The sequence below is a fragment of the Phocoena phocoena genome, chromosome 21, assembly GCF_963924675.1.
Source record: "Phocoena phocoena chromosome 21, mPhoPho1.1, whole genome shotgun sequence".
Taxonomy (NCBI): Eukaryota; Metazoa; Chordata; class Mammalia; order Artiodactyla; family Phocoenidae; genus Phocoena; species Phocoena phocoena.
This window is the reverse complement of record NC_089239.1, coordinates 12,361,266-12,483,557: the sequence shown is the minus strand read 5'-3', so window position 1 is coordinate 12,483,557 and position 122,292 is coordinate 12,361,266. Positions and strand designations below refer to the sequence as shown.

Here is a 122,292-nt window from a genome sequence, read left to right as displayed (position 1 = left end):
GGGCTTGTGCTCCTGTATGACACTGAAAGGACATATTGCCTTCTTTTTGTCTTACTTATAACTTTTGGATACTTTTTCTTGATACAGCGCAACATTGGAGCCTAGGTTTTCTGACTCCAAGTCTAGATTTCTTTCCATTGTACTTCCTTGCTTCTTCATAGTATAATTTTTAATGCTAGAGCACTCTGCTGACCTTTGCAAAATCAGCTAGCCTTTGTTATTAGTTTTCCTTTGTGCGTAGTGATGGTGATACAGCTTTGTTCCTTAGAGAAGCTTTGTGAAATTCAATGGATATTTGTAAAATTTGCATCAATGCCCAAAGTGAGAAATTGAAATTTTAGCTTGTTTACAGTGACTTCTCTTTTGTGACATTTTGTTAGAAAATTTTAGAATAATTCTAAAATTCTTGCATTTTTGATTAAATAATCAGGTTTATAAAACAGTGTATTTCATCAGGTTAGCCTTCATATATTTTGAACAAAACAGAATTGAACCATTTTAGGTAGTAACTGAAAATTTGTCCACATTAAACAATATAATTGTCTCTCAGAGTGAGGCATTGAAATACTTACTGATAATTTTTTCCTGGACTTGAAATGGTTATCTGTATGTGCCATTTAACTTAACAGTGTAGTGTTTTTTTGTCTTTTGGGGGATGCATTTCAAAAAGGTTGGGATTCTTTATTAGCCCTCAAGCAATTAGGCAAGTCAGTTACTGTGGTAACAGTAGGCATTAATTTCCTTACTTTTAGAGGTTTTAGGAACAAAGAAATCTCTGAGCTAATCCACTGAAACCCAACTTTCTCTTGAGACTGGTGTGAAGTCTGTCCGTTCTCTAGAAGATGACACCATTCTAAGGGAAAAATGTGCTTTTGAGATGAATTTCTATTCTGCCAGAGAGAAGTGTATAGTATGGTTTAAAAGCTAGGTGGTGAAAAAGTTATCCCTTCTTAGCTAATTTGGAACTGTGATTGGTCTTAAATTTTCTAAATCTGTTACTAATTTAAATCTTAAATCTTATTGGTGTGATTTCTGTTGACATGAACTAGAAGTGGCTTGAGTGGATAGCTTATCCTACTATCTAATTGCTGTCAAATAAAATCACCTAAGATGACTTCTTTCAAAACATAATTTGTGGGCTTCCCTGGTGGTGCAGCGGTTGAGAGTCCGCCTGCTGATGCAGGGGACATGGGTTCGTGCCCCGGTCTGGGAAGATCCCACATGCCGCGGAGCGGCTGGGCCCGTGAGCCATGGCCGCTGAGCCTGCGTGTCCGGAGGCTGTGCTCCACAACGGGAGAGGTCACAACAATGAGAGGCCCGCGTACCGCAAAAAAACCCCCAAAACCATAATTTGTAATTTTGGCAGATAATCTCTTAACATTTAATTGGCTAATATTACTAACTCTATAGTAAGCTCACTCATTTAGCTATAATGAGGTTCATTTTGCAACTGATTTATCCAAAACTTTTCTTTTCCAAGAAGTTGCATTATTTTTTTTTTTGCGGTACGCGGGCCTCTCACTGTTGTGGCCTCTCCCGTTGCGGAGCGCAGGCTTCGGACGCACAGGTTCCGTGGCCGTAGCTCACGGGCCCAGCCGTTCCGCGGCATGTGTGATCCTCCCGGACCGGGGCACGAACCCGTGTCCCCTGCATCGTCAGGCGGACTCTCAACCACTGCGCCACCAGGGAAGCCCCAAGAAGTTGCATTCTTATTAGGTATTTATGAATGTATTGTGGTGATTTAAAAAAAAATAGCTATAGTGGGTTGTTAATCACAGCAGCATTGGATATTTTCTAGTCTTAGAGCATTTTGTCTGTGTTCTATAGCAGCAGTTGGCAAACTGGCTGGTAGGTCACATCTTACTTGCTGCTTGTACTGAATATGAGCCTAATGGTTTCTACGTTTTTAAGTGGCTGAAAAAAAATAAAAAGAACAGTATTTCATGAAATTTGTGTAAATCCAGGTTTCACTGTGTATAAATAAAGTTTTATTAGAACATAACCATGCCTATTTCTTAAGTATTGTTTATAGCTTTTGTTCTATAGTGGCAAACTTGAATAGTTGGTGACAGCAATATTCTGCCTGGAATATTTACTATCTGATCTTTTAGAGGGAAAGTTTGCTGACTCTTGTTCTATAGTATAAAAAAATGTAACCTTGATTGTTCATTAAACAAACAAACAAAATCTTTCCCACTTTTATTGGCATACGTTACCCCCGATTGCAAAAAGGTAACACGTGTTCTTATAGAAAAATTGGAACATATAGAAAAGCATAAAGAGGAGAATTAAAAGCTATCTGCATTTGTGGGATAACCACTTATATTTTGGTATACATTGCCAAAGACCTTTAAAAATGTGTTTGTGGGGACTTCCCTGGTGGTCCTGTGGTTGAGACTTCACCTTCCAGTGCAGTGTTGTGCGGGTTCGATCCCTGGTCGGGGAGCTAAGATCCCACATGCCTTGCGGCCAAAAAACCAAAACATAAAAAGAAGCAATATTGTAACAAATTCAATAAAGATTTTAAAAATAGTCCACATCAAAAAAATCTTAAAAGAAAAATGTGTTTGTGTGTGTGTGTATATATATAATATGTTAATATATACATATAGACAAATACACATACATCTTTATTTTCTGAAATTGGAGTCTAACTTGCTTTTTTCACTTGATAAATTATAAGAACATCTTTTTAATGACTGCATAGTGCTCTGTTTTATGGATGTACCATTATTTATTATTTAACCATTTTTCCATTGTTGGATGTATAGTCTGATTTCAACTTTTATTATTATAAATATTATATATTACACTATTATATATATAATATATATATTCTAAATATTGTGTATAACAAGGATGACTATCCTTGTATATAAATCTTTCTGGGGAATGCCGGTTATTTTTGTAAGCTTAATTCTTAAAAATGTAACTATAGGTAAAATGGTGTGAAAACTAGAGAAGTATTTTGAAGGGATATCTTGGTATTGTGTGAAGAAACTCCCTTGGCCTGCCTTCATGAAGATAACTTATCTTCCATTTACCCTAGGTTCTGTTTAGACATACTAATTTTCACATTAGGCCATCAAATTAGTCCTTTTAATAACTTGACTGTTAAAGCATTTGATTGATGCTGATAGTTGATGGACTGGAAGAACTGGGCCAGTGCCCCACTCTGGGTTCATAGTTTTTTTTTTTTTAATAAATTAATTAATTAATTATTTTTGGCTGTGTTGGGTCTTCGCTTCTGTGAGAGGACTTTCTCTAGTTGTGGCAAGCAGGGGCCACTCTTCATCGCGGTGCGTGGGCCTCTCACTATTGTGGCCTCTCTTGTTGCGGAGCACAGGCTCAGTAGTTGTGGCTCACAGGCTTAGTTGCTCTGCGGCATGTGGGATCTTCCCAGACCAGGGCTCGAACCCGTGTCCCCTGCATTGGCAGGCAGATTCTCAACCACTGCGCCACCAGGGAAGCCCTGGGTTCATAGTTTTTACTCACAATTCTACAGATGGGAAGGTAAATGATCTGCTGTGTGAGTGTTCCTAGCATCATTGCGGAGGCCATAGAGTGGAGTAATGCTCCAGGCCAGTATGAGTTGACACAGTAGACTCAGAAGTGGGGAGAAAAAGGAGATGTGCTCCAGTCTTAGGATAATTCACTTCCTACTCCACTAATTAAGTAGATGCCCCAGACTACCACCCTGTTTCCTGTGGGCCTCTTGAAGGAAAATCCATTTGTTGGCATATTCCTGCTCTTTCTCAACCACTCATTCAGTAGTGCACCTACAAAAATGTACCCAAGTGTTTCACTCAAAGGATGATTTATGAAGGGATATTGACTCTTAAAATTTCTAGGGATACTCACATCAGCTGCTAGTATTGATCTGTCTACAGCAGAGGTTAGAATTAAGAGCCCTGCAGGACACTGGGTCTTGGAAATTGATATCAGATGGAAGATTGCATAGTAACATCCAGTTCTTTTGAAAAATTGGAAGGTCTGGCAACACTGGGTCCATACTGACTGTTGGCAAGAGTTAACTGGAGCAAAGTTAGTGCCTTCCAGTTTGTGCTGCAGCATAGTGATAATGGGTTATAGGTGATGCAAGATTTTGATGGTTGCATATTTTTTATAATTTTCAAGCATAAAATCACTTTATAAGGCAAACATTCAAAGATTTATACTAGGTGAAATTATATTTGAACACTTTTTAAAAAAATACATTTATTTATTTTTGGCTGCATTGGGTCTTTGTTGTGGCACTCGAGCTTTCTCTAGTTGTGGCGAGCGGGGGCTACTCTTTGTTGTGGTGTGTGGGCTTCTCATTGCCGTGGTTTCCCTTGTTGCGGAGCACTGGCTCTAGGTGCGCGGGCTCAGTAGTTGTGGCACACGGGCTTAGTTGCTCCGCGGCATGTGGGATCTTCCTGGACCAGGGATCAAACCTGTGTCCTCTGCGTTGGCAGGTGGATTCTTAAACACTGTGCAACCAGGGAAGTCCTGAACATTCTTTATATAGATCTTTTTGTTAGCTACTTGAGTTCAATAACATGTACGGTTATGCATAGTAAACATGGTCAAAAAGAGTTGTGTCGTGGATATATCATGTAGTACTTCCTTCTGACTTTCCTGTTAAATAATTTCCTATTAATCACTTTAATTGGCTACGTGTATGTTACTTAATCATTGGGAAAGTTATGGACATTCTTTAAATTTTATTTGTCTTAATTTTCATTATTTTACTACTAGCATAGAAAAGAGCAGGATTATTAGCTAATTATTATTGTATGATATTTAGTGTTCTCTAATAGATTACAATTAATTTTATTAATTTTCTTATTATTTAATTTTTAATTATTTATTATGGGCTTTTGATGTGACAATATGGCAAACTCTGATTTCGATAGAATTTCATAATGTTTGTTTTTAGAATTTAAAGAGCTAGTGTTTATGTCTAAAAATGATTAATTGAACACATGCAACTCATTTGATTCAATAAGGAAATATAAGGCTTTGTAACTTCAGAAACTCATTTAAAAATATATTTGATTACCCTGAAGTATATTTTGTGTACTTTAAAAATTTTGATTATTAAATTAAATGAAAATAAGTTATTTCAGTACACTTAGTTTTTGTTTAGTCTCCTTAATTAAAAAAATTTGTTTTGGATACAATTTGTTTAGAAATATTCATGATACAGACAGGCTAAACAATTGACAAAAAACTTTTCCCAAGGAATTAAAGACCTGTAGTATTTTAAGTACTTTATATTCAAATAGATTTAATTTCTATAGATACCTGCTTTCCCACTATGATGTCTAAGATTGTGATTAAAGCTGGAAAGTCATCCGATTCATGAGTTGAACATAACAGTTAAGTATTTAATCAATAATTAGGCAGTAAAGGATTATTTCAGAATTGGATTTCGTGTTCCCATAATTCTTTTTTTTGGTGGTATGCGGGCCTCTCACTGCCGCGGCCTCTCCCGTTGTGGAGCACAGGCTCCGGACGCGCAGGCCCAGTGGCCATGGCTCACGGGCCCAGCCGCTCCACGGCATGCGGGATCCTCCCAGACCAGGGCACGAACCTGCGTCCCCTGCATCGGTAGGTGGACTCCCAACCACTGTGCCACCAGGGAAGCTGGTGTTCCCATAATTCTTCACTTTCAGCCTAAATCAAATGAGGTAGGGATGTCAAACAAAATACTCTGGTACCTTTTCATAAAACATCTATTTCACTAAACAAAAGATCTGAACTTTTGAAAGCGTCTTTGAGCAAAAAATAAGAATGAATTTAAGAGATTGATAAAGGAAATAATCAGATTGAACTCAAGAAGCTAGTTACAGGATTGCACAATGAATAAAGCTCAGATTACCTCCCTAGTTTGCTAAATCTGCTTTTGTTCCCCCTGCCTATGCGGAACACTATGTTTGGACCAGTGGGGAAAGGAAGTGGAAGAGTTGCCATTTTTCAATTATTCTATTAGAAGGTATGTTGGAGATTTGTCAAGGACACAAAGACAACATTAATCCAGAAGATTAATGAAAAAAGTGTTCATCGCAGTTATGAATTCATAAATATTGGCAATGGACCTCAGTTAGAAGGCTGTATAGAATCCTTGAAAAATGCCTGGAAGGACATTATTTGCTTGGTAAAGAAGTTCCAAAACCAACCAGGGATGAAAAATGAAGTGAAAAATGAATATTTTGAAACATATGAGGTATTATGGAAACAGTGGAAATTTGGGACTGGTACACAGGAAGGTATGAAGGCTTTATGTTAAGTTTCAAGGTAAAAAACCTGATATTCTAAGTAATATGTTGCCTTACTCACAGAGAAGCTCTTGTATATTAAAATTTGCCTGTAGTTCTGAATTCTACATTAAATGATGTCATAAAAATGGTGAATCTAATGAAATCCAAGCTGCTACAGTACCTTCTTTTCAGCGTTAGGTGAAGAAATCTGATTAGCTATTTCATTACTGAAGTGTGTTGACAGTCCAAAGGAAGATTTATAAGCTAAAGGGAAAATTTCAAATTATTCTATGTGAATGACTCTTACTTTGCAGATTTGTTGAAGTATAATAATTGGCTTCAAAAAATGGTATCCTTAACTGACATTTTGAGCACTTGAATTAACTTAATCAAAAGTGCAGTCAGTGATCGGGTTTCCCTGGTGGTGCAGTGGTTGAGAGTCTGCCTGCCAATGCAGGGGGACACGGGATCGTGCCCCGGTCCGGGAGGATCACACATGCCGCGGAGCGGCTGGGCCGGTGAGCCATGGCCATGGAGCCTGTGCGTCCGGAGCCTGTGCTCCGCAACGGGAGAGGCCACAACAGTGAGAGGCCCGCGTACCACAAAAAAAAAAGTGCAGTGATCGTGTGGAAAATATTAATATATTCACATATACTGACAAAATTTATGGATCCAGAGTAAAAATTCAGATTTGCCAGAGTGAAGTTAAAATAATTTTAGAAGTGATTGTTTAATTGGTGTTATTTGAATCCTAAAGAAGGATTAATAATATTATTAGAGCAAAGCCAGTGTGTACCTGAGACAGAGCTTTTTAGCATTATATTGAAATACTTGATATAAAAACATTGATTTTTGAAGCTTATTTACATCATCAGAAGAAATTAACGTATTTCTCAGTAGAAGAAAAGGAGAAGCATTAGATTTAAAGACTTTCAGCATCCTTGAAGTGCAATTTAAAGGATCGAATTGTTGGAATGCTGGTTAACAGTGAAAAAGGAGTCTTCAGTATATTGGAGCAAAGCCTCCTCTTTTACCATTTGCTACCACTTGTGCTGACAAAGCTTCTTTGTGATGGTTGCTCTACAAGAATATTAAGAATGTGTTGTTAAAAGGTCTTAATCAGGAATTGTGTGCAACCATTTTAAGCATAACATACAAAAGTTATTTCGTCTAGGACTTCCCCGGTGGTGCAGTGGTTAAGAATCCACCTGCTAATGCAGGGGATATGGGTTCGAGCCCTGGTCCGGGAAGATTCCACATGCTGCGGAGCAACTAAGCCCGTGTGCCGCAACTACTGAGGCTGCGCTCTAGAGCCGCGAGCCACAACTACTGAAGCCTGTGCGCCTAGAGCCTGTGCTCCGTAACAAGAGAAGCCACTGCAATGAGAAGCCCGTGCACCGCAACGAAGAGTAGCCCCCGCGTGCTGCAACTAGAGAAAGCCTGTGAGCAGCAACGAAGACCCAGTGCAGCCCAAAAAAAAAAAAAAAGTTATTCCATCTAAATGATTTCAAGTTTTTTTTTTTTTTTTTTTTTTTTTTTTGCAGTACGCGGGCCTCTCCCGTTGCAGAGCACAGGCTCCGGATGCACAGGCTCAGCGGCCATGGCTCATGGGCCTAGCCGCTCCGCGGCATGTGGGATCTTCCCGGACTGGGGCACGAACCCATGTCCCCTGCATCGGCAGGCGGACTCTCAACCACTGCGCCACCAGGGAAGCCCTCAAGTTTGTTTTTAAAAAGTTTGAAAATTTTAATTTTATAAAGAAGATAAAAATTTCCCAAAATTTCATATTCACACTCCCAGATCCCCTTCCCAGCATGCCGTAAAAATAGTTTCATTTTCTGAATGTGCCATGAACTTGAAAATGTTGTCAACTTCCGAATAAAACTTCATTTTTAAATGAAGCAGGCAATTGAGAGTCATCATGTATTTGAGTAAAATCAACAGATATCAAGCTTACTAAGCTGAATAGTTGACAACCTTGATAAAAAAGAATTTCTACACAAAAAAGAACTTAAGGTCCCTGTAAGTATTATCAATGGATTCAATAGGAAATATATTAATCAAAGAACTGAAAACGGTGGAAAAGGAAAATTGGAGGGTAAGAAAGGAACTAAAACGTTATTTCCTAAATAAAATACTCAATAGAATTACTGTGGTAGAACAAATATGGTTGAAAATTAAATCGGTATTTGTTGAATGCGCTGAACAACTCATTGGTCTTAGGAAGCCTACTTGATCTTTCCTGTCTTAGAGGACTTCCAGAGGAGTTATACTGATGGGTTCAGTGTGTTGGTGGGCTAGACCTTGAGATTACAACTTGGGGGACCTGTGAATAGAGATATTGCCTCCTAGTGCTTCAGTGGAAGACTTACAGTCTCTTTGCCCTCAGTTTGCAGCTTCCTGAGGGACCCTAAGAGCTGAGGCTGCTGATGGTAAATTGAGTTATACGTGTAAAGTAAAATAGCAATCCACCCAAGGAATCCAGCATCAGGGGAAAGAAGACCAACAGAACATCCAAAATAGGAAGCTCCCATTGACACAGATCTTTGAAATAGTTAGACTATAACTTTTACGAAAGAAATTATAAGCACATTTAGGGAGACTCAACTAGAGTACAAAGAGACTTTCTGAAACTAACAATTGAGATCTCAACATTATAAAAATTCAGGAGGCAAATTGAAAAAGGGCTATGAAATGAAGTTGAGAATGAAATTAGCATCTTGGAAATCAAGTGGAAGAAGTCTGTTTGAAATACAGAACAAAATTAAGGAGGACGTCATCAGGTAGGAAAAAATAGATACCAGCAGAAGGAATTCGGGCAAGAAATTCACTGGAATGTGAATAAATGCTGTAGAAGGAAAAAAGGAATAGATTATGGCAATTAATAACTAAACTAGTAACAGGGGTATATTAGTTTGCTACAGCTGCCATAATTAAGTACCACAAACTAGAAGACTCAACAGAAATTTATTTTTCTACAGTTGTGGAGGCTAGAAGTCCGAAATCAGATTGTTGGCAGTTGTTTTTTTTCTGAGGGCTGTGAGGGAAGGGCCTGTTTCTGGCCTGCCTTCGTGGCTTGTAGATGACTCTTTTCCACGTGTTTCTTCACATCATCCTCCACCTACGCATGTCTTGTCTCTTGTGTTCAAATTTCTCCTTTTTATAAAGACACCGCTCATTTTGGATTAGGGACGACCCTAATGACTTCATTGAAATTTTGTTACCTCTGTAATGACTCTATCTCCAAGGATTAGGACTCCAATCTATCTTGTATTGGGGAGAGATACAATTCAGCCTATAACAAGGCGAAAATTTTCTTATCTTAAGTAAAGACTTGGAAAGCAGTCTTTTCCAAGGACTCACTGATTCCAAGGAGAGTAAAGAGTGTACACTTAGGCTCTTAAAAATATGAAAATCCTTAAACATCTTTAATGCTCCCAGATGGGAAAAATATTACTCACAATTGAAGAAAGCATCAGAAAAACAATAGACTTCCTACTTGTGACATTAAAAGGCAGAACACTGTAAGAGAACATCTACAAACTGCTGAGAGACTGTTATGTTCAGCCAACACATCATTCTCTTACCTGTTTGAAAAATAGATTTTCACATATGCAGGGGATCAGTGCTTAATCACCTACATATTCTACTTGAGGAAAATAATTGACAAAAACCTCTGAACAAACAATTGAATCAGAACGGAGATTCAAGATTGACAAGATTGGGGCTTCCCTGGTGGCGCAGTGGTTGAGAGTCCACCTGCTGATGCAGGGGACACGAGTTCGTGCCCTGGTGGGAAGATCCCACATGCCGCGGAGCGGCTGGGCCCGTGAGCCATGGCCGCTGAGCCTGCGCGTCTGGAGCCTGTGCTCCACAACGGGAGAGGCCACAACAGGGAGAGGCCCGCGTATTGCAAAAAAAAAAAAACAACAGAAAAAACAAAAAAAAGATTGATAAGATTAAGGGAAGAGGAAACTATAGTAAGCAATATATACATTTACATATATATTTAAATTTATATAAACATACTAAAATGGATGATGAAATTGGTAACATAAATGTTTAGAAAATAGTAAGGATTCTTGAAAAAGAAGAGCAATACTAGAAAACTAACAGGCTGTAGCCAAAACCGTATCAGCAAAAAAACAGTAGTTAGAAGGGTGGGGAAGTCAAAGCATTCTAAGAGTTTGCCTTGGTGGGTAGAGGGACAGTGCAAACGTCAGGTCTTGGTGGGGAAGGGATATAGTTTTACTATTTTGCTGAGATAGTAGAGTAATAGGATGGAAAAAAAGTGAAATTTTAACACTGGCAATGATAAAAAGAGTATCAATGGTAATTTCACACAGTTGGAAAAAGTGGACAAAGAATAAGAGGAAACTGAAGAAAGGAAGGTAAATATTAATCAAAGTAAATGAAAGGGAAAACTCAAGTTCTTTTTTTTTTATTATTATTATTTTTTATTTTGTTTATTTTTTGGCTGCATTGGGTCTTCGTTGCTGCGCGCGGGCTTTTCTCTAGTTGCGGCGAGTGGGGGCTACTCTTCGTTGCGGTGCGTAGGTCTCCCACTGCAGCGGCTTCTCGTTGCGGAACACGGGCTCCAGGCACGCGTGCTTCAGTAGTTGTGGCGTACAGGCTCAGTAGTTGTGGCTCACGGGCTCCAGAGCACAGGCTCAGCAGTTGTGGCGCACTGGCCCAGTTCCTCCATGGTACGTGGGATCCTCCTGGACCAGGGCTCGAACCCGTGTCCCCTGCGTTGGCAGGCGGATTCCCAACCACTGTGCCTCCAGGGAAGTCCTGAAAACTCAAGTTCTTACACTGTGAATGAGATGAATCTCCTTATCGAAAGACAGATGTGTTCAAATTGGGCTGTTCAAAACCAAAACCAGAAAAATAAACCACAACAAAAATCCCAGGTGTATGTTGTTTAAAGCCAGCCTTTAAAAAAGTGATAGAAGTTGAAAAGTAGCAGGTAGTGGTGGATAGATACGTGAGATTATTCCAGGAAAGTCCAAACCAAAACAAATAAAAATATATTATTTATTTCAAAGAGGAGCTTATTATCTTTAATGGCTCAAAGTGAAGCATTATGAAATGATAAGACTTGATTTTAGAAAAAGATGTGTCAACGTTGTTCATACTCAACAATGTAACAACTAAATACATAATTTAAAAATTCTATTATTCAGTGACTTGGATCCCTCCCAAGAATAACCTTTATCTGATCAATGATTAAAATCCTCATGTAGGGACTTCCCTGGTGGTCCAGTGGTTAAGACTTCGCCTTCCAATGCAGGGGGTGCAGGTTTGATCCCTGGTTGGGGAGCTAAGATCCCACATGCCTCGGGGCCAAAAAAACCAAAACATAAAACAGAAGCAATATTGTAAGAAATTCAATAAGACTTTAAAATGGTCCACATCAAAAAAAAAATCGTAAAAAAAAGAAAAAGCTTAAAAAAAAAATCCTCATGTATGCTGAAGAATTTCCCTACTGCAAATTATTCTACAACTTTACTTTTCTGTATACTTTTTATCTGTCCCAAGATCTAAGTAAATTTGACACAAATGTTAGGTTTGTAAACAATTTTACTTTCAAATTCTTTACCTGGAGGCATCTAGACAGAATTTTGTATGCAAAAAGGTATTTACATCTAAAAATTAGACATTTTAAATTAAAATAATTCTAGCGTTATAGGTGGCTGCAGGGAAGAGTTATTGAAGTTTATTTCTGTTTTGGCAGTATGAATGAATTACTTACAGAATTCCAAGATTTTAGAGTTGTTATTATAGAATTGTTTATTATTTTCAGAAAACTCAATTTTCTGGCAGTTTTGCAAATGATCTACTCTGCATTTAGCAAAAGCTTGTTTTCCAGTTTAATAAAAATGTATTTTAAGGTTAAGAATAGACTCTCCTTTCCTGTGTGTGTGTGTCTGTGTCTGTGTGTGTATATGTATGTGTATATGTAAATACATATACTTTGGGATCAACTTTTGACTGTCCTGTCAAGGGTTTTGGATTTGTGGCAAATATAAGCTTATTAATAACCACTAACATTTGTAAAATGCCTTACAATGAATAAAGCATATATAGTTTATATATTTTATCTTATTACATATAATGCAGGTGGTAGCACTAACATTTGCGTTGTCAGTTCTGGTTCACTGAATCATAGATCTTCCCCAATGCCAAACTTTGCTAATGATGCAAAGAGCACCAAGTGCAGATGGAATTTTTTTTTTTTTTTTTTTGGAGGAACCCCAAACTCACACACAGATTCCAAAAATGTCCTTTTCTCCTGCATTAGTACATGTTATGGTTTTGGATTAACAGAATAGTTTTGAGCAACGTGTGCAAAAAAAAACTGCGTAAAGGAAGTTTTCATTTTGAAACTCCTCCGTTTTATATTTTCTAAATTACACAGCTTACTGATGTTGACTTAAAAAATATGTACAACGTGAGAGTTGTGAGTTAAGTTTTATGTGGGGCAAAATGAGGACTATAGCCTGGGAGACAGCATTTCAGATAACTGAGAAACTGCTCCAAAGAGCTAAGGGGGAAGGTCAGTATATATGTGATTTTGGTGAAGGGGAAGTACATGCAATCAAGCACATATTTTTTGCACAAGGTTTTTGGTAGCCACGAGGAACAGTTGTCACCATGAAGGATTTTAGTGCTTTTCCAGATATGAGGAGATACAAGAGTTGGGCTCATAAAATCGTCTCCTGAAAATATTGAACCCTCTGAAGACCTGTTCTGCCAGTTTTTCCCAGAGCGCAGAGGGCCTCATTCCTGCTCTCCACGCTGAACTCCTTTCAGGGGGTGTTGAAAGCCAGCAGTTGCAGCAGCACATGGTTTAATCCTTGTAGAGGTAGTTGGCAAGTGCCAATGGCAAGTGCCAATTGTAGTTGACAGGGCCCCCTCATGGTCATAAAGTGGACCATGATTTGGGAGGCATTTCATGACCATTTCGTCCTGTGGTGCTAGGAAGGCTCATTCCTAGTTCTGGCGAAAATTTCGCTGATAGTCCACTCAGTGTGCTATTACTGGGCTAGGTCTTATTAACAATAGTCAAAGGACCACCTGTCCTACTAGTCTGTTACGGTCCAGAAAAAAATTCCGCCTTGTTGCATCCATCTTCACATATCTAGAGTTGCACTATTACAATTATTGATTCATATAAAACTATGTCTTTTTGTTGGAGGCTCAGTCACACATTTGGTAATGCAAGAAACAACAATCTTGTAAAACAGGCAAAATACAAATAACATAGCTAGCAGTATTATTAAAGTCGTAAGTAAGAATTTTTTTTTTATTATTAATTATTTATTTTTGCTGTGTTCGGTCTTCGTTTCTGTGCGAGGGCTTTCTCTAGTTGCGGCAAGCGGGGGCCACTCTTCATCGCGGTGCGCGGGCCTCTCACTATCGCGGCCTCTCTTGTTGCGGAGCACAGGCTCCAGATGCGCAGGCTCAGTAGTTGTGGCTCACAGGCCTAGTTGCTCCGCGGCACGTGGGATCCTCCCAGACCAGGGCTCGAACCCGTGTCCCCTGTATTAGCAGGCAGATTCTCAACCACTGTGCCGCCAAGGAAGACCCGTAAGAATTTTTAAAAAATTAATTAATTAGTTTATTTTTGGTTGCGTTGGGTCTTCATTACAGCGCGCGGGCTTTCTCTAGTTGCGGTGCGCGGGGGTGGGGGGTGGCTTCTCATTGCGGTGGCTTCTCTCGATGCGGAGCACTAGCTCTAGGCGCACGGGCTTCAGTAGTTGTGCCACACGGGCTCTAGAGCACAGGCTCAGTAGCTGCGGCTCGTGGGCTCTAGTGCACAGGCTCAGGAGTTGCGGCCCACGGGCTTAGTTGCTCTGCGGCACGTGGGATCTTCCCGGACCAGGGCTTGAACCCGTGTCCCTGCGTTGGCAGGTGGTTTCTTAACCACTGCGCCACCAGGGAAGCCCCTGGATTGATTTTTTTTTTTTTTTCCCCTGGATTGATTTTTAAAATTAGGATAGGATCATGCCCATGATAGGAAAACATTTGATTCATATGCAAAGGTCCAAGAAGTCAAGAAAATGTTATAAAGGATCATACAAGCCGGGTCCAGGATCTTGGGCTAGCTGTCTACTTCTGATGTCTTCTTCCTCTCATCCTAGTGTGAGTGTAGTTTCTCCTCTGAGCATTGTTTTAAGGTGATTTTGAGTTCAGCCATAATCTCTATAGGCCAGTCCAGTGTAGGGACCCTTTGTAAGTGCAAATTAATCCAAATCAGTTCTCTTCAGTTTCAGTATGCATGAGCTAATTAAGAGTCCCTGATAAGAGTCCTTCTGTCTAGGTTGGAGATAGTCCTTTAAATTATGTCTTTTCCAGTATGCATAATCCCCTGGTTGCAGGTCGTGGGGCATCTGATCTTCATCTAAAAGATTACTGAGATAAGCTTCAAAAACAAACTCAGAGTGTCCTTTTAATAATTTAATTAAACTTTGCATTAATATAACCTAACAGCAAGGAACTATCTAGGAAGTGAGTCTTAGTAAATACAGACCTCCATTAACAAAACTGGGATTTCTGGGATTTAATATTCATTGAAACATAATCTTTTTTCTGTCTAAGTTTATCCTCATTTCTTCCAAATATAACCAAATTAAGACCAATTTGTTTGCAAAATAAGTCTGGCCTCAATAAACTTGGCTTGATGATTAATATAACTATAAGTGATCATATAGGCTTTTTTGCTTTGATGAAACTTTTATAAGGAGTCTCAAACTGAACTTTTAAAAGACCTCTCAGGGCTAGGGAAGTCGTGACAATGGCTTATCACAGATTTTGCTTAACAGATCTAGGTCAATTCCTCCCTTTTCAGGGTCCCCCAAATACCTTGAGATTTCTGTCACATGTTGTGCATTTTTTTTAGTCTATACTGACTACCCCCCATTTTCCAGACATAATTAATAAAGCCAGAATTCCAGGCTTATTTATGATGAGCAGCCTAGATAGGTTAGTTATATCTGGCTAACATTTTCTGGATAGATACTCTGGTATTTTTCTGCTAGTGGATACCACTGATAGATTTACAAGGCTACCATCCAGTTTGAGGTCATTAGCACATTTGGTGGTTGAGGTCTTTCATTCCTTCTTCCCCAGTAGGGCCAGTGAGTTCCCCTTTCCTGCTGTTAATCCTTTCCTTCCCAGTGCATAAGAATGATGGAGTTTGTTCTGTATGGAAAATTTGTTTGCCAAAGTAATCTTTAAAAATTTTCTTTCATACATTATTAGTGTTCTCAGTTTTGGGGTTTATGCTTGGGAAAATGAGCACTTAAATGGATACTTGCTGGATATTGTTTAATTTTTTCAGAATTTGTATTGCTAAATAACAGTAGGGATAGCAGGCTATCCCATAATCATAAATAGTTGCTTTGATTATTTCATATTGACATTGTTTCATCATAAGAATCTTCAGGTGTATACTAAAAACTGCTGTGCCTTTACTAGAAATTTGAGATAACAGGAACTAAGGTTGGGGTTTGAAGAATTTTATTAAGAATTTAAGGCCACTTCAGTTTAGTGTATTAAGTCACATGAGGATATGGATCTGTTTTATCTTTAAAAGAAAGAGTATGTCATGGTTTTCCTATTAATTGTATTTTCTACAACCATTCTTGAAGTGTGGTTTATATTGAGTAGAGCGCTCAAAGCTCGTAACAGATTTTAAAAAAATATTCTCAACGAAACTCTTATTCTTAGGGAGACTGGTTCACTTGTTAGGCCAAGAGTATAATTAAAAACCCTTAATATAGAAAAGCTTATCTGTCTCAAAATTCCCTTCAGGTAGACTTGCAAACAGTTTAACAGTTTGATGAGTTTACTTAGATCTTAGGAAAGATGATAAGAAAATTAAAGTCAAAAATTTATAGCAGTTTATACACCCAGATATTCTCATTGTAAATAAGATAAAGATTATTTTTTAAAAGGATCAAAGTCAGAGAATAATAAAATTTTGAAACTGCTAGAACCTTAGAACTCAATTAAACTGGCTCACTTATTTTGAAAAGAGGAAATACTAAATGTATGGTCATTAGAGCTAGCACGTTGTATGTTTCTTTTTCTTTTGCGATTCCAGCTCTTATAACCTATATTTGGGCCTAGATGCCGTAACTTAATTTAAACATGTATATTTGGATCTTCAATCATATTGATAGGTCTGTCTCTGAGTTTTCTTACAAAGACTGTATTTATTCACAAAGTACTTGTTTTTTGGATTTTGCAACTAGAACCTTTTAAAGATGAATGAACAAACATTGGAAACAACACAGCAGCGGAAACTTCCTGAATGGATGTCTACGCAGAAGACATATTCTGTAGAAGAAAGAAAGGTATGCCGTTCATTGATTATTCTTTCAGATGGAAAATTTAATGTGCATTTGACTGTAAAATGAGTCAATCCTAACTTGTAAACTTCAAGCCATTGTTTACATTTAGAGTTGCTGTTGTGTGAATGAACCAGAATCTAGTCATTGAATGGATGAATGGGATTAAATTTTAACTGGGTTTACAAAAATGAGAATTCTTACTCTATACTTTCCCTTTTTATCTAGTTTACATTGTTGACCCTGCCAGTTTGTTCCAATTCACATAATAATTTAGACAGTATTTATTTTGGTGAATTTTTATGGTTAAGTGAGTTTTAAGTCTTCATAGATTTAAGCTCCATCAACCAGTCTTCAGCATTTTATGGCAACATTATTGCATGTAGAATACTAATATAATTGAAGAAAAAATGTAATAAATGCTTTTATGAAAATAGGATTAGAAGTTTGCAAATAAATTTGTTAGAAAAATAATTTTACAGTGGGTAGCTTTATCTTTGTTAAATTGTCCATATGACTTCATTAATCTATAAAGCATTAGTTGATAAAACTTAGAACTATAATTTGAATGCTTCAGTGAACTTTATTATTTCAGTGAACATTTATTATTTAATGTGAATTTTATTTGTGCCTTTTTGGAATTTTGTTTAACTCAAGGCATCTATTCAGAAGAGCATTTTGGAAGATGATCTCCCCTTCTTAGAATTCAGTGGATCCATTGTGTACAGTTATGAAGCTAATGATTGTTCTTTCCTATCAGAAGATATTAGGTAAAGATTTAAATTTCCTACTTTCAGTTTAATTTGGACCCTTAGAATATAACTATTATGGTAATATTTGTATGTGTATTGAGTTTTATAGTTGAGGTGTGTTCAGTACATAATTACTTATACATGTAAAATATCACTGATAAGTTCTAATTCTGCTTTTTAAATAGAAACTTAAAATCACTGAATTAAATTTGTAATGTACCTGTTTGTTCATTCATAAGCCTTTCTATTAGTCTAGCTAATTTTTTGACTTGTCAGTACTTAAGATGTTATATGTAGAACACACCAGTTTAGGAAAAACATGCAAAAATTATTCAACCTCTAAAATGCCCCTTTCTATTTCATTGAAAATACCAACATAGTAATACTGAATAGTGATTGTGATTGTCTCTGTTGCATTTAGTTAGCAACAATTATAGCAAATGATCCTTAAAAAGAACATTAAAAATGACTTAGTATTTTTTAAATTGTCTAAATTAGTACTCTGCAATAATGCACTCTAAGGCTCTTGAAGCATTTTACAAGGAGAAATAGGGAATTCATTCAGATCTTTGAAGTTATTATACCTGTCCTTTTTTTTTTTTTTAAACTGTTATACATTGGCATAGAAGAAGCAGAGGTAAATTAAGCTATTTATTAATGGTCTTCTGGTAGATGTATTCTAGAAATAGCATTCAGGTGTCCTCACTCCCACTATAGTTATCTGGCTACATTTGGGACTCATTAAATAGAACTAAATTGTCTCACAGAGAAGGTAAAATCTGTTATGTATGATTATGTATTAACTCTACCATCTTACCTTTGACAATGCTATAGTATGTCCTGTCTGAAGGCAATAAGCGTGTTTTGAAGAGTGTAGTTCTGATGAATTGTATGTTTTATGGAAGGCAGGAAAGTTTTTTTATTTTCACCTCCTTTGGTTACTTTAAAGATTTTTGCTGTTCCAGGTTTTCAGCAATTAGATTATGATGTGCCTTTGTGTAGTGTGGTTTGTGTTTATCTTGCTTGGGGGTTCAGTGAGTTTTTGTATCTGTGGGTTTATAGTTTCATCATATTTGAATAATTTCTTCAAATGTGTTTTTTCTCACATCCTGTTATTCTCCTCTTTTGCCACTCTCAATGCAGATAGGTTAGATTGCTTGATACTGTGTTGTTGGTCACGAGGCTCTTTCAGTGTTTAAACTTTTTTCTTTCATTCTTTTTTCTCTCTGTGCTTCAGTTTGAATAGTTTCTTTGGCTCTGTATGCAAGTTCACTTATTTATTTTTTTATTCTGTAGTGTCTGTTCTGCTGTTATCCCATCCTGTGAATTTTAAATTTTGTTGTATTTTTCATCTCTAGAAGTTCCATTTGTTTCTTTTAAAAAATATCTTCTATTTTGGCTCTTATCATATTCATGTTTTCTTTTAAATCTTTGAACATGTTCAGCATGTTTATAGTAGCTGTTTTAATATCCTCTTCTGTTAATTCCACTATACTAGTTATTTTTTCTGTTAAATGACTTTTTTCCTGCTTATGAGTCATGTTTTCCAGTTTTTTTTTCATAGCTGACAGTTTTTGATTGGATGCTGTGATTTTACCTTGTTGAATGTTAGATTTTCTTGTCTTCCTTGAAGTAAAGGAGCTTTGCTCTGTCAGGCAGTTAAGTTACCTGAAGATCAGACTTAACATTTTGAGGCTTATTTTTAAGCTTTTTTAGGGCATATCTACGGTAGCCTTTATTCTGGATATGATTTAGCTCTGTAATGGGTGTGACCTTTCTGGCTGGAGTCTTTGTTGACTGCCCCAGGTGATCAAAAAGAATCTACTCCAACTTTTCAGAACTTTAATGCCTCTTACCTGTATGTAAGCCCTAGGAGCTGTCCAGCTTACAGTTCCCTGGTTTTTCTTTGTCTAGCCTCGTAGTGTCACTGCATGCTTGCACGTCTTTTCCTGCCTAGCTCCCTCCTCCCCAGGACTCTACCCACAACTTCTAGCTGCCTCCTCTTCTCTGGCTCTGAGCTCTGTCTCCCAATTCAGTGCTCTGCTTTGGACTCTCCTCCCTATTCTGTTATCTGGAATGTTCCAGGTAGAAAGCTGGGGCAGCAGTAGGCCTTACCATTTATTTCCTTCCCTCAGAGAGCATAGTCTTGTACTGCCCATTGTCTAGTGTCTGAAAACTGTTGTTTATATATTTTGTCCAGTTTTCTATTTGTTCATGAAGGAACGTTATGACTGATCAGTGTTAATTTCATCTTAGCCCAAAGCAGAGGTTGAGTTTAAAAAAATTTTTAAAGTACATTTTTCACTTTTAAAAATTGTGAAATAGGCACATATAAACAATAATATAACAAGCACCCATATTCCTTCCACTAGCTTTATCAAATCTTAATTTTCTTCAAATCTTTATTAAGACATGAAACAATAAAATACAACTGAAGCCCGTGTATGCCCTTTCTGATTCTCTCCTCTGCAGTCCTCTGAGAGAACTCTGTCACGAGTTCAGTGTTTAGCATTCCCTCATATTCTCTATAATTTTCATAATTTTATATCCCCAAATATCATATACTATTACTTTGCCCGTTTAGAATCTTTAAAAATAATGCTATCAAACTCTGTTTATATTCTGCCACTTGTCTTTTTCACTCAACATTTCATATTCTTTTTTTTTTTTTGCGGTACGCGGGCCTCTCACTATTGTGGCCTCTCCCGTCGCGGAGCACAGGCTCCAGACGCGCAGGCTCAGCGGCCATGGCTCACGGGCCCAGCCACTCCGCGGCATGTGGGATCATCCCAGACCGGGGCACGAACCCGTGTCCCCTGCATCGGCAGGCGGACTCTCAACCACTGTGCCACCAGGGAAGCCCCAACATTTTATATTCTTGAGAATTTTTCTTTTGGTTTGGTATATGAAGTTCTATTTAAACTTTTATATAATGTTACATTGTTTCAGTATGTTACAATTTGTTCATTCTCTTGTTGATGGAAATGTAGTGTGTCCGTTTTTGCCAGATGGAACAGTATTGCAATGAACATTCTTAAACATTTCTGTCTCTGCACATATGAGAGTTTCATATATTTATGAGAAAGATTTGTCAATTCATGCTGTTTACACATCTTTAGCTAGGTGTTGTAAGTTTTTTTCCAAGAGGATTTTATCAGTTTAAGCATTCACCAGTATGTGAGTGGTCCCACTGGTAGATACCCTTCTCAGCATTTAATATTGTGAAGCTTTGTCAGTCAGGTAGATGTGAAATTGTATAGGTTCAATTTACATTCCTCTGAGTTCTATTGAGATTTTGTATCTTCATATATGCATTTGAATTTATTGGCCATTTGGGTATCCTTTGGGGAATTGCCTGTTCCTATTTCCCTCCCTTTTTTTTTTTGCCCCTACTGGATTATTTCTCTTTTTCATACTGACTTTTCAAGGAATTTTTAATATTTTCTGACTATTAATTATCAGTTATATGTATTACAGATATCGTCTACTGTCTGTGGCTTGTCTTTTAACATTTTGAATGATGTCTTTAGTTATGTAGAAATTAAAATTTTAATGTAATTAATTTACACTGTTTTTCCCCATTTAGCATGAGTGTGTCTGATGGAGATGTGGTAGGATTTGACATGGAATGGCCACCAATATACAGTAAAGGGAAACTGAGCAGAGTTGCACTAATTCAGCTGTGTGTGTCAGAGAGCAAATGTTACTTGTTTCATATTTCTTCTATGTCAGGTTGGTATCTCTTTTATTTGTTTCATTTTTATATGGTTGATAATTGTATTATGTCAACTTTATCCATATAAAATTAAACTCTTGAATTAACTGGTGCTTCTCTCGTCACCTTATGTTTATTTAAGTATTTATGTTCTACCTGATTCACTCATATCCCTGTTTTATTTAATTTTTACATCGTCTCTGTCAAACGTTGATATTATTCCTGTTTTAGAGAGTAGAGAACTGAAGTATAGAGGGGCTAAATTTTAGTGATAACAGAGATAGCGTTTATGTTAGTTGTTTTTCTGTCATTTATCAATCAGGACTTTTTGCTTTAGGCAAGAAAAGCAACACTCAAGTTAAGTGTGTTTCTGAATTTAAACTTAAACAGAAGTTTAAGTATAAACATAGAATGTGTAAGAAGTAGAAAATAAATCTATCAAATTTGATAGAACCTATGGAAATAATAAAAAAATGTTACAGTTTTCCCTCAGGGATTAAAAATGTTGCTTGAAAATGAAGCAATTAAAAAGGCAGGTGTAGGAATTGAAGGAGATCAGTGGAAACTTCTACGTGATTTTGACATCAAATTGAAGAGTTTTGTGGAGCTGACAGATGTTGCCAATGAAAAGGTAGATATAATATGTATATTATTGTCACAAACAAATTTGTGTTTCACAGAATGTCCCTTCTATCTGTTTTAGATTTTTTTGAAGAAATAATGTAGGCTGTATAATGTTTTTGTAAAAAAGAAGTCCCCAGTGAGTGTTCCGTAATGAAAACCTTCAGTTCTAATCCATTGCCTTAGCATAGCAAACAGTTTCTTTAAGCAAGCACCCTCTCCCATATTTAGTATTATTTCACTTTGTTTCATATATATGTAAATTTAAATATTGTATTTTAAGTTTATCTCTTTAATCCATCTATATCAATATCTTTTTTTTTAACATCTTTATTGGGGTATAATTGCTTTACAATGGTGTGTTAGTTTCTGCTTTATAACAAAGTGAATCAGTTATACATATACATATGTTCCCATATCTCTTCCCTCTTGAATATCTTTTGTTGTTAAAGAGCATAATGCAGCTCTTGTGGTATGATGCTCTTAGTGGAAGTTTGACCATCCCTTCCATTACCCATATTTCCCCTATTTTATTCATGTAGTCATTAAGTTAAATTCTCATATTAGCCAACTATTCATTTGGCTGAGAAGTAGAAAGCCTACCAACCTATTCAACTTTTGTCTATGAATGATGCTTCGACAGTCCAAGAATTTTAATACCTACATTGGGGAAATTCCAGAATTAAATTCTTATAATGTAAACTGCAAATGAGGTTTTGAGTGACAGGAAATCTATTAAGGACTATCTCTGCCTTATATTTTGGTGTAACATTTCCAGCTTTATGTGTGACATGTTCATTTGGTATCAGATAATTAGGATATCTGAAAATAGAAGGAAATAATTTTTGCTGAGTTGATTTTTCATTGCTTTTAGTTGAAATGTACAGAGACCTGGAGCCTCAGTGGTTTGGTTAAACACCTCTTTGGTAAACAGCTTCTGAAAGACAAGTCTATCCGCTGCAGCAACTGGAGTAAGTTTCCCCTCACTGAGGACCAGAAACTATATGCAGCCACTGATGCTTATGTATGTACCAGACATCTTTAGACTATGATCTGTTTGTTAAACTTTATAATAAATTACTTTATAAAAGTTTTATTGTGGTAGTGGCACAAACTTAACTAAAGTCTTTTAAATCAGTTTGGCATTAAAAATGCTTAGGAAGAAATTTAGTGAAACTTGTAATTCTGAGTATTAATTAGCAAGTACCAATCAATAGATTGTTTAATACTAGTTATTTTTATTGTCATGAAGCCAAAATAATGTCCAATTTATATGTAAAAAATGTGAGTTCTCTGAAAACATGCAAGGCGAATAAGCTTAGACTGAGCAAGAACAAATGGTATTGATGATGTATTTTATTATCGGCCACTACAGAATAAAAAGAACTACAATGCAGTTTCTATATTGAAACTGGCCTTATTTCTTACATTTATATTTAAAATGTAAAAATTTAGAAAAATTGCCTCCACAATTAGCTTTCTACTGCTGTTAGTCAGATGTATTTTCATATTTACATATTCGTACATAATGAAATCTGGCCTTATCTATATATATAGCACTATTGTTTGTTTGTTTCCAAGAAATGTATTTTATGTCCCAATGGACTTTTTTTCCCCTTATACTTTTATTTGTAGATGAATATCTTATTGTTTACTTTTTTGCATCTGTTTTTATGAATGGAAGCTCCTTTTATTTATAAACAGAAGAAATTCAATTTTGTGGGGAAATAGAAAGATAATTTTCCTTTATGTTATGTTTAAAAAAATCAGAAAACTTGTTGAGAACTAGTACAAGTTCTGTAGCATTTTTATTCATGAGAAATTCATGTGACTTGATTGTTCCTATTAACAGTAGCTAGAAGGAGGACTGTATATACACTGACTAACAGCTAATAATGAGATAATGGGGAATGGATATCTGTAGTCAAACAGTTTTCTCTTACTTGATTGTATTTTGTTAGATTCCATTTATAAGTTATTTGATTTCGTTAACCTGCTCATAATATTGGACGTTAAAATGTTAAAATTTTTATTTTAAGGTGTAGACAGCTACTTTCTGCATTCTCACAATTGGTGTGGTGAATAAATAAAGACATTTAGACCTTTGCATAACTTAATAGGTTGAATTCAGCTTTTTGGGTGCCTTGGAAATCATTGTTTTAGATTTTTGTAAAGATGGGACATGAAATTTTATTTGGTGATCTTTAGTATACTGTTTTCATTTTTTGGTTTTCCTGTAGGCTGGTTTCATCATTTATCAAAAATTAGAAAATTCGGGAGACGCTGTACAGATATTTGCTATACATGAAGGTATGTTATGGTCTGAAAATAAAAGGTAAGATTTGAATTTGCTCATTTGTGAGGTTTATCTCCAAAAAGTATTCACACACGTGCAAAATATTTAGTATTATTACAACTCCTTGATTGTCTGAGCAGTGTTGACATTAGGATGAGGTCTATTTGGCCAAAGCTTAGGGCTTCAGGCATGTTGGTTGTAGCAAAGCAGGACTTAACTAGTTTTCCTTTGTAGCATTGCTGTTCACTAGGCTTCTAGAGTTGGGTCTTAATAACATCACTGATACAACCACTCACCTCTCAGTCTGGAGATTATACATCTTTGCTATAAATATTTAAAGTATATAAGATGCTTTATAGTGCCCTGGTTTAAATTTCTAAATTTTCTCCAGGATACGATAACTCTGCTGTTTTTCTCCAAACAGAATGGCCACTTCCTCCCTCCCTCCCTCCTTTCCTTCCAGCAGTGTCAACCTCACCTTTCTCAAATTTTCCCCGTGTATATACAGACGATATTTTCAAATGACCACTTTTGGTTTGTATTATAAGTTTGTGTTTTTTCTTTTATTAAAGGATACAGGAAGATTAGAACATCAGAAAATAAAAAGATATTTGCACATTGTTTCTCACTTAAAATACTAGCTTATTCCCAAGATGGTAGCTAATAAACACTAAATGATACAGTAGTTAAATATATTTTTATTCATTTATTAAATATTATTCAGCCCTTTATGAATGGAGATCCAGCAGTGAACAAGACAGGCACAATCTGTTTCCTGAGAGGGAAACCTACAACTTTATGGGGGATATAGATGAACCAAAAAAAGGCAGTGTAGGAAGATGAGGCTTATGATGTGGGAAAAAAAGGTGTTACGGTTAGCATATAGGAGAGGCAGCCATGCATATTTGGAGGTATTAGAGAATATTTTATGGAGAAAGTGATGTTTACGGCAAGACCTGAAATATGAGCAGGAGTCAGCTAGCTGAAGAGCAGAGAAGTGTCAAAGGCACAGGTAGTAGCAGGGGCCAAGTTTCAGAGGTAAGAGGTATCTATAGGCAACTGAAAGCAGTAAAGCACGGTGAGCTATTGAATATGACAGGGTGGGGGGTGTAGGAGAAGCAGAAAAAGGAAAGCAGATAGGCCATGTTAGGGGTTTACATTTCCTCCTAAGAGCTATTGAGGGTTTTAAGCACAGGAGTGACGTGAATTACATTAAAAAATACAAACTTGGACTGTAGACCAGAAAATGGGTTCTGGAGGGCAAGGGTCACAGTGGAAAGACCTGTTAGGAGGCTGTGCCCATAATCCAAGTGAGAGGTGATGGTGACCTGGCTTGGTTGGTTGTATTGAGGATGGAGAGAAGTGGATAGATGCAAAAGACACTTAACAGGGCAGTAAAATGAAAAGAATTTAATGTGATGGTGTGAGCCACGTGCCAAGGATCAGTCCTGTGCTGCTGGCATGAGCAACAGTGGTGAGAAACGTTGAAGAGGAGCAGCAGGGTTTGGGGTCGAGGAGTCATACAGTTGATTTTAGGCATGTTAAAGGAAGGAAGCCTGCGAGCTAGCGAAATGGAGGTGGTGGCCTGCAGGCACTTAGATACCCAGCCTGAAACTCAGGGGACAGTTTGAATTCAAGGTAAAGAATGAGGAGTTTGAGATAAAGAAGTGGGGCTGAGAGTCGTGAGGAACTCTTAGTATTTAATGTTTGCGTGGAGGAGGGGGACACCAGAGGAGCTGCCATGGGCATAGAAGGAAATGAGGAGGCGGGGTGTGCAGCAGGCCAAGTAAAGAGCATGTTTTTTGTAGGAGGGTGTTATCAACTGTTTTAAATTTTCCTGAGAGTCTGAGAAGCTGAGGACTCAGAATTAGTCCTTGGATTTGTAGTCTTTTACTGCAGCAGCTTTGGTGTACTGGGTGACAAAAGGGTATATCGAGGAGAGAGTGGTCATGGGGGCACAAGAAAGGGTCACAGTCTTGGGTACCATGAAGGTCCTGTAACCGAAGCAAGAGTGGAATGATGTGGGAGAAATCACGTTTGTGTGAATAGAGGACTAAGATGTAAGGAAAGTGAGAAGGCTTGTGTAAGTAACTTTTTTTTTTTTTTTTAAGAAGCTTGGTTTGGAAAGGGAATAGTTACTCATTTATTCATATACCATATTTGTTGGGTGTTTACTGTGGGTCAGGCAGTGTACCACTTGCTGACAAAATTGCACTGAACCAAAGCAGGCCAAACCTCTTTACTTCATTTGTCTGAGTGAGGGAATGATGCCCAAGGGGAGAACATGGAAGGCGTGAGGGGAAGAGAGAGCACAGTGTCTGAGGGACAGTGAGTGTGACTGAGGCGAAATGAGTAAGAGTGAGAGGAATAGGAAATGATGCCAGAAAAGTAGCTTGGGCCAGAGCATTTAGGGCCTTATAGGCTGTGAATCTGACTTCATATTTTATTAATTAAAATAAATACCATGATGAGTGATGCGAAATCCTTATAGGGTTTGGAGCAGCAGAATGATATGATTAAATTTTTACCTTGAAAGTATTTTTCTGGATGCTGTAGGAGGGCAAGTGTTTAGGCAGGGAAGTCGGTTTGGAGGCTATTGTAATAGTCCAGACAGGAGATGATGATTGTGTGAATTAGGCTGGTAGCAGCAGAGGGGTGAGAAGCCGTAGAGGGTGTATGTATTTGCTGATGAATTCTCTGTGGGCGGTGAGATGTAGAGAGTGAGAGAACAATCTGGGTATTTTGGTTGGATCCACTGAGTGAATGGGAGGGTCAGTCACAGTGGAAAGATTATGAGGAGAGCAGATTTGAGTGAGAAAAATCTAGATTTCAGTTTTGGCCATGCTAAGTTTTAGAGGCTTATTCATATCCAAGGAGATATCTTAGTTGGAAACATGATTCTGGAGTGCGTTCAGGTGGTTGGAGATATAACTTGGCGGTCGTCAGCATACAGATGGTAGTTAAACCAGAGAAGATAAAATAGGGAGCGAGTGGAATAAAGAACAGAAGAGGCCCCCAAGTATTGACGTCAAGGGCACACCAACCTCTAGCGCTCAGGAAGATGAGGCGCATGCAGCAAAGAGGCCTGTGAAGGGGCAGTGATGGAGGAGGAAGCACAGGAGGGTGGTGTTCAGAAGCCAGTGAAGAAAATCTTGTGAGTCCGAGTAAGTCATCTGTTTTCAGTGCCTCTGAGAATTTGAGTGAGATGAGCAGCTAGGATTAACCGTTATATTTGACTGTGTGGAGGCCGTCAGTAACCTTCCTAAAAGCAGCTTTTGGAAGAAGCTTAGTGGGAGTCAGTTTAGGAGAAAATTGAATTAGAAAATTTGAAGACAGTGAGTATGGACAATTCTTTCTTTCAAGGAATTTGTAAATGGGAGTAGTGATGTGAATACAGACTAATCAGCAGATTGGTGGGGAGACGAGGTAATTCTCATTGTTGTTTCTGTTTTCTTAATGAAGTAAGAAGTGAAGTTGTTCTCTGAGTAAAAGGAGGGACGGGCAGGTGTTGGGGGCTTGAAGAGAGAGAATGAGGTATGAAATAGTCATCTTGAGAGTGGGAGAGTGGGAGATGTAGAATAATTAACAGTCATTACTGAGGGTTCGTCGAGATCTGTGCATGAATGTAAAGCAAAGTATCATAATCATAACTGTGTTTTATTTTCAACTATACTCAACTGTTTCGGTATAGACATCAACGAGGTAAAAAAAGTGGGTTTAATTAGAGTAGTGTTTTGCCATAGAAGAAGGAAGGAGCAAAAGAGTTCAGTCCACAGGAAGGAATGATTAATATGGGTAAGGAAGGACCGTAAGACATGGGTGATGGGGGGAGTGACAAGGGTAATGGGTAAGGAAAAGGCGGTAGGTCAATGGACTTGGTTCTGAAAGTGTGAAAGAATTGTTGTATTGGGGAAGGCGTGTTGGAAAGAAAGATAGCATGCAGGTGTTCAGAGGATGGAATGCTTGTAATTGAAGTTTGGAAATGGTGACTTTACTGGCAATTGTAAAATCAAGGGTATGGTTATGGGAAGGAGTGGCTGAGGTCAGTTGAGGAAAAGATGGTTGGAAATGGAGGGAATGAGGAACTGAAAACACCATACTCTTAGGTGGCCAGGAATTATCAAGTTACCTGTGAATGTTGAAGTTACCAGGAATTATCACAGGAGTAGTAGGGAAGGAAGAGACAGTGAACCAGGTGCCGAAATCTTCAATGAATTATGTAGTTTTTGAGATCACAGGATAACTGCAGCAAGCAGGAATAGCTAATGGTGTATCCTATGTCCAGTGCTTCAGAGGAGCCGGGTGGACTTGTAAAGGACACAAGAAGTGGTGATGAAGAGTAAGAAATTCTAAGCAGGGGAAGGGTTTGGGAAAGGTGGGCAGGTTTTGTGGTGTTGATGGAGACCCATCAGACAGAATGAAGCTGCGAGTTTGGAAGATGACCACTGATTAGAAAGGCTTGCATTTTATTTTGTGATGACTGGTAATGAGGGCAGTGAGGAATGGCTGCTGGGTAAGGTTATGTTTACCAAACTGTATTTAGTACGTAGCCTCCCATGTGGTGTTTTATTGATTTCTGATTTTGAAATAGTGCAGATGGGTTCCGATTCTCATTTCTGCCTTCACCTTCTGCCTAGGTTGATAACCACTGGGTTGTAATATGTATGAATGAAGATCACTTAGAATTTAGTCTAAAATTTTAAAGAGCAAAAATTTGGAAGGGAAATAAAGTGACTGAGGTGATTTGGAGATAGGTTAAGGAAGTCTTTTTGTTGGAATTCATTTAAAGAAACAAAATGAAAATTTAAGCCATAATGCTGTTTAAATAAATATCTCTGCTTTGTAGTTTGAAAATTAGTACTGATTCTTTTTTTCCAGAGGAAGAAGTACTACCTAGTGACGTGAAGAAACAATTGACTTCAGTCTCTGAGGAGATGATAGATCTGGCTAAGCATCTTCCTGATACTTTCGAAAAACTGGAAAATCCACAGAGGTTAAATATTTCTGTTTTTATCAATTCTGTTTGTTCTTATTGCATTTTCCTATATATAGTGAAGAATTACTGTTCATTAGGGTAGACTCATGCTTGCATACATGCACGCAGACTGATGTATAAATCTGAGAAATATCTTTCCAATTGTTAAATTGTGCACAAAAAGTTTGAGGCTTTTCTGTCTGCTTTGTAGGATGTTTTATGAAGCAAAGCAAAATAAAAGTCCTAAGTTCACATGAAAGAAAATATTGAAGATTCAAAGTTGTCTCTTTCTTTCTGTTTTTGCTCATTTTTCATTTAATTATATTTATAGTTTGGTTACTTGAAATCTATAAATAAAAGCAACTTTTAGTAGCTTCATTTTTCTGGCTATTAAGTGATTATTATATAAAGAAGTCTACCTAATCAGCAGACAGTTAAAACAAGAGGCATTTAGATTTTAAAGACTATTTTATAGCCGAAGCATTAGATAACTTGGGATATTTGGATTAACAGACATTGGACTACTGGTGCCCAGCAGCTGATTCTTCTTGGAATCAGGCCTGGCTCTGTCCTTAATTGCTGAATGACTCCCTTGTTAAACCTCTAAAAGCAGGAGTGCTCTTGAACAGTGATTGATTATAATGTGGTAATAAAATTTTGAGGCCAAAATCCTTTGTATGAATGTGAAGCAGTTAGTTGAAATAGAATTCTGACTCTGACAAAATGCAATGTTAATGTATTCTTTTTTGGATGAGATTTGTGGTAGATTTTGATGGATTTCAAAGTATGAGGTAGAAATTCAGCTCTTTTTCAAAGTGATTTTCCCCCTAGCAATTTGTTTCAGCAGTTTTTATGTAACTTTGAGAATTTCTGAAAGAAATAACTGTCAACTGGGGAAAGGTACTAATAACACTATTTCATATTCATTTTTACATTTTTCCCTCCATGGAAGAAGAAAAATCACCATTTACATGAAAAATTACTGTTCACATGCATTTCAGATTTTTTCTAGGAATTAGAATATCTATTGAATGGAAATTACATGTGCTTCATGCTTTGCTTTGTAATATCAACGCTGAGTAGTTTTCTTAAAATTTGAGAATGGGGAATACTGGATTCATTTTTTAAAACAAAGATTTATTATTTATTTATTTATATTTGGCCGTGCCGGGTCTTAGTTGCGGCCTGCGGGCTCTTTGCTGTGGTGCACGAGCTTCTCTCTAGTTGAAGCGCAGGAGCTCAGTAGTGGTGATGCACGGGCCCAGCTGCCCCACGGCATGTGAGATCTTAGTTCCCTGACCAGGGATCAAACCTGCATCCCCCGCTTTTGGAAGGTGGATTCCTTACCACTGGACCACCAGGGAAGTCCTTGGATTCATTTTTCATAAAGGTATATCTTGTAAAGTTTTAGTGTCAAAACAAAAACTAGTTAAATCTCTTATTTCAGGTTCTTTGTAAAAGTCTCCGGTGTTACTTCACTTATGTAGATTACACTTCTAAACCAGGGGAGAACAAAAAAGGCCTCTGAACAGCCAAAATACATGCCATAAACATGAATTCAAGTTCACTTAACTGCACTTCCAGTGGACTGCGTGAGGCCACATTCAGAGCATATTTGCTTTTCATTTATAAATACAGTTTGACAGGCTTGGATATCTGCTTACCATGAAAATCAGGTATGGATAAGGAATGACACCATAAACAATTAGTTTGGGACAAAACACTACTGACACTTCAGTAAGCACGCAAGTCAGCTGTTGAATGTAGAAGTACCTTGCTGTACTAGAGAGTAGCCCAGAAGCTATAAGCATATAGTGGGTATTAGGGTATGAAGAGCATCTTTAATCCAGTGTGTCCTTTAAGTGAAGATCTTCTTCTTTTAAAAAGCATTAAAACTTGTCCTTAGAGTTAACACAATTAAAGTTGAACTCACCTTTCTTAAATTTTTTTTTAGGGTTTCTGTACTATTGAAGGATATTTCAGAAAATCTGTATTCATTGAGGAAGATGATACTTGGTTCTACTGAGAATGGACTGAGGCCCAGCAGTAATTTTCACTTATTACCGTTGGAAGAGCCCACTGCTGGTGAAGTACAACAGAAACAAATTAGAGAACATAAAATTTTTACTAAAGTTACAGATGAAGCATGGGACACAACACCTGATAATTTAATTAAACATGATGGAGAAAATGTACTTGCAAACGAAGTAAAACAAGAAGATGGATTTGAAGATGAACTAGAAGATAATAAGTTGGAAGAGACTCCAGAAAGAGTTTGTTTCATGTCATTAGATATTACAGAAGATGAACTCCAACGTTTGGAACAACAGGCTCAGGAAAAACATCTTGGTGATGTTACTTGCAAATCTCCTGAGGTACTAAATACAGTAAAGAGAAAACAATTTTCATTCATGGTAGTGGTTGGCTGATTTTTTCTGTAGAGGGGCAGATAGTAAATATTTTAGGCTTTGCAGACCACACAGTTTCTGTTGTTAACTGCCCAGTTCTGCCAATTCAGTGTGAAAGCAGCTATAGACAAATAGCCTGTCTGCATTTCAGTAAAACTTTATTTACAAAAGCAAAAAGTGGACTGGGTTTGCTACTCCTGACTTACTATAATAAGCAGCATTTTATAGTGGAAAGATTTTTAGTGTCAATACACATTTGTTATAATTTGCTAAGCATTTCTCCTACCTAATATATACCTCTTCTTTTTGTGGATTCCCTACATATCTACTAGGGATTCTCTTCCAAACTTGATTTTTGAGAGTAGTTTTATTTCTTCATATGGGTTTTCTTCACTTGATGGTCTGAGAGGGTTTCTAATAAACTGATGTTTTTGCTTGACACTAACCTTTACTGTCATCTAGAGTCAGAAACCTACATTTTTTTCTTGATAGATTATTGTTAAACATTCTATATTTTCTCTCAACTTCATGTTTAGGTTTCTAATTATTATGTTCTGATTTGATTAATTTGTGAGATTATGTTTTTCTGTTGGCTAACAAGCATATTTTTTGAAATAGTGAAGTTGTATTGGAGGAATCATTGTGTTTCTTTTATTGTAAAGACAAAAGAGACATATAGCTGTATAATTTTTACCTCATTTGTTTTTCATTAATTAAAAAAATTACCTTTGTTGCTTATGTTTGGTAGAATTTTATACATTTTCTTTTATAATAACTAAGTTTTAAGTTCTTAAAATTAGATTTGAAAGTCATTTAATAGGATTATTTCCTCAGTTTTCTAATGACAGAGTCTCAGTGCTTCTCTGTGTTTGGTAACTATATTAGTAATCGCTTCTGTCAGTATATGAATGCACTTTCTTTTAACATTGTTTTCATACCAACCATTTGTAAAGCAGATTCTTCTTTTGGGGAATATCTTTTGCTAACATCTGCATTACCTTTTGATTTTCTAGAAATTTTGTATTAGTTATTCACTTTAAAGTGATATGTTGCATACAGTGACATAGAATTGTGATCAGGATTTCATGATCTGACTCACATCTTTTACTCCAATTATTGCCATTTTTTATTGTGTAATAATTATTAGCATTTAAAAAAGTCATTAAAGACCCACACAGCAAATAAATAATGATTTAAAAAATAAAAACACTTCTTATTTTTTATCTTTCTATCTACCTGTCATATAAACATATAAATATATATTATAAATTTATTTATTAGAGAAGAATAGGAAGTAGTCTAAGGTTATTTAGCATATAGGAACTTTATTTTGTGGAAAAGAGGGTATGGAGTCAATTATGCTGGAAATTAATGTTTGAAATTTTTTTTTTTTTTTGTCTTCCAAGGATAACGAAGAGGATATATCTTATGTAATTGAGAGTGATGAAGATTTAGAAATGGAGATGCTTAAGGTATGTTCAACATTATGGAAAATTACTTCCAGTTCTTTACAAGGGACATTAATTAAGTAAAATATTGCCTAATTCTAAACTGGTCCCACCACAATGAGATTGCTATCACTTATGTAACATTAGATTTTGTTTTCCATTTCATATTTCTTTATATCTTGGTATGGTCTATGAATAATGTAGTAGTAGTAGGAGTAGTATACTAATTTTTACATAGTAGAAAACAGTAGTATGTTTTCTCTTCCCTCTTGGGTCACTTACTTTTCCTGGAACATGGGTAGTGATTCAGCTCTCCAGTATTGAAATAGGTTTCTCTTTCTTCCCATCCATGTATATCCACTTGTATTTGGAGGTTCTGTTTTTATACATTCCATATTCTTCTTTACTTCCTTTGGTTTTATTTGCTGTTTTCTATTATATATAATTTTCTAATGTTTTAAATGGTTCAGTTTCCCCCTATTTTGTAATCAAAGTTGAAAATATCATTTAATAATTTATGTATTTTCTACTTCACCTGACCTCGGGTTTCTTTGTCAGGTCTTATGAATCAAGGATGGAAAATTAGAAAGAAAAGCCTAAATTTTGCTAAATAAAGTGAAAAATGAAGAAAAACACAGAAGTTCACCATTACGCATACTTGTTAGTCCTCATCTTTAGGTTGATGTGATTTTTCTTTTTATGAAATGAGATTAAGTGTCTGATTCTTTAATTTTGAGGCAGTGTAGTGGGTAGTGATAGGAATGTGGATTCTGAATGTAAATGTGGGTTCAAATTCTAGCTTCTCCCTTTATTAGCTGTGTGACTTCGGGCGAGTTTCTTAGCTTTTTGATACTCAGTTAACAGTCGTATTTATTATTAAGGTGTTACTTTTGAAGAGTTTACTAAAGAGCCTGGCATTTCCTAAGTGTTTATAATAAACATTAGCTAACAATAATAAAAGAGTGTACATACTAAACCATATTCCTTTAGTGATGAGCCATTTCTCCGAGGAGTGCTGTTAAAGTAGTGCATTTATAGGATAGTTGTGGACTTTCAAAACTTTATATTGTATATTGAACCTCTTCACAACTTTATATTATATATTAAACCTCATATGAGAGAACTTTATTTCCAAAATGCTTTTCTAAGTCTCTTTGTTGACTTGAATAAAAAATCAGGAAGAAAATCACTTGTTTTTCCTTTTGTAGGCCTGAAATGAATACACTTTTAAAAAAACCTTTAAAGTCAAACTTACTAAATGGAAGGTTTAATATAAAGAGAAAATGAGAACTGTGGTTTAATAATTCTTCCTGTTATTTCTCAGTTAGAAATTTTACAGATGAAACAATTATGAAATATCCTTAGGTTCGTTAAATAGATAACCTTGATTTAGGGGAGGAAATCAGATATCAAGCCGAAATGAAAACAAATAAACTTCATTTCGCATTTGTAATATTCCTTTCCTAAAATTATCTGTCTTTTGTTGTTGTTTTGACAACTCCAAAAACACATTTATTGTTTGCTTATAGTTTAAACCTTACGCTTACTCAAAAAGAATGTGACTGACACATGCTATAGAGAAACTCATTACAAAAATAACATTAAAACCCACATTTACCACTTTGGAATTGAAAGCATTGAAATATGATAAAGAAAAAAATGTTTTAAATAATCTAAATTCAAAATTTATGGTAACTTTCCCTGGGGGCAGTTCATTATATGGTATTAATGAACCCTGTTTATGCTGGCAGTATTCCTCTTTGGCCTTGTGCCTTAGAAACCATTCTTGAGCACATATTTAAACTGGAGCACACATGTTCTTTTGTGGTATTGCTTGCACATCTGCCAGCTTTGAACTAAATTGTAGGCTCCGTTAATAATACTCCTTTTGTGTTCGCTGAAAAAGATACAACACTGTCAATGATTTTGCTTTTAAAAATTCTTTTAAACGTTCAGTCTTTAGAAAACCTAAATAGTAGCACAGTAGATCCAAATCATTCAAAATGCATAGAAATGGAAAGAAATCTGGGTCTTCCTTCTGAAGATGATGATGAAGACGAGAATGAAGCCATTGAAGAGGAAGAAGTTGTTGATGAAGGTAAGCACTGTAATATGTTTGAAACGGCTCATCTCTGATACCTACCACTGGTTTTAATTTAGGGTCCAGGTTTTAAACATTTTGGAGGTCAATGATTTTGTGGCATGTAGTTAATTAGGTCCTAGAAACTTGTCATTAAATCCCTTAGTGCTTTGGTCTTCATAAAGCACAATGTTACTATTTAGAAGAGTAAAGTAATAGAAGTGTTGTGTCATTTGGTGAACATGGTGATGTGAAACTTTTCATCCTAAATTTTATATTTTGTTTGTCAAAATCATAAATAAGAAATCGTAAATTAATTAATTATATTAAACATTATTGTAAATGGCATAGGTACACAGTGTCTGTCCTTCAGGAGCTTATTACTTAAAATAAGTGACAGAGTGTCAAATAGCAAAATGGACTAATTTTCATCTTGTATATGCAAACTCTAGTAAAGAATCCACTAAGTGAATCTTCTGTCATTTAAGTGATATGATACTCATTATGACAAGGTGTGGGTATCTTCTCATAGAGTAGAACTCTTTAGAGCTAGATTTCATCAATGTTAAAATGTGGAAAATTTAAAATAATTTTGTAGATGCAAATACATGAAAATGTTAAAAAAGTTTTTTTCCTATGTTTTCTTGTATTAAATATGGACAAATATTCATTTGTTTAGAAATGAATTATCTTGACTCTTTGCTTTGCTCTTTCTCCGCCCCTCATGAACCCTTCAACCTGAGGAAAAAATGAAAATCAGTGGGGTAAATTAATGTCATTCCATTCTGCCATGCAGTTGGAATTTTGGTCAAAGATTTGGTGGAATGGTAATTAAAATGAAGATCTTGTTTTATCTATAGATTTTATTTGTGACAGTAATGTGATTTCTGCTTACTATTGATTGGAAGTTGGTTATATTATGAAATTTGGATTGGCGTTTTGCTTGCCCTTGTTGGCTCTAAATGTTAGTTTTTGAAAGTATAGCAAATTCCAAAACACTGTTTTTTTACGGGGCTGGCAAACTGAATCACAACAAAGTTCTACTCCTTAGTATTAGGTAATTAATCAAAGGGTTTACCTGGAGTCATGACTGGTACCCAGAGGACAAAATTGGGTGGATTTAAAAGACAACAGTGACCTTTGGTACCTACCACTATATTCTTTAAAAGAAGTCAGTGAAATAAAACTTACTCCCTCTCACTTTGTGTACTTCTATTTTAACGTAAATGTCCATTTTATTTTAAGACTGTTGGTTACCAGGACCTACTGCAAAGCAAATTAATTGCCTCAAGACCTACTTTGGCCATTCTAGTTTTAAGCCGTGAGTATAATCTCAGTTAATTAAGTTGCATGTTTACTGTTTTCTTCACAAAGGAAAAAAGGCAAATAATCCATCCATTTAACAGTAAAAGCACAACTTCATTATAGTTTATACATGCCACACTGTATTTTTTCTAAGTGACTACAGAATTATTTTGAAGTAATATTTATGTAAAATTCATGTCTGCAGATTGTTTTCATAAGTGGGGAAAATGGTTTTCCTTACTATAGAGAGTTCTGGGTAGAGACATTAATAAATTAATTTAATGCTGACTTGTATTTTATTATATACGTATGTGTGTGCCTGTCTGTGCATCTCATTGTCCAAAGCATGTTGTTGTAATAGAAATTCATTAGACAATAGTTTGAAAAACAGTGATAATCATATCAGTTTTAACATATTCAAAGGTATTTACATCCAAGGGGGCACATTTATAAGTATTAAAATGAGAGGAATACAAATGAGATGAAGAACAAGTAAAGTTGAATAAAACTAATAAGAATGTAAAACTCTAAACTGTATTTTTTCTATTTTGGGAACTTAAAATTTAATCCATGGAAGCATTTCTTTCATTTTTCCTTTTGATCTTAAAAAATAAAAAAAAAATTAAGCTATGTCCTACACATAGAAAAATGCACATAAATGTACATATCAGTGAATTTAAGATCACCTTTCCAGTTGATTTTTCCCTCAACATTTTATTAAAAGAAATTTCAAAGATACATTAGAGTTGTTTTTTTTTTTACTATGAATGCCTGTATATTCACCATTAATTCACTGTTAACATTTTATTATACTTGCTTTATTATATATTGATTTTCTCTCTATCCACTTTTTAATCCATTCAATTTTTAAAATGCATCTCAAGGTAAATTGTAGACATCCTTACACTTCCCCCTAATTACTTTAGCATGTAAATCATTAACTATAGTTAAATATTTATTTATTTATTTAATTTTTAAACTTTTGAGCTAAAATTTACATACAAAGAAATGGTTAAACCTTAGGTGTTTAACGTTTGCAAATCTTAAGTGTACATGTAACCTAAACCCTTTTAAAAATATGGAACATTACAATCACTCCAGAAAGTTCCCTCATTTCCCTTCTTAGTCAATCTTTTCACCTAGAGCATTTCTCTTATTTATTTTAAATCAGTGACTCTGTTGGATATCTAGGATGAAGCTGGAATTTATGTTATACTTTAGCTATATGTAATAAAATTTAATACAAATATGAACAGAAGTCCTAGTTGTTCAGTCAGCTTGAATGGGAGGTTGGTCAAATGGGGCTTTTGTTTTCAAGTTCCAGGGTTCTTATATTTTTATTGAAGCTCAAAAATGTAAACAAAATTCTGGAGGAAGTGAAAAAATTAAATGGATTTCAACTTGTCCCTTGGGTTTCTTGTTAGTAAAACAGAGCAGCTTTTTGCTTTTCATTCTCCAGGGTTCAGTGGAAAGTGATTCATTCTGTATTGGAAGAAAGAAGAGATAATGTTGTTGTCATGGCAACTGGTAAGTTGTACTTAAGCAAATAATCTAATCCTTTAAAAAATAAAACTTCAAGGTTTTGACATGCTTAGTCTTTCCACAAACTCTCAAAATACAAATAAGTATACAAATGGTGTGAAATGTAGAAGAGAGTGAGCTGAGGGTAGATGCTCAAATTTATGCATGAATTAACTCTTGGGAAGGTAGCACATTAGTAGTGACTGTTCATCTCATACAAGTATATTGTAAAAAGAAATCAAAGTACCAAGGATTTAGTTTTATTTGTCTGAATGTATTATTTTTATTTTAAGGGTATGGAAAGAGTTTGTGCTTCCAGTATCCACCTGTTTATGTAGGCGGGATTGGCCTTGTCATCTCTCCCCTTATTTCTTTGATGGAAGACCAGGTGCTCCAGCTTGAGTGAGTAATGCTTTCATTGCCACATTACCACCCTTTTTTTTTCTTCCTGTGAAGGAAATATTTAATTTATCATGTATGTTAAAATCTAGTTCGCAGTAACGCATTGCTAAAAGTGTTGCTTTGTCTTTATTAGTAATAAATGACACTTTAGTGGAAGAGCTTATATACTTTCTTGAGTTCTCTGTAATCCAAGGCTGCCAGATGGCCCCGAAAAAAATTTTTAAAAAGCAAATTTTATGCCAGTTTACACTACATATCACAAAATTCTTTTCTCTTTTGGTTACCCTTCTTTAGCCTAGTGTGAAGTATATACATGGAAGTGTAGTTTTTAGTTGTGAAAAATTTTAAATTTCTTTAATCTGAGCCTGCAATCTTTTTGGGAAACCCACCGTAACAGCCTGTCTTCTAATACAGCCTTTGAAGGAATTTATTTATCAAATTAGTGAGTTACAAAAAGAGATTGCAAAGAAGAAGGATGTACATCATTATATTTCTTTGTTCTTTCTCACTTAAAAATGAAGTTGATATTTGTAGTGTGCACATGGTTCCAGAATATTTGTTTTTTTCTTACAGAATGTCCAACATTCCAGCTTGCTTTCTTGGATCAGCACAGTCAAAAAATGTTCTAGAGGATATTAAATTGTAAGTAATTTATATGATTTCTGATCATGTGGTCAAGTGTCTGTGGTATGTGGGAAAATTTTGTACACAAAAAATTTTTATTTAATGCATGGGCAAAATATCCATAATTTTAAAATATACTTCCTTTTTATAGTATATTTATGGAACTGTTAATTTTAAAATCTTTCAAACTCAAAGAAATCTGTTATGTTCAGTTCTTGGACTGGAAGGCTAGCATTATTATGATAGAATTGTAAAATTTTGTTTTGGAAGAGAACTTGGAGAGTATCTAGTATTGTCTCATTTCACATATGAGGAAACTGAGGCCCAGAGAAAAGAATTTGCCCAAAGTCACCTAATGAGTTAATGGCTGAGTGGGGACTGGTTTCTAGGTCTCTTGCCCCACCAATCCTGTCATGACATAATTCCTAACAAGAATAATGTCTCAGGCACACAGAAGTGTGTGTATATATGTATTAACATGTATATGCATATATATTAATACACATTCACATACACATACATTTACTGAGTTTTAATAAATGCATACAAATATGTAACCTAAACTTCTAGCCAGATGTAGAATATTGCTGTTACTCCAGAGAGTTCCTTCATGTTCCATCCCAGTCTGTCCTTCTATTCACCATCCTAAAGTGAACCAGTGTTTTAAGTTTTTCTATCATGCTTTTGTTTCGTCTGTTATAGAACTTCATATAAATGAAGTCATACAATGGGAAGGAACTCTTTTAAGATTTCTTTCCTTCAGCATCATGTTTTGACAGTTCCCCATGTTCTTGCATGTATCAGTAGTTAAAAAAAAAAAATCAGTGGTATTTTATTATATGAAATTACCACAGTTGTGTTTTCATTTCCTTATTGATGGACACTTAAGCCGCTTCTAGTTTTGGAAAATTACTAATAAATCTGCTATGAACATTCCTATATATCATTTTATTTTATTTCTTTTTTTTTGTTTTTTGGTTTTTTTTTTTGCGGTACGTGGGCCTCTCACTGCTCTGGCCTCTCCCGTTTTGGAGCACAGGCTCCGGACGAGCAGGCTCAGCGGCCATGGCTCACGGGCCCAGCCGCTCCACGGCATGTGGGATCTTCCCGGACTGGGGCATGAACCTGCGTCCCCTGCGTCGGCAGGCGGACTCTCAACCACTGCACCACCAGGGAAGACCTTATTTTATTTCTTTCTTTTTATTTTTAATTTTATTTTTGGCTGCCTTGGGTCTTTGTTGCTGTACACGGGCTTTCTCTAGTTGTGGTGAACGGGGGCTACTCTTCGTTTTGGTGCGCGGGCTTCTCATTGTGGCGGCTTCTCTTGTTGAGAAGCACAGGCTCTAGGTGCATGGGCTTCAGTAGTTGTGGCACGTGCGCTCAGTAGTTGTGGCTCGCAGGCTCTAGAGCTCAGGCTCAGTAGTTGTGGCGCATGGACTTAGTTGCTCCGCGGCATGTGGGATCTTCTCGGACCAGGGCTCAAACCCGTGCCCCCTGCATTGTCAGATGGATTTTTAACCGCTGTGCCACCAGGGAAGTCCCAGTGTATACAAATTTTTGTACAGACATATATTCTCATGTCATTGGTATAAACCAAGGAGTGGAATGTCTGGGTCATGTAGTGGATATATGTTTAACCTTTTTATTCTAATTGAGGTATATTAATTATTTTCAAAGTGTACAGTTCAGTGGCTTTTAATACATTCACAGTGTTGTACAACCATCACCACTATCTAATTCCAGAACATTTTCAGAACCCACCCCCAAAACCTCCATGTCATGAAGGAGTCACTCCCTATTGTCCCCTCCTTCACTTCCTTCCCGTCACTAATCTTTCTGTCTCAATGATTTGCCTATTTTGGACATTTCATATAAATGGGCTCATACAGGATGTGGCCTTACTGTGTCTGGCTTCTTTCACTTTGTGTAATGTTATCAGTACTTCATTTCTTTTTGTGGATGAATAATATTCCATTGTATGGACATTTCATATTTTATATATTCATTCATCAGTGCTGGACATTTAGGTTGTTTCCACTTTTTGGCTGTTATGAATAATGGTACTATGAATACTTGTGTGTAAGTTTTTATGGGAACGTATGTTTTCAGTTCTGTGTACATGCCTGGGGTAGGATTGCTGAGTCATATGATAATTCTGTGTTAACTTTTTGAGAAACTGCCAGATGTTTTTGAGAGTGGTTGTACCACTCTCAAAACGTTTCACGTTCCCACCAGCAGTGTCGTAGAGTTCCAATTCCTCCTCATCTCTGCCATCATTTGGTATGGCCAGTCTTTAATTTTAGCCATTCTAATAGGATGTCAGTGTGTTTTTAATTTGCATTTCCTTAATGACTAATGATGTTGAGCATCTTTTCATATACTTATTTCTTTGAGGAAGTGTTTATTTACATCTTTTGCCTATCCCTTATTTTTGTTTTTTTCTTATGAATTTTGATAGTCATTTATATATTCTGAATATAAATCCTTCATTTGGTATATGGTTGTCAAACATCTCTTAGTTTATGATTTCTCTTTTCATTCTCTTAACAGTTCCTTTAAAGAGCATCACTTTTTCATTTTTATAACGTCCAGTTTGTCAATTTGTTGTTTTATGGATTTTGCTTTTGCTTTTTGGTGCCTCACTCATGATCACAAATATTTTCTTTTTTATTTCCTTCTAAAAATGTTATAGTTTTATTTTTTTTATTTTTATTTTTTTCGATATGCGGGCCTCACACTGCTGTGGCCTCTCCTGTTGTGGAGCACAGGCTCCGGACGCGCAGGCTCAGCGGCCATGGCTCACAGGCCCAGCCACTCCGCGGCATGTGGGATCCTCCCGGACCGGGGCACGAACCTGTGTCCCCTGCATCGGCAGGCGGACTCTCAACCACTGCGCCACCAGGGAAGCCCAGTTTTATGTTTTACATTTAGATCTATGACCCATTTTGCGTACATTTTGTATATTGTACCAGGTATTGATTACAGTTCTTTTTTTTGCATAGGCATATCCATTTCTTCCAGCTCCATTTGTTGAAAAGACTTTCCTTTCTGCACTGTATTTCTTTTGCACCTTTGTGAAAAATAAATTGACTAAATATATGTGGGTTTATTGCTACACTCTTTATTTTCTGTTCTATCAACCTGTTTGCCTGGATTGGTGTCTTGAGTACTATAGCTTTGTAATAAGCCTTGAAATAGGTAGTACAAGTCTTCCACGTTTGTTCTTTCAAATTTTTGTTTTTGTTTTTGGTCTATTCTGGGTTCTTTTTATTTCCATAAGTATTTTAATATCACCTTTTCAACTAAAATGCCAGCTGGGATTTGATTGGGTTTACCTTGAATCTAGATATCTAAGAATTAGCTGTCTTTATAATTCTTATCACTGTTTTACACTGAAGAAACTGAGGCACAGCGAACTTAAGTACTTGTCTAAGATCACTTAGCTTGTAAGAGGTAGAACTGAGATTCAAACCTGAATAGTCTGGCATCAGAACTAATTATTTGTACGATTTCCTGTGTTAACTAGACTGAGTTAATTTCATGAGATGAAAAGCATATCTGTTCTGTTCTTAATTGTTTTGTTCCAATTCCTAGTGAAAGCACCATGCGTAGCACACAGTAGATTAAATATTTCATAGACTTTTCATATAGAACATTGTTTCATTTTATTTAATTTGGTCTGTGTCTTCATTTGGTAGAATGGAAAAGAGACTCTATACATATTTTGCCCTAGCCCTAACGTTTATTGCAGACATTGTCTTAATTAGGATTCTATCTGCCCAGAATGGAAATCAGTCACACTAGTTTAAGCAAATACTGAATTTTATATTAAGGATACAGGAATGTCTTGTGGATCCCTCTGAAAAGAAATTAGCCAGCCCTCAGGAAGAGACTGGAATGGGTATTAAAAATACAGTAGGGCTTTCTTTTTATCCATAGCCTCTGTGTGTATTCCTCATTCTTCTCTCTGAGGAGGTGAGCATTCTCTGCTTTTCTAGTTACAAAATAGATTGCTCTGCAGCTTCTTTTTGTTTCTTTTAACACGTTACAGGTCTTGACACTTGGAGACTGAGTGGTTGTTTCTTGGTTAGACCCCCAAATTCTAGGACAGAGCCTAACTGACTTGACTTTCATATGCTGTCTGTCCCTGGCCCGAGAAGATGTAGGCAGGACAGCAGAGTACACAGGAGAAACATGACTGCTATGGATTTAATCATGGAGATGGGGGTCAAGGGTAGGATAATGGGTGGATTGCTAACACATAAAAAAGGTTTACTCTAGGCTTGATCATTTAACTCAAGTCACTGTAGTTTTGGGGCTAGACTGCTGGAAATCAGAATCTGGCTTCTAATGGCACCTTATGCTGAGTACTTCCTGGCTGGTATTGCCCACGTTTGTTTTGATGCATTGAAGTGAAATCAAAGAACCAGAATATGTGCATCTCTACACACATATAACTCATTTTGTTTTTAATAAGTGGCGTAATATACTATTTAAAAAATTATCAGGTGTTATGGTTTTCAGTTGTATTCATTGGGTGATTGTTTTTATATTTCCTTTCCTGTTTCTTTGTTTGTTTTTACAGGGGCAAATACCGGATTGTGTACATAACTCCAGAATTCTGTTCAAGTAACTTGGACCTACTCCAGCAACTGCAGGCTAATATTGGTAAGTGGTATGATAGAATCTTTATAAGTATTTATTAAATTGAGATATTCTTTAAAGTTAAGCTTATGAATGGATACCGGATGTTACTTCTCTTAAAGTTTATTTCAAACCTTATCTCCTCCAGGAAATTTCTGCCTCTTCAACGTGGTGTCTCTCCTGTCCTATCCCAAAGTATCCTGTAATTCGCTCTGCCATAGAAGTTAGGCTCCTGCATTGTAATTACCTGTCTATATATCTGTTTTCTTCTGCTAGACTGTAAGCTTTTCAGAGAAAAATGCCATTGTTATTTCTTTATATTTCCCGAGTGCAGTGCCTGGCACATAGTAGGCATTTAAATGTATTGTTGAATAAATATTGAATCTTAGATTCTGTGAAATTATCATTTTCCCTTTTTCATATTCTGAATCTAAATTAAGTCAGTGTAGTGGTTCTCTACCCTTGTTGTTCATGAGAATCACCTTTCAAACTTTAGAAAAATGTCAGATCCTCAGATCTTGAAAATTGTGATTTAATGCACCTGGCTCGAGGCTGTGGCATCTGTAGTTTTTTCCGCAGGTTATTCTGATGTGTAGTCAGGTTGGAAACCACAGTACCTTTGATTATTTGCTATCAGTGAGTATGATTAATTTAAAAAATTAGATAGTCAGAGCCTGTGTCCTGGAAAATGTAAATATAGAATTAGTTAAAGGCTGGTATCATTTTTTTTTTCTTTTGTGATTAAAACATTTCTGTCAGTTTTTCGCTTTTTTTTTTTTTTTTTTTTTTTGCATTACCCAGGCCTCTCACTGTTGTGGCTTCTCCCGTTGCGGAGCACAGTCTCCGGACGTGCAGGCTCAGTGGCCATGGCTCATGGGCCTAGCTGCTCCGCGGCATGTGGGATCTTCCCGGACTGGGGCACGAACCCGCATCCCCTGCATCAGCAGGCAGACTCTCAACCACTGCGCCACCAGGGAAGCTCGGTTTTTTGCTTCTTGATGGTTAGGCTCAGCTATCCAAGAGTTGCAGTCACGGCTTCTATTGTAATTGCACATATTTCAAACATTCAGCTGAACCAAACAATCTTAGCTTTCTAATGTAATATGATCTCATTTTATAATTATCTATTAAAATAATTCCTAACAGGTAGTTTTTTAACATTGCAGTGTCTCATTTAATGGTTACTTGCATATAACTCTAGGAAAGCATTTAACAGTTGTTCTAACAGTATAGTGAAAACAAATACCTTTTAATATGTGTTAAATATCAGCAAAAGAATGAGGGCAGAAATTAGCATTTGATTAAATATATTATCAAAAATTGCATCCATCAGCTGTTAAACTCCCCTGTTGCCATGTTATATTTTTGCCTTAAGTGGAAAACGAATTTGATGTGTGTCCTATTAGGTTGTATGAAGTTCTTATGAATATTTCACTTTAGATTAAACCCAACAACCCTAGATATATAAATTCCATGGTTTTACTGCAAAAGTTAGGGTCTATGTCCATAGTGATCTGAATATGTTTTGCTCCATTTTAGTATTTGTTTTGTTTCTGTGGTGGAGTTAATCCAGTATTTACTTAGATCCTTTTGACAGGTAGTTCTATTTCTCTATTTTAATTTTTTTCTAAAGGATTAAATTATGAACACTGCAGTTATTAGAGCTGCGTACTCTGCATAAAATGGATGAAAATGCTCTTTTTGGTTGACTGTCAATGTTGAACAAAATAGAATAAATTCTTTCTGAAATACTTTTATTTAACTTTTATTTGCAGGAATTTGTAAAACGCTTGCAGCAGGGAATATACTCAGAATTTTATTTGTACAGTAGTTTGACATTTAGCTATTCAGATTTATGATTTTTATGATGTGTTATTATTTAAGTAATATGGGTATACAACAGAAGCAGCAAACAGAATTTTACATGGAGACACCTTAAAAGCAAACACACCTGTAATTGTCTTGTAACTTTGGAAGTAGGCTTGAATGACAGGTGTGCCAAAATGAAATATGTCCTGGACCTGGGCAGACACTTGGACTTGCACGTTTAATGTGGAAGTTGGCAGAAGCTTGCCTCAGCTGCTTGTGAAGGGCAAAGTTTAACTCAATTAAAAGCTAGTTAGTTGGACTTCCCTAGTTGAGCAGTGGTTAAGAATCCGCCTGCCAATGCAAGGCACACAAGTTCGAGCCCTGGTCCGGGAAAATCCCACATGCCACAGAGCAACTAAGCCCATGTGCCACAACTACTGAGCCTGCACTCTAGAGCCCGCGAGCCACAACTCTGCGTGCATGTGCCACAACTACTGAAGCCCGCGTGCCTAGAGCCCGTGCTCCACAACAGGAGAAGCCACCGCAATGAGAAGCCCGCGTACCACAACTAAGAGTAGCCCCCGCTCGCTGCAGCTAGAGAAAGCCCACATGCAGCAACGAAGACCCAATGCAGCCAAAAATAAATAAATACATAAAATAATAAAAATAGATAAATAAATAAAAATTCTTATTAAAATAAGCTAATTAGTCAAACCTATAATTATAAGGAAGGTTTTAAAATAAAGGAGGAGCTGTCATCTTAGTATTAATTTATTTAATTTAAAATCTGGGTCATGTCGTTTCTAAACCCAAATAAGTATAGTGGTAACACTGAATTTGTCCCAGCCACTCAGGAAATAGAAATTTGATGTGATCAACCTGTATTTGTTCATATTTAGTAGGTTTCATTTTTTTCTTTCTTTCTTTCTTTTTCTTCTCCAACTCATTGTACTTGGTAATCTCAATGAATTGTAATTTTTTGCTTGTCTGTCTGCCTCCTCTTTCAGAATTATGAGCTCCTTAAAATCATGGATTGCATTTTACTAATCATTTTATACCTAGAAGAGTGTTTGGAACATAGTGGGAATTTAATAACTATAATAATAATAGCTTATTTTTTTTATTGAGCTGTCTTTTATGCCAGCCCCTATCTTAGCATTTTACATGAATGATCTAATTTAATCTTCAGAATAACTAAAAAATGTTAGGTACTTTTATTACCTACCTTATACTTGTGGGAAACTGACACTTGAAAGCTTAAGTAACATGCTTAAGGTAATATAAATAGTAAGCCAGGTTATGCATCTAGGTAGTCTGACTCTAGAGCACATGTTTTTAATCATCTCACTAGTGGCAAAACATTATAAATTCTCAGATAAGCATCAAGTAGTGATCATCCCCATTGAAGGGAAATATTATTTTTGTCTTAAGTATTAATTTGGTGATCGAGGGCAAAAGCACTACTGTCACTGCTTTGAAATATCTGAAGACGTTTTAGTGAATGATTATAAAATAAAGCCCTTTTCTGAAATGCATTACTACACACTGTTAATTCTGTTTCAGTGTGGGTGTGTGGTGTGAGGGCAGAGTAGAGGCGTTGCTAGGGGAAGAGAACAAAGTACATTCCTTCTTACCTACTTTGTACATAATGAGATTTAGTTCTTCCCTTACCATTTTATATTGGAAAACATGGATGTCATCCGTCTTCCAGAACTGGCATTACAGAGGAACTCTGCAGTGTAATATGTGATCAGTCACGGACAGTGATGCATTTAATCTTAGTATGAAATATGCTGAGTCTTTCTATCTCTCTTTTTTTGGTTGTTTTTACTGCATTTACTTATTTATTTTATTTTTGGCTGCGTTGGGTCTTCGTTGCTGCGCACGGGCTTTCTCTAGTTGTGGTGAGCGGGGGCTTCTCTTTGTTGCGGTTCTTGGGCTTCTCGTTGCAGTGGCTTCTTGTTGCGGAGCACGGGCTCTAGGTGCGCGGGCTTCAGTAGTTGTGGCACACGGGCTCAGTAGTTGTAGTTGTGGCTCACAGGCTCTAGAGTGCAGGCTCAGTAGTTGTGGTGTACAGGCTTAGTTGCTCCACGGAATATGGGATCTTCCCAGACCAGGGCTCGAACCCGTGTCCTCTGTATTGTCAGGAGGATTCTTAACTACTGAGCCACCAGGGAAGCCTCTCTATCTCTTTTGATAGCTAATCCATGAGATAAAATTGAAAGTATTACCAAAGAGAAAGAGAACAGCTCTTTTTTTTAGGGCATTATCATTGCAAATGAGTGATAGCTTTGAGGACAAAGTAATAGTAAGTAACTAATTTCTCTGAGGAATAATGATGAAAGTTAAAATTCAATAAATATGTTGTTTGAAAAAAATATATTTCTCTCTTTTATCCATATGCCTTTTATCCATATATCTCCCTTTGCCTATTTTCAATAATGATTTTTGGTGTTATCTGATGTTATTTATGCTTATATTTTTATATGAACCAAATACTTTGATTTGAATTATTTATACTACTTTCTGTAATATTTATATATTCTAATGAAGATGGTGGTAACAATTTAGATGCGTTTATTACTTTTTTTGAACTTTATTTTCTCCATTTACATATTTTTCTTTTTTTATAGGTATCACACTTATTGCTGTGGATGAGGCTCACTGTATTTCTGAGTGGGGACATGATTTTAGAAGTTCATTCAGAACTTTGGGCTCCATAAAGGCAGTACTCCCATCGGTAAGCTTTGCCAAGTGCAATGTCTTGAAATGACTTTCTTACCAAGGGAGAGTCCAGGATTGGGGAATGGCCAAAAAGCTGAAGATTCCTCTATGAAAGGGCAAATGGATGATGTAAGTGGGGGAAAGATTTTTTTAAAAAATTCTAACCTTGACTTCCTTCTAAGCTTGGCATGTAATTTATTGAGGAATGCTATAGAGCAGGACTTGGCAAACTTTTTCCGGTTCTCATACTTTCTTTCCTAATTATAAAGAACAGGAAAGTTTTACATGAGTGTTCTATATGAATGGCATATTTTATACGAAGAGCTTAAAAACTTAAAATATTGGCAACCATTTTATTTTTTATTTTTAAAAATTATGGATTCACAGGGCTTCCCTGGTGGCACAGTGCTTGAGGGTCCGCCTGCCGATGCAGGGGACACAGGTTTGTGCCCTGGTCCGGGAAGATCCCACATGCCGCGGAGCAGCTGGGCGCATGAGCCATGGCCGCTGAGCCTGTGCGTCCGGAGCCTGTGCTCCGCAACGGGAGAGGCCACAACAGTGAGAGGCCCGCGTACCCCCAAAAAAATAAATAAGTAAAATAAATTAATTAATAAAAAAAAAATTATGGATTCACAGGCAATTGTAAAAAAAAAATGTACAGGGATGTTCTATGTACTGTTTCCCCAGTGGTAATATCTTGAATAACTGTAGTATAGTATCAAGTAGGTATATGACATTGCTACAGTTTATTCTTAGTTCACTAGTTTTATAAGTGTGTATGCATATGTATGTATATTGTCCTATACAGTTTTATCTTATATGTATGTTTATATAACTTCCATTGCAATAAAGATACAGAACTATTCCATTACCATAGGCTCCCTGGAGCTGTCCTTTTACAGGCATACCCACCATTCCCATCACCCCTAACCCTAACCCCTGGTGACCACTAATCTGGTCTCCATTTGTATAATTTTGTTATTTGAACAATGTTAAATAAATTGAATTGTATGGTTTGTCACCTATTGGAACTGGCTTATGTGAGTAAACCAAAAAAAAAAAAGTATTAGAAATTATTTGTTATTCTTTTGATAGATTATCTAGTTCAACCTCATTTCTTATTAAGCGTGCTTATTGAGAGCTATCTTAAATATAGTTTCTTTTTTCTTAGCTCTTCTCATAAAGATTTGACTGGAGCAGACATTACAATAAAACAAAACAAAAGAACAAAAAACTTGAATGTAACACTTAGCAAGGATATATTGGAAGAGAATCAAAGTAATGTGAATTGAGCTCCAACTATGGGACTGGCCTTGGGTCAGTTTTTTTTTTTTTTTTTTGCGGTACGCGGGCCTCTCACTGTTGTGGCCTCTCGCGTTGTGGAGCACAGGCTCCGGACGCGCAGGCTCAGCCACCATGGCTCACGGGCCTAGCCGCTCCATGGTATGTGGGACCTTCCCGGATCGGGGCACGAACCTGTGTCCCCTGCATCGGCAGGCGGACTCTTAACCACTGTGCCACCAGGGAAGCCCGGGTCAGTGTTTTTATCTTGGTTAACCCTCATAACGATCAAGCAACATAAATATCTTCATTACTTTCTTCTTTTTAAAAAAATTTTTTTAATATAATTTTTAAAGGTTACATTCTATTTACAGTTATTACAAAATATTGGCTCTATTCCCTGTGTTGTACAATACATCCTTGAGCCTGTCTTACACCCAGTAGTTTGTACCTCCCACTCCCCTATCCCTGTGTCGCCCCTCCCCACTGCCCACTAGTTTCATTACCTTCCTCTTGAAACAGTTCTTCTCATACCAGTAGGATAGCACATTCCCTGGTTCTCTTCCTTTCTTATTATCTCTTCTTTCTCAGTTTCCTCTGCTTATTTCTTTTTATCTCCCTGCCCTTTTAACATTGGCATGCCTAAAACCTTAGTCTTTGGACCTGTTCTCTTTCCTCTCTGTACTTAACTTCCTTGGTCATTTCAACCAACATATGGTTTTAACTAAAATCTATATGCTGACAACTCCCAAATTTATATCCTCACCCTGAATTGATACCAGCAATGTATGAGTGGTTCAGTTTCTCTCCCTCCTTTTTAGCATTTGCTGTTATTATTACTATTTTTTATTTTAATCGTTTTATGGATTAATATATGTATACACACACACACACACACACACACACACTTACATAAACGTTAGCTGCCTATTCAACGTCTCTCTACTTCCGATGCCTGACAGGCATCTGAAACGTAACCTATTCTTAACTTCCTGATATTCTCTCCACCCCAGAACAGCTCTTCCCTCAATCTCCCCCATCTCATTTAGTAGCAGCTGCATCCTTCTGGTGCTCAGGCCAAGATTTTTGGAATTTTCTTCCACTCTTCTTTTTCTCTTACAGTCTACCCCACATTTAAACAGTAAAGAAATCTCATGAGGTCTTCAGAATATGTACAGAATCTGCTTGATGTCTGCTACCACCCTGGTACAAGCCACCGTCTCCTTTCACCTGGCTATTACAGCAGTCTCCTGGTTGGTCTGTTTTCACTTTTACCCTCCTTAGTCTATTTCAATACAGCATCCAGAGTGATATTTCGAAAATGTTAAGTCAGACAGATCATGTCTTCTGCTCAGAACCCTCCGGTTGTAGACCATTTCACTCTAAATAAAGACAGACACTACATATCTTAAATGATCTGGCCTTTATTTTCTCTTTGACCTCATCCTCTGCTACTTGTCTCCTCATTCACTGGCTTCTAGCCGTACTATTTGTTTTCATTGATATTCTTCAAATGTGCCAACCGTGCTCCTACTTTAGGGCTTTGTTCCCACTCTTCGCTCTCCCTGAATAATTTTCCCCTGGTTAGTTCACATGGTGTATCCCTCACTTTTCTCAAGTCTGCTGAAATATTAGCTTTTTTTTTAGGCCTCCTGGGCCACCATATTCAAAATTTCAAATTAACCTCTCTCCCCCAGCTCTCAGCTTTCCTCATATTCCTTTCCTGTTTTTAAAATAGCACTTATCACTGTTTAACTTAACGTATTAAGAATACACTTTGTCTATTGCCTGTGGGTCCCCACTAGAATATTCTTTGTGGGCAGGGTTTTTGCTGATTTGGTTTATAAAAGCTACAACAGTACCTGGCACATAGTGAGTGTTCCGTAAGTAATGGGGTAAATGAATAAATGAATTTCGATGAGAAAGCTGAGAATGTGAGAAGTAACTTTCCCACACAGGCAGTGAGTGGTAGGGCTGGGCAGTGCTCCACAGTAGGACACTATGCTGGTTTCTAAAGCAAATGACTCGAAAGAAGTTTAAAATAGTTTCTGCCCTAAAGTAGCACATAGTCCAGTAAAGGAGTTTAGATTCAGATTTACCTATAAAAGTAGAAGCAATAGTACCAAACAATAAATGGTGTATGGAACAGTATGAATAATATAGAAAGATTAATAGTGTTAATAGTACCTGTATAGAGAAAGAAGATATTTGTATGGTGACAGTCACTAGGCTCAGGTTCCTTGAGGACTGCTTTCTATTAATTTAGAACGGTTTAAAGTAAGCTTTTAGAAACTAGGAAGATTGCTTTCTTGAAACCTTTCCTGGGCGTTTGATTCTAGAAGGTTTGTGTTAGAGGAGTTTTAAATGTTTTATGCAGTTCTGAAACACTTTTCAGTGTTGAATTAAGTCTTTTATTATGTCAGGCTGTGGACTCCATTCGATTCTTTTCATTTCTTGGGATGATTCACTGTAGCACAGGTTGTTCGTCAAGCAACGGCTGAGAAAACCTTTTTCCCCTAGTGTTTTCATGAATTCTCTTTATTAGCTAAGTGATGAGAAATGCCACCTGGTGGTTGTAGGACTCTCATTTTCCTCACTGTTCTCAGTGCTTTTTTTCTTCTAATCACAATCACCCTGGGACAACTGGCATAAACCCACAGTGCTTCACACCATATTATTTCAGTAAGTTCAAAAATAGCAAAAAATCATTAACTCATTGTGCATAAAGATTCCCATTTGGAGAGAATCTGACAAAATGAGTCTCAAGAAAGAGCAGCCAGGTAGAAAGCTTTACATCAGCCTTAAAATTCTGAAATTCAAATAAGAGGAACTGTGAGAAATGTGAGACATGTTGGATCTTCCCATTACTTTCTCCCCAGCCCTTTCACAAAGATCAGCACATAGTAGACACTCAGGAACTATCTGGAGTTAGTGAATGAATGAATGAATGAATGAAGCATGATATCATAGAGTACATAGATTAACTATACCACCCAAATTTAGAAGCAGATATAGTTCTTGGAATTCGTAGATGTGACACCATTGAAGTGTATGTCTAAGGCATTCCTAAATTTATAGTCACAAGATTAATTTACATTTTGTTGCTTGTTTTAACAAAACTTGGTACTTATTACCAAAGAAACCAAGATTTGCCAACTGAAAGAACAAGTTTCATGAGTTAAGAACTTGATATAACTGAGTGGCAGGGTAATTTATCACCCACACCAGTTTGCTTTTGAAAATTAAAAGGTGCAAGCTATTAATAACTATGCTGTGATGACAGGATACACTGAGAGTATCCCAGCAAATCAGGCTGTATGGACACCTTTCTCCTAACCAGCCTGTGTGTTATTTTTACACTTCACTGTAGTTTATAACTTTTTTTTTTTGCGGTATGCGGGACTCTCACCGCTGTGGCCTTTCCCGCTGCGGAGCACAGGCTCTGGACGCGCAGGCCCAGCGGCCATGGCTCATGGGCCCAGCCGCTCCGCGGCACGTGGGAGCCTCCCGGACCGGGGCACGAACCCACATCCCCCGCATCGGGAGACGGACTCTCAACCACTGCGCCACCAGGGAAGCCCTGTAGTTTATAACTTTTAAGCACCAAAGATTCTAAGGGAGAATATTCTGTTCATTTCTGAAGTGAAAGTAAATATTGTTCCATTAAGTTTAATACATTCCTTTATTCTATTTTTCTAAATTCTGGAAGCAACATTCTTAACTGTGACTTTCTAGAATGTTGGCAAAGGAGGGAATTTATATTGATTTTTCCTGTTAGTAGGTCACTAGAATAAGGAGTTTCTAGTGGCAAAGTGAGAATTTTTAAGTTAGAAGAGAGGTTAACATCCTGTAGCCCTCTCCATCTCATATTTTGATGAAAAAACTGAGGCCAAGAGAAGTTAGCCCTTTCCAAAGTCAGTGGCAAGTCTGGGAGTAGTGGCCATGTCTCTGCAGTTCTTTTGTAGAATTCTTTTCAGTTGTTGCAGTAATATCAGTGATAGCTGACACTTCTTGAGTGCTTACTAGACACTAGACCTTTGTGTTCAGCACGCTGGGCCTTTTATCCCATTTGGTCTTCACAGTGACTTTATGAGATCGTTGCTGTTATTACAACCATCTTATAGATGAGGATACCAAAGCTCAGAGAGTGAAATAAACAGCTCAAGGGACTTCCCTGGCAGTCCACTGTGCGCTTCCACCGAAGGGGGCACGGGTTCGATCCCTGGTCAGGGAACTAAGATCCTGCAAGCCGTGCGGCGTGGCCAAAAAATATATGTGTGTAAAAAAAATAAACAGCTCAAAATCTCACATCTAGTTAGTGGCAAAGGCAGGCTTTGAACTCAGACAATTGATTCTAAACGAGATTTTTACACCACTGTGCTGCTTTTTGCCAGATTTTTCTTCTAGTTCAAAATGTGTTATGGTTCGTGCTTATTTCCTTCTTTTCACAAAAGCATTGCTCGTCCACTCATACGTTATATTGCTTAGGAACAAACCAGGCCCTCTTTTCTTATAGTCTCTATCCTGAAAACTTCTTTCTTTATGTGTATATGCAGTTAAACAACAAGCATTTTTTAGTGCATTTGTAAATTGTTTGAGTAACGTACTTAAATTGATGGAACTCTTTGTTGTTGTGAGGGTGAGGATATGCATGTCCTAAGAACTTCAGTGTTTAAACTTCCCTTATTCTCAGCCATATATTTGCTATAGATATTTTTATTTGCTATAAAGACATAAAGCAGCTATATACATATATATTAAGCCTCGATTAGAGAAACTAACTTCTTTATAAATTGGCATATTCATATATGTTGTTAGGCAGGCACTCTGTAAATTCAGAGAACAGTCTGATTGTAAGCCAAAAATCAATTAAGTTAATTTGGGGTATTTTAAAAATAATTTCACAGAATTTAAGGATAGAGAATACAAAAATGCCAATTACCTGGTCACATTGATTTTGATATAATTTTTTCCCATTTAAAAATTACTCCCAAACTTAATTGATTTTTTTTACATGAGCTTTGAGATAATTTTTAATTCAGCAAAGCTATATTGATTGTAAGAATAGTTTTTAATAAATTGTATCTTGTTTTTCAAATTCTGTAATTGCTTTTTTACAAATTGCACTTAAATTTTCACGTATGTACGATAATCGCTTAAACTGATTTGTGAGGTAGATGTATCTGAAGAGCTATGTTATGAGGATATTATTTACTGCATTTGTAATAAGCTAAAAAGAGTATTAAGAAAGTTGTAATCTTGGAAATCGAGCAACTAATGATATAGGAACAATTTTTCTGATTATGAAATAATAGCATAGTTGATTAGAACTCCCTATGATAATAGTGACAGAAATATTAAATCTAGTTTCATGGGAGGTGTGTTGTTACCCCACTTTAGAATTTCTGAAAGATCACACACTCATGTTTTTCCTGGTACCTGCTGTGCCTCCTGCTTTGGCTGCTAAGGCAGTCAAGAAGTCCTCGCTAGATTGAAAATAGAACATGACTCGGTTGCTCAAGGAATCAGTTAATAATAGATGTTTCATTCTCTCCTTTTTTCTTTTACATATTATGCCACGGTTAACCCACTAAAACTGGTGAGAGGTTATCCAGATCACTGAGAGCTTTTCTTTTACAATAGATCTGAAAAGCCATCGACCAATATATTTAATATAGGAGACAAAAAAGACTTGGGCTTTGTATAGGTAGATTTTCAGTGAATGAAGGGTTTATAACTTGTGAATGATAGATTAATGAAAAATAAGACATAACATACCCCTCATTTGTACCAGCACTAATATAAATGTAAAAATAATAAATGGAGAGGTAGATAATCAGTGGACTTAATTTAATAAGGTAGATTGCATTTAGAAATCTTATGAATTTAGTGTTTTATTTGAATGATTTCTCAGAAGGCTGAGAAACAAGTATGAAAGAAGTGTTCTTCTCTTCTTTGAAAGAGAATAATTTTAAAGTTGCATTTTTAACCCTGTTCCTCTGTTCCTCCTGTAATTGTCTTCCAGTCTCTTTCTAAGAGGCAGTAGATGTTGGGAATTATTGAGCTCTTCCCTTGGTTAAAAATCACTTTTACTTATTTCAGGTTCCAATTGTTGCACTGACTGCTACTGCAAGTTCTTCAATCCGAGAAGACATTGTACGTTGCTTAAAACTGACGGATCCTCACATTACCTGTACTGGTTTTGATCGACCAAACTTGTATTTAGAAGTTGGACGAAAAACAGGAAACATCCTTCAGGATCTGAAGCAATTTCTTGTCCAGAAGACAAGGTGAGAATTTCATGGTTGATATATTTTAGTAACTATTTTCTTCTTTCTAAAAAATGTTTTTTATTTTTTGTAGTTATTTCCTTCTAATGTATATTTAACATATTTCAAATTCTGCTTAGCTTTGGTTCAAGTCAAGTGTGATGTTATATAATCAGTGACTGAGGAAGGTAGAAACTAATTCTTCTAATATTTTTATACTCCATACTGTTACTTGAAGGGGACATACACTTAATAATTGACAAACAACAAAAACAAATGAGTCTTTTATCTGAATTCTGTCTAGTTCACTAGTTATATGACTAACTTGAGTATGAAGGAATTAAAAAAGTCATCTTAATAATAAATACTTTTTGAGCCCATATCATGTGCCAAGGACTATCGTAGGTGCTTCATATAAGTGATCTAGTTTGATCCTTATAACTGCTCAGTAAGCTACATATTATTTTCATTTCACTGATGAAGAAACTGTCACTAGCTCTTCTTCCTATTTATTTTGCTTGGAGGCATTTTATATGTATGCTAAGAAAGCTTCCCTGAGGCTTATTCTCTGATTTGTTTTCTCAGTGAAAAGCTTATAACTTCCGTGTTATGAAATGTGTTTTTAAGTCAGAGTAGATGGAAATAATGTTTGTCCTACCAATGTAAACAGAAAACAAATGTAGGAAAATAGGGTTTAAAGAATATCATTAGTGTTTTTCTTTTCAGAAAGGGGTAAAAAGAAGATTGACCCTAGGTAAGGAAACCCTATGGTAACTCTTGGGGTCCTTTAGGATGAAGTTAAATGTAGAGTTCACTCTTGGCTTGACTGTCCTGTATTCAGATTAAAGCAAGAATGTAATGAATATACTCTGGGTGTTCTGCCTGCTCTAGGGATCTCTCCAAAGTGAATACACATCATACTTCACTTTCTTTCTGTCCTAAAGGTAAAACTTTCTCTTGAAGAAGGATGTTTATTTTAGGTTAGAGTATCCACAGTCAGATCCTTATTTACTTACCTAATGTTTGGTCCTTTTCAGTCCATAGTATTCTCAATCTCTATGGCGTTTCCCCCAACCCTCTCCTTTTTTTTTTTTCCTGACATTGTGATTATATTGTCCTCTTATGATATCTTATGTAAATAATTTCTTCTCACTATCTTTCATGTTAATTCTGCTAACTGAGGTTTTTATTACTTTTTAGCTCAGACTGTTATAGTCTCTCCTAACAGACATCCTTGTTCCTCAGGGCTCCCTGATTTTCAGATTTATCATCTGAAAGCACATCCCTGGGTCATGGTGTTCCTTTTCTGTGGACTAAAGGCCAGACCCCTTAGGCTAACATCCAAGACCATCCAAAGATTTTAATATTGAATGTGACAGTGGTTTTTCTAAAAGCAAATCTGGAAAGATTTTGTACCCATTTTCAATCCTCCAAGAAGAGTTGTGGTAGCAGGGTACCATTCAGAGTCAGAATGCTCTCTGCAGATCTTGGGCAAATAGAAATTTACCTCTTAATGAGCACTGAGATGGAGGGTAAATTAAGACTTCAAAGTATTACCTTTTATTTTCATTTTCTTCCTTTCATTTAATTCTGCCATTTGTTTATCAGTATTCACACTTTTTCTCTTCACTGAGCTAGCATGTTTCTTAAACTCTCATCTTATTTGTTTTCTATATGCATGGTGCATTTAAATTAGGTCAGCCCCTCTCACCTATCTAATTTAATGGTTAAATGATGATAGATTTTTTTTCCCCCCTCAGGAAATTGTTATGAGGAAATAACTGTCTTTAGTAAACCTCTTGGCAAAGTAATGAATCCTTCTGTAATAGTGAGATAGGAGATAGATGGGCTCCAGGCTGAGCAGCTGCAGCCAGTCTCCTGCTGACACTTTGAGATAAGATGCCAGGAGGAGCATTGGGCCCTGAGACCACAATTTCCTCTTCTGTGGTCAAGGGGATTTCTCAGCCAGACACATGTGCAGAGAAAGTCCTTAGTCATCCCCTAAGGAATTTGGGACGACATAACTCTAGGGGAGGGGCCAAAGGAGGGAGGAGATGCCAGCCCATAATATGTCCTGCCAACCTCCCAGAAACCTTTGCATTGGAATCCATCTAGTCTGAGAGATGCGTGTGATGCCCCAAGAAGGACCCTGAGTCAGGACAGATATGGGCAAAAGCAAGATGATTGGCCAGAGACAACCTGGAAGACTGCCCCCATGCAAGTGATCTAAGCCACCCCTATCGGGTGCAGCTTGCTCTGCGAGTTTGCCCACGTGCTCTTCCACACCAGCCTTTTGGGCTGTTTGAGTCCACGTGGCCGTGTTCTGAATCTTTCAGACTCCTGGTCCCGGGGGATACACCCCAGTGTAAGAAAAATACTCTCTTATTATATAGTCATAGGGCAATGACTGTATAATCAAAATATCCTCCCCAAGGAATCCCTGGCAACTGCAACATTTTTCTCTGCACAAGGAACTAAGTTCAACCAGAGACGTCTGATTCAGGGTCGATGGGGATCTAGAGGACACTCCGGACCCCTTCCAAATTAAAGCCTCCTGGTAAATGTTTCCAGGGCACCGGATTCCATTCCTAGGTGAGCCTCTTCGTCCTTGGTTGCAGGTTGCTCAACATGGGAGGATCCCCATCTAAGCCAGAAGAAACACCTCTGGGATGTGTCCTTAAGAACTGGAAGCTTTTAAAATTAGACGGGCTAAGAAAAAAAAAAGCTTAAGTTTCACTATAACACTGCCTGGCCTTTATATGTTGGGGGATGGAGAAACATGGCCCCCAAATGGGTCTCTAAATTATAAAACCATCTTGCAACTGCATCTTTATTGCCGTAGGTTGGGAAAATGGACTGAGTTTCCCTATGTCCAGGCCTTCATGTCCCTTTACCAGAATCCTGCTCTATGCGGCTCTGGTAATCAGAGGCCTGGAGAATCAGAGAATTCTCTCGACGTTCTAGACGGTCCTCATTTAACTCCCCCAAACTCTCAGGAGAGAAACCGAGCCTCTCCGACTCCTACAAGTACCCCTGCTTCTCGGGATCCCCCTGGCCAATCCCAAACCTCGCCTTCCTATGCATACCCTCTGTACACACTGGTACCCCAGGATGAAAAAGCTAGTCCCATGGGGGTAGCCCGTAGTGGGACTTCCTATCACCGAGGATCAGGGAGAATATGCCCTCTTGAGCAAGTGGCAAATGGCGAAGGCACAATCAGAGTACATGTGCCCTTCTTCCTAACCGATTTAGCCCAGTGCAAAGAAAGCCTGGGCCAATTTTCTGAAGACCCTAGTGGATTTATTGAAGGATTTCAGGCCCTAACCCTGGCCTTTGATTTAATCTGGAAGGATGTCCAAATAGTACTATCTACCTGCTGTACCCATGAGGAGAAAGAAGCAAAGAATTTGAATAGCAGCCCAGGGGCATGCTGACCAGCTCTCCAGGGACCAACCCAACATTTATGATATGGGTGGGGATGCAGTCCCAAATCTGGATCCCCCTTGGGATTATAAGTCCCTGGCGGGAACGAGGGCCAGGAACCACGTGGTTCAATGCCTGTTAGAAGGAATAAGAAAATGCATTAGAAAACCAGTCAACTATGAAAAGGTCATGGAAGTGAACCAAGAGAAAGAAGAAAACCCAGCCTTCTTTCAGGGACGGCTTGTGGAGGGTTTTAGAAAATTTACTAACATAGATCCCTCCATTCCCGAGGGTCAGTCCCTGTTAGGACAACATTTTATCACACAGTCTGCCCCTGATATTAGGTGAAAACTCCAAAAGTTACAATTAGGCCCACAAACCCTTATGCCCAAACTCCTAGAGGTAGCCTTTGGGGTATTTAATAATCGAGCTCAAACTGAGGAGGAGGAAAGAACTTGGCGTGAGTTGAGGCAGGCCAAGGCTCAAGCAAGGTAAACTGATAGCCCTTGCTGTCAGACACACTGCTGAAGTTGAAATTACCTTGCAACTTCAGGGCAACCCAAAGGGGCCAAGAAGGTTCAGCCATCAGTCTGGAGGTAAGACCAACAAGGGGGAATGCTTCAAATGCAAGTCAACCGGCCCCTGGGCCCGTGAATGCCAGAGGAACCCCCCAGGCCATGCCCAGTCTGCAAGCAGACTGGGCATTGGAGATGGGACTGCCTTTGGTCCCGACAGGGAAGAGGGGCCCCCGCTCCTGAGATGGCCGTGCTGGGCAACTGAGGTGGCCCTGGGATTCTCACAGCTCTCCCCCATGAGATGTCTGTCTCCGTCAAGGAGCCCTGGGTCGTTCTGGATGTGGCAGGTAAGAAGATCCATTTTTAAATCGATACCAGAGCCACATACTCTGGCCTGATTCTCACGCTGGACCCCTTTCCTCTAAAAGCTGCACAGTGACTGGTGTCGACGGAAAGCCTCGCACCCATTACTTCACTGGGGCTCTCACTTGGCAATTTGAGCAGTGTTTGATCTCACGTGCCTTTTTGGTTGTCCCTAAGTGTCCTATGCCACTACTGGAGAGAGACCTTCTGGGCTCCCTTGGGGCCATATTACGGTTAGGAGGCCCCAAGCAGCCCCTTATCTTGACCCTGACTAAGGCAGATCAACAAGAAGAGCAAGGGCCTGTTCCCAGCCATATTCTCCAACCAGTGAACCAGTTTGGGACAAAGGGGTCCCTGAGAGGGCCAGAAACACCCAACCTGTAAAAATTAGCTTTAAGCCAGAAGCCACTTACCCTAACAAGAGACAGTACCCCATAAGATTGGAAGCAAAAAAAAGGTTACAACTCCTCATAGATAACTTCTTAAAACATGGCCTCTTGGTGCCCTGTCAGTCTCCATGTAACACCCCTATTCTGCCAGTTGTTAAGCCAAATGGAGAACATAGGATAGTGCATGACCTCAGAGCAGTAAATGATGCTGTGGTTCGTATACAACCCCTTATGGCCAATCCTTGTAACGTATTTTAGTCCAGGTCCCTGAGGATGCTAAATGGTTTACTGTGTTCAACCTCAAGGATGCCTTCTTTTGCATCCTAGTTCATCCCTCATCACAATATCTGTTTGCCTTCTAGTGGACTAACTCCCACTTGGGCCAGATGCAACACGCCTGGACAGTACTGCCTCAGGGGCTTCGGGACAGCCCACACTTGTTCGCCCAGGCCCTAGGAAAGGAACTAAGGGAGATAACACCTAAAAGAAGGGGCTATTCTACAGTATGTAGATGTTGATATATTAACATGTAACCCCTCCATGGAGGCCTCAGATCGGAACACCACTGAAATTCTTAATTTCCCTGGGACCCGGGGTTACAGGGTCCCCAGAAAAAGGCACAAATCTCAAAGCAAGAAGTTAAATACCTGGGATACATTATAAACCTTGGAAGTAGACAACTGTCTCCAGACAGAAAATGAGCTATATTAGGCCTAAGTGCTCCAAAGACAAAAGAACCATCTCTGTACCTTTTTAGGCATGGCAGGATTTTACAGAATCTGGATCCCAGGATTTGGGCTAATGGCTAAGCCCCTGTGTGAAGCTACTAAAGGCCCAGATACAGAACCATTACTTTGGACTGGGGCACAGGAAAAAACTTTTAATAGTATCAAACAGGCCCTCACGAAAGCTCCTGCTCTGGGTCTTCCCAGTTGAAAAAAGCCATTCATCTTGTATGTGGCTGAAAAGCAGGGCTCAGCCCTGGGGGTCCTAATAACAGAAGTTGGAGAAGTTCCTCAGCTTATAGGCTATTTTTTCAACAACTAGAAGTTGGCCTGGCTGCCTTCGGGTAGTAGCTGCTTCTGCTTTATAGGAAGAAGCTAACAAGCTTCCCTTTGGACAGCCACTGGAAGTCCAGACCTCCCATCAAGTACAAGGGATCCTGGAGATCAAAGGCCACCATTGGCTAACTGGAGGCTGCTTTACTAAGTACCAGGCTTTGTTCCTCGACTCCCCAGAGGTAACCCTCAAAACTTGCTGCACCCTCAACCCAGCTGCACGGATGCCTGCTGACAGCCCAGAGCTAATATATTCCTGCCTCAAAACCCTTGACCAGGTCTACGCCTCTAGGCCTAATCTAACAGATCAAGCCATAGACAACCCCGAGGAAGAATGGTTTACCGACAGCAGTAGCTTTATTAAGGACGGGGTCAGGAGGGCAGGGTATGCTATCATGAGCGCTCACAGTGTCACAGAAGTGAAACCTTCGCCACCCAACACTTCAGCCCAGAAGGCTGAACTGATAGCTCTAACCCGAGCCTTAACCCTAGGGGAAGGAAAAATTGTAAATATGTACACAGACTCAAAATATGCCTTCCCTGTTCTGCATGCCCACATAGCTATCTGGAAGGAAAGAGAGAATTTTTAAATACAAGAAATTCCCCTAAAAAATGAGGCTGAGATTCTACATCTCAGAGAAGTGGTTCAAAAAACCAAAACAGGTAGCACTCATTCACTGCTGCGGGCACCAAAAGGGAACTTCTCAAATTACCCAAGGGAACAACAGGGCAGATCGGGAAGCCAAGAAAGCAGCCCTGATACCCACAACAGAAATGGCATTGATCCCATCCCTTGCCCCTTCTAACATTGTACCCAGATACTCAACTTCCGAAGAGACCTGGCCACGAGACCAAGGGGGCACTAAGGGAACAGATGGCTGGTGGCACATAGACCAAACACTGCTCGTACCTCTTTCTGACCAACGGAGAATTATTAAAGGGCCACATGATTCCTCCATCTGGGGAGGGATGCCATGTCTGCTGTGGTTTTCCAGACTTTTACAGGAAAGGGCTCCCAGGGACAATCAGAAGGGTTACTGGAGCCTGCGCCCTCTGTACCACCCATAATCCGGAGGCAGCCTCAAGCCGCACCCCCTCCCCCTCTTGTTAGCCCAGCCCAGTGACGTGGGACTTAGCCAGGAGAGGACTGGCAAATGGGTTTCAGTCAGGTGCCCTCTTTCCAAGGCTTCAAATACTTGTTAGTATTTAAAGACACTTTCACCGGATGGGCAGAGGCCTTCCCCAGTAGGACGGAAAAGGCAACCAAAGTGGCTAGAACACTTCTATCAATAAAAGAAATCACCCCTAGGTTCAGGTTACCCTGCCACCTCCAGAGTGACAGTGGACCCTCATTCAAAGCCAGGGTTACCCAGCAGCTCTCACAGGCCTTAGGAATCAGATACCACCTGCATTCGTCCTGGAGACCTCCATCCTCGGGGAAGGCAGAGCAAGCCAGTCATAACCTAAAGAAAACCGTGGGCAAACTCTGTCAGGAAACACCAGAACCGTGGTACCGCCTGCTGCCAATAGCTCTCCTAAGGGTCAGGGCAGCCCCTGAAACAGCTATTAAGTTGAGTCCCTTTGAAATGACACATAGAAGGCCACTCCTCACCCTGGACATGCTAACTGGCCCAGAAGCCCAAGCCCATCTTAAATACATTATAAACCTGGGCCAGGTCCAGAGGGCTACACAAGAATACGGCAACAGAACCCAGCCCTCCCCAGGTAAGAGCCCCAGTCACTCCACTGTAAATCCTGGGGACTGGGTGCTCTTAGAGACCTGGAAAGATGAGTCCCGCGGCGCCCAGCTACTCCCAAAGTGGAAGGGTCCTTAACAAGTCCTGCTGAGCACCCCTACAGCAGTTAGGCTCCAGGGAGTCACGAGTTGGGTCCGTCTGTCCAGGATTAAACCTGCTTCCACTGATACGTTACAGGAACCCAAAGACATATATCCCAGCTATCCCTGTGAACCTACCCAAAACCCTCAAATACCCCTTCTAGGAGGTGATCCCTGAGCCAATGACAACCGCATTGATAAGTAAACTCTCGCTTTGACAATTGATTCCTTTGGGACTCTCCGGGTGACAGTAACAAGATAAGTGATGGTAGGCTGGGACTCCATAATTGCTAGTGGGCTTTCATTTACTATATGATTTGATGTTTCTTTGCTACTTGCTATCTGGTTACTTCCGAAATTAAAACCCTGATTGATGCCATTATGAAGTTATCAATCACCCTAACTTTTCTCTCCCTCTTTTGGGGATCCACGTCAGGGGAATGGGAATCCAACGCAGTAGTAAATCTCTCAAGAATTATAGCTCAGGGATAAAATCTACCCCAGTGCTGGATCTGTCATCTCCATCCCCAGAGTGATGCCTATGGGTTAAAAACAAGCTAATCTTTACACCTAGCAGTGACGACCTTACCTTACTGAGGGTCCTTCTAACCCTACTCTTAAAGTTCGTATTCCGTCCCTAGCGCAGCTTCCATGCTTAGACCTTAACCCCTCGCGTCAATAGATCTGATAGGAACCACACACTTATTTTTTTATTATTTTTTTTTAATTTTATTTATTTATTTTTGGCTGTGTTGGGTCTTCGTTTCTGTGCGTGGGCTTTCTCTAGTTGCGGTGAGTGGGGGCCGCTCTTCATCGCGGTGCACGGGCCTCTCACTATCGCGGCCTCTCTCGTTGTGGAGCACAAGCTCCAGACGCGCAGGCTCAGTAGTTGTGGCTCACGGGCCTAGTTGCTCCGCGGCATGTGGGATCTTCCCAGACCAGGGCTCGAGCCCGTGTCCCCTGCATTGGCAGGCAGATTCTCAGCCGCTGCGCCACCAGGGAAGCCCCCACACTTATTTTAAATTGCAATAAGACTAGCTTGTCTTGCTGCCACTGCCCCTATGCAACCAGCATGAAAACTTGCAGTGACACTGGAGAACCTTCAGAATCTGATCAGTGCTTCTGTTACGCCACAATTTAATTGTTCTCACCTGTCCTGACAAAGATACAGGTGGAACTCTCACCCATTGGTGCCCTCACCACAAATACAATCAAAGACTAAAAAACAAGGACAAAGCCCAGGTGGGATACGTACTTACTGGGCAGGAAAAACACCAATTGTCTGGAGTGTAATGTAGGCCCCCCCTCAACCCAAGGCCTACAGAAGGGTCCCCACCCCTCATGCACCCTCATATAATGGTGGGCCTCCCTCCCCAAGCTGTAACGGGATCCCCTCTTGGGCAGGCTCTCTAGAGAATTGGTTTAATTCTACAACAGTGCGTCAGGCATGTGCCCCTTCTGGATATCTGTTCCTTTGTGGTCTAGACATAAACCCATTGCCTCATTAGAACAACCCCAATCCCTCTTTCCCTTTCCCGGGATTAGCTGTAGCCTTTCCTTGTATAGAGAGTGCTCTGTTTACGGGACAGTGTACGTTAGGCCACCTGAGTAATCAAAGGAACCTAGGTATTACCATCCATAATATCACCCACCCCTGGGGCAAAAGGGCAATTGGCCTCATTTTGGTAGGGATTGGAGCTGCTATTGGGTTGGCATCCCCTTGGGAAGGCTTTGCTTACCATGAAGCAGTGCTCCGCAGACTTTTAGATAACCTTGTCAGCTCTGAGTTAGGTCCACAGGGAATGCACTTTCCAAACTTCCGTTGTCTGTTAGTTCCTCAGCTGATGTAGTGATGGATAACAGACTGGTTTTGGACTTTGTTCTGGCTGATCAGAGAGTGGTATTTGCAGTTATTAATAAGACATGTTGTACCCACATCAACACCACTGAGCTAGTAGAAGAGGACATCAAGAAAATATATGACCATGCCAGATGGCTTCATTCCTTCGGACAGGGATACCCAAGCACTGACTCTATCTAGACTGCAATCAGAGGAGTGTTACCAAGTGTAACCTTGTTCTTACCCCTGTTTGGGCCTCTGGTTGCAATAGTCCTTATACTGATCTTTGGCCCCTGCCTTTTTAATCGGCTTGTTAAGTTTGTTTCTTCCAGCTTGCAGCAATTCCATGTCAAGATGATGGTGATGCAGGGATTCCAGCCACTCCCTGAAATAGATCCTGCTGGGATAACAGCAGAAGCCTTTCTGGGGTCCCTTGACAAGGCAGGGTGAGAGTTCCATGGCACCAGTTAGGTAGGGTCCATAAGCCCAATGGCAGCCTGAAGAAGCTACAGAAGGACCTTCCCCCTTCATCCTCCCAGTAAAGATTCCTTGGGGTCCACACCTCTCAGACGGGATTTGAGGTAGGCGATAGATGGGCCCCAGGCTGAGCAGCTGCAGCCAGTCTTCTGCTGTCACTTTGAGATAAGATGGCAGAAGGAGCATTGGGCCCTGAGACCACAGTTTCCTCATTCTTGTGGTCAAGGGGATTTCTCAGCCCATCACATGTGTAGAGAAAGTCCTCAGTTGTCCCCTAAGGAATTCCGGATAACACAACTCTAGGGGAGGGGCCAAAGGAGGGAAGAGACACCAGCCCATAATATGTCCTGCCAGCCTCCCAGAAACCTTCGAGCTGACCAGGAAGGAACCTGAGTCAGGCCAAATATGGGCACAAGCAAGATGATTGGCTAGGGAAAACCTGGAAGACTGCCCCATATACGCGATCTAAGCCACCCCTATTGGGTGCAGCTAACTCTGCGAGTTCGCCCACGTGCTCTTCTGCATATACTTTGCTTTTCATAAATGCTGTATCTGCTTCACGATCTTGGTCTCTTTGCTGAATTCTTTCTTCAAAGAAGACAAGGAGCGAGGTCCTTTTACCAGCCATTTCACTGCTGTAATCAATAGGAATTTTTACTGCTTTGATTTTTCTGCTCTATAAGTTCAGATTTTTGTATTTTCTGCTTTTTTTAATGTAAAAAGTGATCCATATTGTTTGTATCAATTTGAACAATACAGATGCATGTAAATTGAAGAGTACGTAGATTTTTTTTCCAGTCCCATTCCTCGGTTATTATTACTGTTGGTATTTTTGCATTTAGCGTTTTAGGTGTCTGTTCTTTGTACTGTGCAAATATATGTTCCCAGTTGTTGTTATTGTTGTTAGTTTGCTATAGTATGTCAATCTTTTCTGCAATTTTCTCCTGTTATATAAAGTATTGCTGCTGTCTTTCTATATATTATGTTTAATGTTTAGGATGTTATACAGTATTCACATTTTGGTGCACAATTTTTCCTTCTTTGAAAAATGTTTTTTAAATGAGATTCTTATACATTAAAAAGATAATTTGCATTTTTTTCACTCTATGGAGTTACCTACTATGAATTTTTGACATGGAAGTCCATTTGGTCACTCTCAAAAATTGCTTTGAGTAGATTATTCAGTAAGACTCGTAGAGTAAAATTACTGTCTAATTTTTCCCCTCTAAGTTTTCAGTGACTTTTACCATAGTCCTTCTTAAAGGTTTTATATACATTTAATTTTTAAATATTTACTTCACATTTTGTAGTATGAATGTATATGATTATGAACATTTAGATTATTTTTCACTATTACAGTTTTGTTGTGAATATTTGTGTATATGTATCTTTTAGCAGATGTGTGTGTTTGTAAAATAGATTCCTAAAATTGAAATTGTATCACAGGTTATGCACATTAAAAATTAAATAAAATAACTTTTCCTAAATCTAAATAGTATATTCTTTTTATATTGGTTAGGTCAGCATAAATGAATGTATTTACGTAAATGAATATGTTGAGGAATTAAATAAATGTTCTATGGAAATCATTATTTATACTTTTAATAAGTAAGCGCAAATTTCTAAAACAGGCTTTATAACAGATGTTATTTTCTGTAATGGTCGTATAGTCTCAAGTTACTAGTAAATACTTCCTTGAACTATAAAAATGATCTTTTACTATTGCATGAAAGTTCTTGCTTTTTTAGTAAACAGATTTAGAAATTCAATTTTACGATCATAAGAGGGCATAAGAATAATATAAATTTTATTCCTTCTCCTATGTAAACATTACATTTCTTATATAAATGAAGACTAATTGTTAATCTAGTGCTTTACAATTCCAAAGGACGGTAATTGCGTTTCCATTGGTTTACAGGTTTTTAGCAAGACTTCTGCTTCAATAAATAAACTTGTCTCTGGTTTTAATTTGAACAAAAAAGTGAAGTCAGAGGTGTTTGGGTTTAATATAATTTATTTCCACGTTTGAGTGTCTAAAATGTTTCAGGTATTTGTTAAATATGTCATTGTTTTTTATATGCTTTCTCCTTTTAGTTTTTTACTAAAAGGAAAATTAAAGTTTAAAAACTAAATTAAAATGAAATTATATTAAAATTTTAAAAAGAAAGGGAAAATTAAATTAGGTAGAACTCAAACTGGTCTGAAGCCTATATGCCTATGTTTGTCCTTTTGCTCTTCTTTTTCTTTAGTTCTGCTTGGGAATTTGAAGGTCCAGCTATCATCTACTGTCCTTCTAGAAGAATGACAGAACGAGTTACAGCTGAACTTAAGAAACTGAAGTTAGCCTGTGGAACATACCATGCAGGACTGAGTATTAACTTAAGGAGACAAGTTCATCATAGGTTCATGAGAGATGAAATTCAGGTATGAAGATTGATCATCATTACTGTCTGTTCCCCATAGTGGAAACAGATATTTCTCTAATATTTATTTACAAGATCTTTATTGAATACCTTCTTCTTCTCCTTTTCTTTCCAGGAGGGACAATCAACTTTTTTTTTTTTAATTTTTTTTTTTAGTTAAAAATTTTTTTAATTTAAATTTTATTTTATATTAGAGTATAGTTGATTTACAGTGTTGTTAATTTCATACTATATATAAAATAGATAACTAATAAGAACCTACTGTGTAGCACAGGGAACTCTATTCAATACTCTGTAATGACCTATATGGGAATAGAATCTTAAAAAGAGTGGATATACATATATGTATAACTGACTCACTTTGCTGTACAGCAGAAACTAACACAAAATTGTAAATCAACTATACTCCAATAAAAAATTAATTTAAAAATTTCTTTAAAGTTGGAATTGAATTTCATAATTTAAGTCTAATCGTGAAAAATATTCATTTTTCGTTTAAAAAATCGAAAAACAAAATGGTATATAAAAACATTTCAGGTGTATAGCCAAGTGATTTATTCATACATATACATTTGAATACCTTCTTTCTGATGAGCATAAAGCAGTCACTCTGATAGAATCAGTATATAATGTGGGAGATAGTTATGTAAGAAAACTATTGCAGACAGGATAGTATAAATGGCAGCCTGTACATAGAATAGTGTTTAGGTGCACAGAGGAGGGAATGCTGGCTGTTAAGTTAGGTCGTGTAATGGGGTTGGTTCACCCAGGAAGAAGCAATCTGAATAGAATCTGAACAAGTGAATAACAGTTTGTCAAGTATGCAAGACCAGGAGGTGATGAGGGAAAAGGAATAGGTTATAGAATTCCAGGAAGAAGGACTGGCATGTGCAAAGGCACTGTGATATGAGAGAGCGTACTGGGTTTAGGAAATGGTGAGTAGTTTGCAATGGTTGGAGAAGGGAGTATGGAGTAGGAAGGGCACAAAGTATAGGTAAGAAGGCAGGGAGGAATGGTGGAGACTCGTAGGAAAAGAGTTGAATGGGTTGTTTGGCCAGGTTGTAGAGGGTCTTAAAACTTGCAAAGAGGCAAGCTGGGATTGGTGTGAAGTTTCTCTAGTTTTTCCAGACTATTTTAGCCGTAGAATTCTTTATTTAAATGAAATTTTATCTAATAGGTAAAACAGATTAAAGTAGAATCATTCTTGTTGAAGTTGATGTGATGGATGAAGGGGTCCAAGAGCTTCCCTATCTCCAAGTCAGTCCCTGGGGGTATTTTAGAATCCTCAAAGTTCTGCAGAACAGAATTTGGAAACCACTGTGACAGACTACTCTATATTTTTGAGCAAGATAATAGTATTATAGAAACATTAGACTGGGAGCACCAAGTAGGATTGATCTGAAGGAGAAAAACTGAAGAAAGGAAGGGTATTGATGAAGTTATTGTGAAGTGTTACAGCTGAGATTCATAAAATGACTGGAATCCTGTTTCGGTGGGTGTCATACAGATTATTTGGGAAGATTTAAATTCAAGCCATGTGAACAGGTTTAAATCAACACCATCAACATCATTTCCACACCCCGTCGCTATAAGCCTGGACTAATCATCTCAAATTGAGAAGAACTTAACTTCTGCTTTGCATTTTCTGTCAAATAGGTCATCAGTTTCCTCTGTATCTAGATCTCTGTCTATGCAGTTCACTGTGCATTGTCATGATGCAATGCATACCTGCCTGAAGGCATCTGTTCTCTTTCTTCCTGTCTTTCCAAAGTTAGGAACAGCTATCACAGCTGCCTGGAGTAGAGATTTTATCCAAATTCTTAAATGCTTACATGTTTATTCTATTATCTCTGGAGCTTGAAAAGTATCAGATAAAATTTATTAGCTGCTGCTTATTGAATCTTAACAATCGAGAGCCAATAATTGACCAGTTGTTTCTTCTATCTTGGTGTATTACTAATTATTCATTTAGATAGAAACATCTCCCAAAGATATGAGGGAGACAAGATTTTTTTTCTTTCCTATTATTCATAACCAAATCTAACCACATTTGGATGTAGATTTGCATTTTGAGTTTGTGACCATTCATTCTTTTAATCCTGACTTTTAGTTTTATGTCCTTTTGTATTTTATTTGCCTTTTCAAGATGGCCTGAATTCCTTTCCTGTCTGGAATGAGGTTATGAATGAATTATTGGATAAAATATCTTCATTTACACCTGAGCGTCTATAAGGATATTTTGAAAATCATGTCTGCAGAATAGGTTGATCTCATCTAAAAGCAGTATCATATGATGAAAATTAGATCTTAAAAGTTCTCATCATACAAACACACAGATACATACACACACAGTAGTCATGTGACATGATGGAGGTGTTAAGTAACCTTACTGAGGTAATCAATCATGTCGCAGTATATACGTACATCAAATCATCATGTTATATATTTTAAACTTACATAATGTTATATTTCAGTTATATCTCAGTAAAGCTGGAAAAAATTGAATAAGAAATAACATTTAAAAAAGAAATGTTGGAATTATATTGCTTATTTACTCTTAAATACAGCAAAACTGTCTAGTTTTATTCACTCAGAGCTTTTTCTTAATATTATTTCCATCCCTAGATTTATTTTTCTTTCATCTTTCTCATACTTCCCTTTATTTGTCCTCCCTCCCTCCCTTCCTCTTTTTTCTACTCTTGGTGCATCTTAACACATTTTTAAAAATGGCACTTTAATATTTATCAGTTATACACACACATAGTTTAAAAAACCAAATCGTTCTCCAGTGCTTACGATGAAAAGCGTCAGCCCCTCATTCTTTCCCTGCTTCTTTTTCCTACTCCCTTTTCGCTTAGTCTTTTGCTGTTTGCTGCTGTATCTTACAATAATTTGCTTATACTGCTGCTACTTAGTTTATTTATTTATTTGCTTATGAGATTTAGGCATTATCTCTTGTTTCCCTGCTATGAAAGATGAAGGTGTAGCTCTTTCACATCCCTTCCTGCCCTTCTCACCCCATCCAGAAGTTTCTACCCCCTTCACTTCCAATATTAATACCATAATTTTGGTTAGATCAGTATATATATTCAAATATTCTATATTTATGTATTCTCTATAAATGCTTTTTATCTGTAAGACATGTAGTATATTTACAGTTACTTGTACATATTTTGTATTCTTATTATTAATACTCTAAAAAAAATTTGTGTAGTTTTTTTTGGTGCTTACCACTAATTTTTCCCTAAGATTTCCCCTAGTCATGTAAATCTGATCTTGGTATACTCATTCATATTAGATATTCTACCAATTTTATCCTTCTAAATATGCAGAGATAAATTCATGATTCATTCTGCCATCTTTAATGCAAAGCTTCCTTCTACCTTAGAATAATGCTAGAAAACATTAAGATACTATGCAGTCTTGAAACTTCATAATATTATCCCAAAGGCTCATTTAATGTAATAAATAGTTTAAGAGCCTCTTTTCTGTCTTGTACTCAAGTGCATTTAGAGAAACCACTTTATTTGCTTCTTTTAATAGAGAGGGAACAAATCCTATTTTATGGTCACCATTCCTTAATCTGTAAATTGGGCAGATAATCTTTTAATCTATAAGCAATTGGTTGAAATTATATTAAATTCAGTTTCATGCCATGACTTTAGTTAATTAGTTAATGAACTAATTATTCTTACCAAAAGGTAAACATGTAAGGTTTTAGTTCTGCTAACTGATTGTCAAACTATGTTGTTATTTTATTCTCAGTGTGTAATAGCTACCATAGCTTTTGGAATGGGCATTAATAAAGCTGACATTCGCCAAGTCATTCATTACGGTGCTCCTAAGGAAATGGAATCGTATTACCAGGAGATTGGTAGAGCTGGCCGTGATGGACTTCAAAGTTCTTGTCATGTACTTTGGGCTCCAGGAGACATTAACACAAATAGGTAAAAACATTTATTGCTTTCACCCTTGCAGATTTCTTTCTTTCCACATAAGCTTCGAAAGTATTTGAGACAACATTCAAAATTTAAAGTAATATGTATAAGTGCCTTTAAAACCAAAAGAAAACAGAAGACGTCTAAGAAGAACTTTATGGTGTGTTGCTACCCAGAGGAGATGACCTAAATTTCTTCTATACCTCATTTAGTGTGAAGAGTTAACTAAAACAGCACTCTACTGGGAATGTAACGTAGATCTTATGGAACACTTTTTTTTCTTTTTTTCGCGGTACGCAGGCCTCTCACTGTTGTGGCCTCTCCCGTTGCGGAGCACAGGCTCCAGACGCACAGGCTCAGCGGCCATGGCTCACGGGCCCAGCCACTCCGCGGCATGTGGGATCTTCCCGGACCGGGGCACGAACCCGTGTCCCCTGCATCAGCAGGCGGACTCTCAACCACTGCACCACCAGGGAAGCCCTATGGAACACTTTTTAATATTGTTCATCGACGAGCTGTTTTTCTCCTCAGGTTCTCTCAAGTTTTGATATGTCTTCAGCCATAGTTACTTTAGATACCATTTATTTTGTGTTTATTTTTTTCTTCTCATGCTGCCATGGTGCTTATTCTAAATGACTTCTACCAATCCCAGTTTGTCTCTAATTACCACTTTTGTTTCCTTTGTTAGTTCTAGGAGAGCATGCCAGCTCTCCTTGGCAGTGTGTGAATGATCATGTTGCCCTGTACTGACTGACTGCCATGGAGAAAAATATTGTACTTAGTGTCTAGATACAGGAAAACCATTCCACTTAAGTACTAAACAGGTATCTTGTTGGCACTTATGTTCTGTGAGATTGATATTGAAAGGAAAACTTCATCTTGCAAAGTTTTAGGGGCAGGTTTACCAACTTCTTTCTTCATCCATAAGAAAAAAAAATTGAAGAAAAAAAAACCTATACGTGGTAACTGAAGGGCCTGCCGAGATGAGGTGTTTTCAAAATGCACCTCCATATAGCTACATAAGTTGAGCTCTTGGATGGACCTATTAGCCCATCTTATTAAAATGATGAGAGTGGCTATCTAATACAGTTTTTGTTTTTATTTATTACTCAACAATTGTTTTTGGAGTACTCACTATGTTCCAAGCATTATGCTTTGTGCCGGGGATCCAATGGTAAATAAAAGCAGATATAGTACCTGTTTTTATAGAGTTTACTGTATAATGGGAGTAGCAGGTCTTAGTCACAGAATCATACAACCGTGGATACATAGTGTTCATTTTACTGCTCTTTTGTGTTTGAAAATTTGAATAACCAAACGATTTTTTGAAAAGGATCATGGAAATTTGTATAAAATTAAAACTGTGTTAAGTGCTATGAAGGAAATTGCATCGAGTAGTGAGTATATTATGGGTGTGTGTTTACCAAGTTATAAAGGTCAGATAAGGCTTCCTTGAGGAAGTAATGGTTTAACTTGAGATACGAAAGAAGAATAGGGATTAATTAGGTAAGAATGTTTGCTATAAATTTTAAGCTTCTTTTAAGAGTAGTCACTAACTTTTGTTTCTTAACATACAGTCAATACACCATCTTCTTAAGCAGAACAATTATTATTTTCCTTTTGACACTGGTGTCTATGTGAAGCTTTTTATAAACTAATTTAAAATAATTGGGATAGAACACAGCTCTGCATGCTACGATTAAATTTGGGATTGCATCAAACATAAGTTGATTCCTACCAGTTCTGATTTTATTTGTGCATTGTGTTAAAGATGCTGAAGACTTAACAGCCCAAGTTTTATATTGTGGCTTGGCAGGTTCATCAATCGATATAGTTCCTGTGTATCTGAGTCTCAAAAGATATTTTAAATGGTTATCTCATTAAGATTTAACAGGGAGTAACAGTGATTAGTAATCAAATAGCGGTGCCAGGAAATCCACTCTTGAATCTTTAGTACAGACAGGTTGTTCTTTGCATCCATATTAAAGGAAATAAAACTATAGGGTTAATCAGCGTTAAAAAAAATTTCAGCAAGGATCGAGGCCCAGATCTCTGCCATCCTTGTGACAAACCTCTTCTATTAGAAAAAACAAAGTTTTAGAATAAATGGAATAGCTGGTTTTCAAATGAAAAGATCACTGTAATTCACAAAATTTTTAGTATGTCTTATGCTAGAATCCTGTGACTGAGAGAAGAAACTTGTCCAATCATCAGCCTAAATATGCAATTTTATATTTTTTATTGGCAAAGTCTCAGTGTCTGCACCTGCCATTATTTAAAAGAGTCAAACCCAATAGTTACTGTAATCTTTGCTTAAAGGGAATAATTTGCAAATTAATCTCAGTTTAACAAATCTTCCACTGGCTCCACCTGATTTCTATTTATGATATTGTTTCTAGAATATTTCTTCTTTTTCAACTTGTTTTTATTCTGAGGAATATTATACTGTAACGATTTTGATGGTCCTAAAAGAAGGATAAATATTCATTTGATTTGTTGTTAGAGACTTGTTACTTTCTTTTCTTCAATTTGTTACTGAAACTGATGAGAGTTAAATGTCGATCATGGGAACCAAACATAAGGGAAGATCTAGCTCTCAGAGTGTGGGCATTGTTTCCTTTGTTCTTTCTATCTGAGGAGAAAGAGGTGAGCTAAACAAACAAAACAGAGCAAAAAAGGGAACTAATATTTAGCCCATGAGCTAGGAATAATGAGGTTAGATGGTTGACCTAGGAACTAGAGTCAATCGTTGGAAGAGACTTTTTAGGGAAATTACATGGAAAGGCATGGTGGTTGGTGGTGTCAAATGATAAGAATGTTTTTGAATAAGAGATCATTTGTGTGTCCAGACTTTCCAGAACTCACTTAACTAGATTCCCTGTTGGTGTCATCCTTGAGAATTGTACAGAGGTGTTTTTATCAGTTAGAAGGCTGTATAGTCAAAACATGAGTGATGAGGATCAGTATTATCATTTAGATCTTGTGGATAAATTATTTTCTTTTGAAATATTTGAAACCTATTCAACTCAGATTTTTCTTTATTCTCGGAAAGATATGCAAAGACTATTTGGAAGATTATCATCATCTGATGTATGATAGTCATGGAATTTCTTCACAGGAGAGTAGAATTAACAGAGTCAGGATGAGGAATAGCAGCATTAACTTAAAAAAAAACTATGTCTTTAATGTTATTTTAAAAGTATATAAATTCAGTATTACGGGGAAAAAATGGTTAGAATTGTTTGAGGAAGGAACTTAATTCTGATATTTTATTGGTGTCCTATAATACCCCATAATACAAAGAGGTAGTTTTTAGAGGGCTGAGAAGTTCTCTGAAGAGCTAAAGTGATGAAGGTTCATATTTAGATCATGAGTCTTTTTCAGTATTCCTTATATAGATTAGATACCTTTAGTTTCTCATATAAAATAACTTAAAGAATAACCTTTTACTGGGAAAAGGTAAAAATTCACGTATAGTAGAAAGATTGCCAAAAAAGCAAGTAGCATATAAGTCAAAATGAAGAACTGTAGGGTTTTAACAGTTTTTCATAGGCAGCTAAAAAATTGATGCTTGGACATGGGTAGAATTCTTTCAAAAGTAATTTTCATAAAAATCAGAAAAATGCTTGCCTCTTATGGGGGCATTGACAGGGAAGGGACACAATAACTTGCTGAGGTGATAGAAATGTTCTTTATCTTGTCAGCACTGTGGATGTTACAGACTATGAAAAATAAACAGGAATAAATAAATGAAATAAAACGAATACAATTTTAATAGTACTGTGGTATTTTTAATTGACAGGCGCCTCCTTAGTGAAATATGCAATGAAAAGTTTCGATTATACAAATTAAAGATGATGGCAAAGATGGAAAAATATCTTTATTCCAGAAGGTGTAGGCGACAGTAAGTATTATTTACTTTATATCAGTTAATAACAAGGATTTATAGATAATACTCTTAAGGAAAAAGTTTTGCAAAGTAATTAGAAGTATTTAAAAGATATTTGATGGTGTTAACATATGTGCTGAATTTTTAAGGCAACTTGCTTTGTGCCTCAGTAAACTGAAGCCAAATAATGAGGTCTCAGCTGAATCAGTTAACATTGATTTCACCTCATTATTTTCAACAATGAATTTAACATATGTTTTTGTTCTTTTATTTAATTTAAAATTTTCTCTTGGGTAGACTCATCTTGTCTCATTTTGAAGACAAACAGCTACGAAAGGCCTCCGTGGGAATTATGGGAACTGAAAATTGCTGTGATAATTGCAGGTCCAGGTAACGTTTTCTTCTTCTAGATGGACATTCTAAAAGTCTTTGTTTCTCTTCCTTTGCAAATAATTTTTAATTGAATTTTTGTTGAGTGATATGTATTGCAGTTTTTTAAAAACAAAATAATGAATTTATTTATTAAAAAAGAGGACAAAGCAAACAGTATTACAATCTTTTACTTTTATAAATAGATAAACCAATTAATGATAGACCTAAATCTAAACATATCAATAGTTATATTAAATGTAAATGATCTAAAAATACCATTTAGGGCTTCCCTGGTGGCACAGTGGTTGAGGACCCTGCCGATGCAGGGGACACGGGTTCGTGCCCCGGTCCGGGAAGATCCCACATGCCGCAGAGCAGCTGGGCCAGTGAGCCATGGCCGCTGAGCCTGTGCATCCAGAGCCTGTGCTCTGCAATGGGAGAGGCCACAACAGTGAGAGGCCCGCGTACCGCAAAAAAAAAAAAAAAAAAAAAAAAAAATACCATTTAAAGGCAAAAATTGTTAGAATTGGTTTAAAAATATGACCCAACCAAATGCTGTCCACAAGAAATCCACTATAAGTATAATTATATAGGTAGATTAAAAATAAAAAGATAAAAACTGTATACCATGAAAACATTAATCAAAAGAAAGCTGGAGTTGTTACTTTTAATGTCAGATAATGGAGACTTTGGAGGAAGAATATTAGCAGGGATAAAGAAGGGCATTACATGATGATAAAAGAGTCAGTTTACCAATGTATCAGTCAGGGTTCTCCAGAGCAATACATGCACATATGTGTACACACACACACACACACACACACACACACACACACACACACACAGATAATGAGAGAGGGAGAGAGAGGTTAATTTTAAGGTATTGGCTCATGCAGTTATAGGGGTTGGCAAGCCTGAAATCTGTAGGCAGCCTAGCAGGCTGGAAAGTTGGGCAGGGTTTCTACATTACAGTTTTGAGTCACAATTCCTTGTTCTCCAGCCAACCTCAGTCTTTGCTCTTTAAGGCCTTCATCTGATTGGATGAGACCTACTCACATTATCAAGGGTCAGCTCCTTTACCTAAAGTCAACTGATTATAAATGTTAATCCCATCTACAAAATACCTTTATAGCAACATCTAGGTTAATGTTTGACCAAATGACTGGGTACCATAGCCTAGCCAAGCTGACACACAAAGATAACCATTATATCCAAGAACACCTAATCCTAAATGTGTATATACTTTAAAAAGAACTGACCGAATTGAAAGGAGAAATAGAGAAATCCGTAAGTAGAGTTGGTGACTTCAGCATCTCTCAGTAATTAATAGAGCTGGTAGACAGAAAATCAGTAAGAAAATAGAAGAAATGGAACAGGACTGTCAGCAGACTAATTGACTTTTATAGAACATTCCACCTAACAACAGCAGATACACGTTCTTTTCAGGTGCAGATGGAATGTTCATGAAAATAGACTGTATTCTGGATCATAAAACAAACCTTAACACATTTAAAAGATTTGTATTTATACAGAATACATTTTCTAACTAAAATGGAATGAAACTAGAAATCAACAGCAGAAAGATAACAGGAAAGTCTCCAAACACTTGGAAATTAAGTAACACACTACTAAATAATCCATTAGTCAAAGAGGAAGTCTCAAGGTAAATCAGAAAATATTTTGAACTGAGTGAAATGAAAATACAAAATGTATGGGGTACAGCTAAAATGATACTGACAGGGAAGATTAGAGCATTAAATACTTACAGTAGAAGAAGGGTTTCAAATTAGTAATTAAGCTTCCACCTTAAACTAGCAAATAGGGGTAAAGAAAACTAAAAGGAAGCAGAAGGAAGGAAAGAATAAAGATAAGAGCATAAATCAATAGAAAACAAAAACAATTAGAGAAAACCAATGAACTCAAAAGCTCATTCTTTGAAAAGGTCAATAAAACTGATAGAAAGTTCTAAAAAGAAAAAAAAAAAAGACGACGAGGAGACACAGATTACCAATATCAGGACTGAGAGAGGGAATTTCACTCTAGCCACAACAGACATTAAAAGGATAATGAGGAAATACTATGAATAACTCAGTGCACATACATTCAGTAATTTAGGTGAAATGGACCAATTCCTTGAAAACCTCAGACTAATAAAACTCACTCACACACACACACAAAAAAAACAACAAAGAAAACCCCTCACTCACAATGAAGTACATAACCTGAATAATCCTACCACTGTTGAAATTGGATCCTTGTTAAAAACTTCCGAAAATAAAATTCCCTAGCCCAAGTGATTTCAGTGGCAAATTCTGCCCCCCCAAAAGAAGAAATAATGCCAGTTCTACTATTTATGTGATATTCTCTCAAACATAAAACTGCACTGTAGAGATGAAGAAAAGATTAGTGGTTGCCAGAGATTAGAGGGATGGGGTCAAGGTTATGATTACAAAGGAACAGCACAAGGGAGTATTTTGCAGTGATGGATTTGTTGCATGTTCTGATTGTGGTGATGGTTAGGAGAGTCTATGAATGTGTTTAAATTTGTAGACCTTAACACACACACACAGACATACAATCAACTTAACTGTATATTAATTGAAAAATAAAATACAAATGGTGTATGTAGTTTAGCTAACCATATACTAGGTGTGGTAGCTGTATACTGTTAGACAGAAGGAGTTTTATTAGGGATGGAGATGGTCTCTATGCAGTGATAAATGGTTCCTCCACCAAGAGGACAGAATTGTTCTATGCACCTTTAAAAAAAAAACCTACAACTATGTAAAGCACAGACTGACAGAAAAGCTGGAAGAAATCAACAATTCCACCATCAAAGTAGGAGAGGTTGATTATAATTTTTAGTTATTGGTAGGTTAAGCAATGAAAAAATTAGGAAGCGGTAGAAAATCTGGTCAATATGGTAACAAGTCTGATTTATTGGACATGCAGTATGTAGAAGCCTTTACCAAGCAATTAGAGTAATGTGTCTCAAACATTTTTACTTCGTGACCCACCCACATAGTTAATGGCTCATTGAGTGTAGTTTCTGTTCAGAACCCTAAGGTCTCAAGGGATTAACCTTCAGCACACCTGTAATCCATTTGTAGCACACGGGCTGGGAAGCGCGGAATTAGAGACTACACTTCTCAAACATAGATGGCATATTTATAAAAATGAACTATAGGGACTTCCCTCGTGGTGCAGTGGTTAAGAATCCTCCTGCCAATGCAGGGGACACGGGTTCGAGCCCTGGTCCGGGAAGAGCAACTAAGTCCGTGTACCACAACTACTGAGCCTGTGCTCAAGAGCCCGTGAGCTACCACTACTGAGCCCGTGAGCCACGACTACTGAAGCCCGTGTGCCTAGAGCCCGTGCTGCACAACAAGAGAAGCCACCGCAATGAGAAGCCTGTGCACTGCAACGAAGAGTAGCCCCCGCTCGCCACAACTAGAGAAAGCCTGTGCACAGCAATGAAGACCCAACACAGCCAAAAATAAATAAATAAAAATTTTAAAATGTACTATATATTAAAGCAGTGGGTGGCAAACTATGGCCCATGGACCAAATCCACTCACTGCCTGTTTTTGTAAATAAAGTTTTTTTGTAATACAGCCATGCCCTTTTGTTTATATATTATCTATGGCTGTTTCTGCAGAGTTGAGCTAAGTAGTTGTGACACAGAGATTGTCTGGCCCACAAAGCCTAAGCTGTTTACTGTCTGGCCCTTAATAGGAAGAGTTTTCTGACCTCTGTACTAGACTGTAACCTGTATCAAGTTTTCAGTGTATTGCTTTCAAACACACCACATTATCTGGCCAGAATGCAACAGAATTAGAAGTAAACAAGAGAATAAAAAGGGAAATTCTCATTCATTTGGAAATTTAAAATAATGTTCTAAAGTAACTCGTCAATCAAGGAAAAAACTCAAACTGGAAATTAAAACATTTTTAGAACTTAGTGATAATTACAGTAATATACATTAAAACTTGTATGCTGCAGCATAGGTGATACTTGGTGGGAATTTGATAGCTTTAAATACTCGTATTAGAAAAGAAAATTAATGAACTAAGTATCCTATTAAAGAAGTTAAAATAGAGAATAAACCTAAACGTAGCCTTTTTTTCCCTAAAAATATATCTAGAATACTGACTATATTCTTATTGCTATTTCAAAGATATTTATTATAAAGAAAGCAACTGAATTAGGTGGTTGAACTATATTAGTTGATTTTTTCTGAGTCCTTTTGTTCTCAACATGCCATAAAGAATTCTCATTTGTATTAATGAGAATTAATACAAATGAGAATTTCATTAATTTGTGTTAATGATAATTTCTACCTGAAGGATGGCTTAGGAATTTAACTTCTAAATGGACTTACATGAAAAGCTTATAATCTTTGGTCATATTTTAAAGTATGACTTTAACAACTTCTTGCATAGGAGATGTGTTTTTTCAGTTCAGAAGTTTTGCGACAGGGGTGGGGGTGGGCAATAAACCTTTTCTTCCATCAAAACCTAACACAAAAGTCCAGTATTTATACAGTAGATCAAGTGGAGCTATTTGAGCTGTAATCCTGCGTTCTGCTTGCTTGAACCTGTTTCTTTCTATGGCCCAAGATACCTCCTGTGAAACTTGGATCCTAGGGCACTAGTGTCGAGAACCATTAATATAACATACCTGTGATGCTATATTATCGTTTATATTTCATGTTTTACATACTTTACATGCTCTCAGCTGTATTGAACTTTATTTTTAGCTTCTGAAGCAGTTGGCACATTTGAGATATTTTTTTACTGGGCTAACTGTTACACTAAATCTTTTTATTTCTAAAGGTACATGCCTTGGCTAAGCTTTCTTTACATATTGTTTTTATTTAGATTGGATCGCTGCTTTTCCATTGATGACTCAGATGATATGTCACAGGACTTTGGTCCACAAGCATTCCAGCTCTTATCTGCCGTGACCATCTTAGGCGAAAAGTTTGGAATTGGGGTTCCAATTTTATTTCTCCGAGGATCTGTAAGTATGTCTGTGAGTCACCTTCAGAGTTCTTCTTTTACTCCTATTACACTTTTCTTCAGAGGTTTGCTGTTTTACAATTATAGCTTTGGCTTTAGTTATCAGAACTCAGAGAGTCATATTAAGTTCCATTTAAGCACTGCATTCATTACCTTTGACAAAACCTGTGTGTATCATTAAGACAATGCTTCCAGGCTGTCTGTTTCAGTTTATTACATTGCAGTTAGATGAATCCCTAGACTGGTCTTTTATAGGACAATTAAGAAAAGTTTACTTTCATTGTGTCAAGGGACAGGTAGAACAAATTTGTATCTTGGTGCCCTGTGAAGTAGTAAATTTTTTGAGCAAAATTTAAATTTCAGTGATTATTTGTGAATGTCTAAGTTCAATAATAATATTTGGTAGTATATTTTTTCTTTCCTTCTATTTTATTTCTAATCAGAAGTATTTAAAATTCTAAGAAAGTTCTTTTTCTTCACCAATGAATAGTTAATTCTGCTACTTTTTTTTGAGTGATTAGTGTGCCAGCATTATGCTAACAGTTGCAGGTACACATATGAGTAGGTCATGACCCTTATAGCCAGAGAGCTTTTTCTGTAGTCCTTTTGTTTATATGATTTTATTCCTGATTTAGAAGTCTGTAAAGTTAAGTAGTATATATTGACGTTAGTTGAATAAACCAAAAATGGGAGATAGACTCCTTTGCAACTACATATATTTATTAAAAATATACTAAAAGTGGAGATTAAAATTCTCACTTTGTAGAATTTTGTTTTGTTTTGTTTTCTTTCTTTATCTATTTTACTTATTTATTTTTGGCTGTGTTGGGTCTTTGTTGCTGTGTGTGGGCTTTTCTCTAGTTGCGGTGAGCAGGGCCTACTCTTTGTTGCGGTGTGCAGGTTTCTCATTGCGGTGGTTTCTCTTGTTGCGGAGCACGGGCTCCAGGTGCCCTGGCTTCAGTAGCTGTGGCTCGCGGGCTCTAGATGCAGGCTCAGCAGTTGTGGCTCAGAGGCTTAGTTGCTCCACAGCAACTAATGTGGGATCCTCCCGGACCAGGACTTGAACCCGTGTCCCCTGCATTGGCAGGCGGATTCTTAACCACTGCGCCACCAAGGAAGCCCTGTATGTAGAATTTTTAAAATAATTTAGGTCAGCATTCATTTCTTAAATTCTCAAATACTTTGTGTAAATATTTACTTTCTGAGTTTTTGTTTTGTTTTGAAAGGGACTTATTAAGTTAGCCAGTTGTGAAATACTTTTAATGAAATGCTAAAAATATATTAACTTCAGGTACTGATGTTTTTAGATTATGGAGTTTAAAATTTTGTTCTTAAATCTCAAGTTTGGTTAGAAATTTAACGGTAGACGTGTTGCCTAAGGAACTTGGTTTAGCTGATATGAGTGCTTTTTTTTTTTAAAAAGAATTTAAGTTGCAAGGGATAGATTTAATGTAATTGAGATCTATGAAAATTTCTTGTCTCTGTCATCTTTAAAACCTGTGTATCCCAGCTGAATGTATAATTTATAAAAATTATCCTTGTTTTAATTTGGTGTAATCCAGCAGTATCCAGTATCAACAGGTAAGTGGAAGTGGGCTCCTAGTCAAACTTGAACTGGTCACAAGACGGATCAGATTTCACCTATTATTTGAAAACCAAGTCAGACTGCTTATACCAACAGTCTCTTCTGGGAGTCTGCAAATTAAGAAGTTTATTCTTTGTGAAATTTTATATTACCCTTGCTAGATAAAGGTGTAAAACTTTTTTAAAAAGCCATTTAACAAAAATTTGTAGACATTAAGTACAGTGAAAATAAGGCAAGTTTTTTTCCCCCAATTTCAGTGATCTTGGTATCTACTGGGATATCATTTTTTAAATTATAATTGTATTTCCTTTGAGAATTTAGTGAATCGTCTACCTTAACTAATTTAGGAAAAATTAATATCTTTACAGATAATTTTCATTTGTAAGATGATTAAGTATCTTAAACTTGAAGCTCTTGGAGTTCATTTAAAGAGGTAATATTTGTACGTATGAAACAAATATTTCAGTAGCACATGATTCTCCTCTCTTACATAGGATGTTTAAAAATAGTATAAAAATAGTATAAATGATTATTCAGGCCATTCAGGTGTTTGTGAATGGAGTTTAAAATTTTGTTTTTAAAGCATAAGTTTTGCTGGAAATTAAATATTGCCTAAGGAACTTTGTTTTAGGGGTCTAAATAGCTCACCACATAAAAATCTTTTTTTATTTTTTTGCAGTACGCGGGCCTCTCACTGTTGTGGCCTCTCCTGTCGCAGAGCACGGGCCTCTCACTGTTGTGGCCTCTCCCGGGATCTTCCCGGACTGGGGCACAAACCCGTGTCCCCTGCCACGGCAGGCGAACTCTCAACCACTGCGCCACCAGGGAAGCCCCACATAAAAATCTTTAAACATCTTTGTGAATTAAGTATTAAGATATGCAGTTATCTTAATTTTACAGATTAGAAAACAGACACAGTCATTAATTTGCATAATCAGGAGATTAAGTGAAACCTCTCTCCTGATCATGTTATCAAAGTGCTCCAGAATTAGAGAACACTTTTGATAAAAGATGCTTTGACTATAGGCAGCCATTGGGAAACTATTGTTAGTTTTAATTACCCTTTATAATTTTCAAACTTTCTAACAGGAGAGGGTTATCCGTTTAATTTTTCAGACAAGCTATTTCATCAGGTTGAAATATATTCCTAGAGATAATTATTGTAACTTTGTATTTTGGCTTTATTGTTCACATAGAATAACAGTCCCAGAAATGACCTTTTTAAGCCCTGAAGCGGCAGCTGTGAACTTCTTTGGCCTGTAGGAACTGGGAAAGAGGCAAAAGAAAAAAAAAATTAGTTAAAATATAGACAGAAACTATGGACTTATTTTGTACTTTAAGAACACAGGAATCTAAAACTTCTTAAGAGTTTATAACTACTTTTTTCTGCTAGTTATTAAACTTTTTTTTTTTGGCTGCGCTGCATGGTATGCGGGATCTTAGTTCCCCAACCAGGGATCAAACCCGTGCCCCCTGCAGTGGAAGCATGGACTCCTGACCACTGGACCGCCAGGGAATTCCCAAAACATCTATTTTTGTGTGAGCTACTGTACTCTGTTTTGTGGGGAATTCAAAGTGGAATTAGATGAGACATCATCTAATATGGAAGGTGTGTTACTTGAGAATAAATAAGTATATCGCAGCATAAAAAGAGATCGGGGACATATGAATAGATATAAAGTATTATTTAAGTTCTGAAGAGAGAGTGCTTGTTAATGGCTGTGAAACTAGAGAAGTCTTTGTTATGGTATCACCGGTGCTTTTCTATTCTGTGGATGATAAGAGTAGATTTGGGCATTGAGAGCCAACCCGAGGGAAGAAGGTGGAGAGGAGTGTGGCATTCCCAGCTGAAAGAACTACCACAACAAGCAATCGTCATTTTTAAAGAAGTTAATTTAGAGAAGTGGCAAGTTTGTTTTCTCTATCAGATAATGGTGCGGAAGATTTGGCTTTTATTAGAAAGTGATCCTTTGGGACTTGTGCTCTGGCCAGTCGGCTCCCTTTATTCTAACACACATCGATCTGTTCATAGGTTTCCAAATTCCCTGATGCATCCGTTTGGTACCCTGATTTTTCCAGCCTGCTTTTTAAAGGAGAAGAATGGGTTGATAACTTCCATTTTTGAGACTTTGTCCCATAGAAGTAGAGACTCTTAGAGCAAAAAGATTATTTAACTCTACCACCTTATTATACAGCGGTTAATACTAAGTCCCAGAAAGTTAAATGACCTGTGTCATGTCAGGTCATTACTTCGTGCCAGAAGCAGGATGAGCGACAGCTTTCCTAACTAACGTTCTAGGGCTGTGTCTGTTTTATTATGCTGTTCACATGCAGTTTTAAATTTGTATTTTTAGGTTGAATGATCTAGAGATACTAGAATGAAGATTTATGATTGGTAAGGGATATGTGCATGTATAATTGTGCACTCCTTGAAATCAGTGCCCAAATCCCTGTATCCGCTATGGCAGCTTCCTCATCCTTAGCAGTTTTACTTCATCAGTGGGTTAACCTGGAAAATTAAGTTAACTAGAACATATAAGTAATTAATGGAAGGTGCCTCGCTCAGAGTAAGAAATTGTTAGACATCTGTGGTTTTTGTTTTTTTTTTTAAGACATTTGTTGTTGAAAATCCTTATTCTGTTTTTTCAGAAATGTTACTTGGGTAAATTTGGATTTCTCGTTGAAAAGGGAATATGATTTCTTTAAAACAAAATGATCTGTGTCAAAGAGCAGAAATATTTCGTTTTATGTATGGTGATTGCCATGGAAACATGACAGTGTAAATTTATTCACACAGTACACAGTATTCACAATGATTATTGATCATGAGGGGAAGGGACAGTTACCCCTACCAATTAGAAGAACATCTCATTTCTTTATATCAGCAAATGTGTTCATTCACTTCAGGTTGTTTTCTGCTTACGAAAGGGAAGGCTAGAGGAATAATTTCTAGTGTCCAGATTGCTAATAAGTACTAGTTAGGCAACTTAATGTCTTTGGTGTTATTAGTTTGCAAGCAATAGATTCTCCTACTATAAAGGTAAGCCCCCAGCAGATGTAGAATGCCATTACAAATGTTCTGGGAAAACTGACTTAATACTGAGTCAGGGCTTTTGCTTTTATGTTAAGGAAGGCAGGCTAAGTTAAAGGATAAGAAGTATTATTATACTTGTATAGCAGCTGAGGAAATAGAAACACAGGTAAGTTAAGTAACTGACTTGCCCAAAATCCAAAAGCTAGTAAGTACTGGAACTGTGACTTGAACCCAGGTGGTCTAGTTGCACTAACTACAATCAGTATATATGTATATGTATGTATATTGGTGTCTGTGTGTCTGTGTGTATATATATCCCTGGTGTAGTGGTCTGGAGGACTGTGTCCTAGTCTTACCTCTGTGACCTTAGGCTACCACTTAACATCTTTGAGCCTCTGATTGTATCTGAGTAAAAATGACTAGATAGATCAATGAGCTCCAATGTTCCTTCCAGATCTGAAATTCTGTGATGTTTGATTTTAAACATTCTACACAAATCAAACCAAAGTCAGTTAGTATAGGTAGTAGAGGTTGTTGTGGAAAAAAGTGCCACGTTGTACGTGGGTGTTTCTGTTTCTCTGAATCTTGTTCTAGTACAATTTTTGTAAATATAATCACCATGATACTAAAGCTTTATTACTTAGCTATTTTAATACAAAATTCAATTTCAATTTTTATTTTTAGAATGCACGTTACAGACCCTGTTAATTAAACCTATAAGAAGCCTGTGTTTTAAAAAAGCTCAGTGTATCTGGGCACTGATGTGTCTCTGATGGGAACTTTCCTAATCTAATCTAATTTCAGCCTAGATTTCTTTATGTGAGGGATCAGTCTTTTTAGGTTATTTCACTTGTATTCACATTTTTAACATTCCAAAATGATAAACTTGTAACCGTAACGTTTTCATCAGTTGAACAAAACCAATACATTTGTAATATAGTGAGGCTTCTAGTGCTTGAGTTATGTCTGCTGGAACTCATTCTGTATATTCTTTTCATTTTGATCCCTGGATTTGAATATGCACTGATTGTTAAACCATCATTAGAGTATAGATGAAATATAAAAATGTTGAGTGACAGGATGTACCTATTTCTCAAATTTTAGATTGTATTTCATATTGAAAATTTTAGAATACAGGAACTTCTTGACATACTCAAGGAGTGAATGTTTTTGAAACATGAATATAACCTAAAATACAGTATTTGTTATGAAGCACATGATCAGTCTAGCGAATTTAAACAGAAAGGTATTTATCACTGGGTGTTAAGTGTCTTAGAGTATTGTTGATAAGATTATACTGCAAAATAATCTTCCAGGGAAGCAGTTGCCTCTTCTGTGGTTAAGAAGTTATCTGTCAGTGCCTGACCCCAAACTGCGCTGAATAGGGAGCTGTAACAATCAGGAAGGTTCTACTTCTGCTTGATCTGGGAGCTGCCTTCTATAATCTGTATCAACAAAATGAATGTCTCCTGTTACTTAGGAAGCTAGAAGCTATATGCTAGGTTCTTTGCTAACACTTTCTCATAAAAAGCAAACCCCTCCACAGTCATGCATACCTGCAAATATAGCAAAGTAGACCCCTTTGCCTCACTTCCTGCGTGTAGATGTCATGCAAAAATACCTTTGTTTAGTGGAACTTAAATCACATCCAGAAGCCTAGTTGAAAGAAAGTTTGAGAAATAGTGTTTGTAACTTCCCAGATTCTGTGGTAGAAGTCACAGTGGAGGAAGGGCAGAATGACCCTCGAATTACAATCTGCTGTATTCACCGCAAATACATTAGATGGAAGCAATTCTCCAGAGAGCCCTATGTTTATATAGTACCATACACATTTAAAAGTAGTATTTAGATGCGTAGGATGGATGAAGGAGGTAATCAGGGACTTCCCTGGTGACACAGTGGTTAAGAATCTGCCTGCCAATGCAGGGGACATGGGTTCAAGCCCTGGTCTGGGAAGATCCCACATGCCTCAGAGCAGCTAAGCCCGTGCGCCACAACTACCGAGCCTACGCTCTAGAGACCACGAGCCACAACTACTGAGCCCGCGTGCCACAGCTACTGAAGCCCGTGCGCCTAGAGCCTGTGCTCCACAACAAGAGAAGCCACCTAGAGCCTGTGCTCGGCAACAAGAGAAGCCACCGCAATGAGAAGCCCGTGCACCACAATGAAGAGCAGGCCCCGCTCGCCGCAACTAGTGAAAGCCTGTGGGCAGCAATGAAGACCCAACGCATCCAAAAATAAATAAATAAATAAAATTTTATAAAAGGGGTAATCAGAGGGCCAAGTGAATAGAAAAAGTTCTCTGTGGAGAGTGAAGGTGGGGAGAGTCATTTCCATTAGAGGACAAGAGAATTGCATATGATGGGCTAGCTTCCCCAATATTTCTAGACCTTGATGGCTATGAAGAGTCTCCGATCGGAATCCTCTGGTCACTTAGGGAAGAATATCTCAAAAGCATCAACTGTCTAGCATGCACCTGCTTTTTCTGATGTATCTTAGTGAAGCAGCTAAATCAGAAATGATTAAGTAAACTTTGCTGAAACATCACGGACAAAAAGCACAGTAATGACAACAACGCAGTGGAAACCTGAGTCTTGGCACTGCACTCACTGATTACCAGCTATGGGTCACACTGTCTTTAACACCCATGCTTCAAGTCTTGAGCTGTAGATTTATGATCACGGTTTTCAAACAATGTGAGTATGTTAATAAAAGGTCTAAATAGCAAAGGTTAAATATTCCAAATATATCCAAACCTATGCATTGGGAAATGCATGTGATTTATATATGAAATTTCCTGCCATTATTTAAAACAGAAAAGGAACACTATTTTGAGTGTATTTATTTGTGACTTAAGTAATCAGAGCAAGCAGGAGGGGTATAAAAATTCCGTAGGTTTTTAAAGCTGAAATTTAGTGTTAAAGCCAAAGAATCAATAGACGATTTCGTGTTTTACATCTCCTGTTTAATTAAATAAACATTTTAAGAAATTGATTTTATGCCTAATTTCAGAATTCCCAGCGTCTTGAAGATAGATATCGCAGTCACAATTTCTTTGGCACTGGCAAGGATCACACAGAGAATTGGTGGAAGGTTTTTTCCCATCAGCTCATAACTGAGGGATTCTTGGTAGAAGTTCCTGGGCAAAGCAAATTTGTAAAGATTTGCACCCTTACAGAAAAGGTAAACAATGTAGAAGTCTGCCTGTTTGATTGAATTTTCTCACTGTGCATTAAACGATTCTTCTTGTGTTCAATAGGGTAGAAATTGGCTTGCTAAAGCCAAAACAGAATCTCCTCAGAGCCTTATCCTTCAAGCTAATGAAGAATTGTGTCCAAAGGAGTTTTTTCTACCAAGGTTCATTTTTCAGTTTTTTTTTTAACTTCTGGGTTTTCTGTTATTTAAATGATTCATTTTGTACCAATTTACAGGTACCACACAAAGTAAAATGAGTAAAGATAATCATTTTTGCATACCTCTTTTAGTCAACTTGGTGTGGGAGTCAGTAGGGAGAATGATAAATCATAGAACACTGTCTTGGTGAATAGGAAGTAGATGACTATAGTACTTAGAAAGCTGCTCCTGTTGATTAAAGAAGTGTATAGCACAGGGAACTATATTCAGTATCTTGTAATAAACTATACTGGAAAAGAATCAGGAAAAAAAAGAATATAGAGACATACATACATATATGTATAACCAAGTAACTTTGCTGTACAAAGTTACTGAAACTAATACAATATCGTAAATCGACTATGCTTCAATTAAAATAAATAAATAAATAAAATAAAGAAGCAACATGGAGGTAAATGTTGAAGAATCTATATACCATATTTCCTTCTTATGTATAGAGGACAGGGAGGGAATACACGTGTTGCCTACTTTTTAGTACCTTTACATGTTATCGATCATTTTTCAATTTTTTAAAAAATTGAAATATAATTGACATTTAACATTGTGTAAGCTTGAAGTGTACAAGTGTTGGCTTGATACATTTATATATTGCATTGTGATTATGGCAATAGCGTTAGATAACACTTTTATCACATCACTTGAATAGCACTTCTTTTTTGTGTAGAGAACAATTAAGATCTAGTCTCTGAGCAACTTTGAAGTTTATAATACAGTATTATTGACTATAACCATTATGTTGTACTTTAGATTATCAGTTTTACTTTTAAACTTAAAAAACTTCAAAGAGTTTTAAATCTAGACTTTGAAGAGCTTAAGCTCTTTGGAGGGGAAAAATCAATTTAAAAAAGCATCAGTTCTAAAAGAGTACTATAACCTTATCTGCCTTTCTAAGAGTGGAGGTGTGATGATTCATGTATTAGAAAATTACATTTTAACATTTGAGATAATTTAATTTTCTTATTTTTCAGTTCTAAAGCTGTATCTTCCGGCACTGAGCAACATTCCTCTAATCAAGTACCAGTTGAATTAACTTCAGAGGTTTGTTTTTATTAAAGAGGTGGTTCTTATTGTTTCATTCTTTATTGATGCAACTCCTGTTTAAAATTTTTCTGTTTTATTTCCACTCAAAGAGGAAAATGCCATATATAACAAGATATAAAATGTGGAAAGAGAAATGATATGAACAGAATAAAATATGCAATATATGATTTCTGGGGTTAATAGAACAGAAGTATCTGAGAAAGTAATGTTTATTTATTTTCTTTTAAGCCTATTTTATAACTCATTTGGCTTGGATATTATCATACTTCTTATAATATCTTTTTTTGGATATTATAATACTTCTAGTTGATGGAAAAATAAGCTTGATTCCTAAATGTTCTCATTACAGTTACATAGACACATACACATACACATCTTTTCTTGCTTTGTTTTGGATCTTAGGTAATTACAGATTAAATACTTATCCACAGGCTGACTTCTGCTAATGAGGATACTAGGGTGATGGGGTGATGGACAAATGTGCTGAATTAAATTTTCTGGTGAACCTTTTCTGCTTTATTAAAGTATACACAATGTAATTGAATCATTTTTGTGACTTTGGCTCTTGCTATGTCTCTAAGAATTCTTTTGATCATATATTCTCTATAGATTTGGGAGGAATGGGTTATTACATTGCATTTCTAACTGCCTTTAGAGCCCTAGAAGTTGATAATTCATGAGCTTATTTTCAGATGATTTATTTGATGAGTTGGTTAGTAGAAGGAAAAATCATTGTAATATTTTGTATCTTATTTTCTTCATTTTTAAAAGTTTTTTGAAACTTCTCTCTTTTTTTTTTTGAATGGACCTTTATATGTTTAAAAGCAGCCCAGCTTGTATAAGATGTATTCTTACAAAGCACGTGATAAAATTTCTTCTGGGAGTAACATTCCTGAAAAAAGGTACAGAATTCACATTTTTATTTTCTATGCTCACTTTATTTGCACTTTTTCTCGTTCTTTCCTAGAGAGAAAGGTCTGTCAGATGTTGGGCTATTTCATTGGCAGAAGGAAGTTAAAACATAAGCCTCTAGTATTATAATTATTAAAGCAGACTTATGAAATGATAGTTTTAATATTAATTTAATAGCTGACACTTCTGGACATTATTATTTGCCAGGCTCTGTGCTAAATGCTAAGCATTTTATAAGTAATATCTCATTTAATTCTTACAGTAACCTATGAGTTAGCTACTATTATTTATCCCCATTTTACAGTTGAAGAGACTAAAGGTTAAGAAGTTAACTAACTTGTTAGGAGCATCCATCTAATAACAGAGCTGACTTTCAGAACAATATTTGTCAACCTCTAGCATCTAAACACTCTTATTATATAATATTTGTATGAAATATATATATTCCCACTCCATTTAAAAAAAAAGATCTGATGGGAACATAAAATGGTAGATATTGGGGTTGGTAGAGAATAAAGGTAATGCACCTATTGTGCTTTCAAGCTTAATGACTTTCTGACTTGTAGAGAAGTGTAGACTTTCTGACTTTCTGAAGTGTAGAGAATGTACAGAATTACAGAAGGTCTGAAAATGGAGAATTTAAAGAACTTGTTAGGACATATGCACAGATTAAGTGGACTACACTTACATACATAGCAGGTGAAAGAAAATGGTTTGTTCTTTAACGGTTTGCTCACTTAGGTAATACTACTTTGGATCTGATAGAAACATTTACCATAATACCAGTATTCCACCCCAAATAATTTCTTTTCGTTTGGATATATATACTGTGTTTAATGTAAACAAAAGGTTTAAGGAGTGTGCAAAACAATATACCTGTTCAATATGCTGAAGCATTTCTTCATTTAAACATTCCCTGTGGCATCTTCTTTGTGCCATGTACTATTCTAGGCACTGGGATTCAGTGGAGGATAATAGAGACATAGTCACTGGCCCTCCCAGAGTTTGTATTGTAGTGGGATATACACATAAGGGAACAGAAAATTACAATCCAGGTTGTAACACTTTGGAAACACTTTGGAAGTGACACTTGAGGCTTAAGTAGCAGTTGGGTGAAGTGAAGGGATGTTTTCTAAGCAGAGGAATGGTCCACGTACTAAAACCTGAAAGCAAGAGAGGGTATGACATGATTGAGGGGTTCAGTAGTGTGCTAGCAATTCCCTGATAGAGGGAAGCAAGGGAGTGGGAAAATTTAAGACTGGAGAGTTGAACAGGGTCTCAAATATCCAGTTCCTTTCAAGCACTCGATTTGATCATAAAAGCAGTTGGGCACTAAGGAAAGGTTTTAGGCAGAACAGTGACATGATCAAATTTATGGTTGAGAACAGGGGTTGACAAACATGAAGGATCAGATAGGAAATAATTTAGGCTTTGAGGGCCATGTGGTCTCCGTCTCAACTACACAGCTTTGCCGTTGTGGCCTCAAAGCAGCCATGGATGATATGTAAATGAATGAGTATGGCTGTGTTCCAATAAAACTTTATTTAGGGACACTGAAATTTGATTTTCATATAATTTTCATATAATTTTCACATGCCACAAAATGTTTTCCTCTTGATTTTTTTTAACTATTAAAAAATGTAGAAGAAGCCATTCTTAACTACAAGCCTTACCAGAACAGACAGATTTGGCCTGTGCATCCCTAGCATGCCGACCCGTGGTAGATGACTCTGTCTGTGGAGGGAATGGACTGCAGGGGGATCATAGTTGTAGAGACACAACTAGGGAGGCTGTTGTTGTGTTGTTTGCAAGAGGCTATGGTAGATTAGTCAAGGGAAGTGGCAGTGGGTGGGGAGAGAGAGATTTGTAAGATATTTAGGAGATGGAATTGCTAGGACTCGGTGATTGAAAAGATAGGCAGGTTAAGGAAGATGGAGAACTTGACTGTGAAGCTTGGGTTTTTGTCTTTGATGGTGGGTGAGTGCTGCCATTTCCTTCACTGGGCTATGTAAGAGGAAGACAGGTTTGAAGGGCTGCATGTTTAGGGGATGAGGTTAAATTAGTTTAGTGATAGACATACTAAGTTTGAGACAACTGTCGAGTGGTCCAGAAGTTAATTTTAATATATGGGCTTAGTGTACAGAAGTGAAAAGGATGCTTACATATCCATAACTATTATTTTAAATTTCATTTGAATTTTCATCAAAATAATACATGTGAATGTTTTTAAAAGTCAGTTGAGACTTAAAGGCATATAACAAAGCACACCAGTTCACACCCTTCTCAAACCCATTTTGTTCTGTTCTATAGAAGCAATCACCCTCAAATCTTCTGACCAGTTTCTATGGCATTGGCCTCCATATTTCTTTTTTTAAAAACACCTTTTTGGGACTTCCCTGGCAGTCCAGTGGTTAAGACTGCGCTTCCAATGCAGCAGGCGTGGGTTCGATCCCTGGTCTGGGGGGAGCTAAGATCCCACCTGCTGTGCAGTGCGGCCAAAAAAACAAACACCTTTTCAGCATATATTTTATTAATATTTATTGTACATTTCTCCTTGAAAGGCTGAAAAAAAGTGGGGAAAAGGCTAAGAAAGAGGGCTATTGTTGACAATACCTCATCTTCCCTTTTTTTTAAAATTGAAGTATAGTTGATTTACAATATAGTTTCAGGTGATTCAGTATTCTTACAGATTATACTCCGTTAAAAGTTATTACAAGATAATGGCTGCAATTCCTTGTACTATAAAATACACCCCTGTTGCTTATATATTTTATATATAGTAGTTTGTATCTTTCAATCCCGTACCCCTAATTAGCCCCTCCCCTCTTCCCTCTTCCCTTTGGTGCAAAACCTGTGAGTTTTGCATATACATTCATTTGTATTATTTTTTAGATTCCACATACAAGTGATATCATACAGTATTTGCCTTTCTCTTCCTGACTTATTTCACTACGCATAATATTCTCTAGGTCTATCCATGTTGTTGTAAATAGCAGGATTTCATTCTCTTTTATGGCTGAGTAATATTCCATTGTATGTATCTACACCATATCTTTTTTATCCACTTGTCTGTTGATGGGCATTTGGGTTGCTTCCATATCTTGACTACTGTAAATAGTGAACATTGAGGTGCATGTATCTTTTTGTATTAGTGTTTTTGTTTTTTCTGGCTGTGTACCTAGGAGTGGATTGCTGGATCATGTGGTAGCTCTGTTTTTAGTTTTTGGAGGAACCTCCATACTGTCCTCCGTAGTGGCTACACCAGTTTACATTTCCATCAACAGTGTAGGAGGGTTCCCTTTTCTCCACACCCTCTCCAGCATTTGTTATTTGTAGACTATTTGATGATAGCCATTCTGACAGGTATGAGGTTGCCTCCGTATTTCTAAGTGACATGCTTAGATTACTATTTTTTTGACTTACCGGTTTTAGAAATTTTCTGTTGATATCCTATAATGGTAAATTAGGGCTTGTCTCCCATATCCCCTTCCTTCATTTCTTCTCCATCAATGTCACCCCCACCTTCCTTAGAACAAAATTATATTTTAATTTTTGGTCAAATTAATAATTTGTTTTTACATTATTGTATCTACTCAAATATTATATAACACTAAGGCAATCTGTGTTATTATGGTCACCACTCTTAATTTTCCTTGATGTTAATAATTCTCTTTTTTATTTTCTTTACTTGTTTAGTGTTCCTATTACTAATTATTTTTTTATCGTAGGTCCTCGTTGGTTATCTTTTTAAAATATAGCAGTGTGTACATGTCAGTCCCAAATTCTGAATCTACCCCTCTCCCCAACCCTTCCTCCCTGGTAACCATAAATTCATTGTCTAAGTCTGTGAGTCTGTTTCTGTTTTGTAAACAAGTTCATTTGTATCACTTTTTTTTTTTTAGATTCCACTTATAAGCGATATCATAATGATATTGGTCTTTCTCTGTCTGACTTACTTCACTTAGTGTGAAAATTACCAGGTCCATCCATGTTGCTGCAAATGGCATTATTTCGTTGTTTTTAATGGATGAGTAAGCTATTATTAATTTTTATTTTCTCCTATTTTCAATGTTTTTATTTGTTTACTCTCTTGGAGAGTTCCTTGACTTTATATCCTCTCCCATCTGGTGACATTTTAATTTTAGATATCAAATTTTTAATTTCTAAGAACTATTTGTTCTTCTTCTCTTTCTTTAATCATGTATAGCAATCTTTTCTTGATTCATGGTTACAAGATTTCCACTTATCTCTTCAATGATATTCATTATATATGTTGGGTTTTTTAAAAAGATTTTCATGATTTTTCTATCATAATTTATTCCAGACTTACTGAGATTCCTTTTTATTAAAAGAAATTTATTTATTTTTATTTATTTTTGGCTGCATTGGGTCTTCATTGCTGCACATGGGCTTTCTCTAGTTGCGGCGAGTGGGGGCTACCCTTCATTGCGGTGCATGGGCTTCTCATTGCGGTGGCTTCTCTTGTTGCAGAGCACGGGCTCTAGGCGAGTGGGCTTCAGTAGTTGTGGCACGTAGGCTCAGTAGTTGTGGCTCACGGGCTCTAGAGCACAGGCTGAGTAGTTGTGGCGCAGGGGCTTAGTTGCTTCGCGGCATGTGGGATCTTCCCGAACCAGGGCTCGAACCTGTGTCCCCTGCATTGGCAGGCAGATTCTTAACCACTGCACCACCAGGAAGTCCCTTATTATATATTTTGTACTCTTCTTCTGTGCACTTGTAATAGCATTCATAGACAAAACATTTTCCACATATTTTTCTGCTTCAGGGATATGTTACACAGAATTTTGCCAGTATATATGATAACAAAATTTTTTTGTGAAATAATTTAACATACCAATTTGCAAATAGTCCATTAGTATAAAGATTTCCATAAATACTAAGATAAAGGTAAATATCTTATTATTTAAAACAAATTTATAGTTGTCTTGAGTCACCTGCTATGACTAATTCTTTGAACTGGAGTTTTCTTTCCTCATGTTCAAATTGACTCTTTATTCTAGTGATAAAATCTGATAATTGTAAAAATGAAGTCTTACTTTACACTGTAAATTTTTAATTCTTGAAACAGGGAAATTTATAAACATTTCTTAAATATCAAACATGTTCTTCTCTTTCCCCCCCAAAAGCAGAAATTTATTTAAATTTGACACCTTTTACATAGGCTATTCTATGCAATTTCATTTTTGTAACTTTTCCTCTTTATAATTAATTTATCCGTGAAGTTGCCTCTTGTAAAACCTGGTTTTCTATCTAGTTTGCTGTCTTGCGCCTTTCATACCATGTTAATTGCTAATTGGGTGTTTTAAATTCTTCTTTTGAGGCGTCAAAGGCAAAATTACTCCTTTTGGCTTATTTTTTTTTAGTTTGATTCTGAAGAAAAATGTGAATAATTTGATTAATTCCATGCTAATATTCCTCAACAGCCAAAAAATAGTGCTATCACAAGAAGAATTATAGATTGTATCATTCTTGGTTAGAAAAAAATTTTACTTTGGTATAGATAAGGAGTATTTTCTTTCAAAGTGTTTGATTGATGAGGAGGAGGCAAATGCTGTTCTTAATTGCACCAGTTTTGTGATTGACTCAAATTATAGTTTTAACTTTACCTCTATAATGAATGTATTTGATACAAAATGTTTAAAATCTAGGCTGTCATTTAAGTAATAGTTGCCTTACTGGTATTGTGACAAATAAATGTTAATATTGATTTGGAAAGATATTCTCATTTTGGGGGCAAAATAAAAAGTGAACTTGGAGAAAGAAAAGCTTTTATTACTTCTTTTCTTTTAAATGTTTTAGCATCATGGTGCCATCACCAGGAAAATATTACAAGTCCTCAGAACCTGTTATTTCAGCCAAAGAGCAGGAGACTCAGGTATGGCTTTTGTAAAAAGGCAGTTCGTTTTTGAGAAGGTAGTTATGAGTCTACGCATGCTTAAAATTCTCTTGCCAGTATTTTAAAAATTGTTCTTTAGCTAAGAGTCTAAGATACAGTTCATTTTTCATCCTAAGGGGGAAATGTAATATCTGAAGCTCTAAAAATAAAGGGCTGGATTTTTCTAAGTACATTTAAACAAATGTTGTTTCTTTGCTTTTCGTTCAGACTACATTATATGGCAAATTGGTGGAAGCTAGGCAGAAACATGCCAATAAAATGAATGTTCCTCCAGCTATTCTGGCAACAAATAAGATACTGGTGGATATGGCCCAAATGAGGTAAACTATTTGCATATTTCTAACTTATTTTCTTCTAACATAATAGATTTGTAAAATACATCATTTAGTGATAATATGACTATGGCTCCAGCAGTCACATCCAAGAGGTGGTTCCCAAATCTCCCATGTTGCTGCCAGTGATCTGTTTCTTCACTGAGCTTTAGTCCCACATGAAACCAACTGTTTTCAGCAATCAGATCCAGTGTATATAAAATCTAACTCACTACCCACCAACCCCTCCGTACATGCATTTCATGCAAATGCCAAAACTCTTCCTTCTGAATTCCTTATTTTTGTTAGTCATACTATCATGTTCCTAGTCACGCCTGTTTAATACCTCTGATGTTACTGTTACTCTTCTAACATATATTCCCATCTTTCTCTTATTATATAGTTTTTAGGCTTTTTCATTTCAGTGTTTCTTCTGTGTCTGTCTATGCTTTTCTTTTTTTAGTGACACCATGGTAGTTCAGACCATTATCCTTTTACTGTTGCAAAAGCCTCTAACTAGTTACTCTTTCTTCAGCCTCTCTCTCTCTCTGATATATGAATATGATATATGAATACCAAATACCTCTGATATATGAATACCAAATTAATCTTTATCATGTTGTACTTCTGCTTAACTAGTTTCCCACTGTCTTAACTTATTTAGCCCACAATTCAAGGCCTTCCATTTATGGACTTAAACCTTCTTTTCCATCTGAGTCACAGAATTTTAATGCTTCATCTTACCTAGATTGTTTACCATTTGTTTGTCTCCTTTTCAACTTCGATATACTTATTTACATTGTTGCTTCTGACTTGTAGTTTCCTTGATTTCCCAAAACTCCTATTAGGAAATCCTTTAAGATCTGGCTTTATTGTTATTTGCTCCATGAAGCCTTCCATGTTCTTATCAGCAAAGTGATTCCTCTGTGGAATTCATAAAGGACTTTTAAATGTAAATTTAAAAGATGATTCTATGGCACTTATTACATAATGCTTTATTTATTTTTTTGTTATTATTGGTATTCATGTATATGTGTCTTCTAGATTTTAAACTCTGTGATGAAGATGTTATATTCCTCATCTTTTTGTGTTTTCCAAAGTACCTAGCACAATGCCTAATAATCACTAGGTGGTCAATAAATATTTAGAAGAAATTATTTCCAAAGAATTGTTGCTTGGTAATTGTACTCATCTTGTATACTTCCTTTTCAAAAATTGTTTCTGTTGCTAAATTTCTTTCAAGAGATGTTACTTTAGAGAAGAATTTTCTAATAATGTTACATAGTGCATATACCTTATAATAATTATTTCATTAAAAATAAATATTCAAAGACCACATTTTAATATTCAGTGAAGATATTTAAAGGAAAAGGAGTAATCATTAGATTGGCAGATTTTTAGAAAAAAGACATCAGACATTCTCTTCATATTGGACACAATAAGAAATATTAAGCCTGAAGTAGTTAGTTAGCTAGTTTATTGTTACAGGTAAAAACTTTGTAAATAATGAATGAGATTTTCTTCTGAGTTTCTTAGCCTCTTAGTTGTCCTCTAAGAATCATAAAACACAATTACTTGTTTTATACATTGTTTTTGGTTGCTGGAAAAAAATCCATGTTTATTGAGTGTCAGTATTGAAGCTAAATATCTATTAGCTGTGTTGCTGGAGTGGTAACGTTTCAGTGGTTTCTTGACTTTAATTTTTTAAACGACAGACCTACTACAGTTGAAAATGTGAAAAGGATCGATGGTGTTTCTGAAGGCAAAGCTACAATGTTGGCCCCTCTGTTGGAAGTCATCAAACATTTCTGTCAAATAAATAGTCTTCAGGTAAAATACTATGGTTTGCAGGAGCTCTGAGAGAATAAACTTTTTTTGACAATTACAAAACACCCTTCAAAAGCAGCATTTTTCATTTCTATGCTGGACACTTAGAAAATGAATCAGATAGTTTCTATAGTAAATCAGTTATAAAAACATGTTAGTTACCTATTTTTTTTAATTGAAGTATAGTTGACTTACAATATTATATTAGTTTCAGATGTACAACATAGTGATTCAATATTTTTATATATTATGCTCTAAAGTTATTATAAAATATTGTCTATATGCCCTGTGCTGTACATTACATCCTTGTAACTTATTTGTTTTATACCCAGTCGTTTGTACTTCTTAACTCCCTTCCCCTATCTTGCCCCTTCCTCTACCTCTCTCCCCACTGATAACCACTAGTTACCTAATTTTTAAGATGATTCTGAAGTAATAGTTGTCAAACCTGCTTATGTCGGTTTATTTTGTTGAGAGGTTTCGTTTTTAAATCTGAATAAGTACTGTATTTTAGACTAAGAAATTATTTTACTTTCAAATGTAGATAGAAATTAAAGCTTCATTCATTCATTCACTATTCACTTCTGGGGGATTAGGGGACTAATTTAGAGGCAGAGTGGTCCACATTATAGTTCATTTTTAGTCCCTCTTATTGGCTTAAAGGGAAGACTAGGAATTTCTAGTTTTACAACCATGTTTGTAATTACAAATATTTTGTTCAAAACTTATTCCCTCTAGCCTTATTTTACCTTTTAAAATCAATATGTAAAAAATAAAAAAAACTTTTTGAGCTCCTCATAAAAAGGGAATTTGGAGCTGTTCCTTAGAGGTTTTATTTGTGTTATTTTTTTCGCCAATAGCTAATGATCATGTTGATATTCTATCAATCATTATATTGATATTATTTTTGATCATTTGTGCTACATTTAAAATTTTGTAGACAGACCTCTTTTCAAGTACAAAACCACAAGAAGAACAGAAGAAAAGTCTGGTGGTGAAAAATAAAGCAAGCTCACTTTCACAGTCTGCAGCCATCACATATTCTTTATTCCAAGAAAAGAAAATGTGTTTGGTAAGTGTTACTTTCAAGTTAGAGGGAATTTTTAAGTTTATCTAAACGTGTTTTATCAGCTTTTCAATATCAAAGTTGAGACTTGGGATAAATTTCTTCTAATCCTACAATATTTTATGTGGTTTCATTTTATAATTAATTTTAGAACAGAATGTCATTTGCTTTTTCTGCTAAGCCCTTTTCTGATAATTAAGTAAAAACAGCAAGTATAGTTTGACCATGATTATCTTATAGAGTACTGATAAACGCATTTATAGCTTAGGGATATTGGAGCAGCCATATTTTAAGACTCCATTTTTTTTTAATGGGATTAATAGTTAAAAAACTATTACTGTATGTACTGATAAGAGATAATCTCCAAGATACATTGTTAAGTAAAAAAAGGAAGATGCATAGCACTGTGAAAAACATACATAAATGTGTATGTATATACACATTGTATGTATATGTATTTGCATGCTTATATATTCACATATCCTTGGGTATGTATACCAAAGTGCATAGAATATCTCTGAAGGATGTCGAAGAAGCTAGAAATAAGTTTAAAAAAATAACAAAATTGCTTTTCACTCTATCTCCTCTAGTGTAATGTTCTGTTTTTTTTTTAACCATGTCTGCTTGATGCTCTTTGTTTTTGGTTTTTTTTGTTTGTTTGTTTGTTTTTTTTTTTTTTTTTTTTTGCGGTACGCGGGCCTCTCACTGCTGTGACCCCTCCTGTTGCGGAGCACAGGCTCCGGACGTGCAGGCTCACCAGCCATGGCTCACGGGCCCAGCTGCTCCGCGGCATGTGGGATCTTCCCGGACCGGGGCACGAACCCGTGTTCCCTGCATCGGCAGGCGGACTCTCTACCACTGCGCCACCAGGGAAGCCCCTGCTTGATGCTCTTTGAAAAAAAAATCTGATTACTGTGAAAAATGGCCATACTTAATGTTTCTTCATTGTTTTGGCCTAAATCCTTAAGGCTGTTGAGAGTTTTTAAATATACAAAATGAAGAGGATATCTTAGTGGAATAGGGACAGAATGAGGCTTCCAGCTAAGTTTCACTAATTTGCATTCCTGTCCTCTCTGATGTTAAATTGGTTTAGATTAGGCTGTATGGTCCAGGGCCTGCTTTTCCTGTTCTCTGTGTCTCCATCCACTAGGCTATGTTACACACTTTCTATTCTGGTTAATATCCAATATAAATAAGAATAAACAGTCCATAGCTTATCGTAGTCACTTAATATATGTTCTACTTACATAGCCAAACTCCTTAATTAAAAGTACAAAAGCCATTACACAAAGAACCAAATAATTCCATTGAACTATTTTTGAAACATATTACATGATAAATAGGAATTTTAAGTTCATTCTCTTATTTAAACAGTAACTTACATGTACATGTAAAACATGCTTGTATATACACAATTTGACCAAATATGTGTGGTATAACTGTATATAATTACTAAGAAAATATGGAATAGCCTCCAAATTTTTAAAATAAATTGTATTCTCATACTTAGCCAGGATATGAAGTTTCATGTATTATATTACATATTCATGGTTTAAAATGTGAGGGGTGGTATATCTTCATTTGTGTCTTTTGCTATTATTTGGTTGTATATTATTGTGAAATATTGTGGTGTAATTATCTGTACATCCCAGGAGTCTGAGGGGGTCTTGCCAGTTACCCACAAAATTAAACATGCCTAAGGACTAATTAATCAGGAGGAATAATACAATTAGTTTTAGGTAATACGATGCCTGGTATCAAATAACCCTGATATTATGCACACATGGTACACACCTTCTAGTAGAAAAAGTGTAGACATTTAGTGAAAGTAACTTAAAACCTTCCTTTGAAGGATGAAAATATTGATTTAAATGCTCTATTTTGTGAAAATATCAGCATTCATACAAATACAGTCCAAATTCAGACTTTCAAGGTGTGTTAAAAAAGAGTGTCATGAAATAATTTAGAGCTGAGTGACTAAACTTTCTGAATGTTTAAAAGAATGTTTTATCTAACAGACATCTTAAATGGATTTGGAGCTACATTTGTCTAAAAGCTACATAAATATGTAACAGTGTCCTTAATTTAGCACAATTCATGTTAAATTCAATGCTAGGCAAATGATGACAGCCACTTGTAAATTGTGGTTATTATTATTTTATGAATAGAGCCAATTTAAAGCACTTTTTAAACTCTTCTTGAGAACCTTTTCTAGAGTGCATTTTGAGCCTTATGTTATTGCTAAGCATTTTATGATTTGTCTTCCTGGAAATTCATGTAACTGAAGTACCGTGTGTTATTTCAAGTATATACATTATTGGGTTTCAGTTTACTGTATTTTTAAAAGGTTGTGGCAGCTATTAGACTTACGTAGAATGACTACTCTCTGTCACTAATAGGTTTTTAAGGTGAATAATTACAGAGGGATGAGGATTGATTTCTTAGCTAAACCTGGGTGATTTTGCTTTATTCAATATAATAAGTATAAAAAGTAGCAACTGTGGAGTTCTAGCATGTGAGTCATTTTAAAGAATTAGTTGAAATGAGAAATTTAAATGAAGGTTTAGTCCACTATTTCTCAGTGAACATTTACTACCTGAAGGTTTTGAACCTTGTATTTCTATACAGTACAGTGGAAACTTAAAAAAAACTCACTGGTTGTTTTGCTGCTATTTCTCTAGAAGAGTGTAGCTGAGAACAGGATTCTGCCTCTCGCAGCAGTTGGCATGCACTTGTCCCAAGCGGTGCAAGCTGGCTACCCACTCGATATGGAGCGAGCAGGTCTGACTCCAGAGATTCAGAAGATTATTGCTGATGTTATCCGAAACCCTCCCATCAACTCAGGTGATAACCATGACCTTGGTCTGCAGCCTTAATGACTTGAGTCATTGAACCCAGATGAAGTAAACAAGCAATCCACTAATATTTTTCACTCTGATCGCATTAACCCTTTATGCTACTATGAAAACTTTACTTTTGTAACGCTTTTTATTGTTTTAGAAAAACAACCTTTCTTCCCATTATCACTCAGAGAGAAGTCTGAGTCTGAGAAATTCTGGCTTTTTTTTCAGCTTCAGGTTACAACTTCCACACCCATCCCCCAAACAGTGCTCTTTCATCCTTTTCTAATTTCTACTTCATCACTTGAAAAAAACACATTCATTCCACATAGCTCACTGACTTAGTTTTTTTCTAAATCTTTCTGATTCCCTGTCACTGGTTTTACCTAAGTAGCCTTTCTCATCAATACAGTCAATAGTGTCAGGCACTGTGGCATTGAAGGGATGGACTGAGTTCTCTTGGGCCCCTTGTAGAAGGGTTTTCTCCTGTCACTTTGCTTCAGAACCTCAACTGTGCTCAAGGAGATCAAGCCCCTTTGTTTGCCTTGCAGAAAATTTAAAAATATGCCTATTTTAAAGTTATGATCCCTTTTTTTACAGAAGTAAAGATGAGGTGGATTAGAAGGATTTTCACACCCTAAATGTACAAATGTAAACTAGGTGTGTTATAATTCAGTAAATCTGATGTTTTTTTGACTGTTAGGACAGAGCAGTGGACATACAAAAAGCCTTATCTCCAAAGCTGCAGTGCAAATAGTTAAACTTATTACCTCAAATGCTTTCCCACTCAGAAACGAGTATACAGTTCTCCCCCCAGATTTAGAAGGGAAAACAGATCACAGTTAATACTATACTTAACTGATCAGAACAAAGGTATTTAAGTCACTTTCAAAGGCAGCATTTGTTCTAGGCTTGAGCAAGACTTGACTGAAGGACACCTCCATCTCTCCTTCCATTGCTCAACCTTGGAGGCAAGGAGAGAGACAGAGGCAAGTTTGGGCAATGGTCCTCTAAGTTAGTTCCAGGAAACCGAAGTTTCTCTTTTTACTATACCATGTTAAAGTTGTACTGCCAACTATTTAGGAAAGAAATATGCAATTTCTAATCCTGGTCAATGAAACTTCCAAGTGTTTTCAGGGCCTGTTGATAGCTTATGTCAAGATCTTATTTGAGGGAGATACCTTAACAACTAATTCTGCTTCTGTATCACAGCTTTCTGGTTATGATTTGATTTCCCGTGTAGGTCTGTCTATAGGGAAAATATGCTCTAGTCTTGCTAATCTGGGTACTTATCTATATGATAGTTGTGAATTCATAATTGGAAATTAATGAATTGGCATTTTGTGAGCTTGGTTAATGTGGCTCTATTAAGGTTAAAGTAGGTTTGTAAATCTGAAAACGTGAGGGCCAAATCCTGTACTGTGATAAAATATCCAGGGTCACTTAGCTGTGAGTCATCTCGTGAGGAAGCCAGCCAGCTCTCCTGGTCATTCTCCAGTCTTTCTAACTTCAGCAACCATTTTGCTAGAAATTAAGGAAGAGGAAGGACAACAGTAATTAATTGCAGGGTTAGAATTGGGATTGTATAAAACCTCTCTTTCTCCAATGCAGAATGAAATAGTATTTTAGAGAAAGTCAAAGACTCAGATGCCTTCTTGATTTTAGTACCCTAGAATTATTTTTTCCTTTATGTATGTATTGTCTCTCAGGATTTAGAGAAAGATATATCTTTGATGAGCTGTTTGATAGTATGCAGTATTCTCTGAGTTTGTGCACTCTTTTTCCCTTTTCCCTATTGTCTTTACTATTATACACTGAGTATAGCAAATAAATTTTCATTCAGTTAAATATTAAATTGAAATCCCAAAGAACAATGGAATTTAAATTATACTTATTAAACACTTATTTCATCTTTCTGTCAATACACTGTATATAGGTTGTACAAATAATACGAAAAAATATATTATTGTAATTTACTTCCAAAGCCAAAATTGAGAAAGATAAGTATCATGAGCTCTAAACTTTATTTCTTTTGACTGTATGGTTATAGTCTGTAATATATCGTTTATTGATGTGAAATTGTATTTTTGAATTCGTATTTTTCCTTGATAAAATACTATTTGTTCTCTTAACTGGAGGAAACATTGTTGAGTTATAAATTATAATAAGAAATGAAGATATCTGTGCCACACTAATGATTCAGATATGATATTTCACCTTTTACTTAACTGTAGCCATATCACGTGATTTGGTGTTTTAATGAACAAGTTTGTTGGCATTTAAATTTTGCACAATCTTGAATTGAGAATTTTCTATATTTTATTATGGCATAATCTTAATCTTAAAAATAGAGTATTTGTGAATTGAGAAATTATATCTATTATTTTCATGCTATCTTATTTGCTAAGTAGGTTTTGTCCTTGTAACAATATTTTAAGGAATTCTGTACCTTTTTATTCTTTTAGTTTTTTCCATGTTTACATGACTTTAAGCTGCTTCTTTTATGGAGTTGAGATTCTAACTATGCTTAATAATAGATGAAGCAAAGTATTTAATGAGGTACCTGGAAAGTATTTTTAATAATTTTGTTCTTTCATTATTTATGTGCATGTAACTAGAAAATTAAGGGTGGCTTCCAAGGGACCTGCCACAAAAGCAGGGGTAATATGATCTCTTCTAAGCACTGAAAGAATGCAGGCAGTGCTCATTATTTCACTCTCCAAGAGATATTTTCAGCACTTACTTGTGTGGAAAGTTAGGGCAAATAAGATCTGAAAATAAAATATCTTTCCCAGAAAACTTATTTAAATAATAGGCATTTAAAATAGTTGACGTGTTTTGTTATGCTTCGATAGCCATTGAAAGAATCCTTTTTATTAGCATCTTATTTACAAGTATGATTAGCTTCTATTTTAAGGCTAAATTATTTTCAAAAAATTAACTTATAATTGATGTTTAGAATTTCTGTGGATGGTGGTTTTGATTCTCAGGGCAGCCCTCAAAAGACGGTTTGAAACAAAAGTTAAGCAGAGTCGATAGCCTGACCTGACTCTGGGTCTTGGAAGCAGGGGTGCAGGTGGTGCAGGAGTGAGGGGACATGTTTTACTCCATTTCTGTTCTGTAAGGGGATAGGCATTTGAAAGAGGAACATTTTCTTTGGCCACCTTCCTCCTTCCTTTCTACAAAACATGTCACTATTTCCAGCTCATAGGTTTTCTGCAGTGTTCTGTGTAATTTATTTTTAAATCTTTTTTTTCATCCTTTACAGATACAAATAAAATTAAACTAATTAGAATGTATGTTCCTGAAAACATTGACACCTACCTTATCTACATGGCAGCTGAGATCCTGGAAAAAGGCTGCGAAAACAGGATGCTATGCCAATCTCCATGTGATTCCAGCAAAAAGAGATGTTTCCCCAACTCTGAAGAGAGCTGTTCAAATTCTAAGAGAAGGAAGGAAGAAGTGGGCACTAATACCAAGGTGTTAATTATATGTAGAATTTTCATGTAGTGTCAGATTGTTCAATTTGCATATCTTAATATCAGAATGCTGTATTTTTTGAACTGTTATAAATTCTGATAGAAGGTTACTTTTTAGAAAATCTCGGTGCTGTATTTCCGTTGCTTTTCATAAATCCGATCTGAGAAAAGAGATTTTTTAAACAGCGGGAAAAGAGGAATATAGTCCATCGATTTAGCTTATTGTATGGGAATGTCAGCTTAAATTTTACCTCTACCTTATATTGACTATATAGTCTGGAAATTCTCTTTCTTTCATAGATATATATTTAATATTGGCTGTAAGCATATGGTAGTTTATGTGGTTAATGAAAATAAGACCAAATTCTATGATATATACCTCCCCAGATATTGGAATTTGTCTATCATTCTGTTACTCCTCAGTTCCTGTTATAATGAATCTCTCAGGTACAAGGATAATTGTTGCTCATGGTCCTGGTCATATCCCAGTGCACTTTTGCATGATCAGAGAAAGACCATGAGTTTAGTATTATTTTTACACGGTATATTTTATTAAAATCAAATGCTTTGAATATTATTGCTCTGTGTGTTATATGAGATAAATAAATAGTCATCAGAGAATAACTATTCTTTGACATTGTGACTCTACTAAATGATTGCAAAGACTTGAAAATTTGACCTTTAATATCTTCCAGGTCTAAAGTTCCATGATAAAAGTTTGTGAAAACTATAATTAACTCAAAAATTACTTTAGTTCCTAGATGATAAATTCAGCGTGGTGGTAGGTGGTTGCTACTATATATATTAGAGAATTAGGGACTTTATTTCAGTTCTAAGTAATCTTTATAGGATTTCCAACAGTTAAACTCCTTTTCTCAATAGCTTAAAAAGTAAGAGGAACTGATCTTTTAAAATTCTGTCCTTCAGTTAGATTTGTATATAGTCATGTACTAGATAACCTAATGAAATTTTATTAACTGGAATCCTTTACATTATTTTGGCAATTGAATTAGCTATAAGAAGGGCATTGCTAACACACCACTGTAAAGCAATTATACTCCAATAAAGATGTTTAAAAAAAAAAGGGCATTAAAGGAGATATACGTTGGGCAGGTGGTAGTGAAATTTGGCTGCTATTCCCAGCCTTTTATTTCTGAAATCTATACCAGGTGCCTAAGACCTTATTTTTTTCCCAACTGTATATGTCAATAGGAAAAGGTGTAACTTGTTATTTTTCCTGAATATTGAAGCATTATTTATAGTGAAATACTGTTATAACCACACATTAATATTATTGCTTTCCTCCTATTGAAATAACATCATATTCTGAAAAAAGAGTGGGGGTATTTTGGGGGGGGGTGGAAATTAAGCCTACCGGATTCAGCCTTTTCTTTTTCCCCATTTAGGGGAACAAGAATATGGGGGCTAGGAAGTAGATTAAGGGGTGAGTGAGCCAGCCAAAGTGTTTTTCTTCGTCTGCCTTCCAGTATAGAAAGCTACTCTGAACACTGTAGAGTCTGTTGGAGGCCTGGTTTCAGGATCCTTCATGTGTTAACCTTCATCTTTTCTACTGACCTGGATTGTATTCCTTAGTCTATTTCATCTTATGATTATGAGGTTTCTAATAAAAAATAATGTCAAAACAAATTCTTTTTATTAGTTGATGCATTGTTAGGTTTACATCTATTGTGACTGAGGTTAAGATAGAAGCTCAGTCATGCCTATGTTTACTGGAGGAAGATTATGTCTTGATAATGGTAGTTCTGATTCAATATACGAAGGTACACAGTGGCTTCTTTAAATATGTAGTTTTTTTTTTATTTCTGGAAAGTTTTCTTAAATTGTAGATTTAAAATTTTTATTTCAGGAAGTTTTTTAAAATTTTACTTTTTAGTATTTTTGTCCCATTGCTTTGTAGTTCTTCTTAACGGATTTCTGCTCTCTATATGTTGGATCTTCTTTACTGAGCTACAATATCTGTCACTTCTCATGAATTCTTTTTGGCTTTTCATTTCTCTTTAAATTAAACTTTTCTTCTTTTTCACCTATTTCTGTTTGGACACAATCTGTTGTATTTATTGCTATGTTCTTTATAGTTTAATATTCACTTGTATAATTTTTTCTTTTATTTCTAATTCTTTCCAGAGCTTTTCCCCTCACTTTTGAATTTTTCTGATTTTAATTTATGATGTTTGTTTTGAATTTCTTAATGTTTTTCAGCTCATTTTAGGTTACAGTTTTCTATATCTTAGCAAGTCGGTGTCAGATTTGACCTCATAACTGCCTGTTGCTCCTTTTTGTGTGACATTAGTTTTCCTGCACTTTCAAAAGACGGCATGCTTCAGGATAGTTTTTCCAAGTTCCCAGAGCTCTCCTGTTGTTTTTGTGTAGCATTCAAAATAGGGAAACTTGGTTTATGACATACCCCGTTCTGCTACTTTTACTTGGGCTTTCTCTTCCCTTTGCCTCTATTATACCCGTCCTGCTTGATTTTGATTTAACCCCAGCAGTTCTCAGTGTCAGGCCTTCACCTGGAAGTTTATAGGTGCCAGCTGCTCTAGTCACTTAAGACACTGCTGTAGACCCTTTTCCATCGCCTGCTGTTGGGTTGGGCAAAGGCACTCCCACTTTTCAGATGCTGTTCTCAAAGAAACCTTTCCAGTGTATACCTGTGGGCTGTTTGGTTCTTCTGTTCTCAGGCACCTCACTGCCTGCCTCTGCTTTCTCCCACACAGATGCTGTACCATGCAGGTCTTAGGGCTGTTGGTGGTTTTTCCTCACATGCTTGTAGTTTCAGTTTCCTGAGGATACCTTTAATAAACTTAGTTTCTTTGTAAATGTAGATGATGAATTTTTGGTTTTGCTCCCTAATTCTATCTGTTTTAATGCTGGGATTCAGAAAGATTAAAAAACTACACTGCTGCTGCCACCATCTTCCCAGAACCCTCTCCTCATATGTCACTTTTTTCCATCTTATTTTTCTTGACTGCCTGAGAGAGAGAGAGAGAGAGAGAGAGAGGTCTCATGCCCTGCCACTGAGTTTCATTATAAATTAAAACATACAACATTTTTATAAACTACTTTAAGATACTCAGGAAAAATGCTGGGGGGGTAATATTATTATAATCATTGTTAAAATTGAGTACCTCAGAATAATATGAATTTTCTTAACCTTTGCTTTTTTAGGCATAGTTTGTTTTTTTCCTAAGGAAATAGTGCATGTAGTAACTATTTCGTATTCCCCCAAAATTTTAAAGGTTGATGGAAAACATTCTTGTGATTTTTCACAGGAAGATGAGAGTCACAGAAATTCACTAAAACTAACTTCCTGGAATCAGCCATTCAGCGATCCCCAAATTGAAGATTTCTTTGTAGATTCTCATTTACAGGTAAAATTGATTTAATAAAATAGTTTTCATGACAAATATATTATGCTTGATAACTAATATACCTAGATTTATCTTAGTTTTTAGATGAAATTAAATGCAAATATAATGTACGTATTTGCTTACATATATATGGGTACATATAATCAGCAAATGAGTTAACGTTTTATATTCTCAACTTAATGATAGTGGCTTATTAATAGAACTTGGAGTACCAAGTAAGTACTTACTTAAATTTAAGTAAATACTTACTTAAATTTTTATTATGATTGCTGGGAATTTTAGCCTTCTACTAATGAAGGAAATAGTCACTGAAAAGCATTGTTTCTGTTATTAGACCTCATAATTAAAGTCCTCCAGATACTTATTGTTGAGACTCAAAAGATACATTCAGTGTAAGCAAGTGTTTTACCCCTTTCTCAATGAAATAAGCTCATTTTTATTATGATAGGATAAATGCTGAATATCATATTCTATCAATATAAAAATGTTATAGGAGATAAAAGACCTGAAATGATATTAGCTACCAATTAATGAATACCAAGAATAAATCAGGATGTGTTTTGATATTTTGTAACTCTCCAAATAATCCAGTGATACAGTATTATATACTATTATTCTCTTTTTCTGTGTGAAGAAATCAAGGCTTTAATAACATTCATAAGGTCATACATGTAGCAAGTGACTCAATTAGAACTCAAACCTAGTTCTGTTTTTTTTTAAGTTACTTAGGCTTATTTTATTTATTTATATTTATTTTTAATTGGAGTATAGTTGCTTCACAATGTTGTGTTAGTTTCTGCTGTACAACGAAGTCAATCAGCTATATGTGTACATATATCCCCTCCCTCTTGGACCTCCCTCCCACCCCTCCTCCCCCATTCCACCCATCTAGGTCATCACAGAGCCTGTCTGGTTTTAAAGTCCCTGCTTATTCCATAGTATTCGGCTACGGCTACAACAGGACTTCAGGTTTTTTCCTTGGCTCTGTTATTGTTTGGATCTTGTACTCTGTTTTACTTTTTGGCTTTGTTATAATTTTAACTGGTTTCCTTCCTCCAGTTGCCCTTAAACTCTAATTGCAAGCAATGATAGTTGTCTGTGGCTGCAAGGAATTTTGATAATAGAATTCTGGGGGGAAGAGTATTTCTGGGCCAATTTCATGTCTACCCAAATGCCTTTTATCCGTGCCACTTTATATCCCTAATACTTATTATTTCTAAGTCAAACATTGTAGTATCATACAGTGTGTATAAATCTCGTCTGTCCTCCTGGTCTTCTCTTCCCTGTGAGGAAATAGGTGCCTGGGAGAGAAGTTGCTATCTTGGCTGGTTTTTTTCTTTAGCTTTTGCTAAAGTGTGAATAGCCCTTTCTTCGGCACTGGATTTATTTAAGTTGGAATAGCTAACAGCTTTTACCTTTTAAAAATATAAGGTCACACAGTTTTTTGTCGAGGAGTTTTTACTTTTTTTCCCACCTTTAAATATTTTGAAGCCACTGTTAAACACAGAAAACATAATAAAACATAGCAAGCAGTTAATGAACAATTCATAGATGTAGTCTTCATTCTTGAAATGGAATAAATTATACTGGTATACCTTAGGCTAACAGACACATTGTAACTTAGATGAGACCACCTTACCTTAAAACCCTCAAATAGTTCCAATAAATAAATTAACTCTCCCAGATTCCAAAGCATAGTCATGTTAGAATGATTTCTCCATCATGTTGGTTTAAGGAGCTAGAGTTCAAGCTGAGATAACACAAATTAATACCATTTTGAGCTTATAGAACTTACCTATTAAAAGTTTTAATAGGTATTAAATTACCTATTAAAATTTAATGTACAGATAATATAAGTACACAACCACTGCCTTTGGGTTTAATTTTGCTTCCAGGGACCTTTAACTAGGGTTCTGAAGCTTCATTTGGTGCACAGGTCCCCTAAAATTAGGCAAAATATCGTGCATGTGTACGTTTGTCTTTTTTTCTCATAAGTGGACCTCTAGTTTTTAGCTGATTCTCAAAAGAGTCTATGAAACAGAACCCTTTTGTTGTTTTTCATTTATTCAGCAAATGTTTTTTGAGTACCTGTTATGTCTCAGCAACTCTGCAAGGTCCTGATGATGCTTGAACCACTCTCCTAGTCTGTCTACCACTGTAGATGTACAAGTTGTATGCTTTTTAAAATGCCTAATATAACTCTGTGTGTGTGTGTGTACACATGCTTAGGCAGATGCCTTTCTTGGAACATTCAATTCACCATTTTGGCCAAGCTAAAGCAAATACACCATGGGACATAGATCTGAAATAATATCCAGTTCTTTCCTTTCCAAATGAGAGTCTACACTTGAGTGTCTAAAAATAGGTTAACAGGATGGCAGGTAATTGCCTAAAAAATGATATAGTTGATTTTGTCTCTCATGTGTTTATTTTTGGATCCAGAAATAAATTCTGTAGATCTCATTATTTTGTTTTATTTGGAAAGGGAAGGCTTGTGGGTGTATATTCAATAACCTATGTTACTTTGCAACTGAGACACATTTTCAGCAGTACAAATATATATATATATATATATATTTACTTATATATATATATATATATTTTTTTTTTTTTTCTGTTTCTTTCCTATAGACTTCGTCTGAAACCTCAAAGAGAAAATTACCTGGGTGGTTTGCCAAAAGAAATGAGACCTTACCTGATGCCAGCAAGAAATCAACGGCCAAAACTAAAAAGAAGGGTCTTTTTAGTTGAACTGGCAACTGCCAGAGGAATTATGTGTGTCTTGCTGTGTTACAAGGGGGAAGCTGTATTTCATTTCTGAAAACAGTGGGGAGTAATATTTTTGTTTAAAAATTATTCTAATCTCAAAGTAAAACTCACCTATTTATTGAACAGCTGGTGTCTTAAAACAGCCTTTTGAAATTCACATAAAGTTGAGTCTTCTGAGAGCCTGAGTGAGTACCTCATAGAACAGAATCTTAGTTTCCTATGAGATTGCTTTAAGAAATCATGTTACTGCCCTGTTTTCTAATCTCTTTACTTACTTCAGCAGTATGTTTGGAATATGTAATGTGCGGTGATTTAATATAGATAACAGATTATCAGTTGTAAGTGATTATGTGTGTGATATGTAATATTCCTGTATCACCAAAATTCTGTCTTATAAATGAAGAACGCATAGTTATTTTACAAATTGTTTTTTCTATTGTTAGAAGAAACTCTTATACACATTTTAAAATGATATTAGTGGACCAGACCAGTGAAAATGAAACATTTCGGGTTCTGTGTAGAGGAAAGAATATAACAAAGGAGACCAATTACACTAGACAACTATGCACTTTGTATGTTATATACGATTTCTATTATTTTTCAAATAATAATAAAAAGTCCTTAGTACTGAATATTATAAAGATATGTATTTTAAACTTTCATATACTGACTTACCTTGAGCACCTTTAATTTTTGATGATGTCAGAATTTGATTCTAATACCTCTTTATGTAGCACATGTAACTGAAATATACAAAACACATACTGACACTAAATTGGGTAAATCACAGTTGATATAACTTTAAGCAGTTCACCATATGGCATTTAACTGACTTTTTTATAAATAAAAATAACTGTCATTAATAAAAAAGAAATATATGTTTGCCATAGAAGAATTAGAAAATCCAGAAAAGTGAAAAATAAATCACAAAAGTTCCACTGGTAGGTAATCAGTTAACCCCTTTCATGTATCCTGCCAAGCCTTTTATTTGTTGACTGATTGATTTTGGCCGCACCGTGTGGCATGGAGGATCTTAGTTCCCTGACCAGGGATCAAACCCATGCCCCCTGCAGTGGAAGTGCAGAGTCTTAACCACTGGACCGTCAGGGAAGTCCCCTGCCAAGCCTTTTTATATTTACTTCTTTTCTTAGTTTGTTACAAGAATAATACGTGAATGAATATTCTTTGTAAAGCATTCAAGCTATACTTAAAACATTAAAGTCCCCCATATTCCCATTTCCCCACATCCCATTACCAGCCCCTTTCCAGAAGGTAACTCCTATTGAATATGTGACGTGTCATTCTCTAGTCATTTCTTCTGCATTTACGTGCCTCTGCATGTGTAGCTACACATACATTCTTGTTTTTTTTTAATTTTAATTTTTATATTGAAGTATAGTTGATTTAAAATACTATAATCATTTCAGGTGTACAACATAGTGATTCAATATTTTTGTAGATTATACTCCATTTAAAATTATAACATATTGGCTATATTCGTTGTGCTGTACAATATGTTCTTGTAGCTTATTTATTTTATATACAGTAGTTTGTACCTTTTAATTCCCTACCCCCATATCTCCCCTCCCCATTATCTTCTCTCTGGTAACCACTAGCTTCTTCTGTATATGTGTGAGTCTGTTTCTGTTTTTTATATTCATTCTTTTTTATTGTTGTTTTTTCTACATATAAGTGATAACATACAATGTTTGTCTTTCTCTGTGTGTCTTATTTCACTGAGCATATTACCCTCCAGGTCCGTCCATATTGTTGCAAATGGCAGAATATCATTATTTTTAATGGCTGAGTAATATTCCAGTGTCACTCTCTGCAGATGACATGATATTTATATATAGAAAATGCCAAAGCCTCCACCAAAAAACTGTTGAAACTGATAAACGAATTCAGTAAAGTTGCCGGATACAAGATTAATATATAGAAATCTGCTGCTTTTCTATATACTAATAATGAGCTATCAGAAAGAGAAAGTAAGAAAACAAAAGTTTTAAAGTTGCCCAGAATAAAATAACTAGGAATAAACTTAACCAAGGAAGTGAAAGACCTATACTCTGAAACCTAGAAAACATTCATGAAGGAAATTGAAGATGTTACCAAAAATGGAAAGATATCTTATGTGTTCCTGGATTAGAATGTTAAAATGTCCATACTACCCAAAGCAATCTACAGATTTAATGCAATCCCTATCAAAATACCCATGACATTTTTCTCAGAACTAGGACAAATAATCCTAAAATTTACATGGAACCACAAAAGATTCTGAATAACCAAAGCAATCCTGAGAAAAAAGAACAAAGCTGGAGGTATCATACTCCCTGACTTCAGACTATACTACAAAGCTACAGTCATCAAAACAGTGCTGTACTAGCACAAAAACAGACACATAAATCAATGGAACAGAATAGAGAGCCCAGAAATAAACCCATGCTCTATGGTCAATTACTCTACAACAAAGGAGGCAAGAATATACAATGAGGGAAATATAGTCTCTTCAATAAGTAGTGCTGGGAAAACTGGACAGCTACATGTAAAAGAGTAAAATTAAAACATTTTCTCACAGCATACATAAAAATAAACTCAAAATGGAGTAAAGACCTAATTGTAAGACCAGGATCCATGAAACTCCTAGAAGAAAACACAAGCAGAACACTCTTTGACATAAATCTTTTTTTTTTTTTGCACAAATGAGATCATGCTGTATTTAATTTTCTGCAACAAACTTTTTCTATTTATCATGAAGATCTTCGCATGTCAGTATATATATCGGTCTAGTTGTGTTTTTTGTTTTTTTTTTTTGTGGTACGCGGGCCCCTCACCGCCGTGACCTCTCCCGTTGCGGAGCACAGGCTCCGGATGCGTAGGCTCAGCAGCCATGGCTCACGGGCCCAGCCGTTCCGCAGCATGTGGGATCTTCCCGGACCAGGCCACGAACCCGTGTCCCCTGCATCGGCAGGCGGACTCTCAACCACTGCGCCACCAGGGAAGCCCTCTAGTTGTTTTTTATAGCTATTTACTATGCTATTTGGTGAATATACTATAATTTATATAATCACTTCCTATTGGTGGTTTTGTCATTTTTCTGTATTTCAGATTGTTTCTAGAAGTACAGTTAGAAGAGTTAAGCACAAACATATTATTTGTTACTTATATTTCACTTGAATATATTATGAACATGTTTTTCCATGTCATTAAATAGACTTCCACAGAATCTTTTTGGGGGCTTTTCCATAGTGCAGTGATTCTCCAAGTGTGGTCTGCAGTCCATTAGGAGTCCCTGAGACCCTTCAGGGGATCTGCAGAGGCAAAACTATTTTTATAATACCAAGATGATATAACATTTGCCTTTTGTACTATGTTGAGATTTGCATTGAGGGTGCATAGATGTGGCGAGTAAAACCACTAGCAATTTAGTGCAAATCAAGGCAGTGGCAGCAAATTATTGATTTTATTAATTCTCATTTCTTAAACACATTTTTTCAATATTCATTGTGATAAAATGGCAAATACACATAAAGCATCTGTGCTATATACCAAAGTATGATGGTTGTTTTCTAGAAAAGCATTTGTTTGATTGTTTGAGTTGTGAATTGAACTAGTTGCTTTTTTCCTGTGGAATATCATTTTTACTGACAAGAATGACTGATAGAAAATATGATTGGTTATTGCTCCTAGGCTTCCTAGATCCCCAAGTTCTCCATTTTCCATGAGCTCCTTCTGGGTTTTTTTTTTATTCTCCCCGCCTCCCTCCTCCCCTTGCCTGACACCCTGTTTTGGAAGCTGTGCCATATATATCTGCCTCATCACCAGGTGCAAATAACTGGTACAGAATGACCTCAGAACATTACAGAGTATTTACCATAAGAATATATGGACTGAACTTTAATTTCGTGGATGAAGCATCTTTCTTCAGCAGCCTCAGGCCTCAAGTTTGCCTCAGGTTCATTCTTAAAAACAAGGAATTTTATTGATTGATTGGCCGGGTTCATTCTTAAAAACAAGGAATTTTCTTCCTTCCTCCCTTCTTCCTTCCTTCTTTCCCGGGTTCTTTCTTAAAAACGAGGAATTTTATTTATTTATTTATTGGCCGGGTTCATCCTTATAAACAAGGAATTTTACTTACTTATTTATTGGCCGGGTCGTGACTTGCGGGGTCTTCATTCCCTAACCAGGGATTGAACCCAGGCCAAGGCAGTGTAAGCCCTGAGTCCCAACCATTGGACCGCCAGGGAAATCCCCAAGGAATTTCTTTTAGAGTACTATTCTTATGCTGTCTCCTCCAAAAATATTAATTACTTTCTCTTCTGTGTTATTTGTCATTGGACCATAGGACCATGATAACAGAGTCAGACAAATCCCTGACATTTATTTAGAATTCAGAAAACTGTGGTCTAGATAGTTAGAAGGAGAAAAGAATAGGGGATTCTTCGTATTCAAAGAGGTTGCTTTAGGATTAACTGAGAGCATGAAAGATCCAGTGGAATCACCTTAAAATCATTTTAGAGCTAACTAGACATTCATCTGTCTTATGGGGAGCAAGGAAATGCAAAACCAACAAAAACACTGTAAGAAAGTTACAGTCTTGATAGGAACTGCGAACTGAAGCCGTCTCAGCTATCTGAGAAGATGTCCCCATCATTTTGCTTGGGAAGGCAATCCAAAAATCATTGGGATAACGTAGTTAACTTCCTTACTGGGTAATAAGCATGTTTAAACCTCAGAAAAGATGAGAAATAAGTAGAATACAGAGTAAATTAAACCTTTGGTTGTAATATTTTAGGATTAAGGAATGATAAGTACATATTTGATATTTAAGCATTTGTAATGCTTGACATATTTTAGCTTATTAGAATAACAGATTATTCTTGTGACTCATTTAAAACATATCATTGAAAAGTTAGTAATATATGCTTGTTGTTTTTAAGTTGAAATCCTACCGTTTGAAACATTATTGGGACGTTTAATAAGAGTTTTTAAATTTGTTATTGCATAGAAATAGTATCGTCAACAAATTTCCCTTATAAGAGAAAGAAAAAAATCTAATATACTTACTAGTAATACTAAGGTTAATATTAATATCTATTCATTAAACCCAGAGCTTTCATTGTTTTTCAGAAAAATTAATAAAACTTCAGCCTCATGTCCAGCTTCATTTTCTAACTCAATTTAAAAAGGTTATTGAGAAGTATGTACTCATTATGTTTCAGTCAATAAATATTTGCATTTTTAGTTCGCAAGACAATACGCTGACTTCATAAAAGATGGAACAAACAGGAGAAGAAGCAGCAATATGGTTCCCATGCTTCAGAGAAGGGAAGGTTTACTCTGTGAAGAATTAATAGAAGAGCATCTCACAAAAGTATTTTCTTACAGGAAGCAACATGTTGGTTGTTTTTTTTTTTTTAATTTTTGGCTGTGCAGTATGGCATGCAGGATCTTAGTTCCCCAACCATGGATCGAACCCGTGCCCCCTGCAGTCCACTTAACCACTGGACCGCCAGGGAAACTTCCCTGGAAACACAACATTTTTTAAGAAAATATTTATTTCACATACTCAGTAAGATATAAAAAGAAATGTGTGAAAGACATTTTTCTCTGTAAAGGAAAAAAAAAAGATCATAGGAAGGGATCATAATGATAGCAATCATAACTAATTATTTAGCATTTGCTGTGTGTCACAACCTGTGCAGTTGACCTTCAGGATAACATGTAGAGTTGGAGTCATGTACTGACCTGTTTGTGTACACATAATATACATGTCAGGAAGGAGTTCATGGATATATAACCAGGTGGGGTTAGAGGTCAATTGGGACTTTGCCTTTTTTCAAGTGGAACTTTCATTTTTTTTTTCTGACTTTTGACTAAACCTAGAATTGATAACAAAAGATACTAAATGCTCCAAATTCTAAATTCAGAGCCCTTCTAGCTATTCGAATTATAGTGTCTTTTTAGCAAAACTGGCACCATCACTTCTCCCTCATTCGCACTTTGCAAAAGAACAGTATTGGGTGAGAGAACTTGCTTTGCAAGGGAACAGAGGGCAACAAACCTTTCATCCTTTCTTTACCGTGAGGAAGGAGGCTTTTCACCTGGGCCTCCCATCCTTATTTCTAGAAGACTGAAGGTGTTGGAACCAGGCACTAGATTAAGGAGTGTGATGGTCTCTTTCTGGAAGCTCTGACCTGCTGGTCCAGTGGAGTACCTGATGCTCCTGGGGCCTCGAAATATGGTGGGGCTGAGAATACAAGGGCCAGTGCGACAGCCTGCCCTCCACCACATGACACAGCAAGAATGTGTGTTTCCCGAGGGTTGAGTGGACCCCTTGGAAGGAGCTGGGTTTAAAGGCCATCCTTACAGTCCCCTCAGAAGAAGGCAACCTGAGGGGTGAGTGCATCCCAGCAGCAAGAACACACCTGGCAGGAGTTTGGAGAGGGGTGAACCCCCTTGAACCCTTGGGAGGACCAACGAATAAACCCCAAAGAGAGCCGACATTTGGATAACCTGCTAACAGACTGAGCAACCTCTAGTCAATTAGCCAGAGAAGGAACCACAACCAAAAGAAAGGGAATAAGCAATCCTGCTGGCCGGTGACATGCTTTTGTTTTTCTTCCCTTTGTCCCCTACTTTAACTCCAAAAGGTAAGTGCATGGAAGAGGGAGGGGGTGTGAAAGAGACAACTGGGACCACCTGTCTAGTCGGAGGTGGATGTGACAAGAACTTGGAAGCAGAAAAGCGATTGAAGACTCAAAAACTGAACTGACACTTTTCTAACGTCCCCAAATGTTAGAAAATTCTGAGATTGGGCTGAGATATATTTTCCCAAGGGGAAAAGCGATTTGATACTTGGTAGAAGTTAGAAGAAGTAAAAGTTGATGTTTATACCCCAACGTATCCATTCGATATATGTTTGTAGGAGTCTGAAGTTGTAGACAAACACTTCTCATTATTCAGTTAGTGGCTGGGTGTCCAGAGGGAGGCAGTCTACCTCCTTATATAGTAGTTGGTGGACACTACTTGTAGAAATCACTGTGGTCCAGCATGTGCCCCTTACTGTGTTTGCTCAGAAATCTGGGGTGTCAACGCCCCAAAGTGGCTCCTTTCAGTGGCAGATTCAGCCTCTCATCCAAGTTGACAGAGATGGAAGTAAATATTATGCAAATATTTATCGAGTACCTCCTATGTTCCTGGCACAGTTCTAGGTGCTGGGGATATAACAATGACAAAGGAAACAAGTAAAACGTTGTGTCTTGGATGGTGATACGTGATAGGAGAGCAAAGCAGCTTGGAAGGGGTAGATGATGTTTCAACGGGGTCAGGGAAGGCCTTGCTGAGCTTTGGAATTAGCCTGGGTTTGACAACTTGTAACTGCGACCTTGAGCAGATCAATCCTCTCTAAGCCTCATTTATCAATGTTATTTTACAGAAGAGGAAGCAGGCTTAGAGTGATTGGAGAATTAAATGAAGTACAGCCTTTATCATAGTTCTAAGCATGCTGTAGGAATAATAAACATTAGCTGTTCTCATTCTTTGCCTATAGGAAGGCTACAGCGGAAGCCACATTACATATAATCAGAAGCTGTCTAGTGGTTTGGTCAAAGAAAGGGGAGTTAGGTAATTTTAATATTTAAGGGCACTGGATAGATTGTACTAAAGTAAGTATTTTTCATTTAACAAAAGATACAAAGGGGTGGGTATTCCAGAAACTTTTAAGAAAATATTTGGAATAATAAAATATTTGGAAGTTGATCCTTGTTCATGGGTCGGTTATCCAAGGCACGGTCTTAACATTTCTGAATATAAACTTTTAAATTTCCTCAGAGGTTTATTGCAGCTGATTAAGGGTAGGGATATTTAAGCTGGGGAGTGCAGTGTACCCAGAAGAGTGAGGAACAAAGGGAAAAGGAGGCTGCTGGAACCCTAAGCCTTAGAGATGTGGGACTTGGCAAGGCCCCTAAACCCCCTTTGTCTTAGTCCCTAATAGGGTCAGTTCATTATTTTTATAGACTCCTTTGAATTATACAGTTTTAAGCACCAAGAACCCCATCCGTTCCTTTCTTTTTGAACCTTTGTCTCATCATTTTCGCACGGGGAGTAACTAAAGGAACATTGACCTCAGTGGTTCAAGAGCACCACCTAGTGCTCACGTTTGGAAATGTCAGGTGATACGGTACACAGGAAAATCAGATATAATTTGCTTTGGTTTTCTCTTCACGTGATGCTCGGCTAATGTGTCAAGATTTCGAGGGAAAGGGAGAGTTGTTTACTCTGAGCCAGTTTTTATAAGCCACAGAAAAACTGGGATCTGTTTAGTCACTTATAGAGCAGCCAGAATTTGAATCTAAGTCTGTTCATCAGTTCCTACCTGCAGGCATGAGATTTACTTACCTGATCTCAAGTGGAAATCTTCCTTTGACCTGTATTGAAAAAAGTGTGTGGCTCCCCACAGTCTAGAAAGGAGCTTCGTAAACTTTCTTTTCTCATCTACCCTGGCCCTCCCACCACAGAGAACTCACCCCACAGCCTCCTATACAGAATGAGAGCAATGCTTAGTCATCACTTCATGAATCTCATGATTGTCTAGTCTCCACACAGATTCTAGGTCTTGAAGGTAGAATTGCACTCTCATAGAGAGCATCTCTGAAGCCTAGGGTACATATCATTTCCGTCTCCTCTCTCCTACCAACACGAGGAACTGCATCACCCAGCCATTCTCTTTCAAGAACTCTAATTTCAAATGGCAAGGTGATGGTGGTCGTGGTGGTGGAAGGGCTGGAGGACGACTGTGGAAGTGATTCCAACAGTACAGTAAGATCGGCAACATGGAATTCCAGAGGGATTAGTGAGCGGCTGGGCATAATGGGGGTGAACAAAGTCCGAAATTCCCAGATTACCATCAATTCCCAGAAATGCTCTGGGTTTCCACTGTAACTTTGTAATTAATCAGATGAACTCTGCCCTTCAAAAATGTTACAACCAGATTGTTATATCCTTACTACCTAATCCTGCTATGTACCTTGGCAGGTCTCCTCCATAATTCATATGCCAGGATCCCTGCCTGCTGATCATTCAGTAAGTCTGCTCAGAGTTCTGTCAAGTGAACTGAGGTATTGAATTATAAATAAAATAATGTATTGCCTGGCTTTAACGATATGGAAAAGGTAACTATTTTTTCAAGTGTGCTAATTCAATATAACATAATAAAGAAAATTGCCTTGCATTTAGAGATATGTGATTTCAGAACCTACCAGTTAGCCTGCTTCCAAAATTTCAATTTCCCTAATGGGGAAGAACATATTTAATTCAGATAGCTCTAACCCTGACTTTGGTGACGAAATGCCCTATTCAGAAGCTACTAGTTTTTTTTTTTCAATTGGGGTATAGTTGTTTTACAATGTTGTGTTAGTTTCCACTGTACAGTGAAGAAGAGTTCCCTGTGCTATACAGCAGGTTCTCATTGGTTATCTATTTTATACATGTTAGTGTATATGTGTCAATCCCAATCTCCCAATTCATCCCACCCCTGCTGTTTCCCCCTCTTGGTGTCCATACGATTGTTCTCTACATCGGTGGCTCTATTTCTGCCTTGCAACTGGTTCATCTGTACCATTTTTCTAGATTCCACATATATGCGTTAATATATGATATTTGTTTTTCTCTTTCTTACTTTACTC

General features: G+C 36.7%; 1 protein-coding gene across 1 annotated transcript; it reads left to right on the top strand.

Annotated features, from left to right (window-relative positions):
- Window positions 1-16,519: 16,519 nt before the first annotated feature.
- WRN (WRN RecQ like helicase) lies at window positions 16,520-112,588 on the top strand. The gene is given in 33 exon segments (XM_065899947.1): window positions 16,520-16,609; window positions 17,261-17,373; window positions 20,942-21,087; window positions 21,553-21,701; window positions 22,566-22,715; window positions 23,932-24,001; window positions 28,866-28,980; window positions 30,917-31,382; window positions 32,714-32,842; window positions 34,775-34,925; window positions 36,144-36,219; window positions 37,663-37,730; window positions 38,018-38,126; window positions 38,700-38,768; window positions 43,336-43,418; window positions 47,837-47,943; window positions 55,311-55,498; window positions 67,629-67,803; window positions 71,568-71,749; window positions 75,543-75,644; window positions 75,927-76,019; window positions 80,882-81,023; window positions 88,654-88,824; window positions 88,901-88,998; window positions 90,024-90,093; window positions 90,922-90,998; window positions 96,826-96,901; window positions 97,130-97,242; window positions 98,949-99,063; window positions 100,001-100,132; window positions 102,808-102,970; window positions 106,235-106,449; window positions 112,469-112,588. Coding segments are annotated over 33 exon segments (4,323 nt in total).
- Window positions 112,589-122,292: the final 9,704 nt, after the last annotated feature.